Raw genomic sequence first — 144,179 nt, 5'->3', positions numbered from 1 at the left:
GACCCCAAACACTGAAAAGTGAGTCAAAACACAGGGAGATGGGCCTCAGGATAAGCACATTAGAACATGAGTCCACACCTATCCCTACCTTGCCTGAACATGTTTCCTGAAGGAGGTGAGTTTGAGACTGAAGCAAGAAAGAATTTACCAGAGAGAGAAAGAACACCAGGCATTTCAGTAGCACAGGGACCTGGCCTGGTGAAGCCTAAATATGGAAGACGCAGGCACCATTCCTCCCTCCAATGTAGGAATGTCGGTCATGAGCATACTCTGAACTTGTCTTTCCATTGCTCTAAGATGACTGCACATCCTAGCATTCTCCTGGGATATTTGTCTCTGGAAAAATTCCAGGAAGGTTTCCCTGGGGTTTTCTTACCACCACCATCGCCCCCCGCCCCACCCCCAACAAAGCCCCACTATCTAAGCTATGTGGAGTTCAATTACATTTAAAATTAGCTAAACTTAGGGCGCCTGGGTGGCTCAGTCGGTTGAGCATCCAACCTCGGCTCAGGTCATGATCTCACGGCTCTTGAGTTCGAGCCCTGCATCAGGCTCTGCGCTGACAGCTCAGAGCCTGGAGCCTGCTTCGGATTCTGTGTCTCCCTCTCTTTCTGCCCCTTCCCCGCTCACACTCTGTCTCTCTCTCCTTCAAAAATAATTAAACATTAAAAAAATTTTTCTAAGTAAAAAAAAATCAGATTTGTTAAACTTTAACAAACAGACATTTCAGAACTTTGGTCACCAACTGCACTTGGGGCCAGAGATGAGTAAAACTAAGATAAGCACGAGAGAGTTTAAGCCTGAGAAAGTACAGTTACCCTTCCGAAGGGAAGAATGGCTGTGTGATTTATGTTCCAGACAACCTGGACTGGGGACTGGGTGATCAGGAGTTGAGAGGGAAAGGAGAATTGACAGATTTGGCCTTTGTGTGTGCTGTGTTTTCTGTCTAGAGCACTGTTCAGTTGGCTAACACACCTCTTCCACCCGGTCTCAGAGATGTTTTTCCCATCCCTCAATCTAATGCAGATCCCCTTCCATTCTTTCTGTGGCGCACGGTTCTTTTTCTACACAGTAGTCACTACGATTATAATTACAAATGAGTTGCTGTTGTTCAGGGAGGACCATGTAGATTTGTTCACTGCCGTGCACCCAGCGCCTCTACAAAGCCTGAGTCAGAATAGGTGGTCAATAAACGCTGTTTGAATAAATAAATAATTGAAATCAGTTTCTTTACTGCAAGACTCTTGGATTCTAATGAGCATCATCAGTCTCTAAAAGAATGATCAAGTATCCGGTGTTTCCCAAACTAATTTGCCTCTCTGCGAAAAACCAATAATGTTCTAGGGAATCGGGTTCTACAGAACATGGTTTGGAAAATCCGGGGATAAAGACAAGGGGGAGAAGAGAGTGTTCCTCAAAGTCAGAGCCTCACATAATTCTCAGTAAGATAAAAAATAGGAATACTTACTTCTAAAGGTTCTTGGGAAACAAGCACCATGAAAGATCACACTGGTAAATTTGGGTGAATTGTGTAAATCCAAACCTTGTGAAGATTCATTCATCTGTGAAAATGGCCAAGGGGGAAATTACAGACTCAAGAACAGTCAACTGAAAAACCAAAGGAGCCATGAATCCTCAGCTCTGAAAAAGCAGCATTTTTGGAGAGTCTGTATCACAACTATCTGGAAATTAATTTCCTGAGTCATCTTTCCCTGAGATCACTGCACAGTACAATATAATGGAATTATCCATCATATCAGTCCTTAAAGGGACAGAAATAAATTCTTCTTAGGGAGGCCACAAAGTGAAGGTGCTTTAGCTGTTATTGCTGAGTAACAAATAGTCCCAAAATATAGTGGTTTAAAATAGCAATAGTCATTGTCTACAATATGTAGAGGACTCCGTGAGGAAGGCTCATCTCTATTTCATGTGGCATCAGCCTCAGCAGTCAGACTGTGGCCTGAAAGAATCCTTTCAAGATAGCTCACTTCCATGATTGGCAAGTGGGAGTGGGGTTGGAGCTCTACCGGGGGCATGGGCCCAGGGCCTCAGCCCCTCTCCACATAAGCCTCTCCATTGGGATGCTTGGACTTCCTCACAGTATGGTGGTTGGGTTCCAACCGTGAGTGTCCCAAAAGACACAAGAAACTGCAGGTCTTAATGTAATCTAGCCTCGAAAATCACAAACGATCACTTTTGCTACTTCTTTTCGCTGGGAGCAATTACAAGCCCACCCAGATGCTAAGGGAAGTGAACCAGACCCCATTTTCAATGGAAGAATGGCAAGATTCTTGAAGAGCATAAAGAATGAGAGAGATTACTATAGCCATCTTTGGAGAAAATGCCAGAGAAGGAAAGAGACAGAGAAGAATAATTTTTTAAAGAAATACAAAACTTGTTAAAAATGAAAGTCCTCTCTGAATCTTTCTTTATTATGGAGGGAGGAAAGATAGATGTCAATATGTGTCTAAATAGAGTAAGGAATTTGTTCCTAAAAATGTGGAGACTTGATCCAGGACAAGCCACAGGTGTCTAATGGGACACCTTGCCCCAGTGAGCTATGAATTTGATGAAGGTGAAAAACAGTCACTGTTAAGACCAAACAAAAACAAAAATTAAAGAAAAAAAATTCTTCTACCTACAGAAAAGCCACAAGGCTGGCCAGCACTGGTCATTTGAAGGCACAGGCTTTCAAATAAGTCCCTGACTTTCTGGGAGAGTCCCAATTTCAAATATTTTGTCACCATGACAATCCTGATCTGAGCCTTGAAAGATACGTAGGATTTAAATATTCTGCCAAGCAAGACAGCCAGACAATAGACAACAAGGAGACAAGGAGCGGGGAAGGAAACAACAATAACAAAAAAGCCATCTCCTCTCTCTCTCTTTTCTTCTTTTGCTCAAAGTGTCAGAACACACATGCTTTGTAAAAGCAGCCAGCACAAAGTAGGCCCTGAGTAAATAATTTATAAACACTAAAGATTTCTCCCTCCTCCGCCCACCTTAAATGCCTTAAAGTGTCCACATTAGACAGTCTTTCCTTTGGTTAAGGCAGCCGAGGCAGACACAGAGATGCATCGCTCAGAGCCCTCTCTGAGAAAGAACTCACTGTCCGGCTTCGAGGAGCACGGGCCACCGACAGCCTTCAGCTGATAATGTCTTCAGGCAAAGGTCTCCCCTTTCAGGCAAAGGTCGTGCTCTTCTCGGAGTGGTTCCCAGGCAATGGCCGAGCAAGACAGTGGTACAGGAGCTAGCCATTCCCACCCAACACAGTGCTCCTAAAATGGGCAGTCTTTCCTCTGGGGGTTCTCCACGGGGTTGGCACAGGCTTCATCCCACCTGCATCGCTGCCTGAATGTTCCCACTGTGCAATCTGCTTCATATTCTTTTGCTTTCACAGGTATAACTCCCCAGTAAACTCTTGGCTTTCCTAACTTTATCTCAGCATCTGCCTCTCTGAGAAGCCAACCCAGGAAAGGCAGCATCCTCAAGGGTTCTCCACGAAAAGGGCAAAATGCCAGTATAGGAAAGTTCAGAAGCCACTGAGCACCTTAGACAAGCACCATGGTAATGGGACACTGCACAGGTACATTTTGATGGGGGAAGAGAATAGATAAGGGAGGATTGGAATATTTTCTTGGTGTCATGTTCATCAGTGGCCAAGAAAGGAAGGGATGGTAGATAAAGCTTATAGGACATTTTCATTGTATTAATTTGGAGGACACTCTCTTTGAAGGGGTCCTGGGCAACTCCTACCACTGCCAAACAAACACCACAGTGGAACAAGACTTCCTTCGGTCCCCAAGCTCTCCCCTAAAGTAGTTGAAATTTACAGACCTTAAGTATAAAGCGGAATGATGCACCTTGACAATAATATAACTGTTTACTTTTAGAAACCAATTTTACTCTTAAAATGTAAAACTATGACTTATTTTAGCTAGGTATTTTTAAAGGATCGGTGGCTTACTTGGGCCTGGGATATGTGGGTTTTGAATGCTCAGCCACCCTTGGTAAGAGATCCACACCCACCTGGCCCTAAAGAGAGCAAGGACTTCCTAGCAGTCTTGCCGGACAGCCTACCCAATAGGACACACACCAGGGCTATGGTGTTGCTGCTACACCTGCTGAGACTGCTGGGAAAAGGCTCTTTCTCCCTCGTTAGCAAAGGCAGGGCACCAGTGAGCCTCGCACCACAGCACCAAAGCAGGAATGGGGAGAAACCATAACCACCTTACGCTCCCTTTTTGGGCAAGCGTTCCTCGTTCTTCCCCGCTGGGACTCCGAAACTCAGAAGGAGGTATTAATGCTTCTTATGTGTGACCCACGCCCCGAGAATCTGCATTAAAACCAATTTATTTGTGGGGGGGTGGAGGGGGAGGGAATCTATTTCTAGTTTCTATCCTATCCTTGGAGCTAGGGATTTAATCTCTAGTCAGAGTGATACAAAGTTCAGTAAGAAATTTTATCTACTAAGAAGCACTGATGTTGCCTTGCAAGGTAGAGGATGGAGAAGGAAATAAGGGTCAATGCCCCTCCGCAGAAATAGCTACTCCTGATCTCTGGGTCAATAGTCCAATGACTAACCAACCAATGAACTCACCAGCCCCTCAATATATATGTTTTCTCTGCCTCAGGTCTTCTACCTCCCAGCTTCTGGTTCATAGTATCAGCTTCTTGATATTTTTTGCTCACTTACAGCGCCTTCTGTTTCATGCTTTTCTCTGTCTTTTCTATTCCTTTTCCTGTTCCTCTCCTTAGAAGTCTTTGCGGATGCTGTCAACCTTAAGTCGACCGCAGCTGTGGTAGAAAATTTCCGCCAGGCTGAGCTTCCCAGTTCAAGCAACTTTCAACTTCTCCACCTGAGATCCATGGGAACTTGCTCGGCTGTGGCAGGTGCAACCCAGAAGAGTAAAGGAGTTAATGCTTTTGAAGTAGAAACTGATGGGTGACAGCACTCAGTGAGTAAATTGTCTAGCTTCTGTGTCCAGCAGGATGGTTTCTGCATGAATCTCCTATGGTTTCTCCAAGGTTCTCAGTAGGGCTGAGCTTCAGGTGCCCCACACTGGTAGCCACTCATTAACTCTTTACTAATTTTTCTCTCCTAAATGTCCCATTTTCCCTAGTCTCTACTAGTGATCACCTCTTGTGATATTCAGGGTTCTGCAGAGAAAGAGAACCAATGGGATGGATAGGTAGGTAGGTAGGTAGGTAGATAAGAAAGAAAGAAAGAAAGAAAGAAAGAAAGAAAGAAAGAAAGAAAGAAAGAAAGAAAAGAGAAAAGAAGAGAAAAGAAGAGAAAAGAAGAGAAAAGAAAAGAAAAGAAAAGAAAAGAAAAGAAAAAGAAATTTATTATAGGAATTGTTCATGCAGTTATGGATGCCAAGAAGTCCCACAGTCTGTCATCTGTAAGCTAGAGAACAAGAAAGCCAGTGACATAATTCAGTCAGATTCCAGAGGCCTGAGAACCAGGGGTTTCAATGTCTAAGGGCAGGAGAAGATGAATATCCCAGCCCCAGAAGAAAGAATTTGACCTTCTTTTGCCTTTTTGTTCTGTTTGAGCCCCCAAGGAACCATATGATGCCCACCCCTATTGCTGAGGGTGGATCTCTTCACTCAGTCTACTGAATCAAATGCTAACCTCATCCAGACAACCCCTCACAGAAACACCCAGAAATAATGTTTGATCAGCTATCCAGGCATCCCTTAAGCCTGTCAGGTTAACACAAAATCAATCGTCACACCTTCTGAATAAACTTTCTATACCCAAGTTACTGTCTCAGCGTCTGCTCCTGGGAGAACGTAAACTAAGGCAAGTTCTAGTTTAAGTCCCAAGATAAATGATTTTCTCCCCATCCTCGCCATCACTGTTGCATGTATTTTGACACAGCTTTTTACACAACATCACTGCATAGGCTATTGGCAGTCTGTTATTGGCTGCTCTTTGATCTAGACCTCTGGTCCACGTGCCTTTAGGCAGAGGTGCAATTACATGGTGCAACACATGGCTGTTAAGAGCTACTTCCTTAGCAGGAGGCCGTGACGGGGGGCCATTATCTGTAGAAGAAATATGAACAGGACAGGCACGCTGCACAACTGATTTAGTACAGAATCTAAATATCTGTGTCTATATCTAGACATATCCTAATAGTACATAGGACATACCCCCCCCATATCCGTATCTGGATATAGATATTATTCCAGACACCCACATTTATTTATAAACACGAGTGATTCAAACAATGCCAGAGATTCATGAGCCACTTAATACCTTTGTTCTTCCTCCTAAGTTTCTTCTTCCAGTAGAGTGTTCTGTGATGGACTCTGCCGAGCAACAATGAAAAGTTCAAGGGCTTGATTAGGCAAAATGTCTGTGTGAAAGGAAACAGAGAGTGAGCTAGAGAAGGCCGAGAGCGGTATCAGACTGTGATGCAAGGGTGACCCCAAGGAAAGGAGAGAGGGAGGGATTTGGGGATGGAAGCATTCTAGATCACCGTGCGGTCAAAGGAAGGTTTGGCAAAGCTGTCCAGGAGTCCTTGAGCCAAGCTGGCTAGCAAAGGAGTCCCCTGACTCCCAGGGACAGATCTGCCTTAGTATCCCCACCACACACAGTCCTTGGTGGGGAGCAGCCCACAGGAAGTATAGCCTTGGCACAAAACACAGGCCAGATTTCAAAGTGCATCAGCTGGAGCCCCTGTCAATCACCCACCCCATCCTACAAGTTCTGGGAGGCCATTCTCATGATTACTCATGGACTATATAATGGTCACTCTTTGAATAGACACTTCTCCAAGAAGACATCCAGATGGCCAACTGACACATGAAAAAATGCTCAACATCACTCATCATCAGGGAAATACAAATCAAAACCACCACAAGATATCACCTCACACCTGTCAGAATGGCTAACATTAACAACTCAGGCAACAACAGATGTTGGCGAGGATGCGGAGAAAGAGGATCCCTTTTGCATTGTTGGTGGGAATGCAAACTGGTGCAGCCACTCTGGAAAACAGTATGGAGGTTCCTAAAAAACTAAAAATAGAAGTACCCTACGACCCAGCAATTGCACTATTAGGCATTTATCCAAGGGATACAGGTGTGCTGTTTCGAAGGGACACATGCACCCCCACGTTTATAGCAGCACTATCAACAATAGCCAAAGGATGGAAAAAGCCCAAATGCCCCTCGATGGATGAATGGATAAAGAAGATGTGGTGTATATATACAATGGAGTATTACTCGGCAATCAAGAAGGATGAAATCTTGCCATTTGCGACTACGTGGATGGAACTGGAGGGTATTATGCTAAGCGAAATTAGTCAGAGGAAGACAAAATCCTATGACTTCACTCAAATGAGGTCTTTAAGAGACAAAACAGATGAACGTAAGGGAAGGGAACAAAAATAATATAAAAACAGGGAGGGGGACAAAACAGAAGAGACTCCTAAATATGGAGGACAAACTGAGGGTTACTGGAAGGGTTGTGGGAGGGGGGGATGGGCTAAATGGGTCAGGGGCACTAAGGAATCTACTCCTGAAATCATTGTTGCACTATATGCGAACTAATTTGGATGTAAATTTTAAAAAATAAAAAATAAAATTGAAAAAATAATAATGGTCACTCTTACTTGGGACCTTCCCTGCTAAGGGCCATATACCCTATTATCTCCGGCATGGCCAAATTATCTGCTTTGGACAGTGAAATGCAGGCAGAAGGGAAAGGTGTCACATGCAGAGAGAAGCTTTAAGAGTCAGTATGGAATTCACCATGTTCTCTTTCTCCTCTTCTTCAACAACCAGCAACGTCTCACGTAGAAGCTGTTTGTTCAGCCTGAATTCCAAGGCAAGGATGACACGGCACAGAGCCACAACCATGGTCGCGGTCACGTTGCACAAACAAAACGAAATCTTGGCTGTTGTAAACCATTGAGATGTTGGGTCCTTTGTTACTGCAGCATAACCTAGCCTACCCCGACCAATACCAAGGTCTGCCTCTCTCTGAGTCCTCTCCTCCACTCATATAAAAAAGCCAGATTATCCTGATGCAGGATCTAAGAAAATAATTTTCTCCACCTGCCTTTCTCTATACCCCCACTGGCACAGGCAATAAGTTGGGCTTTTTTTTTTATTATTATTATTGTTTGTTAGTTTTCTCATCAGCTAGCACTATTAAGAAAAATGCTTGTGGTTTTATGTCCTGAATAGAATATTTTTTAAAGGAGAAAAAAAAAATAGGCATCTTGATTTTACAGTCTAGAACTTCTGTGATAGAGTATACACTTTACAGTTCTGCCATGATGGATTCCTCTTTGGAAACCTTTTTCTTAAAATATATATCCTGCATGGCTCTATGTTTTCATCAATCGTTTTCTGTTATGTACCATAATTCTTTTTTTTTTCCCTTTTGCAAACCCTATACAGTAGATCCAAGGGAATAAGACGACATTTAAGAACTTAATGTTCTAGATGAATTTATACAACTTCAGATGAACAGGAAAATAATCCTGACAAGTGACAAAAGATTCATAAATACAAATCCATTTTGGCATCTGTTTTCTCTATTATAAAATAAGACGGGGAAAAAAAGGAAGCTTCCAGCAGATGCTGGTTTAGAGCAGCTCAATTGGTCACCCACTTTCCCATTGGATGGTGCAGCAGTGTGGTGCTAAGGGACTGTCTGGATTTGATGTATGACCTTCTCTGCTTGCCAGAGATACAAGGGGCTTGGGAACAGTGTGGGAGAATCCTCTTGATTTAATCACAGATTAAAATGGACTTTGCAAACTTTTGGCAAGAAAGAGAACACAGAAATTTGTGGAAAAGATGTTTGCGAGGATGCTGGTCTTCAGATAAAAATAGAACAAGGCAGAATGCTGACTAACTAGCGTACCTAATTATAGGGATTTCTTACAGACAAATGCTCGTGTCAGCTTTTCTCTCGTCATAATGGTCATTGCTGGTTTCCCAGTCAGAAGAAATAAGAAAATTACACATGGGGAGCCCGCGAATTACTGTCAAAAGGGTGAAGCTGTGAACCCACCTGGAGGTTTCTTGTGCCTGGGTAACGTGCCATACAATTTCAAGTTGACGCCTTCCCCCCACCCCCCCATCCCCTGACTCTCCTCAAACCTGCAGACAGGCTCCTTGGTCACTCTGGATACCAAATACATTTGGTTTCTAACAGAATCACTGGAGTGAGTTCCATTGCAGGCTTCCAGCTACAGTAAGATATTCCAACTGGTGGAAATCAATCCAATTGAAGTACCCTTGAGCACAAATCAAATGAGACTAGACTGCAATTGAAGAAAATTATAGTCATAACTTTGCTTTAGAGGCGAAGTCGGCTTTCTCTCTGCATGATCTCTGAAAATGGTGTGGCCGATCTCAGCTATCAGCAACGACACGGGTGCCAGGACACATTTTTGCTAAAGAGAGTTATTAAAATGTCTTTGTCTATCTGTGGTGTGTCATCATTATTAAAAACAAAAACAGAGAGGAAAAATAATCAAGTCGGATCATATTCAAGGGGTTCCAGTCCTGACATGTGCTAGCGATACTGCTAATGCCAGCATTTAGTGGGTTCCCGAAGCATTCTGTCAATCAATACAAACATGCCACGGTGCGGAATAGCTAAAAAGGTTACTTTTCACAAGCGAGCCCTCCTACTGGGTTTGCACAGCCCATTTCGTACTTTACTGTCTTGTAATTGTGCATATCAAACAAGGTTTCTGACACATCCGTGCTCAGGATCATAGAATGTGGTACCGGAGGGAACCGTAGGCATCACCTCATCCATATCTAGCCACCCACCCATCCCCCACTGGGACATGCTCAGCCCTCCATTACACAGATGAGGAACACCGAGGCCCGTGAAGGTCAAATGAGTTGCCCAAGGTCACACGGGGAGTTGGAGACAACCGGAACTAAGATACAGGGCCAGAACTGTTTTTTCTTTAGAATACTGCCTCATTGTTCAGCAGCAGCTTCAGGTTTTGGTGTGTGTGTGTGTGTGTGTGTGTGTGTGTGTGTGTGTGTCAGAAGGGAGTAGGCGATGAATTATAAATAAATCAATAGTACTCCACACCAAATTCCCCAAAGGTAACTCCGTACAGGACGCCTCCGCTCTTAAGATGCAATTAAAATGCACTACATTCCAGGAAACAGATGTTATAGAGCTGATCGTCCTTCGGCAGACCAGGCAAGGCTCCGCAAATGTGGGTAGCACGGGCAGAAACCGTCACACAGACCAAAGACTGTGGAACGAGGGGACAAAGAAGGCAAGAAGCAAAGCCTGAGGGTCCATTAGGAAATATCAAATAAAGAAGAAAAATGTAGCAGGTTGGAGAGTAGAAGCCGCCGCTGCATGTAAATGAAGCCCATTAATCTTGGAGATAGGCAGATCAGAAATCCTTCGTGGTCCCGAGTTCTGTTTCCTTTTATTTGAATTCAGCTTAGCGAACATTTACTGAAACACGGGCTACGTGCTGAGCGGGGGGTTAGACGCGGGAACATTCCGAGAGGTGGACCAGACGGCCATGGCCCCGGCCTTCGAGGAGTTTAGAGTCTAATGAGACAGGCGGGCCAGGAAGCGAGTAATTCAGTAAGTGTCTTCTGATGCTCTGGAGGTACAAGACGGCCCATCCGAAGATGCCCCTTCCACGGCACTTCGGGCTGCCTTACTGAACTAACAGCCCAGCAGTGTGGGAATGACCCCGCCCGCCACCTCCGGGGGAACCCCACAGGTCTAAGCCAGTCCACGTGTGACATTTCCGCAGCCCCAACTTCTGCGGGGGGGGGGGGGGCACACGACCTAAGGTTGCCCAAGTAGAGAGATGCCCGCTTTCCTTCAATGGCTGGGGGAAGACAGGCTCCCTATTCTACGTAAAGTGGAGTGTGAATGTGAGGCCAACACGTTTTATGACTATTAACTGGGTGCCCAGAGGGAAGTTTCCTGTTGCCCCAGAGTTGAGGATCAGAATCAAAGCTGGAGGGAAAGAGAATAGGAATTCCATCCCCTGACAAAACTCTAAAAAGAACAAGAAACTCCTCGAGTTTCAAGTTTCAGTAAAAAGCCACTAAACTGGTTCTCCTTGCACCCAAGTCAAGTGAGGGGGACTCCTGGGGACCCCTCACGGAGATTAGGAGTGCCCTCACGGTGGGGGGGGGGGGCAGCGGGGCCACATTTCACTCCGTGGCTGGATGCCCCCTGGACTGCAGAAACCCACGCACCCAGACTCGCATCCCTGCTGGCCAGGGTATGGGGACGGAGGGGATTCCTGGGTGACACTGATCACCTCGCCAGGAAATAAGCATAGAAACCAGCGCCTTCTTGTCTGGAGGGCTCTCGGGTTGGGAGGCCGCAGAAGTTTCTGTGACTCCCCGTGATTGTCACTGGGGTGAGAGAGTAGACAGGGCCCTGAGGCTCACAGGCAGCTGCCGGCCTGCGGAGGGCACAACCCATCTGGAGAGGGCTGGAGTGTAGACTACAGAAAGCAACGATGAAAGAAGACGCAGTGGCCGTGTCTGAGTGAGGGCTTTTCACCAGTGCGGGGGTGGCATGAACGTAGACAGCATCCCAAGAGAACCTGCTCGCCATCAACATAGGTCACCAGGAACAACCCTCGCCGCCAATGGCAGCCAGAGAATAGACACCACTCTGCCACTGCCCCTCCTCCCAGTGGTACACACAGAGCATTCTAGAACCCGAAAGGAGGCGGTGGGGACAGAGAGGCAAAGGAGTGCCCCTTGCCCTCTCTCTGCTGCATGTACCTCAACCCCAGTTTCAGCTGCACCGGGGGTCCAGGGAGACAGGAAGAGATCTTAACAGTGCACATGCTTTCAAAAACCACTTAATGCTGGTCAATGAACGCGTATATGGAGTTTAGTGAGCTGGGCGGGAAATTGTTGCACATGAGTGAGGCAGATTCTATTTTTCAAAACATGACTGGAGCACTTTCAGTCCCACACGCTCTTCTAGAACCTTGGCCACATTCCATCAAGAGGCGAAGTCTATCCCCACCCCCCCCACACACACACACCTTGAAACTGGGCAAGCCTTTGTGACCGCCCAAGAGAATCCGGTGGAAGTGATCATGTCTTATTGCCAAAGCTAAGTTAGAAAAGACGGTATAACTTCTGCCCGGCTCTCTCTGGGGACATTTGCCCTTGGATCCCAGCCACCGTGCTGTAAGAAAGCCCAAGCCACATGCAGAGGCCATGCATAGGTGCTCCGGCCAACGGCACCAGCCAAGGTCTGAGCTGGTTAGTCATCAGCAACCAGCAGACATGAGATTAGGTCAGACGGTAGGTGATTCCAGCCCCTGGCCTCCAAGCTGCCCCAGCTAATGCCAAGAGGAGCAGAAAAGAAGCGTGCCCACCAAGCCCCGTTCAAAATGCGTGTGTGTGAGAAAAGATAATTACTGTCGATGTTTAATTCACTACACACCGGGGTGATTTGTTACGCGGGCTCGGGAACTGAAATAGTGAGCCCGGCCGGCGGGCAGGAGCTAGCTGGTAGAGAGCCTTGCATGCCATTGGAGATGTTTGGATTTAGTCCTCTGCGTATGGAGGAGCCTTTGATGAGACATAATCCAGTCAGTTTCAGAAGACGACTCCACCACAGGGAGAGTATAAGTGGGGAGACTGGTTGGAAGGCGAGGATAGTAGTTCCAGCAGGAGACGATGGTGGCTTGGCTTGGCCGGTCGCCATGCCAACAGCAGGAAGCTGACAGATCTACGATAATTCACCCCTCAATTGCAGATCTCAGGTGTGGCATCATCACTGTTAAATAGCCTTTCCGTAGACTGGAGACAGTGGCTGTCTGGTGGTCGGTACAAAGAAGATGGATAAATGCAGGTTCTGGAAAGGGGGCGGGGGGGGCGTTCCAGGCAGAGGATACACCATGAGTAAAAACACAGCAGCCTCGGGTCTGGAGCAAGTAGAAATAAGGCCAGGACCGGCAGCCCTGCCTGCATCTGCACCCGTCCTTGTGAACGTTCACGAAGTGCCAGTGCCAGTGACGGATTGGCTCCTATAATGGGGCCTCGTTCCTAAAAGCCCTGGTGATGTAGCTGTAAGTGCCTCAGGGATCCTGGCAGGAAGGGGCTGTCTCAGCCTTCACTTTTATAGGATGTGTATTTAACATCATTGCTGTAGTAGACAGTGGCAGTGTTTTCCTTTCTGCGGCGGGGAACTTGCACTTGATTTTATCTTTGCCTTCTTTTCCTAAAAAAAGAGGTAGTAAGAATCTGCAGGAGAGACAGAAACGTGGTTGGGGGAAGGAAAAGGAATCGGCACTCCGTGAAAGAGGAGAAAGTCAAAAGAAATCCAAGGAGAGAAGAGCTGGGGGATGGGGAGGGCTTTGTGAGGTTTTGCATTTGGCAAAAACGCAAATAAGGCTGGGAGTCTGGGGCCGTTACACAATATTTCATTAAATCCCATAAAGGGTCGTGAAGGGTCAAGGCAGCTTCCATGGGAAGATTTAGCCCCCAAATTAGTCCTTTGTCTCACTTTCTGACCTTACCCATCTCTGGTCTGAATCTTCTTGGGACCGTGTTTCAGGAGAAGACCGGCCTGTGCAAAATTTCTTCTCAAATTCTGATTAAAGAAGTACAAGCTAATGTCCGCAGGACAGGACAGCAAATTGCCGAAGAGCATAGCACGAAAACAAGCTTTGTTTGTCCAAATCTCAGATCTGCCACTTCCTAACAGTGCAGTCCTGGATAAATACCTTGTCCTCTCTGGGCCTTAGTTTTTTCATTAGTAAAAATAAAGATAAAGCCATTCTACGTTCCCAGGAGTGTTATGAGCATCCAATGAGATGACAGTTTAGCCCTTGATATAGTAACTGACACGTAGTAAATGCAGCATAAATTCTAGTTTGGCTGGCTCTTGTGTGACTCCCGCTAAATGAATATAGTGTTGTGGTTTTACATTAAATAAATATAATGAATATAATGTATATGTCTCTGTGGAGAGAGGAGAGAGTCATCCTTGGAAGGCCAAGTTATTGGTAGCGATGAACTAAAGCGATAGACATGTAATTCAACGGTGGTGACCCCACGTGCCGCATCCCAAAGGTGGGAGAACACTCAGGGGGCTGCAGGGCCAGAGGGAGGCAGCATCCAGTCAGACTGAGAGCACTAGGAAAATTTCCCTGACAAGGGGGGTCTCAAAATGAACGGAAAGGACAAGGAGGGTGGTTGCCAGCTTCCAAGATGGCCCCACTTCCTCATGCTAACATCCGTGTATGGTTGCCTCCTACATTGTACCTCTGTGATAAATAGTGCGGCTTCCATCTTGGACAAGCCACTCTCTCTCATTCTCTTGGATCACTTTGCTCTGAGGAAGCCAAATACCATGTCATGAAAACATTCAAGCGGCCCCGTGGAGAGGTGCATGTGTTAAAAACTCATACATCAGGTCAACAGTCAGCAAAGAAGTGAGCCCTTGCAGCAACCATGTAAGTGGAAGCATTTCTCCAGTTGCTGTGGCGCCTTGACATGACTGTGGTCCCCACCGACGACTAGACCAGAGCCTCAGAGAGACCCTGGACCGGGCTTCTCAGCCAGGCTGTTTCCACATTCCTGATCCTCAGTAACTCAGATAATAAATGTTTAATATTTTAAGCCTCTGAATTGTAGAGTAATTTTTTACATGGCAGTGGATAACTGATACAAATGGGAATACTCTGGATTGGGGCACTGGGCTGGCTCAGTTGGTAGAGCAGACTACTCTTAATCTCAGGGTCGTGAGTTTGAGCCCCCTGTTGGATGTGGAGCCTACTTTAAAGAAGGAATACGCTGGATGAAGAAGTGAGGAGGATATTCCAAGCGGAAGGAAAAGCATGTGCAAACGTAACGAGCTCTGAAATAACCTGGGTCCTAGTTCAAGCATTCTGGTGACCAACACCAGGTGTCCCAGGGAACCGGGATGCACTTACACCTATTCTTTGTCCCCCTAACTACTTTCGGTCCCCACTTAATCAACATTCTCAGTCAGAGTGCCCTTTCTCCCCATTCTGTCCGTTCTTGTTATCTATTGCTGTGTAACGAACTACGCCAAAACTTAGTGGCCTAAGACGACACTCATGTATTACATCACGCAGTTGTGTGGGTCAAGAGTCAGGCAGGACTCATCCGGTGATTCTTTGGCCCCTTGTAGCATCACCTAAGGTCACTCAGTTGTACTCGGCTGGTGGATGGGCTGGTCTAGAAGGCCAGATACAGTTTCCCTCCCACGTTTGATGCCTTGGTGGGAATGACCCGGAGTCTGGACTTAATGGGACCAAAATGGCTATACATGATGAGGATGGAGTGGTCATCCACTTTATGTGATAGCCCAGAGTTCCCAGGGAGAGTCTTCCAAGACGCCTGAGTGACATCTGTGCTGCTTCTTATGAATTCACCTCGTAGGTCCCAGAATATCACTTCCACTCCTACCACTGATGAAGGAAATAATTAGGGATATCCCGCTTTGGGGAAGGGGTTCTATTCTACATCTCAATGGGAGGAGTAGCAAAGAATCTTCAATCATCTGAATCTGCCTATCTGGAGTAGGTCTGCCCTCGTAAGTTACGATAGTACCATGTACTTTTTAAATCATAATTTGCAATTATGCATGTATTTGTGTACATATTTATTCAATGTATTTCTTTCCAAGTGGATCTAAGCTCCATGAAGTCAGGGCACATCTGTTTACTCACTACCATGAGTACAGCTTCTCGCCCACAAGTCTTGTCCATACAAAGTGCCCAACAAATATTGGTTTAATAAATGAGTGAATGCTGGGGTGCCTGGGTAGCTCAGTCGGTTAAGTGTTTGACTCTCGGTTTCAGCTGAGGTCATGATCTCACAGTTTGTGAGATCGAGCCCTGTGCCAGGCTCTGCACTGACAGCACAGAGCCTTCTTAGGATTCTCTTTCTCCTTCTCTCTGTGCCCTTCCCTTGCTCGTGTACTCTCTCTCAAAATAACTTAAAAATAAACTAAAAACAAAAAACAAAAAACAAAAATAAAGAGTGACTGTCTTCCCTTCCTGAAAGTAAATTCCAGTAAGGCAGGAATGTGTCCATTTTGTTTACCTCTCTGCTATAGGACCTAACACATAAATAGGTGCTCAATAAATTGTTCTTCACGAAGTTGGAATTGGATGCAGAAAGGACAATTTAGGAGGCTCTTGAAGTCATCCAGGATCTGATCAAAGTTCATAAGAGTGGAGCTACAGAAACAAGGATGGACTGGAAAGACAGTGGATAGTATTATCAGTCAAGTGTTGGGCACAGGGGTGAAGAGGCAGTAGGAATCTAGAACGGAAGTGGCTGCCCCTCAGTGAGTACAAGGAAATAGGAGAAAAGGAAGGTTTGGGGAAGGACTGGGAGGTCAGTCTGACGTGTTCATGGGACAAACAACCATGGAGTGAGACCATTGCCCCTTCCCCCAGGCCTGGGTGAAGTGTAAAGGGCACGTTGTTGTCCCAGTCTGAAGTACAAACTTGCCATGATGCACGTCTCGCAGCTCCGACTGGGTGAGGCTTTATTAAGATGCGACCTTCCGCAGAGAGGCAGAGCCAGGAGTAGCGCACGGGACCCAGGCAAGTGTGAGCCACATGCTACCTCCCTGCACACGTGAGGATGTGAAACTCCCTCAGGCCGCCGTTGGTGGAATGAAAAGCCTACAATTCACGTACTGGATTATTTTATATTTTATATATTCTAAGTATTTTTTCCCTTACCTAAATTATTTAGTGAAATTGTTTCAAAGTTGGAGCCATCTCTAGGAAAATGTAGACAACAGCTTTTCTGTGCGATTGAGAGCTAGAAGGGTGACCCGTTCACTCTCAGAATCATCATGGAGGTATCATTGGTACAAAGCAGAAGAGATCCTCAAAGATAAGTCAAAATGCAGGGACACTAATCCAACCCCCATTCTCTCCACAGAGTTCTTTCCCGTGTTAAACCTTGTTGGTTATGAATTTAAGGTTGTCAAGGAAAGCTGTGTTTTTCCCTAACATGACATATACCGCAAGCATACAAGGAAACCTTTGTAAGTTTCTCAGTATAATGTGGCTCCTAAGAAAAACATGGGACCGAGCACCTGTTCAGGCAAAAACTGGACAACTCTTAAAAGGAAACCTACAGAAACATTAAACAATGTTGCGTTGACTTTAAAATACCACGTTGGATGTTTTTAGCTGAAGCCGCCCCTAATTTGGGGTAGCAAGTAAAGAAAGGACTTGTAAACCTACTATCTGGGTGTCTGGGGGGTTCAGTCAGTTAAGTGTCTTGACTCTTGATTTGGGCTCAGGTCATGATCTCAAGGTCCTGATACAGAGCTATGTGTCAGGTTCCACACTGGGCGTGCAGCCTGCTTAAGAGTCTCTGCCTTTCTCTCTCTCAAAAAATAAAAGAAAATAAAATTGTAACTTTCTAGGCACGAAACCAAAAGGAGATTGATGGCTTAATTTGGTTGCATAAACTTTGAAATCTTCTATACCTCAAAACCTAATTGAAAAGGCAAAGTGAGAAAAAGCTTTTTCTGCCACTAACTTAAGGCACAATATATAAAGGCAGCCTAACACCACGATTAGCATCCTGGTTTTGGCATCACCCAGTCTTGCGTTCAAATCCTGGCTCACTCTGCAGACGAACGAGTTTAGAAAAGTCAATGTAAACACCTCCTAAGCTTCAATTTCTTCATGTGCAAAAGAGACAAAATAATTCCCACGACGAGGTATTATAAGAATCCAGAAGGGGCGCCTGGGTGGCGCAGTCGGTTAAGCGTCCGACTTCAGCCAGGTCACGATCTCGCGGTCGGTGAGTTCGAGCCCCGCGTCGGGCTCTGGGCTGATGGCTCAGAGCCTGGAGCCTGTTTCCGATTCTGTGTCTCCCTCTCTCTCTGCCCCTCCCCCGTTCATGCTCTGTCTCTCTCTGTCCCCAAAAAAATAAATAAAACGTTGAAAAAAAAAAAAAAAAAGAATCCAGAACCTCATGTACAGTTATATAGATTGTTCACTGCACAAGGCAGCAGAGCTGAGGGAACAAGTAGGAGGTAAAATCCAGCTCACTGGAGCATGACTGTAGTTTCCTATCTGAGGTGATGGATACATGTTCTCATTTGTATTAAGGAGTCATATGAGCCGGTCTGATCGTAATTGCATAAAATACATGAAAATGATGTAAAATCATTATTACATTAAAGTTGTATAAAACAACACACCTAAAGCACTTAGCTCCATGCCCCGTACATTATAAAAGTTTATTAAATGGAACTATTACCATTAGGGACAAATAGAAGAAAAATGGACCTTCAGACTAATGAGTGATGACATGTACAGACAGTTGACAAGAAAAGTAATGAAAATATCTAATAAGCAGGAGAAAAATATCCAACCTAAAAGTATAATCAAAGAAAATTAAATTAAACCTAGAAACCACCTTAATCTAAAAGTGGTAAACTCTTTTAAACACCAACACTCGAGAACAGCCGAGTTGTGAAACGGGCTATCTCATGACGTTCGGATTGCAGAGCAAGTTGTGAGCCCCTTTCTGGAGAAATTTGACAATATGTACCGGGAGTTTGATTAAAAAAAAAAAAAAAAGGTGGAGATCTTGCCATCTGCAACAACCTGGATGGGACCTAGAGAGGATATGGCTAAGTGAAATAAGTCACACAGAGAAAGACAAATACCATACGATCTCCCCCAAATGTGGAATTGAAGAAACAAAACAAATGAACAAAGAAAAAAGAAAAAGAGAGACAAACAAAAAACCAGACGCTTAACTATAGAGAACAAACAGGTCGTCACCAGAGTAGAGGTGGGTGAGGAGCAGGTGAAGCAGATAAAGGGGACTAGGAGCACACCTACTTGTCTTGAGCATTCAGTACTGTAGGCAAGAGTTCACTCAATATATTGTACACCTGAAACTAATATAACACTATGTCAATTATACTTCAGGAATTTATTTATTGATTTAAAAATTTTTTTTAACATTTATTCATTCTTGAGAGACAGAGAGAGACAGAAAGAGACAGAGCACAAGCATGGGAGGGGCAGAGAGAGGGAGAGAGACGGAATCCGAAGCAGGCTCCAGGCTCTGAGCTGTCAGCCCAGAGCCCGATGCGGGGCTCGAACCCGCGAGCGGTGAGATCACGACCTGAGCCGAAGTCGGATGCCTAACGGACTGAACCACCCAGGCGCCCCATACTTCAATAATTTAAAAAAACAATGGCAAGCACAGAAAAAAGTTTGAAAACCACCCCCACCCTTCATGTTTTACCAATTTCCCCTGTTCATAGCTAGGCAAAAATAAATTTTTTAAAGAATCAGAGCTGAGATGCAAATGCATATTGGTAATGCAGAGTACTCACTGCAGCATTATTTTTACCGGCCAAAAGTACAACAGCTAAAATATCCGACAGTGAGGGATCAGTTGCTCAAAAATGGCTGATCAGCTGAAGAAAAATAAGAGGGGAAAAGTGAGGAAGCGTTGCCCTGATCCTTCATCATCTCTGTGGTTTCCTTTTGATTAGTTGGCCCCACCACTTTAACCTTTGGGGGACTGTCTTCCTTCTTCTGGTGGAGAGTATACGATTGGTATGTTGGGTCAGGTTCTCGAAAGATGGGGCCTGAGCCAGAGCCATCTTGAAAGATGGGGGTTCCCGTGGTTGAGGGAGAGGGTGCTCCCAGGAGAAAGGGAATGAAGGAAGCAGGATGGGGCAGGGGAAGAAGTCAAGCAAGGACATGGTGTCCACTTCATCCTGCTTCAGTCTGATCCCAGGGGGGGCCCGGAGCATGAGATGCACCACAGAGTCGGTCCCTGCCTGAAGTGAGGGGGCCACTCTTCTATACCTCCTTGTCAGTCAATCATGGGATGACAGACGGGTGGGTGGAGGCCAGCGGATGTCACTCCTGTTCCACCAGGAGCCATTCTCTGAAGCGGGGACAGCTGTAAGCCAACTGGTGGCCAACCCTGATAACCAGCCTGGGTGGGCGCTGCCTCAGGGATATGCCACAGGGACAGGGTGGATGTCCTGCCTCAGGTCTCTGCCTGCGAGGGATGGTGAGTACGTTCAGCGCATGGCAATTACAGGTTATCTCAGTTACCTGTGGAAGTCGGCCTGCCACTGCCCTGGGTTGCCACTGAGTAATTAGGTACCTTGTTCATTAAACTATATCTCGTGGGGAAAGAGGGCCGGCAATTTGCTTCGCTGAAGTGCAAGTTTATGGATGCTGTCCACAGCCTGAAACCTGGTATTTTAAAACTGTTTCCCATATATTTTGCAAACCTTCTACATAGGAAATAAAAGGCAGATTGAAAAGCAAGTCACGGAAAATGCAAGGGGTGCCACTTTAAGGTTTGGGAAGGGGACAACATTTAAACAAACTGGCCAGTTTACGGAGAGCAAAAAAAAAAAAAAAAAAATAGGATGCGGGGCAAGACTGAGCTTTCAGCCTTAATTTCTGGATCGTGAACAAACACTTCCGTCTCCCTTAGGAAGTCCAGAAGCCACCCAGGAAGGCTCTCGGAGGAGGACACCCAAGTCATACCAACCCTCCCGTCACTCCCTGGAGGGAACAGAGCGTGTGGGGTCCTGAGGAAAAGTGAAGCTCCCCGGGCTGTCCTTGGCTTGGCCAAGGAAAGAAGCTGCCAGAAGCCAAGGGGCAGCTTGTTGGCTGCTGGCAAGGCCACCTCAGGCCTGTCCACTGCATCGAATTAGTATTAGCCAGGACCCCACGCTCCAGTTCACTGTCACGTCCACGGCCAAGGATAATTTCCCTCCTACACGATGAGGAGGAATAAACAATTTGAGTGAGTCCTGCTCAGCTTTATCCAGATTCTTCTTTGCCGGCCCCAGAGCCGACCCACTGCAAAGGATCCAGCTTGCACTCCTGTCTGAGGTGCTTGAATTCCTACAGTCAGAGCAGTCCGGTTCGGGTCTCTCCCTCCCTCCCTCCGCAGCCCCTTTTCCTAGCGGCCTGTCTCAGTACTAATCCAACCTTCCCTGAAAGGGGAGAAACAAGGTTCTCCAGGATTCTCTCACTGCCCCAGGTCAGGAGCTCTTGAGCAGTGAGGTAGGAAATGTCCATCAAGACTCTGCGTTTACTGACCATCTACCATGTTCCAGGCCCTGAGCTGGACCCAAGGGTCACACAGATGAGTCAGACCGAGACCCTCAGGGCCTCGTCATCAAGCGAAGACAAGCGTACAGAAACACCCAGCGCAGTGTTTGAATCTCAGGTGTGTGAGAATTCTGCATGTTTCTTCCGTAACTCAAGACTATTCTATTTCTAGCCCACGTTCTGCTTCAGCAACAGAAACACGATTCACCTGCAGTTAGTTCCCCGCTGGTTTGTCTGGAGTGTTAGCATATTTAACCGTCTCATTTCCAGGAGGTTAGCATATGGTCAAGGACAGGAAACCCAGCATCTTTGGTCACCGTCTAATCATAGTGCCCAATACAACCTCCCCTCTGCCTGTCTGGTGCCTGGTCTCTGGTCTGTGGTGGGGGGTGGGGTGCGTGCAGGAGGGACAAGGGGCCGTTTTCGAACGGTAACTGTGACATAGGGTGGAAGATGGAGCTGGGGACAGACAAAGCCTTTGGCGGGAAGTTGAATCTGGTCTGGATTGTGGAGTGATGGTGGAAATCTGGAGGCAGGAAGAGAAAGGAGAGGAGTTTGTGAGGCAGAGTTGATGGGGCACGTGACTGATGAAAGACGGGGTAAAGGACACGGTGACAGGGAGGATGACTCCCGGGATTTGGCCTTGGGTGACTACGTGGCTGGTCGTGCCACTTTCACCAGCAGCCCGCATGTGGCGCAGGGTCGTGCCCGGTGAGCTCAGGGGCACTGGTGAGTCCCACTCAGGCATGTACATGGCTTGTACACGACGGGGCCACCCAGGTAGAACTCAGCGTCCACACAGAGAAGAGGCAGAAGACAGAGGCCTGCGGAGCAACGACACGGAAGGGGTGGACAGAGGAAGCGAAAACCAGGAGGAGACAGGAACAGGTAAGCGGTGGCCGTCAAAGGCACCAAAGGGACAGTTTCCAGAAGGACGTTTCCCAGCAGGATCGGTTGCTGGGGTGGGGCAACGGATAACAGAAGAGAAGCCCTTGGATTAGGCTCTGTCCCCTGCTAGTTAGTCTGCCACCATCATTCGTCCACTGAGGAGCCGAGGAGAAATGAAAGAAAAGGAGTGGAAAGCAACTAGTTTCGTAGAATAAACGGAGAGAGCTGCATCGGATTTGTCCGGGTTCAGAGTGAGCACACACTGAAAAAGACTGTCTGACCAAGCTCGGCAGAGACACCAGAGTATGGTTTGACGGGGTGCCCGGAGGCACGAGTGTGGAACAGATGACTTTTCAAAATCCTCTGCAGAACAATCTAGAGTTACAACATGCCCGAGACTGCTAGTTATAAGATGGCAGGGTACAAAAAACTTTCTGACCCCCTTTTCTCTTGGGAATCACCCAAAACACCACGCAGAGAGACAGAACATGAACTCCACTGCTGACAGAAGCAGGGAGCATCTGTAAAGCTGCTCCACAGTAGATGAGGAAGAGTGGCCAAATGCAGAGAAAATTAAACAGAGTTCTGGAAGATGCTGGAAACACAAAGTGCATGGTGAACCCTGAGGGATGAGGTTAACAATCTTTTCTCTGGCTCAGGGATGCGGTACAGGAGCTGGCTAGGGAACTTCCCTGTGTTTTGTAGAATGACAGAGGTAATGGGGCCAAATATACTGAGGTGGAAATTCTATGGGTAACCTTCTCTGATTACAATGCATTTAAACCAGAAATGAATGACAAAGGCTTTGAAATCACTACGTGCCAGAATCTATGTGCTACAGCTAAAGAGTTCTCAGGAAAAAAAAAAAAAAATCATAATCTTTTTAAAAAAAATTTTTTAATGTTTATTTATTTTTGAGAGAGACAGAGACAGAATGTGAGCGGGTTACGGGCAGAGAGAGAGGGAGACACAGAATCTGAAGCAGGCTCCTGGCTCTGAGCTGTCAGCACAGAGCCCGATGCGGGGCTTGAACTCACGAGCTGTGAGATCATGACCTGAGCCGAAGTCGGACGCTCAACCAACTGAGCCACCCAGGCGCCCCAAAAATTCATAATCTTAAGCACATTATAAATAAGAAAGGAGGAAGAGAAATGAATCACACATACACTCTCAAGGGGTTAAAAAAAATAAGCCTAAGTAAAGCAGAAGGAAACAACTAATCCATAAAAATAGAAATCAATTAATTATATAATAGGAAACAGAAAAACTATATAAAGATAAATATGGATGAGAGAAAGAGGCAGGCATTTGTTTGAGGGGAAGGAAAAAAAACCCTCTAATACAACAGAAAATAACAGGTTAAGTTAAAGGATAAAGGCACAAAGCATAACAAATGAAAAAATGAAAAAATTTCCAGGAATAGAGTATATTAAAAGAATCATAGGAAACTACTTTGATCAATTTTATTCAAATATTTGTAAAAACCTAAATATGAAATAATTTGAAAATCCGAATGGATGATTGTCCAACGAGACATAAATTACCAAAACTGAACCCCGAAGAGATAGACAATTTAAACAGACCAATTGCTTTAGGGGGAAGAAAAAAAAAAACTAGAAAAAACTTGTCAAATAGCTACCATCACAAAAACACCAACTCCAGATGGTTTTACAAGGAAAACCTACCAAAACTTTAAGGAATAGCAAAACCAGTGTTACTTAAAATGTTGCAGAATATAGAAAAAGAAATAAAGATTCCAAATTCTTTTTATGCAATCACAACACTGGTACCCAAACCCAACTAAGATAACACAAAAAAGAAAACCACAGACCAATCTCATTATAACTATCGACATAAATACCTAACAAAAAATATTAGCAAGTAGAATCCAGAAATCAGGGAAGTTATCCAGTAGGATTAATTGGACTTCATGCCAAGGGGAAAAGACAGCTCTATATAAAACATACAAACACAATCATATCAATCGGTCAAATTGAAAAATCACAAGGAATCCACATGAAGGCTGAAAAGTGGTCATGTAAGATTCACATCCATTCATGTAGGTGAAGGGGATTAAGAGGTACAAACTTCCAGTCAAAACATAAATAAGTCACAGAGATGAAAAGTACAGCATAGGGAACCGAGCCAAGAATGCTGTAATAATATTGTATGGCGATGACACTTATCATGGTGAGCACTGAATAACATATAGAAGTACCAAATCACTATGTTATATACCAGAAACGAAGAGCATTGGATATCAACTATATGTCAACAATGACAAAATAAACATGAATAAATACCTATGCCTTGCACATAGGGGCAATTAAAAACAAAACAGAACAAAACAAAACTTGACATCCATTCTTGATTTCAAGAATGAAATCAATTCAAGTGACCAGAGTTCCCCGGGACGCTGAGCCTTCTTCAGTGCTAACACTGGGAAGTCCCAGGCAAAGGGACAAGTTGGTTACCCTAATTTCCATAGAAATAGATGAATACTTCCTTAAAAACAGAGATAGAGACAAACGCGGCTATCGATAGACATACATCTCAGTCCAAACGGCGGCCATCAGTGAGACACTACAGATACTATCGATAAAGTTGGGACTCGGTCAGTGATGTTCCCTGAGACCACGCTATTTAACATAGTGTTGCAGAGGTGCTAGCCAATTCAATTTTTTAAGAGAATGAAATCAAAGGTGTAAAAAATTAGAAAGGAGCAGGGGAAATTACCATTATCTGCAGATAATATGATTGTATACCATCAAAGCCCAAGAGAATCAGCTAAATCATGGCTTCAATGAAAAGCAGGAAAGGCGATTGAATGTCTAATAATGATACCAAAAAACCAGACAGTATTCTTAGGGAAAAACAGCCAGCGTTAGAAAATATCACAGAAGAAAAGACACCTTTTACAAGAGCAACAGAAATACGAGATATCAAGAAATAAACGTGTACCGAATTGATTCAAATTAACAAGAAATATGCAAGCTGTGGGAAGGAGACTTCAACTGAGGTGAGTATGGAAAAGTTGAAGAAATGAATATGCATACTCCATCCTGGTATGGGAAGACTGTCAATTCTTCCAAAAGTAATCTATATCTGTAATGTAATGTGATAAGAATAAAAATGCCGACAGGATATTTTTTTAGAACAAGACAAACTGAATTTTGAAATGTCTCTTGAGAAGCTGGAGACTAGGGCTTTACATGGCACAACACAGCAGAACTTCCAAAAAATAATTGTTCTTCATCTCTCCCCAAAGCTACCCAACGTGGTATCTTTTTCCCTTCCTTTTCCTCTCCCTCTCTCTCCCTCTCTCTCTGCCTCTGCCCACTCCCCCGCCTCCCAAAGCCTGCTGGTTTCCTCATCTTCTCAGATTATCCCTCCCAGTCTCATCCTTTTCTACTTAAAGGAATTTGACCTGCTTAAAATTCCATTCCTCTCTTATTCAGCACCCTCCCCCATCCCAACGGAAGGCACATAACCAGCTAAGCTCTAAAGGCTCCTTACAACGGAGCAGGGAGGAAACTAAGGAGCAGGGGAGCGAGGAGACGGAAGAGAGGAAAGCAGGGGAGGATTGCAAATAATCCCCCAGTCCCACCCTTAACTACAGCAAAATGCATTTTGCTATGACAATTTAATAAGTAATGTGTATTAATTAGCTTCACAGATAGCAACCGTTCCACAGATGGTGATAATAGCCAAAACTTACCAATCAACAGAAACGAACAGTCATGTGTGCAGGAAATCATTTACCATTCATAAGGCACTTCGATAAAACTATAATGTGGTGGGACAGGCGATATTATTCCCATTTTGCAGGTAAGGAACTGAAGCCTTTGAAGATAAATGACTTACCAAGTAGACACATTACAGAGTCTGCACGAGCCTATCGTCTATGGAAGGTACTCTGAAAATGAGGCGCAGGTTTTTTATTCATGGGTCCAAAATATTTAAGACTGAATCACTCCTTTTGTACAGTAATCGGCACTGGAAAAGATGAATCTCATACTTGTGTCTGTGTGACGTATGTTCAGCATTAATGTCCCACATGGAAGGGCAAAAAGGGCTAGAAATAATACGGGAATCTTCTAAGAGAAATTAAGAAAAATAGATGCAGATCTTTCTTTCCATGTTGGTTTGCCGTGGCCACAGAGAGCTCAGAGTATCTGCCTGAATCTCATTAGAAACTTTTTACCTGCAGATGCTGTAGGTGCCCAGTTGAAAAACCCACGGAGCAACGGGTACATAAACCTAATTTTTTCTACGACAGGACTACGTTGCCACTCTCCATCAGTCTTTCAGTTTTTTCTCAAGGCTAACATTTTTTTCACATCTTTTCTTTCCTCTTTCCTTTGAAAATCGCAAACACATCTAAAACACTGGCCATCTTTAAGGTATGTGCCGTCTGTAAATTAGTTCCAGTGAGCGACAACAGCCATATTCCATAACTCCACCCTTCAGCCAATGTATCAGTCAGGATCTGCTGGGTTAAGCGGTGGCAACAGATAAGGTCAAGATCTCTATGCCTTAAAACAATAAAGTTTCTCTCTCACACATACAACGCGTCGCATGTGGGCGGGCCACAGTTCTGCTCACTGTAATCTCTCAGGAAGCCAGGCTGATGGAGGCCCTATCTCAGTTTCCATTTCCATGATTCTGTCCAGAAGTAACACACATCACTTCCGCTCATATTCTACTGGCCAAAGCCAATCACACGGGCCTGCCTGAATCCAACAGACTGGGAATGCCTCCCCCCAAGGGATGGGCACTGAATGCTTTTGAATCTGAAGACAGTCTGCCACAATCCCCTTTGTCCTGTGGGGTCCGTGGTCACACGAAAAGCCAGACTGGGCTATGCAAAAGAACACCACCAAACAGATAACCCAGTGCCTTGACCTCATTCGCCCTTGGATTTCGAATCAGGTGGAAGTGAGTAGGAACGCTTGCTCTAATTAAGAACTCCTGACCTCTTGCAAAGGAGGTGAGAGGGAGGCAAATACATAAGAGTTCAATATTGCGGGCAGAACTCAAACAAAGACCTTATTTTGGTATGAAAGGCCATATTTTGTGAGGGAGAAAGAAGCAAATGAATATATTGTGTCATTACATTTCTCAAACTTCTAGATACAATGAGTGGGCCAAGTCTAAATATCTCAAAAATGTCTTGCCTGCAGATGCACAGATATCAGTAGTCTGGTTATTCACTCAGCCGAGTCAAATTGTAAAAATGATTATGGCCCCGGAAGCTTAGCTCTTTATTTTAAATCTCTAGGTACTAATCCATTCCCACATTCAAGATTCTGTTCAAAATTAATCTTTGAGAAGCCATCCAGCCAACTTTACATTCAGGAACTTCATCCACCCTTCCCATTGCCCTCCAGGTTCATGTATATTTTATCCTGTTTCTATATATTGTGTTCTTAATTTCTCAAATTCTTTGTTACAGGCTCACATAGAAAATAATTTGCTTTTCTCCTCACTGAGTTTGTTGGGCTTAATGTGTGTGTTAAACACACAGATTTGGAGAGGCATAGGAGGGGTGGGGGTGAAGACGGGCAAGGACGCTGAACGTTTATACCCTTCCTGCAGCAAGTAGAAACCCTGCCTCAAACTGAATTAAGTAATGAGGAAATCTATTATAACTCTATACTTATTATAACTATATGGACCTTTAATATAACTAGAGAGCCTAGAGGTAGGATGTACTTCAAGTTTAATCAAATCAGAGGTCCAATGAGGTCATCGAGAATACAAATGCTTTCTATCATTCCACTCTGCTAGCCTTGGTGCCAGCATCATTCTCAAGCTAATGGAAATATGGCTACCTTCTCTCCTTGTAGTTCTTTAAGGGTCAGTGAAATTGTTCCTGGAAGCCCAGTAGTACATTTCACTAGCCCTAATCATCCCTTCTTGAATCAATAATGGGTGATGGGGAAGGAATTACTAACGTTGTCCTAAATGGAAGGTGAATATCCGATTGCAATGAGCATTACCATGTGCCACCCACAGTTAAGATTCTACTTCAAGTCATTTCCCTTCCCTGTGCCTCGGTTTCCTCATCTGTAAAACCGGATGGTTTCTGAATTGCATTCTGACTCTAACACTCAGTGACTCATGAGTCTTGGGGAGAAACAGTGAGCGATGAAAATAACAATACCTCTGACGCTCAAATTTGTCATCTGTAAAACAGGGGTAATAATGCCTGCCTCACAGAGTGGTTGATAGAACTGACTGAGGTAATGCAGTTGAAGAGTCTAGCACTATGCCTGTCACCTCGTGGTTCCTCAACAAATGACATAATAATGTTGATAATAATTTGTGGAGAAAATGCTGATATTCCTAAGAAAACTTAAGAACTCATAGAGAGCAAGGAGTTCCTTTTCCAAAGAAAACAAATTAATTCTCTCTGTTTGGCTTGGCTTGCTTTGGTTTTGGTAGCCCTTTAACTTAATTCTTTTAAAATCATCTTTTGAGGGGCGCCTGGGTGGCGCAGTCGGTTAAGCGTCCGACTTCAGCCAGGTCACGATCTCGCGGTCCGTGAGTTCGAGCCCCGCGTCAGGTTCTGGGCGGATGGCTCAGAGCCTGGAGCCTGTTTCCGATTCTGTGTCTCCCTCTCTCTCTGCCCCTCCCCCGTTCATGCTCTGTCTCTCTCTGTCCCAAAAATAAATAAAAACGTTAAAAAAAAAAAAAAAATCATCTTTTGAGCTGAAAATAGCTTCATCATTTTCAAGACACATTTCCAGAAGGAAATTACATTAGGATTACTATGCCCTTGTCACCCTTAACTGTTATTTGCATCTGAAGAGGAAACATAGCATTTAAATTCCAGATGCTGACTGTATAATTTATCTTTCTGTGGGCACAGGCATGTTTCCTTATTGTTCAGTTCTACTCTGCCTGCATTTCACAAATCATGGGTGCATAAAATTAACACTTAAATGATTTCCAATTCGGTCTTCATGCCGTCTTTGGGGAAGGATGCGATGGCTAATGGTTCAAATGATCCACTATACCCACTGTACTCTCTAAGTGAAAGGTCTTTGCCCCTTTACACACGGGGAGCAGGGAATGCTTTACTCAAAAGTAGGAAGCAATCACACTTATTAACTCCTGTTGGGACACACTGCCGTTCTGGTAAGAACCATTTATACAGCAACATAGGGTCAAACCCTTTTGAAGAGGAAATACAAGTGTCAAATTATTTCTGACTGAGCAGAAACAAAATAGACTACTTCACCCATTGAAAGATACTTGACTCACTTAGTCTGTGAAAACTTCAGTGGTTTTTAAAAGCGGAAAACAAAGTCTTCTCTGTCCCAGGATTCTCTCGTCACCTTAGCTCAACCCCGGTGGGTTTAAGTAATTCAGGTCAGATTTCAATAATCACCACCACGCGAACGGTGCAGATCCTAATTGTGAGAACAGTTAGAGAAAAGATATTTGCGAATGGCTTGGGTTATAATTTTAGAGTCTCCAAAAGACCTGCCAGGTTTTCCGCCTACCCTGAGAACCGAAAGCAGCAGACTTTCCTGGCCTTGCTCTAAACAATTCTGGGACAGGGCATAAAGATTTAATTACCTGATCCAGGAAACAGTTGCACCTAGGAGATAATACTGTGAAACAGTTTACTTTTGAAAACTTAGAACTGACACAGCAACGCGCACACCTCAAGACCTTCTCCTCTATATTATGTAAAATACGATGTCAAAACTCTAGCCAATACCAATTAGTTCTTTGCCTCGTAAGACTCTCCTTAAAATCATCCAGCCCAGGTCCTAAACCCAACAAATGCCCTCCCTGACTGCCCCTTCTATGATGTCACTAAGATTCGGTCAAGGCAGTGTTCACCCCAACTCCAGTAGACCTATTCCACTTAGTTTGCCTTGACCCACAGGCTTTTCTACTGATCTTTCTGGCGTGATGACAGCCCAAAATTCTTTCCTGCAGAAAAACCTCTCAGAGGACACCACAGAGATGGGTAAAACATTTCCAATCCTCCTTTCCCATAAACCTCCTTTTCCTGGTCAATCATAACAAATATATAGTTTATATTCTCTACCTATTGGTCTGGACATCAGGAATTGTACCAGAGTGTCACATATAGAACATGTGGGCCTATAGATAGCTTAGAGTCGGATCAAGGACTGAGAAGCTCCCCAACATGAGCAGTCACTACTTGCTTGACACAGGACGACGGGTACAGACACCAAGGCCAGGAGGCCTCAGAGGAGAGATACCCCCTGGGGCCTGGAACCAGTTGCTTCCCCTTTCCCTCCCCGCTCAGAGCCTCCCAGGATGCTTTTCCTCACCTCTCTCTTCCAGAGCCTTAACTGAGGCCGAAACAGGACCTTTCATAATTCATGAATCTACTTGATGAGTTTGCTTCTCATTCAAACTGCAGAAGACAATAAAAGATGTCTGAAGGAAAATCCAATTAAGTAGTCACATGATTACAAGGGCCAGGAGAGACCTGAATCGCTTTCCCTCGGTCCTTCCTTGTTGCCATTTAAATTCTGCCCAATCACATGCAATAGTTGTTTATTCATTTGAAGGCTCATCTCCCCAAATGCCAAGGCATCATCAAAGCCTTTCCATGTGGCATGCAGAAATCCTTCTGAATGGAACTTCTGTATTTATTCTCAAAAAGCAACCAACAATTAAAACTCTCCACAATTTCATGGCTATAAAATACAAAATGTCCAAAGCGGGTCCAGACACACTTCCACGCTCTTTTCTTCTCTAAGCTTATAACTGAAAGGACAGAGCAATTGAATAAAACTAAACACAGTAGCAGAGTGTAAGAACCTCCCCACCCCTCGCTGAGCCTCAAGGTCCCAACTACCGTCACCACCAAGACCTAGGTGCCTTTCTCCTAATATGTGCCCAGCACTAGCAATATAGAGGTTAATAAAACAAGCTCAGCTTCTGCTCCTACAGACCTTTATAGGCAAGAAAAGGAGACGTACATTAAAAACATACAAGTAAAAAAATACCTAGTGGGCATATCATCATAAACCGAGCACTTTTCATGAAAAGAGGTAGACATTATGAAAAATAATAACTGGTGGCTGTGAGGCTAAATTTTACCCCAAGATGTAATTTTGGGTTTTTTTTTTTTTTTTTAGATCAAAGATTGCCTTACTTCTCCACCTTTGAAAAATCAGAACGTTCGTAATAAACACCTAGATTTCTGGCTTCTCTTGAAATCTGTGAGATTTGGCCACTCAAGATCCCAAAGTCGTGCTGGCAGCTTCCCCTTTAGAGAAGCCTGTGTATTCCCCATTTGCCACAGCCCCTGCCCAGTGGTCTTCACGAATTTGGGTCACCTGGCTTCCACAGGAATTTGAGCTGATCGCCCCTATTCTGAACCAAGCTGTTTGGGCACAGAGATTCCAATTTCATGGAGGTGAGGTGTGGCCAGAGCATTAAGGATATTTTTTAACTCCTCAGGAGGTAATTCTCAATGAGGCTGAGGTTGAAAACCACTGTAGTGGAGGGTTTTAAATAGGGGAAGGATACTATTTGATTTTGAAAGTTCTGTAACACTAACTCTGTACTGATTATAAACATAGTTATCACGGTTCCCTCCTTCTAAGAATCAAGCCTTACCTGAAACTCTTTTACCATGAACAACATTGGAAGGGTGATAACAAATTCCATTACTGAGAACAAGGACGCCCACAGTGCCTGGGGAAATGGGCCAGTTTTTTCTTCAAATTCAGAACAGAACACCTCTTGTGGTACAAATCGAGTCCACCTGGAAGAGTAAATGCCGAGAAGTTCACAGCTCGTCCTACCCAAACGTGGGAGGGACGAGCTTGCATCCAATTTTCTGTCTTCTAGGGTCTCCGTGTGCTCACCCCTCTCTCGGGCTGAGGAAGAAGTCTAGCCCCATGGATCCCTATCTCTTAAACCTTCTTCTCCAGCCTGCTCCTCACCAGGGTCCCACCTCCTCTTCCTCTCCACCTTCACTTTGGGTCGTTGGTCATTTATTTCAATCACCTGAGGACCCAGAGGAAGCTTTTGAACCACTCGGGTGGAAGGGGAAGGAGGGAGACGAGGAAAGCAGTTTCCATCACTGACGTGATTCAAGCCCAGTGGTTCCTGAAATGTCAACCCAGACCAGGAGCATCAGCATCACCTGAGAAATTGGAGATGCAAATTCTTGGCCACCAACCCAGACCTACTGAATCAAGCATTCTGGGGAGGGAGCCCAGCGATCTGTGTTGTAACAAATTGTTCAGTTGATTCTGATGCACGGAACAGTCGGTTGGGAACCACTATTCAAAACAATCACACATATTAACCCATCGAGAGAAATCGCCTCTTAACCACAATGCCTATGTGTTACGATGCTATGAGAATGTCTACCTCCTCTCAACTTTGAGTTGCACCCCTTTCTGTCCTCTTACTCTGGTACATGTCTACCCCCAAAGGGTATGGCTGTGTAACATGACTGAGATAGAGAGTAAACTCAAAAGAAAAAAAAAAAAAAAAAAAAAAAAACCCAGCACATAATAAGGCAAAAAGACATTAAATTGGGGGAAGCTTCTTATTACAAAACAAAATTATCCCGAACAAAAGTGCTGTGTCATTAGCCCCTGTACATCCTGAAGTAAACTCTCTGTGACCAAATATCACGTTAAAAAAAAAAATTCTCACGTGCTTCAACACACATGAAGAAAAGAGCATTCATGAGCTGGACACAATTGTGTTCAGTATAATTATTATAAATCTCTGAGAAAAAGGCCATACAGCCAAAGTGGTTCTTATGGTGTTTAGTTGTAATTACATTTTTATTTCATCAAGTTATTGCAACGAGTTGTTCATACACACACACACACACACACACACACACACACATAGTGCCTATAGAGGTTAATTTTTATTTAGACATTTTTTAACAGATGCTTCAATTCCAACAAGCTGGATTTGGGGTACCAGTACAAACATCAACAAGGCCAATAATTCCTAACTGCTTCTTCCCACTCCAAGACTGAGATTTATTTGAACAGATAAGAATTGGTGTTTAAACAGATCCAGCCTGAGAAAGGACAGACTCAGGCCACACCAGTTCATGATCTTATTCTTAATGAAAGCCATTTGGTCTCCACTACAGATGCCCCAAAACCTCACCTCCCCCAGGCAAGTAAATCTAAAAAGCCATCACTCATGTTTTTGTTTCTTTCTTCTTACACTTAAAATCACACTCTGTGTGCGTGTACGTGTATGTGTGGGTGAATGTGCACATAATAAAGTTTAATACACATGATGTTACGTATCTATTGATCTAAGATATTACCATATATACATATACATATATATATGTGCATAATAGACATATGACTTATTTTATGCCATTAAATATTCTTCAAAAGCATAGTTTTTGATAGAGAAAAGATACCCCAACCTATGATATATTGTAATTTCTTGAGCCATTCCTATTATTGGACAGTTAGGCTGTTTTCAATTCTTTCACAATAATAAATAATGCAGCAACAGACATCCCTGCACATAAATCTTTGTCCACACCTTTGACTACTTTCTTAGGATAAATTGCTAGAGAATAAATAATTGGGTCAAAGGGAAGAAACATTTTTTAATGTTTGGTACTCAATGCCAAAATGCTTTCCAGAAAGTTTATATTAATTTTTCATCCCACAAAGAGTAAGAAATTACTCTTTTACTGACACATGAAAATTGGGCCTAAAAGCAACGGCCATAACAGTGCAACCTTAAAGCAATGCTCAATTTGGACACTTTTATCCCCAGGGGACATTTGGTGATGGCTAGAGATATTTTTCGTTGTCATATCTGGTAGGATGCTACTGATACCTATCTGCCTACTGATCTCCAGTAGGTAGAAGCCAGGAATGCTGCTAAACAGCCTATGATGTTCCAGACATCCCTCACAACCGAGGATTATCCATCCCCAAATGTCAACAGTGTGAAAGTTGAAAACTCCCTCACTAGAAGCATCCTCTTCAAGATCAGGACCCAAACAGGATGCTATCACCTGCATCGTTCTCCTGGAAGTCCTGACCTCTGTAATAGGGACAAAATATAAATAAAATACAGAATTGATGACAAAATTATTGATATCTCATAATGCACAAGTGCAGATTTAAAAATGAAACAGAATTAACTGGAAAGAAGTATTGCGTGAATAGAAATTATTACCCTGCTCTTACTGATTCCCAGTAAAGAACTAAGCAGCTACCAGGTAAAGCTGACTGTATATCACTCCCATGGATTTACATACTTATTGAGTCAAATATTAGGTCCCTGACGTTATTCTAGAGTTACACCCATGAATCAGAAACATCTCTTAGCTGATGGAGCTTACACATAAGTATAAGAAGACAGCAAAAAAAAAAAAAAGCATATAAACAAGGACACAGGGTATTCATTGGTGATAAATTCTGTGGAAAAAATAATAAGGCAGGGCACAGAAGAGGAAGAATTCCTAGAGGGGCAAAGGAATGAGCTCTAATAGATGTTTGTCCTCTAAAGATTTGAGCTTCTACTCTGGGGAGCTTCAGAGTCCACTGGAGGATTTTAAGCAGGACAGTGACATGTTCTGATAGACATTTTCACGGGCAACACAGCCAGTGTGTAGAGAACAGACCGTCAGGAGTAACGATGGAACCTGGTAACAGAGAAAACAGAGGAGTAACCTCTAGGTGGGAATCTGTAAGCCCCAGTGAGAATTTGGAATTTTACTCTGAGGGAAGTGGGAGGTCCCCCGGAGAGTTTTGAGCAAAGCTGTGACATGATAGGACTCAAGTTTTCAAAGGAGCACTCTGGCTGTTGTGAGGAAAACACACCGTGTGGGGAGGAGAGGCAAACGCAAAACAGCAGCGAATAAAAGTCCTTTAATGCTAACAGGACGGGCCTAGCTCCTTCCCCCTTCCTCATTTGCCCTGCCCATTCCTAGATGGTTCAGATCCACAAGCAAGGAAACAACAATGTTTTTCTTTCTCTTGGCAGGCAAATATCAGTTTTAGAAAAAAAAAAAAAAAAAAAAAAAGGCTTTCAAAAAAATTAGGTTGGAAAATTTCCTGTTTCATCTTGGCTTCATTGGACCACCTGGAAGTTTCTTTTGCACGAGGGAGGAGAGAGTTCCTTGACCCTGGGACATTAGGGAGGAGTTAAATCTCACAGCCAGAGTCGGCTGTCAGATTCTGAAGTCGGCCCTAATCATTCTTGGGGATGATGTGTTAGATTTGCTGACTGGAGCCATCCGTACCTGGGGCTTTTTAAGAAAGCAGAATGTTGGAAGTGCTCCCAGGTCTCATTGGTTCCCTTTCATGACTCCTTTGAACAACGTCAGGCTCTGCGCGTTCATGTCTGGTTCTGATAGGAAGGAATCACATTCTCCTCTAGACAGACACCTTGTGGTGATTCCAAGGTTCGAGGTTTCTGTAATGAAGAGTGAAGCCAGACCACAAAAGGCTTCATCAATTCTGACTCAAAGAAGAATGGGGACGCGTGACCACGCTGAAACTAGCATTCCTTAATGATTCTTCCCAAGAACTTGAAATTTTCTTTAGCTTGACAGCCCACTTTGAGAAATGAAGACCAAGGTTATCATTTTACTACATTACACATTTTTGTTTAGTGGCTACCGCCTCTGTGAGGGCTGTATTTGGTTAGCAGTGATAGGAGACATGGCTTTATGCACAGACAAGTTGTTGTCACAAGTTAGGAACGAGGAATGGTAGGAATATCCAGAGGCACACAGAGCAGAGGAGGGAAAGGCTTGACTCATGAACCAGGTCAGGTAGGTCCTAGGGGATGTGCCCTGAGTTCAGGACATGCCCCACACTTGATGGAGATAGGGAGTTCAGGGGGGAGCGATGGGGGGCAGTAGGCACCCAGCCTTACGTACTAGTCAACATGGAAAGTGGCTCGAAACGCTAGGTCTTAAGGGGACACATGTCATCCAAAACTCAGTCCCGGGATTCTCAGATCCTAGGTCTGTCAGCAACGCATCTCAGAAGCAGCTGTGACTGAGACACTGAATTGGACAGTTCTTGAAAGAGCCTTTCTGATACCCTGTAGTTTCTCAATGACTTTCCACTGAACCGAAGAATGTCTGCATGAATGGATGGATGGGATGGATGGATGAATCGAGGTAAATGGCTTAATTGTAAGTGAGCAGATGGAAAAGCAGAAGCTGCTAGCATATTTCCTTAATTGGTTTATCTCTAAACCTATATACAGGATCGTTAGTGTCCTTGATTTTGACTCACTGGGAAAGGCCAAGGGAGCTGATGTGACTCAGAGTCTGGTCTTAATGCTCTTTACGCTACGATCTCATCAAACAAAAACAACCTTTCAGTGGATTCAGGGGCTTCCTTTACCCTTATTACAGGGTGGCATGATTTTCTTTTAATGCCTTTAGAGCCACCAGTGGTGATTTACAGAGCAAAGAAGCAGAGGGAATTCTGAGACCACAGGGAAGATGCTGAACTAACAGAATTCCTGGCTGTGGGGGAGGGGGGATACTAGCATGAAAACAGAAGGAAGGCAGAGTCAGAGAGCCTGCTTGGAGAGATAGCACCTCACCTCCATTCCAAAAGAGATCTGGACTGTCTTCCACCGATCGCTCTGCCTGCCCTTTCCTCTTAACCCACACCACTGGTCAAAGGCAAGAGGCAAGTCACCTGGCTGAAGATGGCTCATTGGAGGGCAATTTTAAAAGGTATAATGGGGGGGGCGCCCGGATGGCTCAGTCAGTCAAAACTCCGACTTCGGCTCAGGTCATGATCTCACGGCTCGTGAGTTCAAGTCCCACATTGGGATCTCTGCTGTCAACATAAATTCTGCTTTAGATCCTCCACCCCCCTTGCTCTCTGCCCCTCTCTTGCTGTCTCTCTCAAAAATGAATAAACGCTAAAAAAAATTAATAAAATAAAATAAAAGGCATAACGGTACTTCTTCGCTAGCTCTTATTCTTGATTTTTCCTACATTTTTACTTACCTCTGAGCCGACTGGGCTACATGTGGTGCCCTGAACAAGCCCCCTAACCTCCCACCTAGTTGTCTCTGCTGGTATGATTGTCCCTACCTGACAAGACCTTCTTCCCATCTTTCCCTTTTGAAACCTTGGCTGTTCCTTAAAGCTTGCTTCTCACACATCTTCTTACCTTTATGGTGCCTTCCAGGGTATTTGGTCCTGCCTTTGGACCACAGCTGGCCCTTTCTTTACGGTCTGATCTTTAAAAGGCTGCATAGTTTTCACTATCTACTAAGAAATCATCTACGGTAAGGCTCAACTTTACCATCTGTGAAATGGGGATGTCACCTTCATTGCCTCTCTGACAAACCTGCTAAAATGCGTGATATTTCTGGAGACACTGTGCAAACTGTAAGATGCTGAGCAGGTAAGGCGAGGACTATTATAGGAACCCCTGCGCCTCATAATCGTGGCCAGATAAGGACTTTTAAATGTCCTAGATTCTGAAAAGATGATGATGTTCCCCCAACAGAAAAAAAGAAACTACAAAAATAGAAGTAATAGTTAAGCTTAATATGTGTTGTAAGTGTGAAAAAAAAAAGTTGGAGGATGACTATTTTCATGCTTTTTCTTTTTGAAAAATTAACTTCTGCTTTTTCGCTGCCTTTTCGGTTTTGTATCTCAGCTTTGCTGCCTTCCTAAGTCTAATGATTATTTGGTGATGCATTTTTTAGATGTTGGTTTGTTTGTTTGTTTGTTTGCTCATTCATTCATTCATTCATTCATTCATTCATTCATTCATTCATTTTGAGAGAGAGAGAGCAGGGGAGGGGAAGAGAGGGAAAGAGAGAGAGAATCCCAAGCAGGGATCTCACAAACCGTGAGATCATGACCTGCGCCGAAATCAAGAGTTGGATGCTTAACATCTGAGCCACCCAGGTGCCCCTGGTGATGCATTTTATCTCATCCACTAGATTGGGAATTCCTTGAAGCCTCTGTCCTTGCTTGCACATAGCCAGCATTCAATAAACATTTGCTAAATTAAATTCTTCCTTCTGACGCTCTCCAGAAATTTGTCTTCTGTATTAGCAGAAAAAGCTCCACAAATAGTAGAAAACATAAATGCCTCTGAGCAGTCACGCCTCAATCACGCAGCAGGAAATTATTAAAAGCAAAACATGTGTATAATTCAGAACCTGAAACCATGGGAAATATAAACAAAATGAAAGCAGTCCTCAAAAAGTCTACAAAGGGTCAGGGGAAGGAAATGGAACAAGAGAGTCAAGGGAAGGGAGGACTGGGAGGGAGATCAGGAAGCTCTCAAGCAAATGCTTAAAAATAGCAAGTTCTTAGGAAACAGAGCTGGAATGAAGATTGAAATGGACTTTAGATGATACTTTGCCAACCCCCCTACCTGAATGTAAGCTCTTACCCACATACAAGAGCAGCATGTGGCCACGTGATGCAGGACGATCTCCATGGCGTGATGGCACTTCTCTGGTCTGCCTTCTGTCTGTGCTGATGCAGGTTCCTAGAAAGAAGGTTATGACTGGGCACTTTCTGTGGTTCTATTCTGTCCTAGAAATCCGAGGCATTTTACTTTCCATGGACACATACATGGATATTCTCAGTGGCCTCATTTCTTTCTCTTGCTTTCTTTCAATATTTCTTTGCCTCTGGTTCTCCGTCATCAGCATTTTATCTGCCCAGCGGGGTTCCTTTACCATTCTTTCTCTGTGCTGTCCAGGCTTTTGGCAAAATGCATTCTCCTGGGGGGACTACATACTCCAGAAGCTCGTACTCAGCATTTCCGAGCTTCCCAGAGCTACTGGGAAAGGAATAAACAGGTTTCTTTTTTTTAATAAAAAAATAAAATAAGAGAGAATCACTTCGAACCAAAGCATTACACTGGGGAAAGAAAAAAAAAAGCTTTATGACGTTTATTTTAGCTTTTCATTCGCATCTTATCTTTGCTTTCCTATTTGGGACATAAATTGCTGAGCGCCGTGGTTACAAGACGGCCTTTGCCACCAGAAAAAAAAACTCTGCTGCTCACCAGCTGTGGGTCTCGGGAAAGCCACCTCACCTCCTTAAGCTTTAGTTTCCTCTTCTGTAAAATGGGAATAACAGTGACATGACACAGAAAACCCACTCTGCCTGGCACCATGCCATGTTTAACTTCCCCACACCCCCGTGGTTTGCCTGCGCTCCCCAGAGAAACTCCTTGCTCTGGAATTCTTGTCTCAGGATCTGCTTCTGGTGTGGAGAGAGGCAGACATTAACAAGACACCTCAGAGTGACCTTCTTTGCTCAGACAGCAGTCACTGGCATGTTCTTCCCTGGTTTTCTCAGCGTAGGACAAACAGACACTGGGGAGTCCACCTCCAGTCGAAAATCCCGTATGTGATCTTTCAGACCTGACCACAGGCCATTGCAGAGGCTCTTCCTGGCAGGCTCATGGCGGAAAGCTGCCCTCCCACACCAGCCTAGATGCTCCATCCGGAGGGAGTTGCGGTCAAGGACCAGGTGCCAGCCATGTGTTGAGGCGTAGCTTCATTCCTAGCCCGGGACCCTCCATTTGGAGGCCCCATCACTGGGGCCCCTCAACCGATGCCTTTCTCAGGCGCCGCTGCCACAACCACCTTATCCGATGGGCCTTGAAGACACTTTTCTGACTCAGGATTCGGTACTTTTTCACTCCTAACCCTACTTTCTCTTCTTTCCCGGCAGCCCCCAGGTCCATAAAGCAGCAGAAGCCTTTGTTCAGGGCTCCCCAGGAGTGGGATGATCCCCACGTCTGTGCTAATGCACCTGACCCTTGCCCGGGGACACTTTTCATACGCAGCATGTAGGGGGATCTGGCACTGTTACTTGTGTCACCTCTTGCTTTGTACTGTCGCGGTATGTGATGACAGGTCTGACCGCGGCTTTCATTGTGGCTTGGTGTTTTAACTGCCCACCTCCACACCTGGAAGCTCAGCTCTTTTTAGCTCACCTCTTGACAGAGATCATGGACCTACGAAAAGGTTACAATAGGACTTTTCGTGGCCTGACAAATGCAGGCCTCTTTGTATTCAGACCTGGCCTCAGAGACCAACTTGCATGAGCTCTTAGGTCTTCGGGAAAGGAAGAGAGACAGATCTCTTCTACCACTGCTCCCGGGGCTCTAAAGTTCAGGGAGTCTATCAGTGTAGGTCAGAGCTGTCTGGCCACCAGTACCCCAAAGAAGAACTCGACAGGAGTGCAGGGGGAGTCTGGGGACCTGCACATGGGATCCAAACTTAGAGTCGTAGGAGTCTAGGGAGACGGCTACATCTGGAATAGCACATAGGCCACATGGGAAGTCCCTCGGGAGCCAGCTGGACAGCCTATTGGTGTATGTGGGAGACCAACGGCTAAGGGTGCAAGGACTAGGAGACCACGCAGACATGAGCACAGCCACTGGGCAGTCTTACTGGGCATGGGCACTATTCTAGCTGCAGGCATGGCGTGCACAGATCCACTATGCAGGACTAGTGTACAACTGAAATAAAGGTTCTAGTGTTTCTATGCAGTTCAAATGTGTGTGTGTGTGTGTGTGTGTGTGTGTGTGTGTGTGCAAATCTGCACATGCATAGGGGTATGTGTACGTGTGTCTTCTATTTTCATGACCACACCCTGAGGGAGATGGCTAGCTTCCTGCTTCTAAAGGCAGTTCCCTCTCCATTCTGCACACTGCTTTCCAGGAAAGGCAATACTGGTTACTGACTTTTCAGGGCATAGCTGGGTTTGACCCAATTAACGCTAAGGCCAAAACTTCTGGACATTTTTTCGTTACTTTTTTTTATTTTGTTTTTAATGTTTATTTATTATTGAGAGACAGAGAGACACAGAGCATGAGCAGGGGAGGGGTAGAGAGAGGGGAGACACAGAATCAGAAGCAGGCTCCAGGCTCTGAGCTGTCAGCACAGAGCCCGATGCGGGGCTTGAACTCACGAACTGTGAGATCATGACCTGAGCCGAAGTCGATCGCCTAACCAACTGAACCACCCAGACGCCCCTCATTATATTTTTTATTTAGTTTTGTCCTTAAAACAAAAGTAGTATATTAAATTAATTATATAGATCTAATGAAAAGCAAGAAACATATACTAAAAGTCACCGATAATCTCACTATGCACAGATAACCACTGTTAACCATGTTTGCAAAATTATTTTTAGTATCTTCTTTTTTTCCATAAAATTAGGATCACAGAGTGTGTGTGTATATATATATATATATATATATATATATATATATATATATATGGAACATGGTAATCTGCTGTATCAGTCAAAATCCCAGTAGGAACAGAAGATGTGCTTAAATTAAGGTAATTTAAGAAGAGTTTAATAAAGGGCTATTTGCATAGGTATGGGCAAAGGTTCAGGAAACCTGGAGAGATAGTGCAGGGCCCTAGGACTGATGACAGCAGGAAGGGGTTATCCCTGGGCCTGAAGGATCGGGTGAGATTACCAGAACCCGAAGGCAGAGAGGGCCGATTGGAGAGGGACCTTGAGAAAGCCTGAGACCTTCCATCCAGAAAGAGAGCCATCCCGTGGTAACCACACAAGGAGGCAACTAAAGGACTAAAGTCCTCAACTCCCCTCTCCTTCCCTTCAGTCTCCTGTCATGCTCCCCGGTGACTGAACCCAACTGGGACCAAGAGGGCAAAGGAGCCAGGGATACAGACTAGGGGAGGACAACCATTTTCTGTAAAGAGCTGGATAACAAAGAGTTTAGACTTCGTGGGCCATATGGTCTCTGTGGCAAAGACTCAGGTCTCCAGGTGTAGCATATAAACAGTCATCGACAATAGTTAACTAAGCAACGTAGAAAATGTGCAGGAGAGATCTAACCGGGTTAAAGAAAGACACCTAGCAACTTGCCTTACTGGTTTAACAAATTGTGAACATTTTACCAAGTTCAAATCTTTTCTTCATGGGCCTTCTGGTAAGATAACTTTAAGGTGCATGCTGGGCATGTACAATTCAGCAAATACTACAGAAATAGCATCTAAGCTAAGAAAATATCCAATTCTTGTCATTCATTTGATGTATTTATTTGTACCTCATAATGTTGCAAAAAAGGTCTTAAGGAGGCTTGGATATGTAATATGAGTTGAAGTTAAATTTGAAATAAATGAACTTTTAGGAATTTACCCTATAGATATAATCATTTATGTGCGCAAGGCTTTACATATTCAATAAGAGTCAAATTAAACTAAAAATAAATGAATGAGCTTGTAGGAATTTACCCTGTAGATATAAGCATGTATGTGCACAAAGACATACAGAAAAGATATTCAGCATTCCTCTTAATGGGAAAAAAAATTGAAATGATCTAAATCAATTGAGAAATGATTAAATAATTTAAAGCCTATCCACAGAATGGATACTTTCCAGCTATCATTAAAGAAATTCTACAAGAACTGATGTGGAATGATCTCCAGGATGTAGCGTTCAATGAAAAACAAATTGTAAAACATTACAAAGGGTATGCTGTTGTCTGTATTATAATATATGTATGTATGTGCATATGTATGTGGTTGTGTATGTATATGTATACACTATATGTGTGTATGTATATGTATACACAAACATATATACGTATAAACATATCAAAACGTGTGTGTGTGTGTATTTTTCTTAAGACTTTGTTATTGGGTAGATAGATAAGAAATTACAAATAGTCGTTGTCCTTAGGAAGGGGAATTAAGTGACTTGGGTAGAGAATAGCAGGGAAATGCAATTTTACCCGTGAATACTTTAGTATATTTTAAATTTTGTACTATTTATCGGTGTTACCCATTCGAAATCACTCATTTATTCATAGAAATCTCAAAAGGGGATGAGAAAATACGTAAGCTGGTACGTATATACAGCATGTGCAGAAGTATATATTTCTGGCTTATATTAACTCTCCTGCTCGTTACCTGCTCTGAGGGACCCTGATCGCCCAGCCATTCCCGAGTATCACACTGGTCCCCCACACTGATGACGCCTTGCCAATTGAACCTAGGAAATAAAAAGTACTTTCTATTCAGGAAGAGTCTCGGTAAGACACGGACATGTCAGAGGGTGAAAGATAAACCCATCGAACCAGGAACCTACATCTTAAGTGAAGTTCCTAGGGGTGCAGTAGTCTGGAGCATGCTGGAGTATTTCCTTTAAAGTAAAAGACAAATCGCTATACTTTATATAACCCACCACTAAGCAGAAACACAACTGTTGGGCTGCTTTGTATTTTGGAGGCAATATATACTACATGTGCCATTTATCAAATAATAAAGTTGCTACCATTTTCAGGGGCCCGGAGCAAGAGAAGCCTGTACAATAAGTCCAGGGTGCAGTGCCACTGGTCCAGCAGTGATAATGGTACCCAGAGTGTTGTGGCAAATAGGGATGCTTAATGGAACTTCTGGAAAACCCCCGTAGGTGAATTAGAGAACAGACCCATAGAACTTGGAACGATATCATATCTTCTTCTGTCAATAATTATTCCGATTTTAAGAAATAGATTGTGCCTGCCTGCTATGACCTATGAGAAACTGAACATCTAACCGGGGGTAAGGCGACCGTGTTGTCTGAGCATCCCATCATTGACTTGCCACCATTATCTGACCCATCAACCATAAAGTCGGATGTACACAGCACGGTACATCACCAGATCCCGTCATCAGATGAAAGCGGTTTATCTAAGATCAGGTTTAACCAGGTCCTAAGTACAAGTACGTTGCGCTGGTTTAGACTCCCATTGCAATCACTCTCGCTGCATTGACATTTACCCCCTAGTTCATACCTTACAGCCTCATGGAAGTTTCCTGTGACCATTTGACCGAAGAAGATAAAACTTGGGTCTGGTTTACAGATAGTCTGCACAATACTGAGACATAAGCCAGAAGGAAATATTACGGATCCACTCTGAAGTGTCTGAAAAATGATGAAGAATCCTTTGCCTGGGCAAAGCTTTTAAGTAACACATCTGATTGCCCACTTTGCCTGCGACAATGAGATGGTACGAGGGAAAGACCTATCCCGACTCTTGGCTGGTGGCTAATGGTGTCACCACATGGTCTGGGAATTGGACAAAAACCACCTGGAAAACTGAAGAGAAAAGGTTTGAGGAAGAGATACCAGCACTTACATTCCAGCAACTATTGCAGAAGCAGAATCCAAGATACCGCAGGTCAGCGGGGTGCAGCAGGAAGGATGGAATAAGGACCCTGGAAACCTGCTTTTCCATAAATGCAAAGAGAAATCAGAAAAATCGTGAAAATCACCTTTTCCAAAACTCTGGAAATTAACCAAGGGCTTGCGGCAATCCAAGGAGTGTGTATTCAAGAAAAAGAACTGAATCTTGGTAAGAATAGCCAGCCTTGTAACATTTTAACTTGCCCTGTCCCACCCCCCACCCCCAGCTCCAAAGTAGCCTTGAAAACCACAGTTCCACAATCAGAGTGAAAACTAGCCACTCAGCGGTCACTGGAGAAAACGGGTAGTTTTAGAGCTCCCCAAAACCACCACTCCAGAGAATCATCATTATTTGACCCCTCTGGCTAGCAGGTGTTCATGGGACCAAATCAGAGTTCACTCAGTGTGAACAACATTCTCCTCGGGGGTATTTATCAAACAGAACCAGCAGCAATTGTTGAATATCGCACTTGCCTCAGGGGGCAACAACAGTTGGGACAGACAACAAGCTGACCAAAAAACTTCAAAGGTAAAGCAAAGTTCATAAAGGTCTTTGGAGAGCTCTGACACATTCCTAGGAATCTAGAAGGCTGTGAATATACGCACAGGGCTCTGTATATGCCCAGGGCTGTGCATGAGGCCAGAAAACCACTGAGCAAACCCTAAGCTCTCACCTCTGGCTTACCTCGAGGCTGTGTTCAAGTAGAAAGTAAAGGTTAAGGTGAAAAAAATTTTTTTCAAAAGGCTGCCTGAGCATTGAATGCGTGCCCCAACATGTACACAAAGTCCCTCTGTAAGGACTGGGAGATTTGTTCATTCAAAGCAACGCAGGACGTCTGTGCCATTGACCTCTAAGCTAACCGAGCAGAGGCTTCAGAGGCCACACGTGACAAAGAATGCAGACCTCACCGAATTGGTTCAGGAAAGTCAGTAAACAAACAAATAGCATCTGCAAGATAGCAACAGAAACACCAAACAACAGATATTACAAACCCAGGGGAAGAGGAGAATCCAATTTCCAGAACTGCCAGGGAATATTTTAAATGTTGTTGTATTTTTTAAATTTTTTTAATGTTTACTTATGATTTTTGAGAGAGAGACAGAACATGAGTGGGGGAGGGGCAGAGAGAGAGGGAGACACAGCACCCGAAGCAGGCTCCGGGCTCTGAGCGGTCAGCCCAGAGCCCATCGCGGGGCTCGAACTCACAGACCGAGAGATCATGACCTGAGCCGAAGCCGGACGCTTAACTGACTGAGCCACCCAGGAGCCCCCAAATGTTTAGTTTTCAACAACAGTTATAAGACATACAAAGAGACAAGAAAGTGTAGCCCTACAAATGGAAGGGGTCAGAAACAGTCAATAAACTGTCCTCAAGGAAAGCTGACATTGGGCTTACTAGACAAAGACTTTAGATCAGCTTTTAAAAATACATTCAAAGAATAAAGAGAAATTACATGTAAAGAACTAAAGAAAAGAATGAGAGTGACATCTCACCAAACAGAGTGCTAATAGATTTAAAATTATTTTCAAAAAATTACCAAATAAAGTCTGGAGTTAAAAAAAATTCAGTAACTGAAATGAACACTTCCTGAGAGTGTCTCAAAGGCATATTTGACCCGAGAAAAAAATAATCAATGAATGTGAAAACAAATTAATTAAGACGATCCAGTTTGAGAAAGAGAAAGGCAAAAGAATGAAAAAAAAAAAAGCAGAATTTCAGAAACCAGTGAGACATGATGAAACATATTAGTATATGCATGATGGGGAGTCCGTCCCAGAAGAAGAGACAAGAGCAAAAAGAATTTGCAGAGTAATAGTCAAAGACTTCCCAAATTTGACGTAAAACATTCATTGACACATTCAAGAAGATCAATGAAGTCCAAGTTGGATAAATTTAAAGAGATCCACACCTAGATACATCACCCTCAAACTGTCAAAAAACAAATCAGCAGGATAGAAAACATAGCATCCAGCGTCACCAGTCCCTAGAGGAACCAGCCAGTCACCAGGCAGCAGGCTGCTTTCGTTGGACTATTTCCATCATGAAGGTGGCATCGATGTGTTCATTGTAACAGACATATATTGTCGAAGTGAATTTGCCTTCTTTGTTCTCAATGCTTATGCTAGCAACACCATCCAGGAACTTACAGAATACCTTCTTCATCATTATAGTGTCCACACACAACATTACTTCTGACCCAGGAATTCATTTTATTGAAAAAAAAACCCACAGTAAAAGGTTCACATATTCACAGGATTTACTGGTCTTCACATGTTCCCCATTACCTAGAAGCAGCTAGCTTAGTCGAGTACTGAAAAGAGGACCATGGGGTAAGGGAAGGGGAAAAAAAATAGTTACAAATAGAGAGGGAGGGAGGCAAACCACAAGAGACTCTTAAATACTGAGAACAAAATGAGGGTGGATGGGAGGGCGTGGGGGAGAGGGAAAATGGGCATTGAGGAGGGCACTTGGGATGAGCACTGGGTGTTGGATGGAAGCCAATTTGACAATAAATATATTCATAAAAATTTTTTAATAAAAAAAATGGCCCAATGAATGTCAATTGGGAGATAGGAAACTAAAGTTTGATACTGAGACAGATGGAACTTTGTGTGTGCAGTGTATGAAGACTACATTCCACAGCCAGAAAAAAACTCTAATCACACATACACACGCGCGCACACACACACACACACACACACACACTTTTTGTTATCACTTCTTATAGCATTAGGGAACCTGGCATTGAGTTGCCAGATTTTGGGGGCCTCTGACATTTTTTTTAATTTTTTTAACCTTTATTTATTTTTGAGACAGAGCATGAACGGGGGAGGGTCAGAGAGAGGGAGACACAGAATCCGAAACAAGCTCCAGGCTCTGAGCTGTCAGCACAGAGCCCGACGCGGGGCTCAAACCCACAGACCGCGAGATCATGACCTGAGCTGAAGTCGGACGCTTAACCGACTGAGCCACCCAGGCAACCCAGGGGCCTATGAAATTTTTAAAAAATTGTTTAGGAGAAGCACAACCATTCCTGAAAAAATTTTGAGACAAAATATATCTCCTTCAGGTTCTTCTAAAAGGGAAAACAATGCGTCAACAACATCTTCAGCCACATTCTTACTATAAATACAGCAATCAGCTTCTCCGTTATGTACATTATTCTGACCCTCAAGAGTAATAGGTCTTCACCTATACTTTATCTGGTATGCACTTTTTGTGCCATTATTTGTCTACATCCTCATATGGTAGTCCTTTTTAGTACATATCTTGGGAAAACAATGCGTCAACAACATCTTCAGCCACATTCTTACTATAAATACAGCAATCAGCTTCTCCGTTATGTACATTATTCTGACCCTCAAGAGTAATAGGTCTTCACCTATACTTTATCTGGTATGCACTTTTTGTGCCATTATTTGTCTATATCCTCATTTGGTAGTCCTTTTTAGTACATATCTTGGTTTCCTAGTTAAACTATAAGCTCCTACTGGACAAGAAGTATTTCTAATATTTATTTCTCCCATTCCCTCACCCATAATACCCTACACAGTGCTTCTATTTCTATCAAACAAACACTTGATAAATTAGACTGATCAATATCAACTTCTCTTTTGTCAAAGTGATTATCAAGGATTCAGGACAATTCCAAAATAAGTGATAAGTGGTTACATGTAAGACAGTGGAGAATGAATGAAAAAATGAATGAATATAGTTGAAATCATTAGAGCAAAGCTTTCCAAATAAGGACCTCTCTGTTGGATGAGTATGAAATGTTTCATTTTTGTCCTGTAGCAAAGCAATGCTCTAAGGGGAAAACAGAACATTTATTAATTAGCTGTAATGTGCCAGTCTGGGGTCCTTTTACATATGTTATCTCACTTGATGCTCTCAGCAACCCTGTAAGGAAGGTGATATTTCCCTTGTTATGCACATAGGAAGACAGTCCCAGAGGATTTCAGTAGTTATTTAAAAGCACAGAAATAATTAAATAGCAAAAATGGAATTGCACCCAAGCCTATGTGACACTCCATCACATCAAGCATGGAAATCTTAAAAATAAATAAAATATAAGGCTATATTTTTAAACTCTGAAGCAAAACATTTAAAATCACAAATTTAATTACTCAGTACATAAGTAAATTCTCAGTGAGAAGACTCCATCCCATATAGAGTGAAAGCCCCCTCGGTTTCTCTCCCCTCACTCCACGTGTTTGGTGACTATGACTCTGGACCTTTTTCTAAGAGTTGATATACACATATATGCACATATAGAAAATGTAGACCTTGGGAGTGAATATTAAATATATTGTTCTACAACTTTTTTTTTCACAGTGCATTAGACACCAGTTCTTTTTTTTTCTTTTTGAGAGAGAGAGAGAGAGAGAGAGAGAGAGAGAGAGAGAGAGACAGTCCAAAGCAGGCTCCATACCCAGTGCAGAGCGCGACACAGAGCTCAGTCCTACAACCATGAGATCATGACCGGAGCCAAAATCAAGAGCCAGAAGTTCAACCTACCGAGCCACCCAGACAGCCCTGTTCTTGGACGTCCCTACAAATTCACCATATTCATTTAACTGCTATGGAGCATGCCATAGTATAAAGATGCCACCATTTATAAACCATTCCTAAATTAGCGGATGTTTGAAGTGGTTTCCAGTTTTAATGTTTATTAACAATGCTGCAACAGACAACCTCATGCATTATGTCTCTTTACACATAAGTCAGATCTTTCACTAGAACAAATACTTAGAAATGGAATTGTTGGTTCAAAGGGTATGCACAATTATTAAAGTAGGTGAGATTGGCATATTGCCTTGTAATGCCTTTAAAAAATGTGTCACCTAATTATACTTGCACCAGTATGGAAGAAAATATCTTTTCCTTCAACTTCAGTATTCTGGCAAAAATTAAAGAGACTGGTGAGAACCAGTTGAATGAGCAACAGTGGGGAGAAGAAGCTCTCTCTCTCTCTCTCTCTTTCTCTCTTTGCATTTTCCTGATTCCTAGTGAAGTGGAGAATGTTTATTGGACACTCATATTTATTAATCTTGAATTGCTTGTTCTTTTGGGTTATCTTTTTCTTACTGATGTAAAGTTCTTTATTCTGGTTATTGATTCTTCTCTTCTATGATGTGTTTCAAGTATTTTCTCCCTATTTATACCTCACTTTTTAAATTTTATTATGTCTTTTTATATAGGGAAGTTTTTGTGTTTAATGTAGTCAAAGTTAACAATCTTTTCCTTTGATGCTTCCAGTTGTGCGCTGAGTTTTTGTTTGCATACATATGGATTTTTAATTCATCTGAAATTATTTTGCTTACGGTGTGAGCTAGGAACATAGCTTATTTTTTCCCCACATGGATAGCAAGTTGTGCTGCCATTTATTAAATAGACCATTTTCCCCTATAGATCTGAAAATTTTTTTATCGTATACTAAATTTTGTCACATATATTAGTCAGTTTCAGGGTTTTTTTTATTGTGTTCCAAAAAATGCTTTTTCTTTCTGCACCAATATCCCAAGAGTCTATCTAGTATAGCTTTATACAGGATGTTTTTAAAATTGCTGGATGGGTCCCCTACATTATTTTGTGTTTCAAAAGTTTCCTGGATTATTTTTAAAAATTAAGTTTATTTATTTATTTGGAGAGAGAGACCAGGAGGGATAGGGGCAGAGAGAGGGTGGAGAGAGAGAATCCCAAGCCTGATCCACACCGTCAGCGCAGAGCCCGATGCGGGGCTCGATCTCACAAACCGTGAGATCGTGACCTGAGCCCAAATCAAGAGTCGGACGCTTAACCAACTAAGCCACCCAGGCGCTCCCAAAAGTTTCCTGGATTTTCTACTGCAGTTTTCCTTCCAAATGAATGTTTGAATCAGCTTGTTAAATTACAGAAAAGACCCTATTAAATTTTGGGGTGGAGGGTGGACTTATGTAGATTCCATTAGCATCCACCCATTCCTTTGACCCACCCTGAAAGCCACCACCAGCTTATGAAGACATCTGCACCCTTATGTTTATTGCAGCATTATCTACAAGAGCCAAGATATAGAAACAGCTCAAGTATGCATTCATAGATGAATGGATAAAGACAAGGTATATGTATGTGTATATATATATACACATATATATATATATATACACACACATATATATACCTATATAGGTATATACCTATATATATATATATATACCTATACCCATATAGGTGTATATATATGTGTATATGTGTGTATATAGGTATATATATATATATACATAAATATATATACATTATTATATAAATACATTTATATATATATAAATGAACAAAAAAAAGAGATAAAAAAAAACCCTCTTAAATACAGAAAACAAACTGGTGGTTGCCAGAGGGGAAGCTGGGGGGAGGGAGGATGGGTAGTAGGTGAATGGGATTACAAGTACATTCACTGTGATGTGCACTGAGTAAGAGATAGAATTCAATCATTATATTGTACACCTGAAACTAATATAACACTGTAAGTTAATTATACCTGAATAAAAAAAGAAATTAAAAACACAATTTTTTTTTTTTAAATGAAGAAGAGAGCTCCCATCCACGGTGATGATTTTCTATCTCAAATCCCTGCACTTCTCTGGACACAGAAGCATAATTAGGCAGGACACTGAGAACTTAATGACCCCAAGAACAGTTCCCAACACCTGAGGAACAGGAGCTGGTGGGGGGATCCCAGCATCCTCACCTCTGAGCGGGACAGTTCGGAGGAGTGTTCTGCAAACTTCGGAGGTTTGCCAGCAGGACTGAGCCCCAGTTGCCCAGAGCAGTCCTTACTCCGAATGCTGTCTTTATTAGCTTCTCCGCTTTTCCAGTCTGTCTACCCCACTCCCGCACCTGATTTCCCAGCAAACCACTTGCACCCAAATCCTTGTCTCCGGGCTTGCTTTTGGAGGATCCCAACCTGAGACCATTTATTTATTGATAGAGGGAGGACTTACATCCTTTACAATTGAGTATTCCCAAAACAAAACCGTTAGGAAAGCCTACTCACTTCTTGTGAGTTCCAAGATAAACATTGCCAGACTAAGTCCTGCTAACCCTTCTCCCAATCTCTCACGACAACATTTAAAGAGACCTGAGAGTCTCTCACTTGCACAAAATACTGCCTGGACACCAGAAAGTACTTTTTTGTATAATCTCCTAGGACCACTGGAGGACATGAAAATAGGTAAGGACAGTACATTAAATAACTACTCCAAATCCCTGCTGTTCTAGACTGGAAGTTCCCTCCCTGTCAGCTGTGCTTTCCTGTTTCATGCACAGCCATGTTAACCAATACAGATCAGCAGAAGTTATAAGATCAAATGACAATATAATACCTTATAAGATCAATAATATAATAACATGTCAAATTTAAATATAACCATCCTCCCATTATTAAAGTCTCAGGAAAAAAAAAATTTAAGCCCAAGGAACTTAAATAGAAAGTTCTCTAGTAAGAGTTCTAAAGAATTAAAATCCCCAGGGGTGCCTGGGTAGCTCAGTAGTTGAGTGTCTGACTTCGAGCTCAGGTCATGATCTCGTGGTTCCTGAGTTCAAGGCCCACATCAGGCTTGCTGCTGTCAGCCCAGAGCCCTCCTTCACATCCTGTGTCCCCCTCTCTTTCTGCCCCTTCCCTGCTCATGCACTCTGTCTCAAAAACAAACATTAAAAAAAGAAGGAAAGAAAATCCCCAAATCAACTTCCCCAAGGTTATTTTTCTGCCCCATCTCAGTCAAAGGACCTTGCTCAGCTCAAGACAGAGCTCTGTCCGTGCTTCAGCCTGGGTTGTTATCCACTGGAATGGGAATAGTTCCTTCCAGACTCCAAAGTTGCATTAATGCAACCCAAATTCTTCATGCATCTCTGCTTTAAACAATCTGAAGGGTTAATTGGGCACGAGAGTATCTCAGTGTCAGCCATACATCCCCAAATTTTAAAAATACAAGCAAACTCTCTACCCTAGAGAAATTATTCTATTCACAATGGCATACCCAGAAACCAGGATTTAGTCTAATCTTTATTATTTTTATAAAAATACATAGCACATCCCCAGTGTCATCTGCGGACAAGGAAGCCTGAAAAAAAAAATCCTCTTCATGTTAGCCTTGCTTGAGCGCTGGTCATACTATACGATATCCATGACCTGTGACCCTAGAATTAAATGGGTAATATCACACATCAAGATGTTAATTATGACACAATGTTTTTCTGACGGGGAAGGAATCCAGCCATGCTTGTCCTCTTCTTGGAGAGTGGTAAACTAGAAATTTGCCATGGCAACACTCCCAACCAGCAGGTCTTACAGGGGGTAAGTTACTTTCTCTTCTTGCATATTCAGAACCTCATCTTTTCCATTCGCCTCTGAACCTTTGGTCCCTGACATCCCAGTGATGTATTGAGAATGGGTTTCAAATAAGGACATCACTTCTACATTTCTGTGTGCAAATAGCCATTTCCAATCCCAGCCGCAGTCTTCCTGCTATGAAAATGTTATCAGTCCATGAAACCTGCTCCCTGGCACAGTTTCACTCTTGAAAAACCAAATATTCAAACAGCCAATGGCCAGAGAATAGATGAAAATAGAACTGTGACCCATCACCTCTGTAGCAATCAGCTCAGACAGGCATGCCAGCTTCTCAAGTTTTTGCTCTCAGTTCCAGCTCAGCAACGGAGGAAGCCAAATCAGGTGCATAAGGTGTGTGACTTCTGATTCACCTACTTCCAGATTCTCCATGCCAACAACCTCCAATCAGAGCACATTTGAAGTCTTCCCTATAAGTCTCTCCCAGCCTATGCTTGCCTTTGACTTTCTGCCAAATAGAAGTGATGGTGGCTGACTCCCTTGCTATAGCAAACTCCGGAAGTAACTTCTGTCTGTTCTCATTTGAATGCTCTGTGTTTATTTCACGACCTCCTCGCCACAATGGATTCTTCCCAGTTTCATCCTTCGGCATCTTCAGGATGTTGCCAGGGATGGCTCTGGGGCCTGCGTCCAGGGACCCAGTAAGAGCACGCCCCTAGATCGCATGCTCCTGGAGACCCTATCTTTCTTCTGCTTTTGAAAACCCCAGCCTTTAACGTTTCCTTCTGTTCCATCTGTCTTCTGCATGGGTGTGATGGGCCTCTGGGGTTCCCTGTCCCTCTGTTCCCATCAGAAGCCTCAGCTCAGAAGGTGGCAGTTTGCACTGCTTCTTAAAGGGACCTCCAGCCTTCCCTATTGAGAGGACGGAAACTGCTTGCTGGCTGAGTGCCCTCATTCTGTTCGCTTTCATATTGCTTTTTCTGGGCCAGACATTTGTCTTTCTAACTTACTCCTCTAGAGTTTGTCTTGAGGATCCCCCGGGGTACCTGATACCAAGTCAAGGAATGAAGAGTTTTCCAAAGCATACAATTTTGAAACAAATATCTACCCTCGCTTTCCTAAATCGTTCAATCCCACTCAGGAGGCGTGACCTCATCGGATCAATCGCCAACTCAGGACTGACCTCGTTTATTTATCTTGCCTGGCTCCCTTCTAGTAGTTTTTATTTGCCCTGTGCCTTCCCTTGAGAGGATCCGAATTCCATAAATCTCCCTGGCAGGTTCCCTGGGGGCACAGGCAATTCCTACTTCCCCATCTACGATAACCATCCCACCTTCCAGTTCATGACTCCCTGCCGTGAGCGTTTCATCCTGGCTTCTCGGGTCTCCTCGTTCACACCTGTTCGAATATTGCATGGCTGTCTCGCTCCTCGAGGGGTACACACCCAATTGTTCTTGTCAGGGAATATCTATCCACAGTTCCATAGAGCTGCATTCCCACCACCGTTTCCAAACTTTAGGAAACCCTGGGGAACCTATTCCCATCTCCTCCCTGAGATCACTTACCTTTTCTGGTCTTAGGGCAGTTATATAGCAATCCCTTCATCCAGAAGGGGTAGCTAAATGGATGTGCTTCTCCTATCCATTCTTAGATACATTTAATCTGGCCCCCAAAGTCTCATGTTCTATCTCCTCTCTGCCTACACTACGTGCTAAGATCTGAGTCATTCTGCTAAAGAAAATTTTCCCCTCTTCACCTTAATCAACTATCTTCCCTTTTTTCCCTTTTATTCTTCTACTTGCTCTTAATTTGAGAGTATGATCAACGCCTGATTTAAATAATGTCCTTCATTTCCTGAGCAAACTTAATCTCTAAGACCAAAGTGCTATGGACATAGACCTTTGTAATTGCCTTTTCTTTGGAAATATAATAATTCAGTTATATTTTTTCTTCAACCAAAAGATTTCCCATCCCTATTCAGTAAAGACCCCCATTTAAGTTTGTGATGTGATTCTGTAGCCTGGCTCTCTAAAATCTAAAATGAGATCCAACACATGGATTTAACAAAACAGAACGTCTCCTATAAATTCCTACTCTGACCATGACCCTACCCTGGGGTTAAAAGGAAAACAGGTGGACATAAGTTTTCATCCAGTGCTGCCAGTTTATTATCTGACCTTGCAGCTAGAAGATGTCATCCCTAGCCTGGAAGTGGGCCATCACCAGGAACTGAATCCGCCAACACCCTTTTCCAGCTGGCATGCCCATCCATCCCCCAGCTGCAGCAAATGTTGCCATTAATAGCTTACCTGAATAACCTTTGCCAGAGAATTGCACTTGGCTAAAGAGGGCCAGCTGGCCAGGAGCTGCCTATAAGTTGACACAACCAAAGGGGGAGGGGAATGATGGCAGAGAACTGACTAATAAGGGGTAAATGATACTACTACTACTACTACTAATAATCCCCAGCCCCTCCCCTGTCTCAAGGTGAGACAACCTTGTGGCACTCTTTATGCCCCAAAGCCTACATGAATCAAGGCCAAGCTACACTTTTTCCTGAAATTATGGCTTTGTTTGAATCCTTCCCCTTCCCAGACCTGCTTCTTCCCCTCCCTTAGAGGTTATTCCTGAAGAGCACTCCCTCAATAAGTCACATGCACCCAAATCTCTGTCTTGAGTTCTGTTAGGTTTCTAGGGACCCCAACCTCAGACACCTGCCAACAAATTACCTATTTTAAAGGGTGCCTGGTTGGCTCAGTCAGTTAAGCATCCGACTCTTGATTTCGGCTCAGGTCATGATCTCAGTCCGTGATATCGAACCCCATGTTGACAGCAGGGAACCTGCTTAGGATTTTCTCTCTCTCTCTCTCTCTCTCTCTCTCTCTCTCTCGCTTTGCCCCTTCCTTGCCCCTCCCTCACCCTTCCCCACCTTCCTCTGCCCTTGCTCACCCGTCCCTGCTCATGTGCCCTCCCCCACTGGCTCACGTATGCTTTCTCTCTCAAGATAAATAAATATTTTAAAAATATATTTATGTGTTTAGAAATTACCTGTTTTAAGAGTACTCTTTCCTGAAAGGACAAGCAGGTATTCCAATACCAACACCACAATCTGGAATTTTAAGCTGTCATGCTCCAGGATCACTCATGGTCCCACTGGAGATGCCTTTGTCTTCCTGCATATTATTGCTGTATATCAGTTAGAAGCTTCCGTGGGGCCACATGGTCTGGTAGCACTAACAGAAACCGGAGGCAGAAATTGATTAATTTCTCACTCCATCGAAGTTTAACCCATCAGGGATCTCAGAACATACCTAGGGGATTTTAAGATTAGGTTGCATTCTGTGAGCAAACAAGATAGGAAAATACTGATCTGCCTGGCATCTAAGAAAAGGTATCTCTTCTGGTCCCCAAGTTTTGCCCGTGTAGAACTGAACTACTGAAAGGTATGGAAAAACTCCAGATTTCTCCAAGAAGTGGGAATTTGGAGAAAATCAGCACAAGTCTTCAGATCTTAATGTCATAAAAGAAGCCCAGTTTCTGTTATAAATGAATGTCCCATCAAGAATAAGTAATTGTAGGAAAAGCAAAACCTCGGTAAATGGTGTGTGACAAATAGCCCATTTCTTCAGGTGTACATGCAAGCGTCATTTTATATAAATTAAGAATAGAAGGAGGTAGTATAGATATTATGTTCAAAATGTCAGAAACTGACAGAAAACAGCAAAATGGGGAAGTCAGGCAGTAGAGGAAAGAATATGAACAAAAGAAAGTAAACAACATTCAAAAACATGCCTGTATTTTAGCTAATCAGAATAGGAACTAGGGAAACTAATTTGTGGAGATTACCAAGGCTGGACCCCAGGGAGAGAAATTAGGAGAAGGAGATATTCAAGTGCAGGAACCTAAAAGGATAGAGCACCATCATAGGGCCTGAGAGACTTCCTAGAAGAGCCACTTTTGGCCCAAAGATATGCCAAGAAAATGGCCCACCACATCCTTGATCTTTATGTTCTAGGAGGCAAAGAAACACCACAAAGTGAGGACAAAGTTCATAAATACAGTTCTTTTCAGTGGCCCAAAAAGAGCGGACTAAAAGTACTTTGAGAAATGAACTTTATCTTTAAGTGTGACAAAGCAAGGTTCCATGATTGTTTTGGGGATATCTGAAATTTGTGACTTCAAGGAGTTCTCATGCTGAGATTTCTCATTCTACAGCTAAATCATGCAAATGTAAAAACACAAATTCTGGATTAGACTGCCTGAGTCAAGTCCTCTGCTACTAATTAGTTGCACAAAGTAAAGGGGTTTAACCACTCCTAACTCAGTTTCTTCATCTATTAATGAGAATATTTGCAGTAGGGATGTTGGAAAAATGAAACAAGTAAATACATATCAAGCAGTTAGACCAGTATCTGGCTCATGGTGAGTTCTCAGCTTATTATCCCTTGACACACAACTCCACCAGGTAGCAGAGGGTACACAACAGGATTAAAGAGCTGAACTTTGGTTCTAGGCTTGGGAACCTTCCAGAAAAAGCAAGGCTTTGTCTCCTCACATGGTAGCAGGAAGGTAAAGAGACTTCTGTGAGCAGTCTTGAAGTTTGTTATGGGTTGACCCATGAGCTATAAACTGATCAACTCAGTTGGTTTGTCATGTTCATACAGGCTAGGCTCCCATCTGATGTTATGTGTTTTTTTGCAAGTTTTATAGCATTTCTTCGAGGCCACAGACTTCATCCAATTCCTTAGCAGCCATGGCTCACACAACCATATTTAGTCTAAGGGAATTGGGCATTCTATAACCATACTACTTAAAGAATAATTCAGAAAGCCATCAGTCTCCAAGTAATTACTTGGGAAATGCAACTCACATTTTTATACCCCTATTAACTATCAGGCATGTAGCAAGCACCAGGCAAGGCACATAATGTATATAAGTTCATTTAAGTCTCATATCAACCCTATGATGCCATGAGCTCCATTTTGCATTTGAATGTCTTTTCTAATTATGAGGACATGGAATACACGCTCATTGTAGAAAAACTGGCACAGCATCATTTCTGCTGCATTCTTTTGGTTAAAACCAAGGTTCACAGGGAGGGGAGTGCACAAGGGTGAGGATGCTTACCCCACTTATTTATGATGTAATGTACATTGAAGGCCACTAAGTAACACACAACCACCCCCTGTGTCTGTGGTGATTGGTTCGATTTCTCCAGAGAATCAAATCGGCTCAGATCCTGGACCTGGGATCCATTTCAACCCAATCAGTTTTGGCCAGAGAGGGAAATGGTCATAACACACACACATGGCCTCAGAAGCCATTCTTTCATCTGAAACTTCGAGAGGGACAGTTCTCAGAAATGAGGGGAAGGACTAAAAGGAGGCCACAAAATAGATTGGTTACATTAACACCAATGAAACACAATAACTAAGTGCTTTACTCTATGATTCTGACCATGAATAGAATAAGAGACCAAAAAAGAATATGATCAATGCAGTACAAAATATCCAAAGAAATTTCACTGCATTGTTGTTATTCTTGTTACTGTTTTTATGGAGCTCACAACCTGGAATCATTAGTGGCATTTAGGTAGGACAAGGGGAGAAAGACATTCTATGTGGAACAGTGATATTGGCAAACTGGAAATAAGCAGTGCCTATAAGGGGTGAAACTGGGACCACAAAGCGCCCTACTGAGCAAATACCTGACATGATTCAGGACAATTTTTGATACATGGAGTACCCTCTCCTCCTTAAAGTCTCATTGCATTAAAGTATAGATGCCAAGAAGGTAGGAATTGTATTTCCGGAGCGTAAGTCCTCCAGTTTTGTTCTTAAGATCACTTTTGGTATTGCATTAGTTTTCTATTGCTGCCATAACAATTTATCACAGACTCAGCAGCTTAAAACAATACAAATTCCTTGTCTCACAGTTCTGTAGATCAGAGGTCTGAACAGGCTCAGGTGGTTCCTCTACTCTTGGCCTCATGAGGCCACAGACCAAGACATCAGTCAGCTTGGGCTTCAATTTGGAATCTCTCAGGGATAATCTCCTTTCAATTTGATTCAGGTTCTTAGCTGAATTCAGTCCTTTTTGGCTATAATGCTGAGGTCTCTGTTTCTTTGCTCACTGTCAGCTGGGAGCCTCTGTCAACCCTTTAAGGCCACTTTCATTCCTTATCATGTAGCCTCCTCCACATTTAAATCAGCAATGGTACATCGACGCCTTCTTATATTTCAAATTCTCCAGTTTTCGTGCCGCCTCTCTTCTGTCTCCAGCCAAAAAAAGTTCTTTGCTTTCAAAGCTCATATAATTGAATCAGGCCCATCCGTATAATCCAGGATAACCACCCTATTTAAAATTCCATAGCCCTAATTGTACCTACGTTTTTTTGTTTGTTTGTTTGTTTGTTTTAATTTTTTTTTAACGTTTATTTATTTTTGACACAGAGAGAGACAGAGCATGAACGGGGGAGGGTCAGAGAGAGGGAGACACAGAATCTGAAACAGGCTCCAGGCTCTGAGCTGTCAGCACAGAGCCCGACGTGGGGCTCGAACTCACAGACCGCGAGATCATGACCTGAGCCGAAGTCGGCCACTTAACCGACTGAGCCACCCAGGCGCCCCTGTACCTACGTTTGCTATGTAACATAACATTCACAGATTCCAGAGATCAAGGTGCAGTCATATTTGGGGCTCCATTTGCTTATGACAGCCCTTCTAAGTTTCTTGCATTTCCATATAAATTTTAGGATCAGCTGATCAATTTTCACCCCCCAAAAAAGTTTCTAATGCAATTGTTTACATACAAAAAGCTATAGATATTTTAATGTATACAACTTGATGAATTTGCAACTAACATAATTTTTATTGAGACTGCATAAAACTGAGATCAATCTGGTGACTATTGACATCTTAACAATACTGATGCCTCCAATCCATGAACATAGTATACCTTTCCACTCATTCAGTCCTTTTTAGTTTCTGTCCACAATGTTTGTGAAGATATTTCATGCTGTTTGTTAGATTTACTAACAGGTATTTGATACTTTGGGTCCTTTTATAAATGATACTTTTTTTTTTTTCATTTTCTAAAATTTTGTTGGTAGGCATCTTGTTGTATCACTTTGTATCACCAACCCTTAACACAATACCTGGCAATACTAGGCACTAAATAAATGGTTGTTAAATGAATAAATGAATTGCCCTTTATCTGGACTCTTTTTATGGCCCTTGAAATTTAGTATCTCATAGATGTTTGTGTACAAATTTTGGTTCCCTTTGAGACTATGAGCATTGTGGGGTAGAGTTATATCTGATCCACCTCTCTATACCAACTTCCTAGTACAGTGTTTGATACATTGCAGAGGCTATTAAAGTATCCTTACACTGTAAATTAGTGACATAGAATATCTACACTCATCATGAAGTATACTCTAAAACCATCCTGCTACCCTATTCTTCTTTTTTTTTTTTTTAATGTTTATTTATTTTTGAGAGAGAGAGAGACAGAGCAGGAGCAGGGGAGGGCAGAGAGAGGGAGACAAAGAATCTGAAGCAGGCTCCAGGCTCTGAGCTGTCTGCACAGAGGCTGACACGGGGCCCAAACTCATGAACCATGAGATCCTGACCTGAGTTGAATTGGATGCTTAACCAACTGAGCCACTCAGGCACCCTAGCTGCTAACCCAATTCTTACAGAAAGTTCTGTTGTACAAGATATTATTGTTAATGGAGGATTCCAGGAAACATGTGTGGTCAATATATTCTTCTAGATTCTGAAATCTCATCTGTAGACCCTCTAAATTATGTCATTAGGTTAAGTCAGAAAGCCTGATCCACAAGATACGTACTCCTTAGAGAACTTATTTTTCAGAATTGTGTTTGGCATTAGGTCATTGATCTGTTTTGAAAAACATAATAGAAAACAGCACTATGGAATTCAGTTTGTGCTAATGAGATAATGTTGAGAACACTGCTCTCTATATCATAAGGTATCTCTTTAATGAAGACCCACAGGAAATATTCTCTCCAGTCCTACAACTGTGAATAACTGCATTTCCTCAGCAACTGTAACTTATGTATCTCATTAATTTTCCCACTTTGTGTTGGCTACTAGGAAGATCACTATTAATTAATGGCCAAACTTTTGGGTTTAAGTATTAAACTTGAGAAGACAAAGTAGAAAGTGAAAGAGAACTCCACTAGGATGGAAACTCCAGCGAGCAGATGCAATTTTTTCTTTTTAATTCAAGCCTATATATGCAGTATCTATGTATTAAATAAATGAATGCTACATGGCACAACATGGTACCCTGAAAATAATGTACAGTACAAAATACAATAATAAAGAAAGAGGGAGGAAGAAAAAAAAAGACTACAATGTTTGTAAAATCAATCAATTAATTAGTTATGAGAAATTTAATGTGACTTTTTCCCTAATGTTGAATTTTTAATGTATATTATCGTTTTTATTGCAAGATATTGGAACATTCATTAAGGCAGAACTTGTGTATTGATATGGAAAGATACAACAAAGTGAATACAAGTATGTACTGTATAAACATATTTTTGTTTTTTCAAAACAAAATCCACACGAACATTTGTGTATTTTTTCCCAAAGAGAATAGTCATAGGTACAAAGAGAAAACCGGAACTTATGAGTACTGTTCTACTTTCTGTATTATATTCTTTTGACCTTGACTTGTGACATCTCATAAGGGTAGTGACAGTTCAATGAAATTTGGCATGAAATTGATTTTTTCCTATGTTGCTAGTGGCAGTTTATGTTGGCAAACATATGGGTTGTCAATTTAACAATTGCTTATCTGAAACCATAATGATGTTCATAGCCTTTGACCAATTACTCCACATCTGGGCATTCATCTTAAGGAAACTGCTCCAGCGAAGAATAAAAATTCATGCCCAAGGATATTCATCATTATCATAATGAAGATATTTAACAGTCCAAACCTAGTGGGAGTAAAATATTGAAATATCTTCCTTCTTTTAACATTTGTTTCTTTGTTGGATGGTATTTGAAGTAGAGCCTACAGCTTTTCAATCACTTTAAAGTATTAAAAATAAAAAAAAAAACTGTCTTTATTTAGGGGTATTAAAATGTTTAATAAAATCTGAATCAAAACTTTAATCTCATTTAATTTAAAACTCTTGGTCTGATCTAAACTTAGAAACCTGTGATAAAGATTGGGAGGCAGTGGTGGGCAGGGAGGTAGGGAGACAGCCTTTTCTACTTTTTGTTTTATTTCCCTTATCAGATCGCTGTTTAGGATGGGGGCTGGGGAAGAGAGGTAGAGGGGAGTGAAAAGTCTTACTTGACTAATATAAATCTGGGGTCAGAGCTGTGGGGGCAGGGAGGGGGGAGATACCTAAATATTAGTCACCCTGTCTCTTTATCCCTTTTGGAGCGTAACTCCCCACTCAGTGGCCTCCCACTACATTGTCCCAGTTGAGCACAAACTCTTGCTTTTGGGTTAGGACTTGGCACAGGCAGACCTCTTGGGCAGGATGCTTCAAAACAAGCTCAGTGGCTTCCAAGAGCCACCCTTGCTCCAACCACCACTGAGAGTGCCTTTTGCTCCTGTGGCCACCCTCCCCATGCTCTGACCTCAAGGGAAGATATAACTTGCCTCTCACCTTTAGATATTTCTAGGTATGGACCAGACACGGGACATGGCTCCAGGAGTTCCGTTGAGGCCCCCCTCATTTGGCTTAAGGTGTCCGGAGAGAGGAATGGGAAGAAAGAGCCCTCCTTCATCTCTCCACAGAGTCTCACTAGGAAAATCCCCAGTTCCTCTGCCTTCCCATACGTATAGAATAGAGGTGAGTGATGCCTTCCCAAACACATAGACCAGAGGTACCTATGTGGGACAGAGTTAGTCTTTTGGATCTCCCTTTAGGAAGCACCACGTGGGTGATATGGCACCTTCTTTAGACACATGGGCACTTCACGCTCTTTCACCCCAGCTGCAACCCTGAAACAAAAAGCATTCTTTGATACAACTTTATTCGTTTATCTACTACTCTTTTTTTTTTAATTTTTTTTTTAACATTTATTTATTTTTGAGACAGAGAGAGACAGAGCATGAACGGGGGGAGGGCCAGAGAGAGAGGGAGACACAGAACCTGAAGCAGGCTCCAGGCTCTGAGCTGTCAGCACAGAGCCTGATGCGGGGCTCGAACTCACGGACCGTGAGATCGTGACCTGAGCGAAGTCGGACGCTCAACCGACTGAGCCACCCAGGCGCCCCTCTACTACTCTTTTAAAACCAATGAAAATTTATTCAGGAAACTTGAAACAACTTTCACAACGTTCTCAATACTTTATACCAGAAAACATAGTTCTCAGCAAAGAAAACTGGCCTTCAATGTTTTAAATGCGTGCAAAATGGGGGCGCCTGGGTGGCGCAGTCGGTTAAGCGTCCGACTTCAGCCAGGTCACGATCTCGCGGTCCGGGAGTTCGAGCCCCGCGTCGGGCTCTGGGCTGATGGCTCAGAGCCTGGAGCCTGTTTCCGATTCTGTGTCTCCCTCTCTCTCTGCCCCTCCCCCGTTCATGCTCTGTCTCTCTCTGTCCCAAAAATAAATAAACGTTGAAAAAAAAAATTTTTTTTAAATGCGTGCAAAATGCCTATTATAGTTGGTGTTGTGGCGGACTGATTAATCAAGTCAAAATGCAAATCGGCTACTACCTAGAGAGTACAATAAAATGGAAATAATTCATTCATAAGATTCTAATTTATAAAACAACTCTACTACTTACAAAATACAACCCTAAGTATTATAATTCTTTCAAGCTTCAATTTGAACAAATGTACAATCACTTAAACAACAGCTGTTAAACTAAATAAGAATTCAAAACGTCTCTAAGAAAGTGACAGAAACATTATTAATATGATTGTCCTGGTTTAGACCTTCAGAAGGAGGTTCTTTGGAAGGCTGACTCATCCTTAGGGAACTCATCCCTTTGCGGCAGGGGTAAAATCCAGCTCTTGTTAAAAGTTACAGAGAAGGAGCCCCCGAGTGGCTCAGTCAGTTAAGCATCCAACCTCAGCTCTGGTCACAATCTCACGGTTCATGAGTTCAAGCCCCGCATCGAGCTTACTGGTGTCAGCACAGAGCCTGCTTGGATCCTCTGCACCCCCCTCTCTACCCCTCCCCTACTCACACATTCATTCTGTCAAAAATGAATAAACATTTATATATATATATATATAAGAGTCACAGGAAACTTCTTGGCAGGCAGATGTTCCTCGGCACTAGCGGAGGTTATGAAGCACCAGGAAAATCCCCTGTGGGAAGTAGTTTTGGGACTTCATACAAGTTTCTTGGAGGAGACAGCTATTCTTCTCTCATAATATACTCCCATGGGTCCATTCCCAGTATGGCACCTTCAACTGGATGATGTGATTTAGGGAAAAAGCCTGCACCAACTTCACTTGCTGGTGGTAAAGAGGAATCAGGACGACCTACATTACCCAAAACATCTTCAGGATGGGTCCCATCAGGCCCTACTTTTAAAGATGTGGACCAGGGGCACCTGAGATGCTTGGTTGAGCATCTGACTGTTGATTTCAGCTCAGGTCATGATCCCAGGGTTGCAGGATCAAGCCCCGTGTCAGGCTCCGTGCTGAGTGTGGACCCTGCTTAAGATTCTTCTCTCGCCCTCTCCCCCCTGCTCTCACTCTCCCAATCTCTGTCTCTTTCTCTCAAAAAAAAAAACAGTTTTTTTTTTCAATTAAAAAAAATTAAAGATGTGGACAGTTTCCTCAAAGCTCATATTAACCTAAGTGGTCAACCTAAGTGGTGTCCAATTTTTGACTCTCTCCTTATGTCCATTTCCTGGTGACCTTAAGCCATGCTATCTTTTCCAAGGACAGCAGCCCAAACTGCCATTTTCAGCAGCCATTTAGTCAGTGTTGATCTGACATTCCCTCTCCTGTAGAACTTTTTCCATCCACGCTTTAGACCACTGGTTCTGAAAGCATGATCCATGGACCCCTGGAGGGTCCCCAAGACTCTTGTAGGGCCGCTATGAGGTCAAAACAACTTTTATAACCTTATGACTTTATAATACTGAGATATTATTCTCTTTTTTTGCAGGTGATGTTTGCACCAATGATGCAAAACCAATGATGGGTAAAACTGGTGACACTCTAATATGAATCAAGGTCAAGGCCCCAAACTGTATTAGTAGTCATTGTATTCTTTATCCACCTTGCAATTTCAGGTTAAAAAAATTTTTTTATGTTTATTTATTTATTATGAGGGAGGGAGACAGACAGCGAGTAGGGGAGGGACAGAGGGAGACGGAGGCAGAGTATCCCAAGCAGGCTCCACACCATCAGTGCAGAGCCCAACATGGGGCTTGAACTCGTGAACTGTGAGATCATGCCCTGAGTTGAACTCAAGAGTCCGATGCTTAAACCAACTGAACCACCCAGGTACCCCCACAAAATAAAATTTTTTTTAAGTCAGCTCCACTTAAGAATGAACTTGATGAAGCAGAAACAAACCTATAAATTTTATGAAAATTTCGTGTTCTAATATCATGAAAAAAAATGGGAACAACACATAAAAGACTTCTGCTTCATTCTGAAGTGTGACGATTACCAGGAGGGAAAGCACGTGTACAGCTGGCTGAGTTGCAAGCTGAACTAGCCACTAGTCACTTTTTTCATAGAACACTATTCTACTTAAAGAAAAACAGACAAACTATACAAATTTAGGTATTTGGCAGACATTTTCTTGAAAATAAATTAAGTAAGCCTGTCACTTCCAGGACAACACCTGACAGTATTTTTGTGTCAATGGTAAGATTCAAGTTTCAAATGAATATTACAATTCTGGAAAAAATTGTATCTGTTACATGAGTTTGACAGCTTCCCAATACTTAAAGAGCCCTTCCTGATAAAATCAGCAGTGTTATTAATGAGCATAACATTTTGAGATTTTATAATGAAATATGTCAACATTTGGAAGATTCAAATTAGTCAGTGAACCAATATATTTCAAGGAGCCAATGCACTATGTCACAAAATCATGCAGAGGTTAAAAAAAAAAAAAGAAAAACCTATTCAAAGTGCAAAACAGACTAATTAATTTTAACCTAACAGAGCATGAAAATTTCACTGATATGATGTCACATTCCACATTGGAACTACCCTTCAATAAACAATTGTCAAGTTTTAGTAGGGTAACAAAGAACAGCCACAATTATCTGTTAAAGGGTTGTTAACATACTCCTCCTTTTTCCAACTATGGATTTGTTTCAGATAGGATTTTTCATGTACTTGAGGTATGGCAACATATTGCAACATATTGAATGCGGAAACAGATATAATCCAGCTATCTTCTATTAAGCCAGACTTAAAAAAAATTTTTTTTTAATGTTTATTTATTTTTGGGAGAAAGACAACATGAACCGGGGAGGAGCAGAGGGACAGGGAGACCTAGAATCCGAAGCAGGCTCCAGGCTCCGAGCTGTCAGCATAGAGCCTGACATGGGGCTCGAATCCACGAACCGTGAGATCATGACCTGAGCTGAAGTCATACTTAACCGACTAAGCCACCCAGGCGCCCCTATTAAGTCAGACTTTTTTAAAAAAATTGTAAATATGAAGGATAATACCAATATTCTCACTCATTCTTTTTTGGAAAATTTTGTCCATTTTTCTTTAGAATTTGTTCTTTCTTTTTAAAACGTAAATGTAAATAAATGTTATTTATTTTTAAAATGTAAAAATGTATTTTTAAAATGTGTGATAATAAATACAAAAGTAACAAATAATTGTACAATTATTATGAAAAATACAATAATGTATAAACGCTATCCTTATATTTTCCCCATCTTAATTTCTTTTTTTTTTTTTAATTTTTTTTCAACGTTTTTTTATTTATTTTTGGGACAGAGAGAGACAGAGCATGAACGGGGGAGGGGCAGAGAGAGAGGGAGACACAGAATCAGAAACAGGCTCCAGGCTCTGAGCCATCAGCCCAGAGCCCGACGCGGGGCTCGAACTCACGGACCGCGAGATCGTGACCTGGCTGAAGTCGGACGCGTAACCGACTGCGCCACCCAGGCGCCCCCCCATCTTAATTTCTGATACAGTAAATGTCAACGGATATAAACCCACGTAAGTATTGGGGTCCTCAATAATTTTTAAGAATTTAAAGGGTTCTGACATCAAAACGTTCGAAAACCGCTGCTGTGGAGTCTTCAACCATTTGTTTCTGTTCACTGAGGAGAGTTTTTTACTCTTTCTATCCTTTTCATTCTCATGAAAGTAGTTTTGTGCTTTCCGGAAGATGGACATATTCATCCACGCTTTCATTTAATGGCATCACTGCGTTGTTCTTTGTTCTCCTAACAGAACTGTACAGCTATCTTGGCTTCAGCCACTTGGTATTGGATGGCTTCTGATTCATCTTCTGGCAACTAAGCATCCTTGTGATGTGACCCTCGTCACCTCTCACCTTGGACATTTAGAGTTCTCTTGACTGTACTGTTTTACTGACAAGTCTATTTTTACCTCAAGAAGGCACGTGTTCCACTTTTTTTTTATTTGCTTCCAGGCTCAGCATTCCTGATAACTTGGCTCAAGGCTGGCCTCCTTCAACAGGGATTCCAGCACTTCAGAATCTCCCTTTTAATATTCCTGAGCTCAGAAATTTTACCTTTTCTTTGTCGAGGGCAGAAAAAGTTATGCCAGGCTCTTTCTCCCTACAAGTTCGGTTTTGTCGGCAAGAAAGACCATACCACCACCTCCCGGGTAGTGGGTAGCACCACCAAGGGCTGGAACAAACTCATCCCTTCAAGCAGGACCTTCAGACCTGCACACCATTTCCAGGATGGTCTGGGGGTAAGCTCTGTAGCCAACCACAGGCCCAATATGGCACCAGGGGCTGCCACAGAATAGCCCCGAATTTCCAGGGCCCTACTGGCTCAGCACCATAGAATGTTCCACTTGGAACATAAGTCAGTGAGAGAGAATCAAGGCAGGGTAGGGAGAACAAAATGACAAAACAGAGTCTTCCCACATTTTCTACACCGTGGTACACCAATCAATCATCGTCACTGCGGGGGAAATGGGAGGTTCTCCATGGCTGGGAAATGGGAGGGCTGAGTGGTCATATCTTCCCACATGGGTGACCCGTTCCAGGACTGTTCTGCAGTGAAGGGCTCACCTGCTCATGCCAAGGGTCAAAGTTCCTCTTCTCTCATAGCCCTAGAAGCATGAGCCACCTGCAAAAGCCCCAGAGGTTTCCATCAGTGTGGGAGTGTCCATATGTGCATGTGTGAGTTGAGAATACAAAGGGCCTTACAGGAGTTTTCGATAACCTTCATGATGGCAGACTTGTCTGTTTCTCCTTTTAGTGCCATCAATTTTGCTTCAAGTATCTTGGTGCTCTGTCATTAGATGCATTTGCTTTTAGGATCGCTCTGTCTTACTGATGGATTGACCCTTTCGTCATCATTATGGAGTTTCCCTCTTTATTTCTGGTAGTATTCCTTGTAATGAGGTCTATTTTTCTGACAGCAACAAAACCAGACCAGCTTTCTTGTGTTCACCGTTTACATAGTATATCTGTGTCCACCCACTATCAACCTGTCTTTTTTTTTTTTTTTTATAAAGTTCGCCTCAGGTAAACAGCATATAATTGGATACTGCTTCTTTCTACAATCTGAGATTCTTTGTCTTTTATGTAGGACATTTAGTCCATTTACATCCAATGTCATTATTGCTATGGTAGAATTTAAGGTAGCATCTTCATATTTTTTCCTATTTCTTTTCTCTCCTTTTTCCTCTTCCTAATTTCCTATGTTCTGGGCTAGTCAAGTTTTGTTCTGTTGTTGTTGTTGTTTTCTTTGTACTCCATCTTATCCCTTCTATTAAAAAATGATGTGCTTTGTGTTACTTTTAAAGGATTGACCTAGAGATTTAATCGGAACCTTCAGTTATCACAGTAAAATAATGTCAAACTACGTTAGGAATAATTTAGGAAACTTACAACCATCTAGTTGTGAATGCCTGGCCTTGGTGAACTTGATACGTATGTCATAGTCCCAAGATACATTTTTATTTCTATGTTTTAAATGGTCAATAATCTTTTACAGAATATGTATGTATGTATATAGATATATGTGCATTATACACATTATTCCTGGTGAGAAACCTGCCATCATTCTGTAAGTACTGTGTCTTTTTCATCAGGCTAATTTTACAATTTTCTCTTTCTCTTTGTTTTTCGAAAGTTGACTGTGTTTGCCTATGGTTTCTTTTGAATTTATTATGTTTGGGGTTCACGGAGATTCTTGGACCTATAGATTGTTCTCTTTCATTAGTTTGGAGGAACTCGTGGCCATTATCTCTTTAAATATTTCTTATGCCTGTTCACTGTCTCCTCTCTTTCTAGGACTCCTTCTGTACTTCTACTAGATCATTTGATAGTGTTCCTAAGGTCTCAGATATACTTTTCAGTTTTTCATTCTTACTTCCTGTTTCCAGCTTGCATAACCTCTGTTAACTTGTCTCTATGTTCGCCAATCCTTTCCAATACAGGTATTAAAAGCGATTCTAGTAGATATTTTTCACTTCTAGCATTTCCATTTGGTTCCTTGTAACATTTTCCTTGGTGTTTTGTTGTTGTTTTTTGTTTTTGCTGAAACTCTACTTGTTTACCACACTCCCTATCTCTTCCACTAGATTCTTTAAGATATTTATAATAGCTATTTAAAAGCCCGGGGCTGCTCTTTCCAACTTCTTTTGGGCTTGCTGGGGAGCTCTATTTGCCCTTACATCAATTTCTTTCCTTTGTTATTAAAACTTGGAAATTATTTAAATGGCCAATAAGAAGAGAATAGTTATTTATATAAGTGACAGGAAAACCAATACAGGACTTGTATGCACTGATTTCTAAAATAGTTCTGAGGAAAAGGCAAATGCTTAACCTATAACGTTAAATTTTTTAAAAACAGAGCATGAAGGTATATCTAAGAAAAGTTACGCAAAAGGCTTTATATACACACGGACAAGTACTAGGAAGAAACCCCAAAGAATGAAATATTTGAGCCACTAACGTGGCAAGAACATGAGCAGCTTGGTTTTAATTTTTTGTTGTGGTTTCCATGAATAATGCCAATCCTATAGAGTATGTAGTAAAGTACAAACTTTAGACAAATCAGAAATAACAAGAACAATTTCTCCATCTACAAAAGATAACCCAGAGCAGAAAGGAGACAGCTGGCCTTTTCTCCCCTAAGGCCCAAACAAAAAGAAACTGCTTTAAAGTCCAACGAGAGGACTGCGTTAGGAGCAAGAAAGAAAGGGCCTTTGGACTGTCAAGGTGGTAAAATGGAGGCTAAAATGAGAGAGTTGGAAAAGAGGAATCAACTTAGACAAATCAGATGCGCAATGGACCAGTCCTGCCCGTGGGTTCTTCACTAACTGACAATAATTCCATCAGACATCCCAGAGTAAACCATCCTCATTTTCATCACTGTTATTACAGACTAGAACCGGTTACCAAGAGAAGCTGTGGAATTTTTTCCCTGAAGGCCATTTAAAATCAGATATAGACAACCACCTGTCTGAAATAATTCAGATCCTACCGTGCCTGGAGGTAGGGGATTGAACTCAATGACACCTGAAGGCCCGTTTAAACCCTATGACTTTGTGATTCCTGTGCTGACAGTATAATATAGAGAAGGCCTGATTCTCCAGTGTTGCTCTCATCTTTTCCATGTGCTCTCTGTTGACGCGATTTTCAGACTGGAAAGGGAAACTCCTTCTTGCAAGGAGTGGGTTCAATCCTCTCCCTGCCATGAGGCTGAAATGTGAGTATTGCAAGTATCACGGGGGAATATTTCCCAGATGCAGTAGATCATTTCTTCTCTCCCTTCTCACCCTGCCAGGTGTCACTGTGCCTGGAGAGAATTTCTGTGGCAAGGAAGGGTGAAGGCAGGTTGCGGAGGAAAGAAAACCCGAGGGCCTAAGAAACTGGGTGAGTGGGCCTGGCAGGAAGGGGGAGGAGTAACGGGGAGGGGAATTTATGGAAAGTCAAGGACACAAAGCAGGCGTTTGAGATGGAAAATAAAAAGTCTAGCGAGCCCAAGTCGTGCGTGTGTGTGTATATGCATGTAGGTGTGTTTAAAGTGCCTTAGGACACAAAATTCTACACCGCCGAGCAAAAGCTATTAATCTGACCACGGCCACTAAAAATATTAATGACGCCAGACGAAACGCTCCATAAGAAATCATCCCCAGCAGCCAGAAAGGGGGGACACTATCTATCTGGCAAGATTTCGTACACACCCACCTGGGATGAAAAATTACCGGCCTACAAAAATAACCAAATAAACTTGTACTTTGCCCCCGAATTTCTCATCTCTAATCTGTCAGTGATCACGTCCGGGGCGGGGGGGGGGGGGTGTTCTCTTTTGAGAACTGCGTTTTGACCTCCTTTGCAATGTGATTTTCACCCTGAGAAGGGACCGGGGCAGGCATTATTGAAAGCCCAGTTTCAGATCAGCATTAACAATTCATGGAGCTCGTCTCCAGTTCCACCTACGGCGCAGGGAAGGACACCTGACGAGCAGCAAGGGCTTGTTCAAAGTATCTCCTCATCTGCTTTGAAATGCACAGTGGATTGGGGCCAACTCGAGGTCAACACCCAGTCCTCCTTCAGCGCCGGGCCTGCCGGCGATTCCTCGGGCAGAGGAAGTGAAAAGACACGACCCACTGCAAACCCACTGCAGCGCCCCGCCCCGGCAGCTGTGGGCTCTTTTGAAATGCAAACCTCGGGAGCGGAGGGGTTGGAAACTTGTTTTCTATTCAGGGCCACGGGCTCACCGAGGGGAAAAAAAATAATCACCAAAAAGTAATTTCGGCTGAGTGGTTTACAAAGCGAGGTGGATCAAAGGTTAAACTCGCACAATTTAAATATTGGGAAGAGGGAATTTTAAACATGACTCATTAAACATACCCAATTTGGGAGAATGTATTTTCTCATTTCTCGGGTGAGGACGAGAGGAGGGCGGCTCTGGGCTCCTTCCAGGCCCCCAAACTTCCTGCAGGTAAAGCCTGCAGTCTGGCCGGCGCACGCGGGGACCACTGCGCCCCCCGACCGGCAACGCCCTTCTGGCTCCTCCCGCTCTTCCTCCCACCCCCCACATCCCACTCCACGGGGTCATGTGCCAGGCAGGGCGGCCTCCTCATCTCAGACTTGGCTCCTCCAGGTGTGGGCCAGGCCTGCTTTCGTGCCCTGGCCGCTATCTCTGCCTGGACAGCCTCCCCATCCGTGAGCACCTGACCCTCTCCCCCCACCCCCGCCCCGCGCCCTTCATCTCCACCCAGACCTTCCTGCTGAGCTCCAGGCCCGTAAACCCCACGGGCGGCACACACAGCCCCTTGGACGTCCCCCCACGCACCTTGAACTCGAAGCGCAAAGCCATCTGCTGGGTGTCCAAAGGCCGGACACTAGGAATCAGTCTAGAAACCTCCCGCCCCCTCACTCCACGTCCAATCCATCTTCAAATCCTAAATCTCTCTCCTCTCTCCCCCCAAAGTCCCAGCTGCCAGCAGTGCGATGAGTCATTAACCAGTTCCTTTGCATCCGTTTGGCCCCCTCCAGCTCATTCTGTCCACACCAGCCAGGGGGGTCCTTCTAGAGGGCAAAAGGATGCATTCCAATGCTTTTCAAATAAAGACCAACGTCCTTATCGCGGCCCATAAAGCTGTGAATGACCCGCCTTGGCACAATTTCGCGGCCTTGTCTCCGGATACCTTCCTGCCTCCCACAGCCCTAGCCCCTCCCCCGCCCTTCTGATCCTCTCTGGAAACCCCGCAGGATTTACTCTGCTCCACTCCGTGCCGGCACCTCCAGAAGTGCCCATTTTCTCTGCTTGTACCTGCTTCCTCCCGTGAATCTGCTTGGCGGATGTCTGTCTGTCCAGCCGCAGCAGAATCACCACTTCCTCGGAGAAATCTTGCTGCATCACCAAGGCCAAATCGAAACCTCCATGTGTCCGGCTTCCAAGTCTCCTTGACTTTGCATTTTTGTGGGATTATCCCACTTTCTACTTACAGGGCCATTCTGCATAGTTAGTGGTTTGTCTTCTTTGCATCGCGTGTCTCTGGCGCCAGGCATTGGCCTGCACGCAGGATATAGTCAATGAAGCTCTCCTGAATGAATGAATAAACGAGTCCTAGAAATAGAAATAAGATCATCAAAACATCAAAGAAGCCTAGCTGTAGCCAAGTTACTCACAATTTGTGGATATTTATTTCTGCGAATTCAGTCAGATTCTCTCTCTCTCTCTCTCTCTCTCTTACTCATATCGGAGTCAGAGACCAACTTAAACCCCCGTGGCTTTTTCACATTAACTGATGCCCAGCCCGCTAGGCTTCTGTGCTTAGGTAACTGGTAGTTCACGTACACGTGAAGTTTTTATCTTTGGGGAAAAAAATAAAATTTTTGAAAACAAATGCTGTCATACAAGATATTAACTGTCCTCACCGGGTGTCATTTAGAAACACTGTAGTCATGATTTTCCTGCCTTTTTTCAGGTTGCTAATAAATGGTCTCCTCACGTCAGCACCACAAGACCCCACAGTTAGCCCTAAAGGCCTCTTTCCCAGTGTGGCAGGTATAACTTGTCAACTCATCCAACAGCCCTTTCTCCCAACTTTCTATTCCTTGCTCTCTTTCAATGATAGAGGCTAAGAAAGCCAGAAACCCAATTTGTCATCAGCTTTCCTTCTAGCTGGTGGTGGCTAGTGAGAAATAAAGGAACACCTACAAGGAGGAAGGAATATAGGGAAATAGTTCGCTTTAAAAAATAAAAATAAACAAAAAAACAAGGTCAACCTAAGATGTGCTCTCTTAATACTGATGACTCCATTACTTCTACCTTTGAATTTGATTGTGATGCCTGGAGCTTTAGCAGCCATCCTGTGACCCTGAAGTGACAAGCATGAAGGCAGAGGGAACTGACCAAGATGGAAGAACTTCTGAACTAGCCTATTGTAGGTTCACAACCCTCTCCGGACTTTCTAGCATAATCTGAAAACAGCCCCCGTACACAGGGGGCAGAAAGATACTGAAGAAAGAGGCAGGCCACTCCACGTAGGGAGGTGGCCATTTTAATAACAGTGAAGGGAATTTACATACAGAGCCCTAACTGGGCTCAGTCACATAGCCCCTGCAGGTGTTCTCAACACCACATCACCATCTCAAAGTCAATGTCCTTGGAGCTAACTCTGTGAGCTGGAAAGGAAAGCAGAACCCACATTCCAAGCGGGGGTGGGGAGGAGCCTCCAAGCGCCCAGCTCCAGCTCACAGGTCCATCAGCAGTCACATCTTTTTTTACCATGTTCCCTTATACTTGTCATGTTTACCTTCAGCGTTCTTGTCAGAAATAACTGTTTCTGCACTATTAGCTGGTTTTTTCTGCGATTGGCAGTCAAAAGTAACTTGAATGATACACTTAGTTAGCATAGGACCATTGAGCAACTTTCAAGGTAGAGTTGATCAACCAGACACAATTCTAACCATAGTGAACTCCGACCCTCATTTTTCTCTATCCACAAAGCTATCGTGAAAGACTTTATTTCAAATTCCTTCCTCAAGTAAAGATACACAGAGACTGTGGTATTTCCCCTCCTTTGATAGTTCTGTAGGTTTACCCCATAAGCATTGCTCTTGGCCTGAAAACAATATAGATAATAGACATATTGTGCTCAGATCCATTTTCGGTGAGATTTGATCTGGATTAACATTAAGCCTCTGAAGACCCTGTTCTCTGGCAGCTTCATCCTTACCCTTTTTCGTAATTCGTTTTTGAAGCGGGTAGGTACTTTTCCCCTCTGAACACATAAAAACGGAAAACCCAACAAAACAAAGAATAAGTTCTCCTACTGCTCCTCCAAACTCTTCCATGGTTCTGTATCTTGAAAAGTCTTCAGAGGCTCTCTCCAGTCAACAGAATAGTCACAGTATCCTCTGGCATTAGAATATCAGCTGGGTGTCCGTGTCAAGGACTCAAAATAATAGTGGCCTCAATAAGAAAGGGGATTACTTCTAGCCTAATGGTCCAGCTGCTGGCAGAATGCATTGGCATGGGAGTTCCAGAGTGTGAGCCGCCCAGTTTCCTTCCATCTTCCTTCTCTAACATATCTGGTTGGCTTGTTCTCTCAGTCCAAGATGGTACCCGCCACATCCACATTCAGGGCAGCAAGATGGAAAAAGGAAAACGGAAGACGTCCTTTCCCTCAAAGGGCATGACCCAGGAATTGGCACTCAGCGTTTACACTCATGTCTAACTGACCACAGCTTAGTTGCATGGCCACACCTGCATGTAAAAAGGCTATTCTGGGAAGCCATGTGCCCCGCCAAATAGCAGGGCTTCTATCACTGTAGACAAAGGGAGGAGAGATTGTGAGGGATAATTTACAGTCTCCATCAGACTTCCCCACCAAGAGAAATCTGATTTCCTGGACTAAAGTCCTGGTAACAAACAAAAATGTAATAATCAAAATGAAATCAAGCCAAAGGCTGAAGCTGGCTCTTGGGCAAGACAGAGATCGCTCACTTTAATCAGAGAGGCCCAATATTTTCTAAGAATTTTCTCTAGAATAGCAGTTCTCAAGTATGGCCGGGACCAGCAATGTAAGGGTCACCTAGGAATTGTTAGAAATGCAAATTCTTGGGGCCTGCTTGACTGACTGAATCAGGAACTCTAGAGGTGGGGCTCGGTCATCTGCTCTTAATGAGCTCTGCAAAAGAATCTAAGACATATTCCAGTTTGAGAACCAGCACACTATAAAATATAGCACTTCCTGGGTTCATAGCAAGCATTTATAATTCCTACAATAAGACTCCTGGTACCTGAAGAGTTCTTGGACACAGATAAGTAATAAATGATTCAGTTAAGGAAAAGTTCTGAGTAAAATGGATTCCAAATAAAACATGTATCTTTACGTTGGGGAGTCTTTAATTCTTCCTAAGAAATACTCTATTAGGGGGGCGCCTGGGTGACTCAGTTGGTTAAGCGTCCAACTTCGACTCAAGTCATGATCTCGCGGTCTGTGAGTTCAAGCCCGGCGTCGGGCTCTGTGCTGACAGCTCGGAGCCTGGAGCCTGCTTCGGATTCTGTGTCTCCTCTCTCTCTCTCTCTCTGCCCTTCCCCTGCTCATGCTCTGTCTCTCTCTGTCTCTCAAAAATAAAATAAAACATTAAAAATTTTTTAAAAGAAAGAAATACCCTATTAGATATGTATGTAACCTTTTCAAAAACAACAGTTATGCAGGAGTGGATTTAAAATCAAGAAAAGGGCAAATCTTCCTCTTACTGTATCGTCATCATAAAGACACGGATCAGCTCTCTTTCTGATGCAGTCAGCATCATGGAAAGGACATCCAGCAAGGCATCTCACCCCAAAGGAAGGAGTGCTGAGGGGTCCACTAGGTGGAGGAGGAGGGGGTCTCTGGGGGCATCCCTCCACACAGTGCTTTTCTGGTCTAGCTCATGAACAATAACTTATATACCCAGTCTCCTTTCTCATATGGTTTTATTACCTATAAGAGGTACAACATTGTCTTTATAGTCACTTACAGCAGTTCCACTCAAACATTTGCAGGTGAATCACCTGGGGATCTCGATAAAATGCAGATTCTAATTCACTAGGCCTGGGCCCAGGTAGCAAGGATTTGTAGAATAACAGGATAAACAATGGAGGCGCTGTTTCAGAAAGCCTCCCAAATGTAGCTGACGTCGGCTGAAGTGGGGACTATTCAAATTAAATCTTCAACACCTGGCAGGTTAAAAAAAAGAATAGAAAAGATGCGTATTTGCCGGGAGCAGTGCACAAGGAGAGGAAAAAAGGAAGGGGGTACAGGATGCTCATTCCCCCGATTGTTGTTCTACCCTTGCTTCCGGGACAGAACATCCTCACAGTGGGCAGAGCTGTTTTACCCTGGGAACCATTATAGTTGATGACAGGCATTCTGTGATGCGTGCATTCAGTTAATAAATGCCTACTGAACCATGATTATGTGCGAAGGGGGTCAACTCAAGTCTCAGAGCATCACCTGAGAAATGAAAAGGGCACCAGTATGGTCCCACACTCCGGCTAGGCTTTAGCTTCTTAGAATGCTCCCCACCACACCTTCTGTCCCTCAGAGCCCTGGCCTATTTCCAGAAAATCACCCTAGAAATAGGCTCTTACTTCTCATTGGGCTGTTTAGTAGCTTTGCCTGACAAGGGCTTGCTTATATGTGGTTCATTTGCTTTATGCCACAGGAGAAAATGTTCTCCGGTTGGGGAGGTGTTTTGTCCAAGGGAGCCCCCGTGGCATCTGCGTCCTCTGCTTATTTAGAGCTAGGGTTCAGCATTCCCTCCTTCAACGCAAAATCATTCTTTTAGCCCAGTGTTAATGACAGCCCTCAGTGTCTTAACCGAAAGATTAAATGTGCTCCTTCCTTTACTATTCTTTAAAACAAGATGAACTTCTGGAAATTCCCCACACACATACTGACCCTAGCTCTCCTTTCCTCATCTCCCACAAAAGAACATTAGGAAAACTCTAAGAACCCTTCTACTCAAGAGAAATCAAGAGACCATAAAGGCCCTGGGTGACCTGAATGTATGTTTCCAAGTCAAAAATCAAGAATCTGCCTGGAAAATGCAGAAGTACTTAGGGGGACAAAGGAACAGAAAATTTAGCAATAGGCTTGTCCTAAAACGTTTCAAATATATATTCATCTTATAATTGGTAACTGGAAGTGTTCTAGAGAGGACATAGGAGGGGGTAAAAGGGATACAGGAAAGGGACACAGAGAAAAGACAGTGATTATATGCTTCATAACTGTATCACTCAGGATAAGCTAGATCAGTTTTTGAGACCTATTTTTCGTTTATCACCCTCCAAAGAAGTCTTTCTTTTTGGACATTTTTTTATTAATGCCCCCCATGAAATTTCTGTACCACAGATATGCTATCTATCTGTTTCTTATATATACTATAATAATATATATTAATGTGTATAATATATAAATATATACGATATAAATATAATAATTATATATTATATATAACATATGTTATATATATATATATATATGATATATATATTCTATATACATCATATATATATTCACCCACCCCAGGAACCAAGTTGCATCCCTTGTATGTGATATCCTCCCTCCCCCTTAAGAATGTATGGGTTAGATGCTACTCGGTAACAATCCCAAATCTTAGTAGATGGCTACAGCAAAGCTGTGTCTCACTCACGTTCCCTATATATCACGTGTCAGATGATGGGGAGATGTTGCTCCCCAAATCTCTTATCCCCAGGATCCAGGCTGACAAAGCAACTACCAATTTCAGTGTTGGCAGATACCAATGGCAGAGCGTTCAGGAGGGTCTCACACCTGTAATTAAATGCTGTGACTCACAAGACGCATGTCACTTCTCATCTCGGGTCATTGGCTGGAAATACGCCCTATGGTCCCCCCAACCACAAGGAGACCAGCAAGTTTGATTCTATTATATGCCTAAAGATAGAGAACAGGAGGAAATGGCAGGCAAAAGCCATCAAAAGCTCTCAAAACAACCCTGCATTTGGACAGCCCTGCTATGAAAGAGTGCACGTTGCTAAATATATACAGAAAGACTCTCGGCACCATAGGATGTGAATTTTCCTTGTCCGAGGCTCACCTGAGTTTTTGCCAGAATTAATCAACATAGATGCCTCCCGGTCTCTACTACCCTATCCGATGTCCGGTCCATTCATATCTCAAGTACACTGTAGCCACACACACCTCATTCCCCTCTTCTCTCACAACCATCTCCACTTCAATTCTCCATCTAGAGATCAAAAGTCAACAAAAGGAAGTTAGAAGCCTACAAAGTCTGTCTGTCAGAGAAACTCTTTACACTGCAAAGTATTTCAACTGCCAGTACCTTCTGGGGAAGCTGGTGAACCGGACACAAATAGTTCAACACATAAGCAAGGGTCATCATCAAGGGGAAGCTTGAGGTAAGTGCTCAAGAAATACCTGATAAATCAATGAATGAAAAGCATAATGCCCTAAATAATACATTTTCCAAAGCCCCAGATAATACATTTTCCCTCTCGTTGTTGTTTTCCTTATCTTGATGTGGACCGTGGTACTCTCCTTCCTCCCGTGCTATGTTCCAGGCTTAGCTTAACAACAAACTCTGTTTCCATGCGGTCCTATCGTTGGCTTGACAACTAGGTTTGGAGTATCCGTGTTTATTGTTCCGCGTCCTCTTTCCTTCCTCTCTGTTTGCAGGCAAGGCCTTGTAACTGGCCCCTTCTCTAGATTGCCCCATTCTCTGTTTGATCTGTGACGTTCTGGGTCTCGTGTTAGCCCTCCCTGAGTTCTCCAGAAGAAAGGATCTGATGACATAAACGCCTTGACAGTGAAACAGTGACATTAATAAACAGAAAGTAATCGGATACGACTGCAAAATGCCAGAAACGTGTACACGCAAGAGCTGTGCAGGTCCAGCCAAGAATTGTTATGGGTTTGCTGTTTCTCATTTTAAAGTACACTAATGGAACAGGTGTTTAGCGGTCAGTATTAGTCCCCTTGCACATATAGTTATGTGAACAGGCACTCCTGATGCTGGGGTTTCACTGCTCTCAAAAACTATGAAATATGAACAAAAACAAATCAGCCAGTTGGTCCATATTTTGGCAGTTCAAGTGTCCAAGTGAAGGTGTGTGACTTTCAAACCAAAATATTTCTGTAACAATATGAAAATGTTAGTGAAGCACCTCCTGGGACAGAGTTAGGGGCCAGAGTGAGGACATGAGAATAAGAGCTCGTCTTTCTGTTCTACAGTGGGGATAGAGTGAATAAAAAAAATACCATTGAGGGAAGGGAGAGGAGGAAGATGCCCCCAGACCAGCAGAAAAGTTTTGAGTCAGATATTCTAGAACCAAGCCTCAGAGAGGGCAACTGAGACTTGCTCTGAACTATTTCTACCTCTCTTCATCTGATATTCTTGACAAACAACAGATTGGAGGGGAAGAGTGCAAAAGGCAAAGAAAGGACAGGATCTTACTTTGCCCTTTCAGGGCAGGCTGCCTATTTGCCAAACAACACATATTTCCTGAGCATGATAGGAGGCAGGCACTGCCCTAGGCACTAGGGATTACACACACTGGGGCACAGCACAGACACAGCCCCTGATCTCATGGAAGTAACGTTTGCATGGAGAGGAAGAGACCAGGAAGAAGTAAACAAACAAATCAGTGAGGCAATTCTGTGTGATGGTGAATGTTAGAAAGAAAAGAAAACAGAATCAGGTAATTTTCTTTTTAACAATACGAGAGTAGTCTGTTACTTTAAGCAAAGTGGTCAGGTAAGATTCTTCTAAGGTAATGTCATTTGAACTGAGACATAAATGATGAGAAAGGAACGATAAGTACAAAGCCCTGGGGGCCGTAATGAGTTTGGCACATTCAAGGAACAGAAAGAAGGCCGGGTGCCTGGAAAAGCAGGGACGGTTGTGACAGGAGATGAGGCTGAAGTCTTAAGTTGACTCTAAAGTTTTTTCTTATTGTTTATTTATCCTTGAGAGAGAGAGAGAGAGAGAGAGTGCCGGGGAGGGGCAGAGAGAGAGGGAGACACAGAATCCGAAGGGGGCTCCAGGCTCCGAGCTGTCAGCACAGAGCCCAACGCGGGGCTGGAACTCACAAGCTGTGAGATTATGACCTGAGCTAAAGTCGGACGTCCAACCGACTGAGCCACCCAGGCGCTCATAAGTTGAATCTAAATCATGTGGGTCTTAGGGGCATCCGGTGGCTCGGTCAGTTAAGCATCTGTCTCTTGGTTTCAGCTCAAACCTGAACTTGGGATTCAGCTCAAAACTTGGTTTCAGCTCAAAGCCTGCTTGGGATTCTCCCTCTCCCTCCTCTCTGACCCTCCCCCACTCGCACTGTTGCTGTCTCTCTCAAAATAAGTAAAGTGTAAAATTAAAAAAAATTTTTTTTAATAGTAAAATAATAATAAATCATGTGGGTCTTAAATTTCTGCATATATATATATATATACACACACACACACACACACATAGTGTGGCTATCACAAGTCAGAGTGAGGAGAGCAGGCGTGGGTTGTCTCCCCTATGTCTACCCCAGCTGGTAGGTACGTTCTCACAACTAGTTAGGGTAAAAGGATCATTCTGTCCTAGGCCAAGTTTTCTAGAAGTAGTCCCTGAGACAAGGACTCACCTACAAGTGATTTACTAAGGAATTTTGCCAGGAAGAAACCGGTAAGGGAAGGTGGGAAAGCGAGAGAAAGATGAAAAAACTAAGGAAGGGAGGATCTTCAGAAGGGCTTAGGAGCCCTATAGTCTAATCCCCGGAGGCCAATCCAGGCAAAGTGGGTTCCAGTGTCCTATCTAGAGTCCTCTGAAAAAGAGCTATGGTGGTAACAATTGGAAGCAGAAGCCCCATGAAGCATGCGCGCGCGTGCGCGCGCGCGCACGCACACACACACACACACACACACACACACACACACACACAGTAAAATCAGATCCTACAGGACTGGAAAGAGTACCTACATGATCCATTACACAGCCTAACCCTTCAAAATAAGTCTCCACCACCTACTCCCTCTGTGATCTCAGTGTTCTCATCTATATAATGTATATGATCATAGTTCCTTCCTTATGGGGTTATTCCAAAGATGTAAATAATGACAATGCATTTCATATTTTAACACAATACCTAGCATATAGTAGGCACTCAACAAACAGTATTATTTTTTTTCATCTAATCAGGCATTCCAAAATTGCTGCACCAATCTAATGGAATATGTTCCCGTTTACTGCTTTCTCCATACTCATATGAGATCATAAAAGCTCCACCTATTTCCATAAATATAATGGCTTTATAATAAGGTCAGTTGGCAGGCTAGAGGATTAGCCTCAGAACCTTCAAAGAGAAACACAACTGCATTCCCACCTAATTATACATCAAGGCATCCTTAAGGATCTCTTCCTGCTGGGGAGGACCAGGAATATTCTTAATAATAACCAGGGAATGTCATTAGCTATCACAAATACATTTAGAAATCACAGCTGTCCAAAGACTTCAATCAAATTCTTTACATTTGAGTCCATTAAGGGTGATAATAGACTTGCTTCATGGATTCTTGGATATATTTCACTGCTTCCACATTGTACTTCAAATGCTATCTTACTTCCTAATAATGAAGGTACAGGTTCACTTCAGCAGAACTTTTCAAAACTTGATTAAAGGACCCAATGTCAAAGAATCTCTATTTAGCACTCAGTGGGACTTTGAACATCTAATCATGTTCACATGTCTTTTATCATCCCATTTCCTGGCACCAGCATTTTGAGTGGTTTTCAGGCTGGCCTTTTTCTTTCTTTCCATTAAAATGAGCCCAAAGACAAGCAAAGGATGACCTTGAAGTATGGGACTTAGAAACCGAACTCAGTACACACAGGGTTCTAATACAGAACCGGATCCACTCGGCTCAGGTTCTAGTTGGAAAGGAGAAGAATACATTCCATTCATTCCACTTCTTTGTGTGTGTGTGTGTGTGTGTGTGAGAGAGAGAGAGAGAGAGACACAGAGAGAGAGAGCGAGAGAGAGAGAGACAGAGAGAGACAGAGAGACAGAGAGAGAGAGAGAGAGAGAGAATACAAGTGGGGGATGGGCAGAGAAAGAAGGAGACACAGAATCCAAAGCAGGCTCCAGGCTCTGAGCTGTCAGCACAGAGCCCAACGCAGGGCTCAAACTCACAAACTGTGAGATCGTGACCTCAAGAGTCAGTCCATTAAGTGACCTGAGCCAGATGCCTAACCAACTGAGCCACCCGGGCGTTCTGAATACATTCCACTTCCTAAAGTCAACACAACCTATTTAGATGGAAATTAAGGGGACTTTATTAATGAAGATTGTTTGTGAAAAGTAGTTGTCTTAGACTTCTAAGTAAAGGTGGATTCTCCTTCATGGTTTCCTCCTTTTCCTTGCCATATCCCACTGAAATTCCAGTAAAGGAATAAAAAATTGTATTAACCTAAAATGTGAAATAGAGTAGAAGAGGAGAGAGCAAAGGAATGGAGTTAGAGGGAGGACTGAAAACAGAGCAATTAAAACCTACAAACAGAACTCTAAGAACTTCTTGTTTCTTCTTCTACCTGCCCCCAAACAATAGGAGCCGGGCAACCTACCATCCCTTCATCTCACCCCAGCCTGAAGCTGGTGTTTCTTCCCTAGGGAAGCTGACCAACACTGATATAAGACCTTTGAGACATGTGGGGAGCCCCAACAAACTGCCCCTTCATTACCTTATCATCTTCCAATGAAGCCCACCAGTGCAAAGGCCTCCTCCCACAACAGATAGCTTCCAGCCTGCTTTCTAGTGCCTTGCTCTCAGTTATATCTGGAAAACCCAAAGATGCCCAGTTATTACAGCAGTTTTCTGGCATGAAAGACACGAAAACAAACAGAATAGGAGGAGCTAAAAGAAACAGAAACAATGAATGACACAGAAATTTTCAAAAAATCAATACTATATATGTTTAGATAGCCAGGTGAAGGTATTTCCATTTGTGAAACAAGAATAAGATGTTAGTAAAAAAGTATCAGTCAACACACAATAAAAAGCTATCATTTAACATTTAAATGAAATTAAAATTTTAATGGAAAAGCTAGATGATAAATTCGATGAACTTACCTGGCAAGTAGAATAATAGGACTTACACAGAAAGTAGAACAATTTTCCAAAGACATAGTAAATGGGAAGAAAAATAAAACAAAATTAAATAATCCAGGAAGCCCATTATCGTATTAATATGAATTCCAGAATTAAACAAAAGAGGCAGAAAATGGGTAAGATTATCAAGGTCATGGTACAAGAAGACAATCCATAACTGAAGACATAAGTCTGTAGTTCTCTAAGTGACAAACACAGTGAATAATAAGAGACTCAACTGAGGTCATATCATCAGGAAAAATCTGAGCATCTGGGATAAATGAAGACTCTAAACACTTGCAGAGAGAGAGAAAACATGTCATATGCAAATATTGGAAATAAGAATGGCAACACTGGATGCCTCCAAATTTCTGAGGGTAATTATTTGCAATCTAAAATTCTATTACTAAGTCTAACCATCAATCAAGTACAAGAAGAAAATAAAGACATTTGCTAACATGAAAATGTTTGAATAAACAAACCTCCCATGCACACTTTTGATAAGAAGCTACTTAATGTTTCAATAATAGAAAGAGGAAGATGTGAGTTCCAGAAAGATTTAACAAAAGAAGAAAGTGAAGGGAATTCCCAAACAGGTGGTGAAGGGAAGACTCATGATGATAACAGTGTGGAAGCCTAGAGATCAACCATTTCAGATGGAATAGGAAGATAGAAGGCTATGGAGAGATTTCCAGAATGAAAAAAAAATGGAACAGATGCGTTTAATCATTTGTAAACAAAATGTTGCTATCTTTAATAGATCAGTGAGAGCATTTTGGGGAAAAAAAATAGAAGTCTATCGAAAGCTGAAGTAAAAACAGAGGCAACTGTGGTTGCCAGAGGTGTGGGTGTGGGTGGTTAAAATGGCTAAGGGAGTCAAAAGGTACAAACTTCCAACATGGAGATTATAGTTAATAACACTGTGTTGAATTTGAAAGTTGCTAAGAGAGGAAATGTTAAAAGTTCTCATCATGAGAAAAAGAAATTTGCAACCCAAATATGGTGATGGATGTTAGCGAAACATATTGTGATCATTTTGCAATATACCAATATTGAATCATTATATTGTATATCTGTAACTAATATAATGTTATATGTCAATTATAAATTATATGTCAATAAAAAAATTTAAAACGGAGGCAACTATTAACTCCAAGAAAAACAAAAATTGTATAAAAATGCAACCATAATATACTCCATTTCTCAGCAGTGAATGACATTTATGAATTGAAACAGTGTAAACTCCAACTCTTTATCGAACTAAGAATTGTGATAGATTGGGTAGACTACAGAGACAAGTGAATAGAAAACTAAGGAGAAAAGTATAAGACAGTGAAATTCTCAACTGCCTAGCAGGAAATAAAAAAATAAAATTAAGAGGTAACAACATAAGAATATTATCTGACATGTGGAAGCATATATCATAAATAATTTCCGAAAAGGAATGAGTCATGCCTGGATGGCTCAGTCCATTAAGTGACTGATTGTTGATCTCAGCTCAGGTCATTATCTTAGGGTCGCGGGATCGAGGCCCATGTCAGCCTGCTGAATATTCTCTCCTTCACTCTTTCTTTCTGCCCCTTCCCTACTCACACTGTCTCTCTCTCAAAATAAATATTTTTTCAAATAATAAAATAAAAAAGAATGAAAGTGATTATTTCTGGGGATTGAAGGTAGAAAATGAAAAAGTATTGAACAGAGGGCCACTTTTTTTGTAATAAGAGTTTTAGAACTAGTTGAATTGTTTTTTAGTATATACATATAAAACTTTCATAGAATTTTTTTTTTAACTGTGAGGAGGGAATAAGAAAGGCTGATGTGACCCACTCCCTATCTGACAAATATTCACAGATGCAAAATTGTGGTTGAGATGGTGTGCAGTTCAAGAGAGTCTCTAAGGAAACCATATTCCACTTAAATAGACTTTTAAAGACTAAACCAGTTTGGAACTGAAAATCAAAAACATACTTAGTTCCCCCAGAAAACAGATTCAAATCAAGCAAATAAAATATCAAGTTCACTTTATGGTCTGTTCAAAAAATATATATAGTAGTCTTCCAGTTTTAATTCTCTTTGAATATTTGTATATATGTGCATGTATATAAACTTTTAATAATTTTGGTTAAGTGATTAACATCGGGGGTGCCTGGGGGGGCTCAGTTGGTTAAGCGTTGGACTCTTGATCTCAGCTCAGGTCTTAATCTCAGAGTTGTGAATTCAAGCCCCACATTGGGCTCTGTTTTGGGCTCTGCGCTGGACCTGAAGCCTACTCCAAAAAAGTATGTATACATATTTTAATGATTAACATTGCAAGCCAGTTGTTCTTTTCTTCGTTAAAGGTATGTTGTCAGATAAAAAACAGGAGGCTCTGTTAAATTTGAATTTCAGATAAACACCAGAATTTTTTCTTTAAGGATAAGTATGTCCCAAATATTCCATGGGACATACTTACACTAAAAATTATCCTCTGTTTCTCTGAAATTCAAACTTAACTGGGCATCCTGTGTTTTTATTTGCTAAATCCGACAACCTATTTTTAAGGGTTGAACACATTTCACATCTGCCTCTGAGTCAGTCTCAGCTGCAGCTGCTGTTTTTCATCACATGCTCCCTCTCCACCATTTTCAGCTCCATCTTGACCATCGTTTCTCCGTGCCTGGTCACGCCAGCACCTCCAAGGCTCTTTTCATCCCGAATAGAGTACAGCCTCTGCCGTGCTGCCCTCAGCCAACGGGTAATGCAAAGCTGGCGGTGTTTCCCTTTACCGTCTGCCCTTTGACACTTGCCAATATTACTAACATAGATTCTGTACTTTTGTAAGAGATTCGGTAACACTTGACACAGAGCACTAAATATGACTCAGGATAATACAGGAAAAAAAGGAAAGCCTTCACCTGGGACCTTGTCATGGAAACTCTAGTTCCTAGCTCACTTCCTTCTTCCTCTTGTTCCTAGCTCACTTCTGTGGTGCATTACCATCACATCATCTTCTGGGTGGTGAAACCAAATCCATCAGGCCTCCAGACCATGACTCCCCTCACCACTGTTAGGGGAGCCCAATTCCTACCCATGGGGGTAGGCCTTACCTTTTGCCTACTAGTGGAATTTATCAGCACGAAAAATCCCCCAGCAGTGATGGTTTATGTCTTGACTATGGTGATGATTACACCAGTGCACACATTTGTCACGATTCACGAGTTGTACACGCGGAATGCGTGCATTGGATGATATATTGATGATACCTCAAGGAAATGGATTTTTGAAAAATATCCCCTAGCAATATTTTTACTAAAGTGTGAGTGAATCATTCCGGAACCTAAAATAACACTACGGGGATTTCAGCAGTATGGGCCAGGCTTTGGCATTCCAAGTTTGGTTTCACTCCAGTTCTGGCCACCAGTGTGAAGGAGGCATGTGCCTCCTGTTTCTTGTGGCGATCTAGCCTCTTGTGGGTACTTTTAAGTAAAGCACGAACACATGAATATACACACCGTCTTAGACATGGCGTAAGATAGTCCACCTAAATATCTCACAGAAAACAAAATTACTTAATAATCAACTCGCTATGTGACCTAGAGACATATGCAAGATGTCACTTGGTAGAACAATTTAATCAAGACAAAAGCATTGGCCTTGCTGTACAAATGCTCTCACATGTGAGGCGATATTGAAAATTATTAAACAGGAGGGGTGGGGGATGGCGGGTGGAGATGTTTAATGTTGTTTTACAGGAATTGTCTTGGCTTCCAGGACCTTCTACTCAACAAAGGGAAAATTCCATTTTCAGCTCAAACCCTGATCAGGAAATTATTCTTCCCAAAAAGGGGGGGGTGGGGGGGGGATGGAAACAGCTGAAAATTTCCTCACTCCTCCACAGCACAGAAAACACAAACAGGACAGAGAGGCCGGAAGAGCCTGAGCTCCACCCAGACAAAAGCCATTTCTGGATAAGGAATAATTTAGGGCCAGGCATTCTGCAGATAATGGAGGAGGAAAGCAAACCTCTTAAGCAAAGATTGGGTACTTAAAGTGACTCTTTTGAAAGCATGTAAACAAACTCTAACAACTTTCTATAAACATCAATAAATAAATGCTTTGGTACTAAAGAAAGAAGAAAGAAAATAACCTAATACCAAATCAAAACAGAGCGAAGGGTCTCCAGCGAGCAGAATATCTACAGAAACACAAAGGATTCTGATCACCACCGGAATCATATGACTAATGTGACAACTGTCTTGGGCACTGTGTGTGCCCAGGACCATTCTTAAGTCTTTTGTATGCATTTAATCCTACAACAGCCCATGAGCTAATACATTATTAGTCCTACTTTCCGCGAGCTAGAAACGGAGCCACTGAGACCTCAAGCAACTTACACAATGAGTAGCAGAGTTCAGATGTGAATCCACCCTCCTCTGGACGTCCTGAACTTTCGCCACTATGCTCCAGTCCGTTGCCACTGAGAAAACGTTCCTGGGACCCACAACAGCCTGAGTGTCACTCTGGAGCCTGTTAAAATGAAGCATCTCAGGTGGCACCCCCAGACCTACTTAACCAAATCTGCATTTCAACGAGAGCACCAGGTGATTCTCCACATACTGACGTCTAAAAAGCACTGTCCTAGTCCCTTCCTGAAGGCAGGTCATTCTTAGTCTTATCTGATTCATATTTATCACCAGTTCCTTCTTGAGAATGTGGGAGAAAGGAATATCAGAATCTGTTGTATAGAATTCATAATTATTTTAAATAAAGTATGGGTTTTCTTTTTCTTTTTTTTTTTTTTTTGCAGTAAGTGACACATGTGTTGCTCAGTTAGGTTCTTGCAGGTTGCAGGGACCAGATGTGCTTTTAAAGCCTTCCCACCAAGCACCCCTAACAGCTGAGCCCACACCCCAAGACGGTCAGGGCGGGGGGGGGGGGGGGGGCGTGGCATACCCTATTTTCTGTCTTTTTTCCTTACCTTTCTTTTTCCTGTTTTTTAAAAAATTTTATTTATTTATTTTGAGAGAGAAAGAGAGCATGTGCACAAGTTGGAGAGAAACAGAGGGGGAGGGAAAGAGATCCCAAGCAGGCTCTGCGGTGTCAGCACAGAGCCCAACACAGAGCTCAGTCTCAGAAACTGTGAGGTCATGATCTGAGCCGAAACCAAGAGTCGGTCGCTTAACCACCTGAGTCACCCAGGAGCCCCCCCCACCCCCCGTTTTTTGTTTGTGTTTTTTTTTTTTTTTGGTAAATAAGTTGACTAAGGTGTAATTTCATACTATTAGTTTCACCTGTTAAATTTACAATTCAGTGATTTTTTTAAATTTTTTTTTAACGTTTATTCATTTTTGAGAGACAGAGACAGAGCATGAACAGGGAAGGGGCAGAGAGAGAGGGAGACACAGAATCCGAAGCAGGCTCCAGGCTCCGAGCTGTCTGCACAGAGCCTGATGCGGGGCTCGAACCCACGAACCGTGAGATCGTGACCTGAGCCGAAGTCGGATGCCCAACAGACTGAGCCACCCAGGCGCCCCAGCAATTCAGTAATTTTTAATAAGTTAACTGAATTTACTGAGTTCTACCACCATCACCATTATCCAGCTTTAGAACATTTTCATTGCCCCAGGAAGATCCCTCCTACCTAGTTACAGTTAATGCCCTTTCTCACTATCAGCCTCTGTCTCTGTAGATTTGTCTATTCAATATTTCCTGTAATTGGAACCATACAATATGTGATCTTTTCATCTGGCTTTTTTCACTAAGTGCAACCTTTTTGAGGTTTAACACTATAGCATATAGCAGTGCTTAATTCTTTTTACTCCTGAATTGTCCATTGCATGGAGCCATAGCCCCTCTTTTTATTATCATTTTTTTTAAGTTTGTTTATTTATTTAGAGAGAGAGCAAGTGAGCACAAGCAGGACAGAGAGAAAGGGAGAGAGAGAATCCCAAGCAGGCTCCGCACTGCCAGCACAGAGCCCAATGCTGGGCTTGGCTTGAACTCAGGAAACACGAGATCGTGACCTGAGCCGAAACCAAGAGTCAGACACTTAACCAACTGAGCCACCCAGGCACCCCAAGCCATAGCCATTCTATCGTTAACAAGTTTTTTAAAAATGTGAAGCCTCAATATTTATCTTTAAGATTCACTCAAGTGTTGCATATGTCTGTGCTGGCCTTAGTAGAGAAATGCCCTACATGACACGTTAGTTTCCTTGAAACCGTTTAAAAGTAAATTGTCGTTCCAGCTCACCCTAGACTCCATCAGCTGAGATCCATAACCTTGGACGATGGTCGTTAATTGTAGGGTAGAGAGAAAGGTGTTGTCACATAAGTCTTTAATCATACAGGTCTTTAGTTACTCCCCAACTAATCCCCCCGTAATTTGCTTTGAGTCTCAAGATAAAGGTACCCAGAAGGTACTGGTATAAAGAGATAGAAGAATGAGATGGACCAACATAAAATTGCAGTCAAGATTTGGAGGACCAGAACCCTGAAAAATAACTAAATAAATAACATACCTCCATTAAAAATATTGCTCGGGGCGCCTGGGTGTCTCAGTTGGTTGGGCGTCCGACTTCAGTTCAGGTCATGATCTCATGGTTCGTGGGTTCGAGCCCCGCGTCGTGCTCTGTGCTGACAGCTCGGAGCCTGGAGCCCGTTTCCGATTCTGTGTCTCCCTCACTCTCTGCCCCTCCCCTGCTCAAGCTCTGTCTCTGTCTCTCTCAAAAATAAATAAACATTAAAAAAAATTTTTTTTAATATTGCTTTAATAAAGAATTTTTCCTGCCACACAGAACAAGTAGCTAGCTACCATACACCCTAATACCCAAAAGCTTACTCTTTTTAAAAAAAATTTTTAATGTTTATTTTTGAGAGAGAGAGAGAGAGAGAGAGAAAGAGAGAGAGAGAACGAGCGGGGGAGGGGCAGAGAGAGAGGGAGACACAGAATCGGAAGCAGGCTCCAGGCTCTGAGCTGTCAGCACAGAGCCCGACATGGGGCTCGAACGCATGAGCCGTGAGATCATGACCTGAGCCGAAGTTGGACACTTACCCTATTGAGCCACCCAGGCGCCCCCAAAAGCTTCCTCTTAAAGGGAAGTTCCTCCTTGTGTGTTCTAAAGTCCTCATTATTGGGGCGCCTGGGTGGCTCAGTCGGTTAAGCGTCCGACTTCAGCTCAGGTCATGATCTCACAGTCTGTGAGTTCGAGCCCTGCATCAGGTTCTGTGCTGACAGCTCAGAGCCTGGAGCCTGCTTCAGATGCTGTGTCTCCCTCTCTCTGCCCCTCCCCTGCTCATGCTCTGTCTCTGTCTCAAAAATAAATAAAAACTTTTTTTAAAAAATTAAAAAAAAAAAATAAAGTCCTCATTATTGACTTTGCCAAATCGTGGAAGAGTCCCATAGGATTGTTAATCAATTTCACAGATAATTAACTCATTGTTCCCTAGCTGAGTTTCTATGAAAGCACCATCAAGTCAGCCAGCGCAAAGATCTTGGCTTCTAACACCATTTTCTAATAAAAGAAACCAGAGTTCCTTGGAGATACAGCTGATTCTAGGGCTGGGGCAGGAAATACACAAGCTGATCCTGGAGCAACGTGTAGTCCCAGAGAGTAAGAAAGCGTTCAAAAATGATAATAACGAGGATGTGTCAGAGGGATGTAAGAGTCAACCTGAAAGCGCTCCCAATGGCCAAAGCTGGAACAATTTGAGAAACAAAATAAAGTAGCGCAGCATTGAATTAAAGTCCAAAAGGCAAAATAAATATCCATGAGGCCATACTAAGTAAATTATTGAATGAATAAACAAGTGAGGGAGAAAAGGCAATTTCCTGTACAGAAACACTCCAAATGCGTTGTGTAGATACTTCTCCCTTAAGGAAGCAGAACTTAGCCCCCATCCACCGAGCGTGGGCTGTATTTAGTGGCTTGCTGCCAACAAGTGGACTTTGTACAGGGCAGAAAAAAGTTCTTTCCCAAAGCACTGCCCTGGCCAGGTGACCAAGGTTAACATCATCCATGATAAGTCATCCTGAAACTCTGTACCCTTTACACCATGTGATGAGAAGACAAGTTTATTTCTTTGGTCTTCCTCCCCACCATTACCCCCCCCCCAAAAACATAAGCATTTTCTAACCATGAGAAAAATAGCAGACAAACCCAAGCTGAGGAACATCCTACAAATTATCTGATCAGTACTCCTCAAAACAAGGAATGTGTGAATGTCTGAGAACCGTCACGACCAAGAGGAGCCTAAGGAGACATGACAACTAAACGTAGTGTGGTGTCCTAGATGGGATCCTGGGATCAAAAAAGGACATTAGGACAAAACTAATGAGGGGAGCCTGAGTGGCTCAGTCAGTTGAGCGTCCGACTTTGGCTCAGGTCATGATCTTGCAGTTCATGAGTTGGTTCCCTGCATTGGGCTCTCTGCTGTCAGCACAGAGCCTGCTTGGAATTCTCTCTCTCTCCCTCTCTCTCTCTTTCCTCTCTCTCTGCCCCTCCCCCACTTTCACTCTCTCTCCCTCTCTCAAAAATAAATAAACATTAAAAAAAAAACAGATGGGCGCCTGGGTGGCTCAGTCGGTTAAGTGACCGACTTTAGCTCAGGTCATGGTCTCACCGTTCATGGGTTCAAGACCCGCGTTGGGCTCTGTGCTGAACACTTGCTCGGAGCCTGGAGCCTGCTTCAGATTCTGTGTCTCCTTCCCTCTCTGCCCCTCCCCCACTTGTGCTCTGTCTGTCTCTCAAAAAATAAACAAATGTAAAAACATTTTTTTTATTAAAAAAAAAAGAAGAAAAAACTAATGAGATCGGAATAAAGTGTAGAGGTTTGCTAACAGTAACGTACTGATGTCGGTTCCTTAGTTGTGACAAACGCACCGTAGTGATGTGAGATGCAAACGTTAGGGGAAACTGGTTGTGGGGTATATGGGAACTTTCTCTGTTATCTTTGTAACTTTACTGTAAATCTGTACTATTCTAAAACAAAACATTTAATTTAAAAATAAAAAACAAATATAGGTTACAACCAGAGTTATTTCAGAAATCTCTCTACAGAGAAGCATGCAATAAATTAGCCTAACCACCTACAAGCAGTCGAGATTATCTGAATAGGATCTTCTCCATTCTTTTTAAGGAATGCACTGCCCAGGGTGATGTCATCTGTAGCCAAAACCTCCGAGCTACCTAATGGTGGCTCACAAATCCATACAGTTACCTATCCCCAAAGTACCTATTCAAGGACCCAAAGCTGGATAATGTTTCCGTGTAGCTGTCTCCCTGGCCCCCCAAACACATGTGACAACAAGCTGTGGCGCACAGAGCTGTGCATCGTTGTTGGCTATTACGTTAATGGTTCAAAGAACCAACACGGACTCGTTTTCAGGAAGGCTGTTTGTGAGTTCAGCCTCTCGGCTGGCCCCAGCGATTTGCTCAACCTCTAAAATGGCTGAATGTATGTCAAAAACCAAACGTGGAGGGTCACCTGGGTGGCTCAGTTGATTAAGCGTCCGACTCTTGATTTCAGCTCCAGGCATGATCTCATGGTTCGTGAGTACGAGCCCCGCATCGGGCTCTGGGCTGACATGTGGAGCTTGCTTGGGATTCTCTCTCTCTCTCTCTCTCTCCCTCTCTCAAAATAAAGAAATTAAAAAAAAAAAAAACATAAGTGGAAAAGGTCCACTTGCAAACAACCCAGTCACTCCTAAATGGTCAGGACAGTCCTTGGGAGTAAACGTTCAAAATAAACTGAAGCGGTGTGTGTGTTTATGTGCGTGCTGGTGATGATGTGGAAGTGGAGATTATGAATAATGTCAAATTCCTCCCGAAGCCTCCAAACTCAGGAAGTTGGGACCTAGGCTGGTCCAAGGATGGGAATTTGGGCTCTCCCTTGGAGTTTCTTTCCGTCTTGCGTTCATTCTTCCAGAACCTACCATGAACCTGGTCACCATGGCCTCCTGCCTGACGCCAGGTGGCCCCTCAACAGCCAGAAAAAAAGAAAAGCAAACGGGACCAAAGATGAAGTAAATCAGGTCCAGAACTACCTACGTGTAAAAGTTCAAAGTTCTTTCCGTTATCTGACAGTACCTGGCCTATAGTAGGTGCTTAATAATTATTTGTCAAATGGATGAGTGGGCACATCAAGGCTTTCCTAGATACCAATACCTGGAGGAGGAGGTTAGGGCCCAAAGGCAAACTCAGGAACTATTCTGAAGACGTGTCAGAGAGGGAGTTAGTTATCTTTCCTATTTTTTTGTGACTACTGACTTTGCCCCACACAAGTCCAACCACCAGTGAAACAATAAATTTACTATTTCTAAGCAGGCTGAGGGAACGGCTTTTGGAATGATAACATCCAGAGTGAAATACAGAGCCTTTCTACCAAACACGCTTATCCCGGGGCCCCTGTGGAACGAGGCGATGGATTGAGTGCAAAGAGCTTGTTCTCAAGCCAGACACCAAATTAAGTTCTTATTATGACGTTGTTCCTGTGCTTTCCCAGTCTCTCTGATCGTAAATTAGCGGAACAAGAGCAAAACATCCTTAATATAAACTGAATGACCATTTGTGAACAAGTCTTCAAAGGCAGAGTAATCAGCATGATGTTTTAGAAAAAGTGCTGAAATAAGAATTAGGAGAGGAACATTCTGGCACCATTTGTACCTTTCAGCTCTTGGTGGAATGTTAGGTGGGTTATTCCACTTCTGTGACTCCCTTTTCCTTCCTAAAAAGAGAGAGCAGAGTGAAGAGTTAGACACATTAGCTCTAAGGTCCTCTCGGGGTCTAAATCATATCATTCGAAGCGTATTACTCTAATAATAATAATATAATAATAGCTACTTGTATGGTGTATTTACTGCATGTCAGGCACGTTCCATACAGTTTTTGAGTATCGTCGCATTGAATCCTCACAACTGTACAAAGTAGGTATTATCATTCCCATTCTTGGGTGAGGACACCAAACCACAGAGAGATTAAAGTCCCCAAGCTGTCCTCACTGTACATGACCCTAAGGGCACAGTTCCCTATGTGTGTATTTTGGTGAACAGAACGTCTTGAAAATGTGGTCACCGGACCAGAAATGTCAGTATCATCTGTGAACTTGGCAGAAATGCAAATTCTCCACCCCACAAATTCAGAAGCTCTGGCTTTGGGGCCAAGCAGTCTCTGCGAACAAGCCCTCTGGGTGATTCTGATGTGAGCCAGAGTTCAACAACTGCTCACGGTCCTGCTCCGTGACTCTCGGCAGAGGTGATGGTAGAAACCGGAAAGTGTAGAAAGTGATGGCTGAGGCATTCTCCCAGGTCAACTACTCCAATGAACGAAGGGTCCCCTAAGCTGAAAAGGACCTTAAGAAAACCTACAAAAGCAGGTCACTTCTGCAGGCTGGTTACCTCTAGAAGACATCATCTGCCTTTAACATAGCACTTCAGTGAGCAAGGATTAAGAAGAAAATCCATTTTTTCCTAAAAATATTGTCCCTGGCCATTTTTTTTTTTCAAGTTGAGGTATCTTCAAGGCATAGCTCTGTGTTATGGCCGTGGACTGCCATTTGACTCCTCTGGAGAAATCCAGCTAGAGCCACGAACGGATGCTTTGATGTCTTTACCTCCAACGGACAGTCTCAGACCCAGCATCCGACGTTCTGAAAGTGGTAGAAAGCATCTTACGATTCTCTTTTCGCTCTTTGGGCCCAACAGTGTTGATTCAGTGGCTTTTTTCTAAGAGGCACACCGGATTGTCAGCTTGCTTTCTTTAAAAAAAAAAAAAAAAAAAACAAAACAAAAAACTCCAGGCTAAGATATTCAAATTACCAAACCAATGGTATCATGGGAGACCATTATAAAATCCTTTCCGAGTTAAGTCTGCATGCCTCAAAGAGCAAAAAATTAATATACTGTCGTTACACAGTTGAGAGGGGAAATTAATTTATACAGAAACCTTTTCTAAGGCATGTTCACACTGCCCGGATACTGCTCCAAATGGGAGCATTATCTGCCTTCCCAAAATAATACACCATATGCCCTAATCTGGCAGACACAAAGATAATTACATGACTCTGGCAGAGCCAATATGCTTGCTAATAAATGGGAAAATGAGGACAATGCAAATCAAAGTTAAGTTCAATGGTTATTCAGAATTGTGGTAGGGAAGCTACCTGCTACAATTAAACATTATGACAAGCAGAAAATGGGTCTCTTGCACAGATTAAAAGACCCAAAGCTGCTGTGAGATACCCCTTTCTATCAAGGAATACTAACGGACAAAGCGGAGCCATTCGTGGGCATGTGTGGTAGTCTCATACGTCTCCAAATCATAGGGCAACTCCCTTTCTAATAATCCGCTCTTACAGGGATTCAATGGGAGTTCTTAAAAAACCAAAGCTCAAAATGATTAATTCAAAATTAGCTCAAAATTCACACAATTATCTGCAATTTTAAAGCAAAGAAAATCGGGGCACCCGGGTGGCTCTGTCGATTAAGTGTCTGACTTCAGCTCAGGTCATGATCTAACAGTTTCGTGAGTTTGAGCCCCGCGTCAGCCTCAGTGCACTGATTGTGCAGAGCCTGCTTGGGATTTTCTCTCTCTCTCTGCCCCTTCTCCACTGGCACTCTGTCTCTCTCTAAATAAATAAATAGTAAAAAAAAAAAAAAAAAAAAATTTAAATAAAGCAAAGAAAATAAAATGCAAAATGTGGTCTGGGAGTTGGATTCACATCAACACAAATCTGCTCTTGATGTTATGCCCCCAAATCATGGAAAGCTCTAGCCTATAGTCGAGGATCAGCACCTGACATCAGCACACTCTTCAGCTCTCTCTTTTTTAGGCAAGTGATCTTTTTTCTTCACTATTTTCTCATAAAACTACTTGGAATTCTTGTGTCTGAGCTTCTGGGTCCCAACATGCACTAAGAAGTGCTAAGTAACTATAATTATCAGGCCTCGCTCCACACGACTATGTATGAAAGATGTGGATACCCACCCCCTGAAAAGTGGTGCTCCTTTTAACTTGGAAAGCATGCCATTTATGTTGGAGAAAATTCTTTTCCTGCAATGTTTCTCTTTATCTTTCCCCACCGATATGCCCCTTGCCCTAATCTCAGCAAGCCTTCCTATGTCCCAGTGATAAGAGAAACATTGGCTTGAGGGACCTAGAACCATCCAGAATCATAACATACCAGTGGGGTGAGATATTGGGAACATGGCCGGTCCTGTGTGACCTTCTAAGCTGAAGTGCCTCTTGTCAACCATGGGGAAAAATCAGACATTAGGAACAGGAACCCTTGGAGAAAAAATCCCTTCTAGAATGCTAACGAATAAGGTCCCACGAGTCACTCGTGCCAATTAAATTCCAGGAGAAAGACAGTGACAGATGTGGGGGTGCCAGCAGATTTGAGCTCTGTCAGTAAAAATCCCTTCACAAGGGAGATTGCATGGTAGAGAGGAAGACAGCAGTGATGAAATATTTACATATTTATACATATCTAGACATCAACAAGCTTGCCAGATTCATTCGGTGCATTCTAAGGAGTAGTCCCAGGGAAGAGAGAGAGAGAGAGAAAGAGAGAGAGAGGGAGAGAGAGAGAGCCCTTGATGAAGGGATGACCACAGATTTAGGAAACCAGGCAGAGGCTAACCATGATCTCCATTCCAGGAGGGTACCCATCACGTCATTGCTTCAGGGCTAGAAGCAAAGAAGAGAGTATTACAAACCCAGATATGCATCTAATACAACATCTCCTAAAGCATTTTCCCCACTATTCCCGGGAGATGATGAGGGGGAGGGGTGCTTCACTGTCAACTAAACTTGGGAAATGTTTTATTCTTAGAGACTCAAGGTGTCCACAGGCTTAGTAAAGGCTCTGAAAAATCCTGCAGTAAAGGCAGGTGTTAAATGTTGTTTAACCCAACATTTCCCCAATTCTTTGGTCATAAGAATCCTTTTATGCACCGGTACCTACATCTTGTGGAATCCAAATTATCCTTCATTACACTGTGTAATATAGTAAAATTTAATTAGGAAAAATTTCATTTGCTTATTCAGTATTTTAATGTTGAATTAAACAATAGTGCATTTATTTTCCAACAGTCTAGCCTAAGACAAGTTCATTTGAGAAGAAGGGGAAAAAAAGGAACAGGATTGGAGTGCTTCTCAGGTTCTTGTTTGATTTAAATCTTTTTTTTATTTATCATTCTTGCGCCGGAGGCTAAGGTCAGACTTCTTTCTATAAAGACAAACATAAAAGGCACAACCACACTAGAGGTCATTCCCTGACACTCTAAAACAACAATAGAAGGATTGAGGATAGTTCCCCCGGGGTGGGGGAGGGGGGGATTATTCCTGAGAAGTGACTGAGTTTGATTGATTTCTGGTCTAGCTTGTCTGCCTGCCATGGTTTCGAACAAGATACTTAACTTTTTAATAAAAAGGAGTTGCTGAGCTGCTTACCCAAGTTCATTCCCACTTACTACAAATTCTGAATGTGAAACTATCAAAATGAGTCCTCCTGGCCACTTTCCCCACCCCCACCTAGGGCTGACTTCCTTATTAGCAATCCAACATGATTCACCTGCTTTCACCTACCAACCAGCTCTAGGCTAGTTACACTCTAGAACTGGCCCTAAGTGCAGAGAGACTTCCTTGCTGAGGCAGGAATGACCTTTGTGCCCTCAGTTTCTCTAGGATTAATCAGTTATTGCCGCAACGATGCCACATCACAAAGTACCCCAAAACTCAGTGGCTACAACAACAGACACATATTTCTCGCACAGTTCTCTGGGATGGCTCACTCTGCTTCCGGTTGGCTGGTTTGACTCCAAGCTGTGAGTTGGGCTCGGGTTTCTTCATTCTAGGTCTCAGGCTGAAAAGGCAACAGATGCTTGGGCATTCTTCCCTTAGAGTGGATCACAAGAGCATAAGAGGGTGTGCCCAATAACCCAAGCACACGTAAGGTCTCTGTTCTTATCATCTCTCCAAGATTCCGCTAGACAAAGAAAGCCATGCAGCCAAGCCCGACATTAATAGGGTGGGAAAGTGAGGGAGAGAGGAGTGAATAATTGCTAAATGATAGTTCAAACTACATCACACGTCTCTTCCCTTGCTTCTCTTTGCTCTATGTGTCTTGAGGTCCCCTCACCCCTAACTGCTGGCCTGGCTTTCAGCAGTCTGGGTGATTTTGATCACGCGTATACTGCCTGCTCTCTAACTTTCAAGGGGTCTTCTAGGATGCCGGCCCAATGAATGAGGCTGGAGTGGAGACATGGAAGGCAAAATGGGATCAAGTGCGATGAGTAGCGTAAGGAATCCAAAGTGGAACCAGAGTGGGTATAAGCCCTCATAATAGAAAGCTGCAAGATAACAGGGGGAAGCCCAGCCCCACCTTCCCGGCTGGAGGGTCCCAGCACAGAAGATAATAAGAGATGAACCTCAGTGGTCAGAAGCTGAATTGACCCTGAAACAGGATGGAAGCTATGGAGTCAAGGAGACTGAGCAGGTTCTGCCGGCTGGTTTCTGCTTGGCCATTAGAGTCTCACTTTGGACTGTCCCAAGCCAAATTTGTTAGTGTGACCTATTGTCCCACCACAGGGCCACGGCACCCTCCCCGAGGGTAGTAAGCTGGTGGTGGTCTCCCTCAACTCCTCACTCACCCCCAAGCATCGGGGCAGATGCAAGAGGTGGTTTTGAGTCCCTTGTCCCAGCCTCGGCTTAGCCCTCCCTGTGAAGAGGAGACATGGTCCAGAATCCTCCCAAATGATTTCCCCTTTCCACCAAAGCCAGCGGGTCCCAGACTTTATATTGGAATCACCTACAGATCTTCAAAAAGTAGCTCCTACCCATAGGCCCTCTGGTTTCATTGGTTTGGGGTACAACCTGGGAATCAGAGTTTTTAAAAGCTCTTCAGATTATTCCTTTTTTTTTTTCTTTTTAGAGACCGAACAAGTGCAAGTTGGGGAGAGGAACAGAGGGAGGGAGGGAGAGAGAGTGGGAGGGAGAGAGAGAGAGAATCCTCTCAATCCCATGACCCTGGGGCTCAATCCCATGACCCTGGGGTCATCACCTGAGCTGAAAATCAAGAGTCAGACACCTCAACCAACTGAGCCACCCAGGCACCCCATCTCCTCAGATTATTCTAAGGAGTGACGAAGTTTGGGATCCACCAGTCTGAAAACCTAATCTAGCCAATGAGACTGTAAGCTGGTGTATAGAAACCAGAGAGACCCCAGTGACTCTGCATGAGCAAACAAGGGTCCATAACCCCTGATTCTGAAACCCAGAAGACTCTGAAAACTGAAAGTTTTTTTTCAGAACTCCATGGCGGCAGAACCTGACCTGACGTGAACTCACTTGGTGGCAAGACTTGACTCTTTACAGTCTTTATTCATCCTACTTAGTGTGAATATTCACGCATTTTGCCAGGAAAATATTAATGTGTTTAATTACACAGTGCTTTCCCAGACCCTGCTGGAGTTGTTACATAACACAGGGTACGTGTACCTTTCTACATTCTGAAATTTCTGAATTCAGAAAACAAATGTGTGGTCCCAAGGGTTTAGGCTAAAGGAATGTGAGTTTACAGAAGGAATCTGTGTTTTTGCTCCTTGGATATAAAGAACAGAAAGGGAAAAGAAAGGGATAAAAGAGAGTAAAATGACCAAACGACATGGCCCTTGTGTGACTTACATATAAGTGTCCAATCTGGGTGGATTAATTAGACAAAAGGACCGCCTCTGGGTAAACACAGCCCTTCAATAGGGCTCACAGCTTGACAAGCAGATCACAGGCTGGATTTTACCCTCACTCACCTCCCTTGGCCAGATTCTTTTGTGCAGTGCACAAACTACACAACCAAGCAGGTGGCCTTGCCAAGCAATTTTGATAGCAGCTGGAACCTAAGGTATCGAAATGGGCAAAGCTTTTTCTAAGCGCAAGGATGTCTAATACTCAATGTTCCGTTGTCTCTGTCAACGGAATGAAGTTGTCTCTGCCTCCCAAACCTGGGGCGAAGCGCATCAGAAGCTTTGGGGCGAAGCGCATCAGAGTCCCTGCATGGAGTATGTGCGTGGAAGGGCGTGTGTGAGATGGCATGCACAGGTTGGCAGCACGGGAGGGCCAGGTTTCAGAAGATGGGGCACTGGACCTTACACAAACTATTAAATAGGGTTTAAGCTATTTTCATCCAACTATTAAAGTACAGCGTCTAGTGTGACCTCAGCCAGTGTCTGGGCTACAGAAACATTTCACTAAACATGGAAATGAATGTAAAAGGAAGGAAGCTAGGAGCGATTAGGTGATTTGCCCAAGTAAAAGTGGTTAAAAATGGCAAGGCCAGTTATTCAACCTACATCTTTCCCACGTCAGAGCCAATGCTCACAACCGCCAGTCTGCACCTGCCTCCTCCTTGCAGCTATAACGGCACTTGCCATGACGTCTGGCAGATACGTACTCAAAGGCTTTCAGCAAAAGCAAAAACTGGTGCCCACCCAGCACTGCATCTGGGGGGATCTTGTTAAAGCTATGCCTTAAAGCCAAACTATAACAAACACCCTACCAGGTGAACACAAGCGTGTGAAACACTTGACTGGCTCCTGTATACCTACCTGCCTCATTCACATTTATATAGTCTACAGTACAAACTTCAGCTGTATTTTCAGGGGAAGTGTTTTGTTTGGGGCATTTCATTCCTAGGATTCATTAAGCTATGTCTCCAGTCGTTGCTTAGAACCAAAAAAACTTCTCATGTACTAGGCAAAGCTAAAATTATTCACGGCATTGTTCATCTGCTAAGGTGGTTTCCATTACCCACAGTCTAATGAATATGCAACAGATCACAAGAAATTCAGCCAATCCGGAGCCAGCAGTGCCTTGTCCTGTGGCCAGTCACATACGGAGATGTTTGTTTAAATTATCAGAACTCAGCAACCAAACTACACTGGTGATGGATATGGCACTTAATAAGCAATACCAATAACATCATCTTCTTTCTGCTGTGCTAGTTATGTTCTGTTTTGGGATCTGGGGCCAGCCATTAAGTTTGTGAAAATGTGTTGGGCTGTACATTTATGATACATACACTCTTCTGATTGTATACTGTACTGCAGTGAAAAGTTTCTAAAACACAAGTATCCAGTCTATACAATATGGGCAAATAAAAAGAATAAACTGAGAAAAAGTGCTGTGTTCTTTTCCAGGTCTAATGTTGTTAATGGAAGCAGATGCCCTGGCAGGGACTACATTTCCCAGAATCACTTGCTCGAGCCCTTTTCATCCCCAAATGTAATGCCTGGAAGACAACAGGAGAGGAAGATGATGTCAGGAGCTTACAGGACTTTACTCATCATTTGCATTTCTCAGGATTTCAGGTAAGCCGACCGGATTTCATTTCAGACACTAGGTAATGAAATGCAGAGCTAGTTTTAGGAGTTATTATTTACTAATCGATTAAGTCAGGAAGTTGTTTAATACCCCCATGTGTCTTATTCTCACCAAGAGAAAATGAGCAGAAGTAATATATCGCACTTGGAGGCCACAGTGGCTAAGATACTGTGTACTTTCTCTCCTTTTTCCCATCTCCCTAATGGATGAACAAGATTCCACTGTCCTAGAGCACAGCAAATCAACAAAATGGAAAGCTTCCCACTGACCAGGAACAACCATATTGGATTTTTAGTAACCTATAAATAAAACTCTGTGGCGTTAAGCCGTCAGAATTCGGAGTCTCCTTGTTAAGGCAGCTGGCATTACCCTAACTTATATACCTGCCTGAAATCTGTTCGCTCCTTCTTCTTGACTAATGGAACCCTGGTTTTGGGTTTGGGGCTTTTTAGGTTGACAACGTGTGCCCTTAAAAATACTAACCTCGCTGTATTTCCTTGCAACTAGGCCATGTGACTCCAGTCCTGGTCAATGAGATGTAAATGGAATTTGCTGGCTATGACCTCCAGAAAAGCCCTTGGAAAGATTCAGCTGTATCCCGTGTGGAGCAGAGGCATATTATGTGACGTCCAGCAGCCATTACACAACCGTGAAAGCATGCTAAAGACGGCCATGAGCATCTCTTATGAGAACCACTCAGTCGAAAAGTAGAAAACAGCCACTCCCCACTCCCCAGAAATCCCTGGGGTACCCTTTCCTGATCTCCATCCCTTTTCTTTCCCTAGAAGTAACCGCTATCCTGTTCAGTCCTCTTACTTATGGCATTCCCCAATCCTACATGCATGCACCCCCAACACACATATTGCAAACATTCCTTTCCAATGGCATTTGGGTTTAAGGAGTAGGGGACACAGATGTCCTCATGGCAATGACATAGTGATATCCTCAGTCCTAGTCTCCTCTAAGGGTGTATGCCATCTTCACAAGAGAGAGTATCAAGACCCACAGGTTGTACGAGCTCTCTTTTCTGCCTCAGTGTCTCCTCCTCTTTCTGCCTCCTCTTTGCCCTTAAACCACCTCACCAGAAGGGACAGGCTTCCTATTGTGTCATATTCTCCTTCTTCTCAACTCCAGCCTCAAGACCAAGCCTTAATAGGAATAAATATTTCTTTCTTCACTAAATAGGAGAAACTCTAGGAAGGCTGACTTTTGCTATGCTACAAAAAGAACTAAAGAAACTTAGAAAAATCACCCTTCTCAATAATGCCTAATGCTGGAGTCTATCTCTTGCCAAAGAAGTCAAGAACTTAATCTTCCCTGCCTAAATCACTGCCCCTCCAGGCTGGTAGTTCAAGGAGAACTTAGTAGCTTAAAATACAACCATTTATTCTGCTCAGGCATCCGCAGGTCAGCTGGGCAGGTTCTTCTGATCTCAGCTAAGCTCACTCATGCGTCTGCAGTCCAGCTGTGGATTGGCTAGTTAGCTCTGCCGATCTTAGCTAGGCTTTCCCTTACATGCCCAGGGGTCATTTGACTATCAGCTGTTCTACAAAGGCCTTGGCTGCTCCATATGTCTCATCTTCTGACAGGCTAGCCTGGCCATGATCTCATGGCAATCACAGAGGAATAGAGAAGAAAGCAGAAATACACCAAAAGCTTCCTCCAGCCTCTGTATCAAGTCTGCTAACATCCTACGGATCAATAAAACACGAAGCCCAGTTTCAAGTGATGGGGAAATAGATGCCCTCTTTACTGAGAGAAACTACAAAGTCATGGATTCAGAGAGGGTTAAAGAGTTGGTACCATCAATGCAAATGATCTACCATTTCCACCAGTTCCCATTTGCTATTGACTTAGGACAATTTCTAGAACTGCCCGACTGCCCTAAGAGGTTGGGTCAAAAGAAAGCCCTCAGGGGGCGCCCGTGTGGCTCAGTTGGTTAAGTGTCCAACTCTTGATTTGGGCTCAGGTTGTGATCTCGCGGTTCGTGAGATCGAGGCGCATGTAAGGCTCCAAGCTGACAGTGCAGAGCATGCTTGGGATTCTCTCTCTCCCTCTCTCTCTCTCAAAATCCCCTCCCCAGCTTGTGTGCCTGCACGCGTGCTAGCTCTGTCTCTCTCTCAAAATAAATAAATAAACATTAAAAAAAAAAAAAAAAGGAAAGCCCTCAGGCACAGAATTACAGATACTTAGAGTACCACAATGTTGGCAATTACTGGAATGGTGAGTGCTGAGGGAATGTGGGTATCAATCTACAGTTTGGCGGGTGGTCCATGATGGAACTGACCTATCAGATTCTCACTCAGGAATTCGTACTGGAGGTCTGGATAGGTGTGACAGAAAAAGAAAAACACGCCAATCAATAGGACATAGAAAAATGGAGTCTCTCTGTCTAGTTCTAGGCTACAAAACCTAGAAATATGCATTTTATAACAAACCCCCTTTTCTTGAAAATACCTCAATGTACCTTTGTGTGTATTTTGATTGCCAAAAATGGGCCAAATTCTCCATCTCTCCGTGTATCCGTGACCTTGTGCAAAGTGATTTTTAGGCCTTCCAATGAAAAGGTCTATCAATTTTCATAACTTTTGAATCTGGGCTGGCCTCGTTACCTCTTTGGCAATAACATACAATAAAAATGATAGCGATCCAGTTCCAAATCTGGATCTCACGAGGTGCGCAGTTCCCTTCTCTTTTTTGGATCCTCACTGCCACCACAAAAGAGAGGACTAGAGAGACCGTGTGAAGAAAAGGAATCATTTTTGCAATCCCAGCCAAATTAAGCAGCTGGCCCTTAAGCACCCCAGATCAGCAGAGGGGTCTGCCCAACCCACCACTGATCACATATACCTGAGGGAGCCCAGCCCAGCCCAGAAAAATTTCCTAGGCAACCCAAAGGATTTTTCTTCTTTATTATTGTTAATATCGTAGATTAAATTGATTTTTTAATACTAAACCAGCCTTGCTATTCTCAGGACAAACCCCATCTGGTTGTGATGTATTACTCTTCTTATGTATGGCTGGACTCAATTTGTTAATATTTTGCCAAAGATTTTTGCACCCGTATCGTGAAGGTTAGTGGTCTGTGTTTCCTTTTCTTGTACTCTCTTGGCCTGGTTTTTGAATCAAAGTAATGCTGGCCTCATGAAATAAATTTGTAAGTATTCCCTCTCCATCTGTTTTTCTGGAAGAGATTTTGCTGAAATGGTGTTATTTCTTCATTAAGTGTCTGGCAGAATTCACCAGTAGAGTCGTGTGGAATGAGAGTTCTCTTTTTTTGAAGGTTTCTAAATATCAATTCAAGTTTTTTAATAGATACAGGACTATTCAGGTGATCTATTTCAGGACTATCCAGGTTAGTTTTGGTAAATTGCGGTCCATGTCTATTACTGTATTTGTGTGCATAATACATACTGTATTAGTGTATTTGTGTGCACTATTCAGGTGATCTATTTCAGGACTATCCAGGTTAGTTTTGGTAAATTGTGGTCCATGTCTATTACTGTATTTGTGTGCATAGAGTTGATCACAGTTTTTTCTTATTACGCTTTTAAAGTCTGCAAAGACTGTAGTGATATCCCCTATTTCATTCTTGATATTGGTAATTTGTATCTTCTCTTTTTTTCCTGCACATTGTAGCTGCAGGTATATGAGTTTTACTGATCTTTTCAAATAATCATCTTTGTGTTTCATTAATTTTTCTTTTTGTCGTCGTTTAATTCATTCATTTCTGCTTTTATCATTATTATTTTCCTCCTTTAGCTCACTTTGAATTTTTGGTGAATTCTGTTTTTTTTTTGTTTTGCTTTGCTTTGCTTTTACTGGTTGCTTAAGGTGGAAGCTTAGATTATATATTTGAGAATTTATATCCTTTTTAATATGTACCTTTAATGTCACAAATTTTCATCTAAATGCTGCTTTACCTGCACTACCTCCCACTAATTTTGATATATTGTATTTTCACTTTCATTGAATATTCACCTTGAGATAAATAAAATAATTTACCTTGAGAGTTCTTCTTTGACCCATAGATTATTGGCAAGTGTGTATTTAATTTCTAAAATTGGGGGGGGGGGGCGGTTTCAAGTATCTTCTGTTATTGATTTCTAGTTTAATTCCATTAATGTCAGAGTTTATACTTTGAATTATTTCAGTTCTTTTAAACTTGCTAAAGATTGTTTTATGATCAAGGATATAGTCTATCACGGTGAATGTTCTGTGTGCAATAATTTTCCTTGCTCTGAAGTCTGCTTTGTCTGAAATTAATATAGTTACCCAGCTTTGTTTTAGCATTAACATGGTATAGCTTTCTCTATTTCTTTGTTTTTAATCTATCTGTTTCATTATATTTAAAGTGATTTCCTATAGATAACAGAGAGTTGGGTCTTTTTTTTTTTTTTTTAATCCATTCTGACAGTCTCTGTCTTTTAATTGGTATATTTAGACCATTCACATTTAAAGTGATTATTGATGGGGGTGCCTGAGTGGCTCAGTCGGTTGAGCAACTGACTTCCCTCAGGTCGTGATCTCACGGTCCGTGAGTTCGAGCCCTGCATCAGGCTCTGTGCTGACAGCTCAGATTCTGTGTCTCCCTCTCTGTCTGCCCCTCCCCCACTTATGCTCTGTCTCTGTCTCAGAAATAAAGATTCAAAAAATGAAGTGATTATTGATATAATTGGATTAATATGTACCATATTTTTAATTTTGCTTATTACACATTATAACTTAATTTATTGCCTTTGTTGTTTGTTTCCTTTTTTATCTTGTCTTTCCCCTTTTTGTCTGCCTTCTCTGGTTTTAATTTTATGATTCCATTTTCTCTTCTCTCTTAGAACATCAATTATATATATTTTTTTTAATTTTAAAAATTTGCAACAAGTGGGCCAGGTGGGTGGCTCAGTCCATTGAGCACCTGACTCTTGATTTGGGCTCAGGTCATGATCCCAGGGTGGTAGGATCAAGCCCTGTGTCAGGCTCCATGCTTAGCATGGAGCCTGCTGGAGATTCTCTCTCTCCCTCCCCTGGCTCCCTGCCTGGTCTTGCTCGCTCTCGCTCTCTCTCTCTCTCAAGTTAAAAAAAAAAATTGCAATGCACATTTACAACTAATCCAAGTCCATGTTAAACTAACACTGTATTGCTTTGCCTGTGTGCAACTACATAATAGAGTATTTCCAATTCTTCCCATGCCTTGCAACGTTACTGCCATTCATTTTATTTATCCATAACTATAGTCATCCAATATTGTCACTATCTCTGAAAAAACTACTATCTGATATATCAATTAAGAATAAGAGAAATAAAAATTTTATTTTACCTTTATAATTTCCCCTGTAATGCTCTTCCTTTCTTTATGTGAAGCTGAGTTTCTTACCTATATCATTTCCTTATCTCTAAAGAACTCCTTTCAACGTTTCTTACAAGGAAGATCTGCTGGCAACCAGTTGCCTCAATTTTTGTTTGCATTCAACATCTTTATTTCTCCTTCGCTTTCCAAGGAAAATTTCACTGGATACAAAATTGTAAGTGGGTGGCTTTTTTCTTTCAACACTTTAAATATTTCACTCTATTTTCTTCTTCTTTGCATTGTTTTTGAAGAGAAGTCTTATCTTTGTTTCTTGATTGGTAAGGTGGGTTTCTTCCTCTGGCTTCTTTTAAGATTTTCTTCATCTTTGATCTTCTGCAGTTTGACAATGATACGCTGAGGTGTAGTTTTCCTGGCTGGTTGTTCTCTAAGCTTCCTGGATCTGTATTCTGGAGTCTGGCATTAATTCGGGGAAATCCTCAGTCATTGTTGTTCCAAATATTTCTTCTATTGCTTTCCCTCTTTTCCTTTTAATATTCTCATGTTGTGTATGTTACACCTTTGGTGATTGTCCAACGGTATGTGCATATTCTCTTCCATTTTTTTTCCTTCCTTTTTTCTCTTTCCTTTCCCACCTGGGAAAGATATTGACATATCTCCAAGTTTACTGATTCTTGTTGTTGTCGTTCAGCCACATTCAGTCTACTTAGGAGTCCATCAAAGGCATTCTTTGTTTCCGTGGGGTTGGTTTTTTTTTTTTTCCTAACACTTTGTTTTGATGCTTTCTTAGCACTTTTATAGCTCTGCTTACATTATCCATCTGTTCTTGCGTGTTGTCCACTTTTCCCATTAGTGTTGTTAGCATATTTAGTATAATTATTTTATTTTATTTTATTTTATTTTAAATGTTTATTTATTTTTAGAGAGAGAGAGAGAGCAGGGGAAGGGCAGAGAGAGGGGGAGAGAGAGAATCCCAAGGAGCGTCTACACTGACAGCGTATGCAGGGCTCGAACCCACAAACCGTGAGAACGTGACCTGAGCCGAAATCAAGAGTCAAATGTTTAACTGACTGAGCCACCCAGGAGCCCCTACTATAATTATTTTAAATTTCTGATATGAGAATTCCAGATTTTTTTGATATCGCTGAATATGGCACTGACATTTGTTCTGTATTTCCAGGCTGCATTTTTTTGGTGCATCAGCTTCCTGACTCCTAAGCAACACCACCTTCTTCTTCTTCTTCTTTTTTTTCTTTTTTACATTTATTCATTTTTGAGAGACAGAGAGAGAGCACTAGCAGGGGAGGGGCAGAGAGAGAGGGAGACACAGAATCGGAAGCAGGCTCTAGGCAGCACAGAGCCCGACACGGGGCTTGAACCCACAGACCACGAGATCATGACCTGAGCCAAAGTCAGATGCTCAACCGACTGAGCCATCCAGGCGCCCCAGCAACACCACCTTCTTGCTATTGCTTCTCCAGCCACTCTAAGACTTTTACAACCAATTCTCTGCATTAAATCTCTCTCCGTTTGGAGTATCTAGAAAGGTTTATGTTTTCCTATTAGATATTGACTGGAAGAATAAATGGAGTAGGACCCTCCTATGCGGTCCCTGGAGTGCAATGCATGGGCAGCAAAAAGAATTCTCATTAATGCAATTGAAGCAAAATGTATTCAGAAATATGTGGCTCAGGGGGCAGCAAAGACATAAATGTCATCATACAGTTCAAATGAGAAAAGGAAACAAAAGTTTTAATTCATGAATTTGCTGGTGCTCTTATCCTATTCCTAACTGTTGTTTAGCCTTAACATGATATACACAGCTATTAAAATTAAATGTGGACCCTATGCCATCGCCTTTAAAAATTGTTTTAAATTGATGTCTTTCAATAGGTGAATGGATAAATAAACTGTGCTACATCTGTACAATATCATATTATTCATCAGGAAAAAGAAAGAAGCTCTCACATTATGAACAGACATGGAGGAAACTTGAAGGCATATTACTAAGTGAAAGACGCCAACATGAAGAGGCTAGATACTGTAGGATTCCAAGTATATACCCTTCGGGAAAAGACAAAACCATGGAGACAGTATAAAGATCAGTGGTTGCCACCGGGTTTGGGGAAAAGGAGGGATGATGAGGAAGAAAACAGGATTTTTAGGACAGTGAAATGATTCTGTACAATAGTATAATAGTGAATACATGTCATTACACATTTCTCAAAACCCATATAACATCCAAGAGAGACAGTGAACCCTAATATAAACTACAGTCCTTGCTGATAATGATGTGTCAATGTTGGTTCATCAGCTGTACAAATATACCACTCTGGTGGAGGACGTTGATAAGTGGAAGACGGGGTGCCTAAGTGGGGGCAGAGGGCATATAGGAACACTCTGTACTTTCCACTCAATTTGGCTGTGAACCTAAGTGCTCTTAAAAAAATAAAGTCTATATATTTAAAAAACCAATTGTTACACTGAGAAGGACATTGCACAAAAATGCTCCATTTAGGGATAAAGCCATTGGTTTACTAATCCACATAATGAGAGGAAAACCAACATATTCTCACAAATTTCCTCTTTCATGCATTCCCACGAAAGCCAAAGAGTTAAAACACATCAGAAATAAAAACCACTGGCTGTATTATCCAGCAAGTAGGACTATTCCTTAGGCAGATTTTTAAATCTTCTGTTCTGTAGAAATTAATCCTTCCACAAATATCACAGAAACTGCAAGCTTAACTTGATGTTTCTATAGAGAAGGAGAAAAAGGAACACAGACCAACATGCATACACCATCTTGGAATGCAGCCTCTTGCAAACACAATCACATTTGCTTCTTCATGCTGAATCAAGATCACAGAGACACGCAGAAGTGAAATTAAATGAGGGCACAATAACAATCAATATGCCTGCGTAGTTTATTATTTGTGCCAGTCTGGAAAAGTACATTACACTCTAAAGGAAGAAATAATAGTACAGTTGAATGACAGTATATTTATTGTTTATTGCAAGAACAATTTATTGCTTTAATACCACGAAACTACATCTTATAACTGTTCTTTAAGTCAACAAACAAAAACAAAACTTTTTCTTTTTTTACCATCTGACCTTTCTCCAACTTCATCTATGCTTCTGTCATGGCTGATGCTTGTAAGCAACAAAAGCTGGATGTTAGGCAGGTCACAAAATCCTTTGGAGGGCTGGACAACCAGGCGTGAATGCGCTTCTAGAAACGGTTCCCAACACCCTGCAGAACTAGGCTGATGAGGAAGCTGTTGCCACCCAGCAAGAATTATGCGGTTTGAACCACAGTCACATCCATGCCAGGAATTCTACCTCACAGTCTGACCTCCAAAGAAAGAAAGCAAGTTCACCATGTGCATTAGTCAGGGTTCTCCAGAGAGACAGAATGTATGTGTGTGCATGTGTGTGTGTGTGTTACTGGTTCAAGAAATGGGTTCATGTGATTGTGGGGTCTCGGTAAGCCCCAAATCTGATGGGATAAGGTGAAAAGAAAGAGTCACAAGTTCAAGTCCAAAGGCAATCCGTTGGCAGATTTCCCTCTCGCTTGGGGGAGGTCGGTTTTTCATTTTAGTCATGCCTTTAACTGATTGGATGAGTCTCATACTGGAGAGGAAAATCTGCTTGATTCAAAGTCCACTAATTTAAATGTTAATCTCATCAAAAAAAAAAAAAAAACCCTCACAGAATAATGTTTGACCAAATATCTGGGTACCGTGACCCAGCCAAGTTGACATAGAAAACTAACAGTCACACCATCCCAACATTTTTCTGTCACCAGCTTTGGGGCCATGTTTGGCAAAATCATGTTTGATTGGCAGAGTGAATCAGTGGGGGTCCAGGCAGGAGAGAGATGGCATATTTAAAAGGATAATTGTAGAGGTTTCATTACAAAGACAGTTTGTCTCGGGGCGCCTGGGTGGCTCAGTCAGTTAAGCATCCGACTCTTGATTTCAGCTCAGGTCGTGACCTCACAGTTCATGACTTCAAGCCCTGTGTCAGGCTCTGCATTGTCAGTGCAGAGCCTGCTTGGTATTCTCTCTCGCTCCCTCTCTCTCTGCCCCTCCTCTGCTCACTCTTTCTCTCTCAGAATACATAAATAAACTTCTCGAAAAACTTAAAAACAAGAAGACAGTTTATCTCGATGTTGGAAGAGATGGTGATGTACCCAAGGACTAGCCACAGGGGGAAACCATTACTGCACCTACATCTGAAGGTCCAAGGGGAAGGAGCTATTTCTAGAACAGCCAGTAGAGATAGCAAAGATACTAAATAGTTGTTCTGTTTTGTTTTGTTTCATTGCAGAGCTTTGAAGGAATTTATTGAGAGCAGCTTTCATGTACCAAAAGGGTGCTAATCTTTTCTCTATCACTGGCAGGTTCACTGCTGGTGGCCCTTTAATTACCCCTAGTTGCTAGGCCAGACTGCAATGACCACAATAGCCACAAGGGGCAAAAAAAATCACCGTTGTCTTCCCACAAGACGTTGACTTTCTGTCCCCCATATTCACACACTTGGTGTCAGTATGAAGTTTCTTATCTGTATTGCCCACCAGGTCGGCAAGGTCATCAATTATGTCCATAACTCTCTGACATTCCTACTCTCTATTCCTGAAACAGCAGCAAGAGTCAGAACACTTTCCTGGCATTGATGGAGCTGGGGAAATCAGTGTTCCACTGTTCTTTTCTTCCTCTCTTCAGTCTCCTCTTATTGCCTCCCATTGGCTAAACCCAATCAGAAGCCAGAGGCAAGGAAACCTTGGCAATGTGGTCCATACAGGTCAGCATTCTGGGTGGGGGAAGGGTGGCAGGGCAAGTAGAGAAAGGTAGAGAGTGGATTTAGTAGGACAAACAGAGGAAACCTGCCACCCAGAACCTACATCCCCTGGCACCAGATATGAGATGGACCAGGAAGGTGAGAGCCAGGGACACAAGACCTGCCTTCTCCCTTCAGGGAGCAGGATTTAAAATGAAGGAAATTTCCAAAATACAGGAAAGGTGTTCCAGTGTTACTGGGTAGATATAAACAAGACAATCGTTCCCTTCGAATTCCATCAACTGGGTACATAGAGGTCTTGAAACAGTAGCCACTCCTGTGGTACACACCTTTCTAATCTTAGAAAAGCTGAAAACAACAACGATGCCTCCTCATGCACAGATCTTTCTCTCCTTTTCTAAAACATCCCTTGTTCTGGGACTCCTAACACTTTGCACCTTCACGCAGGCCTTCATCCCTGCCCTGGGAGGAGACTGGAAATTTGCTAGTGTTATCGGAGAAAAAGAGACAAGAAATAAACACCCTTGCACAAAAACAAAATGTTTCATTTCAGCAAGGGGACTCTACATATATAATTCAGTACCCAAATCTCTGATTTAATCTCAGAAATATTCAAAGTCAAAGGGCATTGGCCTGAATCAAGGAGAGACTCTGAAAGGACATATAGCAGGCTCCTGCTATCCTCGTGGTGGCTTGGGTGATGAGTCACCAATCTGTGGTTCGGGGGCCACGGAAGCTGGCACCAGCTCTTCCTCCAGGTGTTTTCTAAAATCACACACACCTATGCAAATACAATCTCAAACTCTAAAGCTTTCATCCCAGAAGCCATGCTTATAAAAATAGACCAAGGTCAGAAGTTGTTATTGGTGGCTTAGGGTCAAGTCTGCCCTGCAAAGGTGTGCTGTTGGGCCTGTGTGGTATTATCCTGCACTGAATATTAGTTTTTACTTGCCAACATTTGAAAATTGGGAAATTCAAAACCAAAATTCAGATTGTCAGCTGCTCTTAAAAATCAAGATGTTCTGAGAAAACCGGGCCCATGTTTCAACATGGCAGCCCTCAGTGGGAGCTGAGACCTACTTGACTCCTTTTGCTGGGACATGTGCTCTCCCAAGTTACCTTCTTTTGTCCCCTAGAAACTAAACTGACCATGAGTGATGAACTGTCATCATAACTGAGCCTTTGTTTCTCCTATAGTCAAGTTAGAGAGAAAAATATTTCTCATATACGTCCATCTCAAAATGTGGGGGAATTAAAGATAGACTAAGAGAACCATATGTTTTAAGAAAAAGGGGAGGAAGCCTATTTTTGTGCTGATGTGACCCAGCCTGCTTCACTCACTGCTTTTGGCATAGCCCCGAGTGACAGATGGGACTGTGATACCAGGTGTGACCCTAGCAGCCTCCCTTAGACCCACGTTAGCCTCTCAGTTCCTTACTTTTTACTTGCTTTTCAAACCCTACACATAATTTGTTTTCATCCAAAATGCTACATGTCACCTGTAAGAATAGAGATGGGCAGGGCGCCTGGGTGGCTCAGTCGGTTAAGCGGCCAACTTCGGCTCAGGTCGTGATCTCGCGTTTCATGAGTTCGAGCCCCGCATCGGGCTCTGTGCTGACAGCTCAGAGCCTGGAGCCTGCTTCGGATCCTGGGTCTCCCCCTCTCTCTGCCCCTCCCCTGCTTGTGCTCTCTCTGACTCTCAAAAAATGAATAAATGTTAAAAAAAATTTTTTTTAAAGAACAGAGATGTGCAATTTCATTCATTATCCAGTCTGAATTCATTATCCAATTACTAAAGCCAATTATATAGGCAGGGCACTTTGCTAAGCACCAGAGATACAGCCATGGCAAAGACCAGCATGATCTTGGCCCTCAGGGAGCAACCACTCTCTGTCCAACTCTTTTCCAGAAATTAATTGGAGGGTATTACTATGTAGAAATCCTATTTTTCAGTGAGCAGCTTCATAGCTTTTACGTCAGCCTGAGCTCTGACCTTACGTATGGGTAAGGTGCCCGAACGTATTACGTATGGGTGATAAGGGTTGCTCTCTGTGAGAAGAGATCAAAGAGGGAGAGGGGCAAAAATGATTTCCCCTGACTAGGCTTCAAATGTTTTCACTATTGTATCAGTCAGGATGGGCTGTTGTGCTGTGGTAACAAACGACTCCAAGTCTCAGAGGCTTACTTCCTGTTCACGCTGCACGGCTCTCCCAGGTCAGCAGTGGTGTTCCTCCAGGTCAACTTCATACAGGGACTCAGGCTCTACCTGTGACCTGGCCAGTACGCAGCAGAAGGAAAGAACTGTGGCAGAAGTGAGTACTACTTATCTGCAAGAAATTTATAGTTTCCAATTTAGAAAGCCAAATCATATCGCACGGGAAGAAATGGACAGCCCAGGGTCAGATGCGTCCCCTGGTTCCTCGCAGCAACGGCCCTGGCCACGTGCTGGCCTCACAGAGCAGCCGAATGCTCACACTATGTATCACAACCTGCATTCCAAGGTCAAGTTTCCCCTGCTTGCTCATCATCGCGAAGCGACTAAAACAGGAAGCCTAGAAAATTGTTGGGGGGCGGGGTGGGTATTAAATACCTTCCTGACTTAATGGATTGATGAATAATAACTCCTAAAATTAGCTTGTGCTTCATTACATAGAGTCTGAAATGAAATCCAGTCAGTTTACCTGAAACCCTGGGAAATGCAAATGATGAACAAATGTCTTTAAGCTCCTAAAATTGTCTTCCTCCTCCTCTGTTGTCTTCCAGGCATTACAGATGGGGGTGGGAGGGGGATTCATTTCCATTTGTATAGCCTCTCTTTTCCCACAGCTTCCAAGAGCACCCACAGGTTTACAATCTTAACCATCAGAAAGGTCTTAGTTCTTTCTTCACTCCCTTAGAAGGAGATAAAGATTTGGGGACTGAAAACTATAATTACTTCCCACCCATGCTAACTCGTACCTTTTCTTTCCAAAAATTCACCAGTAGAATTTATAAAATACAGATGGGAGAAGGCAGCCATGTGATTCCTAAAGATCTCTGGGCAAGGGCCAGAGGACTGTAAATACATAGACGCCTTGCAGAAGGGAAAGGAATCCTCTAGTTCCCAGACAGGAAGGCACTTAATCCCAATAGGGACCGGTGAGGAATCCTGGAAGACGATTCCTTTGCCAAGGAAGGTGAAGGAAACCTGAGTCTTTTAAAGCAATGAACTATACCTGCAGACTATCTGAGTTGCAGTTGATTTTCCTTAGTTTGCTTTCAGCCCAAAGAGACATAAATTAAAGTTCCCCAAATTATTCTACTACAAACCACTAAATGTTAACTTCATGGGAAAACAGGATTAAAAATAGAAATACTGTTATTATGGGTCTGAGACCCTTTTGTCAAGATCTGAATGTGGGAGATCAAATGTGCTTTCCCCAAGGTAAGCTTCTTAAGCCACATTACCACTTCCTCTCCCACTGATTTCCAGACTCAGCGAGTATTTACCAAGAATCCGTGGGCTGAAAAATGACTTCACATGCAGAATGCACTAACCTACGAGGCAATGAAGCGCTTGCCCCTGTCCACCTCGGAGAGGATGTACATGCAAACAACCCGGCCAAATGAGCAAGCTCCCATGAAGTCTTAGATAAAGCCCTCCCCTCAAACGTGAGGAGATTTGCAGTTTCCTTAGCACGAGCTTATTCACAAAGAAACCTGGAGGAACCTTGAAACGAAAGCCTAGGGGTCACGTGGAAGATTTTCTCAAAGCCATGACGTCAAGATGGCCTTGTCCCGTGCAGAAAGTCACAGCTTCTAAGATGGAAGTGCTACACTCAAAAGAAAAAAAGAAAAAGGTGGCCATACAGTCTACACACGATTGAATGGTAAGCAGTAGACCTACAGACACAATTCCCATCTTTCGTGGAGCTCACAGTCTCTGAGGAAGGATAGACAGATGTTTGGAAACTGGATGAGCACAGTAAAAGGAGAGGGACACGGGTCTCTGGAATATATATAGAAGAAAGACATTTAATTTGGGCGAGTCAGAAAAGGCTTCCTTGAGGAAGTGGCTTGGGAGCTGAGACCGAAATTTGTGGAATATTTAGTAGAACATATGGCAGCTCCGATCACCCCCCACGGAGATTCTCACTGTTGTCAGCTCCCCCCCCCTTCCCGTCCTCGAAGCCCCCACCGGGCATGGCACCTCACAGTCATCAAGGCTCGGCATTGAACCACCCACCTGATTCCATTAGGCAGATGATGAGGCAAATAAATGGAGAAATCGGCTGAGGACTCTTTTCAATCCAAAAAAGCTTAAATGGAAAACCCCAAAGTTTACTTGTTTGCTAGATACTAGTTTACCACCATCACAGAAGAGAGCTCCTTTGGAGTCTATATATAAGTAGGTGGTCCCAGACTCCTGCCAAGACCGGGGTAACTAGACCTTCCCACGGTCAAGAACAGTGCACCCTTCTTTTTGATAGTCTTTAAAAGGTAATGAGAGGGGCGCCTGGGTGGCGCAGTCGGTTAAGCGTCCGACTTCAGCCAGGTCACAATCTCACGGTCCGTGAGTTCGAGCCCCGCGTCAGGCTCTGGGCTGATGGCTCAGAGCCTGGAGCCTGTTTCCGATTCTGTGTCTCCCTCTCTCTCTGCCCCTCCCCCGTTCATGCTCTGTCTCTCTCTGTCCCAAAAATAAATAAACGTTGAAAAAAAAAAATTTTAAAAGGTAATGAGATAGGAAAGGACACTGTCGCTTTATAAATGGAACAAGGAGGAACTTCTTGTCAATCGTTTGACAAAGGTATTTGAAACCTTTCCTCCAAGATTGGTGCAAAAAGAAAGAAAAATAACAGCCAAGTGTTACCAATAGTTAATATCACTTTTAGATTTAAAGATAAAATGGGGCACCTGGGTGGCTCAGTCGGTTAAACGTCTGACTTCAGCTCAGGTCATGATCTCGAGGCTCTCTCGCGCGTCAGGTTCTGTGCTGACAGCTCAGAGCCTGGAGCCTGCTTCGGATTCTGTCTCCCTCTCTCTCTGCCCTTCTGCCGCTCATGCTCTGCCTCTCAAAAATAAACATTAAACATAAATAAAGATAAAATGTGCATTGCTTTTCTTAAATGTCATGCTTCAGCCAGAACGAGAAGATTTGATCCCATGGTTTTCATAAATGAGCAACAAACTAGTTTAACCAGCAATAATTGAACCGGCAACCAGATGCAAGCAGTTTGATCCAACTGACAAGGCTGGATATGGAAAACTCTCAGCCAAATGATTACAAGTAGAACAGCTGCATGAATATGAATATTTTGCCTTCTGAAGACGTGTGGTCCTAAGAGATAAAAATGTTCTTAGATATAATTCCCATGATTAGGCTGCCTGTTTCTTCTGGGGTTTATTTTAACGACATGTGGTGTCTTCCTCATTAGCCATGCAAAGAGAACTTGAGATCAACCAAAGAAGGTCATGAGCAACCTCAACTCCATGCCCAAAGTGTATGGTCCTTAGTGTTGGTGGGACAACTGGTGCTACTTGTCCCCATTCTTCTGCCAAAGCAAATTAAAACAAGTTCTCTTTGTTGACCTTGAAGGCATTCCATCAATTAAAACCACCTTAGCTGAGACACCTTTCTTATTCAGCCAAGAGCAGAAAGACTTGGGGGGGTGGGGGAGGGCCTTGGCTACGGAAAGCACTCGCTCAGCTCCCAGAGATTCTTGGGTTAGGGAAAGAGGCCACTTGGGGTGCATCATTCCTGGGGCTCTGTGGTGTGTGTTAACAGGCAGAAGGACTTCAGAGGAGATTGCTTTTGGCCTTTCTTTGAAATAAATGTAACTATAACTTCGAGTTTGGGGATGTACAATATAGAAGTGAACTCCTGGGTAATCCCACATGTTGTGATATATTCGTGGGGTGGGAATAAAAGTCTATGAGTTACGTCTTATTCTTCTAGGGAGAAATCCCTTGAGAAAATTATAGCAAAGCAATGAGCTTCTTTATTCTGTGTTCTGTTTAACAATAAAAAAACAACTCTTCTGACAGTACCATTGTATATTCTGATATTTTTGTCCTGAGGAAGCTGCACCTTGCCTTATTTGTAATGTGACTTGAATGAGTGTTATGTATTTCCACTATCCATATGATGCAGGGATGGTTACAATGTTCCTACTAGGGCTAATATTCATCAGGTGAGTCATTATACTTTATTTCCTCCAAATATTAATAATGCATTTTTAAAATTAATTTCTCAATTATGAATCGGGGGGATCAAGTAAAATACAATGAGTTTTCAACATGTCAGTTTTTAGCCTTCTGTGATTTGTGTTAGATTCAGTCATTCTTCCAAAGAACATGCCTACAAATTCATTGGATGACCTATTACATTCCTTTCCTGACCTCTCCTTGCCCACCAACACCAGAAAAAAAAAATCCCCAAAAAGCCAAGTTAAAAATATAAATATTAGCTGGTAGACGGTCAACTTTCCAAATGTCAGTGGGAGAAATGAAAAACTGCAGACTGATTATTGGTAGAAGTGGGGACATACAAAATGACCCCAATCTATCTAAAGGACCATCTTTTGTCTACCTTCTGCCAGACCTGTTTGCAATGATCCCAGCTCGGATTCCATTTGCGATATTTACACGTATTTGCTGTTTATGTAATTCTCTTCTTCAAATTGACTAATGGTCATTCCTTTCCTCTCTTCCACTCTCTCTCTCCCCATTCTCTAGAGGTTTTGGCTCTGGGAGGAACATGACTAAACTACTCAGAAGCTTTTTCATGGCTCTAAAAAGACAATCTCTTAAATTTTCACACGGGGAGTTTTCCTTTATGACACATTTAAATTTATTAGTTCACCATTATGTTCATAATTATCCACATTTTCTAAGTACTTGTGATTTTCTCTTCTTTAAAGATTCATAAATACCTCAAATGCTTCAGCTATTTTATTTATCACTTCCACATGGATGGTGTTATACTTGGCACAATGCAGCATTAAAAATTTCCCTAAGAAAACATACAAGAAATATCATTCTTCCTACCCTTTGATCTTCCCAAAGATCTCTCAGTTTAAAATATCCCAGAGAAGAGCCCTTTTTTTGATTTTCCCTTCAAATCATAGGGAGGTTGTCTCCAGGAACAGGAAAGGGAGGACAGGAGAGAACAGGGTAGGAGTGAAAGTTATTTTTCACTTGTATTAGTTCTCTATGGATTATGACAAACTTCATGGCTCAAAACAATACATAGTGAGAAGTCTGGTTTCGATCCACTGATATCTCTACTCAGGGTTCCATGAGGCTGAAATTAAGGTGTCAGCCAGACTTGTTGCCCCTTTGGAAGCTGTGGAGAAGAGTCTGCTTTTCAGCTCACGTAGGTCATTGGCTGAATTCAAGTCCTGGTGGTTGTAGGACGGAAGTCTCTGATTCCCTGCTGGCTGTCAGCCAGAAGCCCGTCCTGGAGCCTCCAGACTGCTGCATTCCAGACGGTCCCCTCTTGCCACACCTGGTCCAATCACGCTCACTCTCGGAATCTCTGGGCCTTCCTCTTGGGCAGTAGATCTCCAATTCCGGCCTGAGAAAATTCTCTGCGTTTTAAGGGCTCATTTGATTAGTCCAGGAAAATAGACAGCCCAGGAAAATCTTATCTTAAAGTTCATAAACTTAATCACATCTGAGAGTCCCTTACACCATGTAACATATTCATGGGATCCAAATATTAGGATGCGGACACCTTTAGGAGGGGGCCTTCTTCCATCTGTTACATCGCTGTGTATTTGTTTTTCACATTTTGAATTTGTGCCATGTATGTGTGTTGTCTATCCCCCCAAAATTAATTAAAATAATAGAAAAAGACATATGGAACATATGGAACATATGGAACAACATGGCAACATTTGTGGAAGTCGCAGCGTATTTGCTGAGTGCTTGCCGAGTGGCAGACTGTTCAAGGTGCCGTATACGCATCACCTAACTTCGTCATCACAACATTATCGTCCAGACTTGACAAATGAGGAAACCAAGACCCAGAGGGCTTAAACGTTTGCCCAGGGTCACACAGCTAGCGTGTGACAGAGTCTTGCACACCCAGAGGTGGCTGGCACCCCCGGAGCCTGCGTCTCACCCCTACACGGCGGATCTGCCAAGCGAGAGTTTGGGGAAGCACCGCTCTGACTCCCCTCTCATCTCCCCCTCTTACACAAGTTTCTCTAGGGGAAGAAATGACTGGAGGAGACAGCTCTAAGTGCACTATGTTTTATGAGAGCCCGGGGAAAGCTTTCTGGTTCTCACAGATCAGCACGCCTGTACAAGCCACATCCCTGCTGCCCATCCCCAGGTGGGTGAGGCGGAGGGCAAGCTAGGAAAGGCTTGTGAGAGGGAGGCATCAGGTGCAATTTTTGGAGGGCCAGGCAACAAGTCACTTCCCTTAGTCTACCTGCTTCTAAGTACGAGGTGTATATATTACCCCCAAAGACCTTGAGTGGCTGCCTAATGTTCCTCTGAGGCTTCCTGCCCCAGATCACTTCTCAGTTAAGGAGAGCCTCCGTTTTTCCTAAGACCAAGAGAATCCCAGGTCTACCTGAGCCCCAAATGGCAGAAGGGGGCATAGAGGGCAGAGAACAGAGCCACCACACGCCCCCCCTCCGGATACACACTTTCAGGCATCCTGTCTACCGCGTATGAAACTAAGCTCTATTTTTCCAACTATACGAGTACTACACATCCGCGGAAAAAAAATTACAAACTATACAGATGAGCAAAGAGAAGGAATTAAGCTAACATATATCTCTGCCAACAGAAAGCCACTGTAATATTTTGGTGTATGTGCCTCCAGATGTCTATATGAGTGTGTATGTGTTTGCGTTGTCAGGAAGAGAGAGGAAAGAGGCAAAGAGAGCAAATTGATTTCTCTTTTTTTTTTAGGTAGAATTGTCCCACATATAGTTTAACACCCTCTTATTTACATTTGTTATTCTTGGGAACTTTTTTTTTATGTCGGAAGACAAGCTTCTACACTGAAACTCTTTTACGGTTCAAAGGGGGTTTTTGAAAATATTTTTAAATAAGCAACATATATTCATTGAAGAAAAAGTAGAAAACACAGATGAGCAAACTAAAAACACAATTCCACCATGTGGAGACCACCACTGCAAACATTTCCACCTTCGTTGTTACTAAATGCACATTCTTCTAGTTCTCCAAATTTGAATGCTGTTGCCAAGAGTTTGCTAGACAAGATTTTGCTAGACACTCTTTTGCTAGACAGGCAGCAGCAAACGTAAGAGAAGCTAAATCTTCGCTCACGTCCTTGGTTATTTTTTAAAGACTGCTCTAGAAGAAGTGTTAGGTCAAAGGACATGTATGTTTTTAAAGCCATCGATCAATATTGCCAAATTGCTCTCTAGGAGAGGTTGCAGCAGATAGGGGTCACTTTTTCCAGTCCTCCTCTTCAGTTTTTAGTAGCATAATTTTTTTTATGTGTTAACCTAATTTATTTTATTGTAGATTTGCACTGGCCTCAAGTACTTTTTATATACTTTAGCTTTTCTTTTTTTTTTTACATATATGAAATTTATTGTCAAATTGGTTTCCATACAACACCCAGTGCTCATCCCAAAAGATGCCCTCTTCAATACGCATCACCCACCCCCCCCTCCCTCCCACCCCCCATCAGCCTTCAGTTTGTTCTCATTTTTTAAGAGTCTCTTATGCTTTGGCTCTCTCCCACTCTAACCTCTCTCTTTTTTTTTTCCTTCCCCTCCCTCATGGGTTTCTGTTAAGTTTCTCAGGATCCACTAAGAGTGAAAACATACAGTATCTGTCTTTCTCTGCATGGCTTATTTCACTTAGCATAACATTCTCCAGTTCCGTCCACATTGCTACAAAGGGCCATATTTCACTCTTTCTCATTGCCACATAGTACTCCATTGTGTATATAAACCACAATTTCTTTATCCATTCATCAGGTGATGGACATTTAGGCTCTTTCCATAATTTGGCTATTGTTGAGAGTAGTAGCATAATTTTTAAAAATTCTTTCAGGCCTATCCTTTAAAACATTGGCAACTTTTCCAAAGGTTTTGGTTTAAGAGCACAAGCTCTGATATCCTTTCTGGAACACTGTTTAGTCAGATCCTGGCCCGCCACGAGAGGCAGATATGTTTTTAAGCAAGAAAAATCATTAAATACATAGAAAAGAAGTATGAAATAGTAAAAGAAAAGATCCAGGTGAAGAAAACATAGGGATGCTACTTTGAAATTTTTTTCCAGAAGAAAATAGAGTTATCCTTGCTTTGATTTTGTTTTCCTTAGCAACCAGTCCCAAGGAATTCATTTGTGACTTCAAGACTGTGGTGTCCAATGCCAATATAAAACCCCTGAATAGGCTCTGACATCCCTTTGGTGAACACCCTCGTGCAAAGAAATGGAAACACGGGAACATCCCATCCTTTCCCCTCTTGCTCGGCTCGTCAAACGACAAAGCACCTGTTCGGAAGGTTCATCATTAAGACACTCAGATTCTGCCTTTTGTGAGTCTGCTTTCTGTCAAAGAACACATAATCCGCCACATGGAGCTCAGTCCAGCGAAGACATTGGCCCGTTTCCAGCAATTATCTGAGAAATTCTATTTCAGCCGCTAAATCTCCAGTTTTAATCAACTTGCAAATCCCAGTCACCCCCAGCAGCGAGCAATCACCATTAGGTCTGATGGAGGCGGTGATCGTGTGTGTGACCCCGGAAGACCTCTCTCCATGAGCTAGCACTTGGAAATCCCTGGGGACACATTGTCTCCCATTAAAATTTCACCGGTTTCTGAGAAGACATCTGAATAAAGGAAAAGATGTCCGGGTGCTGGAAGGGCTGCTAACCTGTGGCCACCCGAGGCCGTGTCTTTTGGGCCGGACACTGTAGAAGGGAAATAATTACCCAGGAAATAGATGTGTATTCTGTGCCTTCGTGCCATCAGATGCCTGGCTTGACCTGAGATTTTTTTCCCCCAGCAGCTTCAGCAATGGTAGCTCTGTACCAGCCACTGGAGGGTAACTGATTCCTTGGCTAATTTGACTTTGGTACTGGCAGCTGTTTGGAGGAGATAGGCACCCAGAGCTTCTAGTTTAACCCAAGCAGTTAAGCGTTTTTGGCACCATCAAAAGCAGCCACCTACCTTACCTAAAAATCTGTGTGTGCCCAGCAGAGGTCCAGACTGTGCGTTCCAGCAAGTAGAAGAGGTCAGCTCTTAACTGTGGCTCGCAGATGAACGTCCGCATGTTAAAACTACGTACCAAGTAGAGAATTGTTTTCCGTTGTAACATGAGTCTAGAAAAGAATGTGACAGGACATTCCACTTTATATTATGAGTGAAAAAAACAAAAAACAAAACAAAACACCACACACACTATTTCTGCTTTCAAGCGTTAACGTAAAAGGAGAGGACAGAGGTAGTCAAAATTTGCTGTTAGAAAATGAGATCTTCCTCCCAAAATTGCCAGAGCAGGTTTCCTAAAACACTTTTTTGAAAATTAATTCTCTGTATAAAAACGGTAATTGAATTCTAACCAATTTCCATTTTTTTTAAAAAAAAGATAATATTTATGCTCTAATTTAACCTAACAAAAATACCACAGGCGTTTCTTCAATTGGGTCAGAAATCAGGAAGTTGTCAAGCACACCTGCCCACGATTTAGCGTCTCCTTGCTTCATGCCTCTCTGAACAGCAGGACATGTTCAGCGTTGTCACAACGCTACTTTCCTGTGCTTTGCTACGCGAGCATCTTCCACCTGCATTATCTTCCAGGGTTTATTCTCCTATCTTGCAAAAAAAGCAATTGCGCCTACCTGTTCCTCTATGTACAAAGATTCCTCTGATAATTTTTATTATTCCATAAAGTCCCGATTCCCTTTAGTCGATTCAACTTAAGCTTTATCTTAAGCCTAATGCCGGAGATACCTGCATAGTGTTTCTCCTTGGGATGTGGAATCTGTTAAACACTGATAAATAACATCAGGCAAGCTTTACTGCCACATAGTCTGATGTGATGATGCAATGCCTTGCTACTGGCCATGTATGCTCTGAGGAGTCATTGACCCTGTCCGTGCTCCGCGGAAGCCAGAGGAGCTTGAGAATTTATGCCACCATCTCTGTACCCCAAGCTGATCCTTATCTAATAACCGAGAACATGAAAATCTAAGGTCAAGGTAACTCAGACACAATTCAGATTTCCCCGATGGGATCAGGCTAGAGATAACCTCCATAGGGTTTTGCTTAATTTCACCTGGGCTGGGTTTCTTCCTGTTTCCATTACCTGTTGCTTACTACCCCTAACCTTCTGTTATGTGGTACACGACAACCCCAAATTGTTTTCTCTTGTTGTGTAAAAAACACGCCCAAACTTCAGTGGTCTATTGCTGCGTAATAAACTACCTCAAAGTTCAAAACTATGATCATTTTATTTGCTCATGGGTCTCCTGGTCAGGAATTCAGACAAGGCATAGTGGGGATGCTTGGGGACATCAGCTGGGAGGGCTCAAGTAATGGGGGGTTTGGCTGGGATGGTGTGACTGGCATCAGATGTCCCTGTCGGCTGGGTTCTTCAGTTTTCCTCCGTGTGATCTCTCCATGTCACTAGTTTGGATTTCTTCATAGCTCAGTGACCTCAGGGTGGCCAAGTTTCTTACATGGCTGGCTACCCTTATGGACAAGAAGTTGCTGGGCCTCTTAAAAGAGAAGCCTGGAATTGGCTCAGCACTGCTTCTCCCCCATCTGTTGGTCAAGGCAGGTCAGGAGGCCAGCTCTGATAGGGGGAGAAACAGACCCCATCTTGGAGAGCGGAGTGGCACATGCAAACAAGGAGGAAAGGATGGGAAGGCAGCCACCCTTGGAAACCGGCGACCACACCCCCCTGCCCTTCTGGATCATTCCAGGTTTCTCCTGGGGGCACTTTCTAATTGCAACCCTTGCACACAGATGCTCATCTCACCGTCTGCCTGTGGGGAACCCGACCCTAAGACAAAGGTTATTCCAATCCAAGGTTCCAGTCTCTTCTCCCAAGAAGCTCGTCAGTGCGAGCACAGGCCACACCCAAGTCTCCATCTGACGTGCGCAGAACCGCAGGGGATCGCAATTTGAGCGGCTCATTATAAACACTTGGGAGTAAAAAAAAAAAAAAAAAAAAATCAGGTCCTACCAACCCCAGAGATTCTTAATTAGTTGCACTGGAATGAGACCTACACATGGTTATTTTGGGTTTGGGTTCTTAGGTTTTTTTTCTAATTTCCCACAATAATTCTAATGTGCAACCCAGGTCGAGAAGCACTGTTCTAAGTGGTTCAAGATATGCATGTTCAAGCTTAATATGCGTGTCGGGAGCGGGGGGGGGGGGGGGGGGGGGGGCGGGGGGAGTGAGGATTTATATGCCACAAGGTGTCCTATGAAGAGGAAAAAACGAACCGTTGACCAAATCACCTCTTCTTGCCTTGGAAAGAAAATCTTATCACTGCCACCAAGTAATGCGGGTTGCAAATCCAGTTTCCAAGTGTGGTTGCTCTAATTTCAAGTCTCAGAGTCGACTGGCTTGTTGTACATGTCTTCGCCGAATAAAAGTCATGCCTCACCTTACAGCATATAGCATAGCAAATGTGACTCCTAAATCCCTCTGGTGTTCTTTAGACACAGTAGTACCTAGCTTTCTCTTCATGAGGGACAAAAAACAACCTTGGTTTTATCAATGCCTGAGTTGGAAAAGACACATCTTCCAGGGCTATTTATTAAGCTTCCAGGGCGACATCTGCCCATTAAAGGTCCATAGTCTAAAAGGACGGTTCAGAGCATAAAGCGTGAGCAGACACCTTTCCTGGCTAATTCCACAATAAATATGACAGTATTTCCCCTTTTTCTTCTTGGCTCATCCTGTTCATCTTTAAATGATACAGAGGACAGAGGAGGCAGTGTTCTTTCTGTTATTATATTTTCTCATTAAACTGTACCCTTATTCCTGATTCTCAGTTTGGTTCCTATAATCACTGGCTCTTATTCTATAAAATTTTGTTTTTTAATTAGCCAGATAGAGATCGATGTCATACAAAATATGTGCTAACGCAGAACTAGATTCTGTTCTCGCATGCACGGATGCCAAGTGAGAAGAGAATCTGCAAACACAGTTCGAGGGAAACTTGATCTCATCCCAGAAATAACAGCCTCCTCTTTCACGGGAAGCAGCAATCTTGAAATGGTGCCTTTCAACACGGCAAGTCCCCTCCCCTCAGGAACTTTAACATCTGTGAAATGAGGGTATGTCTTATCATTGTCATGGTTTCATTGGCTTTTTTTTCCTTTACGGTGATACATAAAATGATGGTGCACCTTAAAACTGATAATGCCTCTGTTTAGATGAAACATGGCAATCCACATCAGCTCAGCCAAAGAGGGAACTGAATGGATTTCAAGTTAAACGCAAGCATGTGAAAACAAAGAGAAAAATTTTGAATTTCCTCCCTGCTGTAGCCCCTTTTGGGTTCTTTCAGAAGCAAGCAGCTCTACTCAAAGCTTGGATTTCTATTTGCAGGTCACGATATACATATATATGTATATCTAGATATCTAGATAAAGATATAGATATAGATATATCACCTCTCACCTATTGCGATTTCAGGTATATTGAACACATTTAGAATGAGCCCTGAAAGAGACTATGTTGAAAAACTAGCGTCATGGTAATAAATATCGCAATTACCCAGTTGGCATTTGGTTGGGTTCGTATGACACACTTCTCTGTTTCACAAAAACTGCCCTTGGGTTTTCTAAGACAGAAGTGCAATCGTTCTTAAACTTTAGTGAGAATAATCTTCAACATGTGTTAAACGTGTTAATCCCAGGGCTTCATCTCAGAGCTTTGATTCGGAGACTTGGAGGGTGGCAGGTTGGGGAGGACACCTGTGTGATTAGCAAGCTCTAGGGTGTTTCCGATGGATACCACCATTGAACAACTCCTCATTGGTGGTTTTAGGACTCTGGTGAGGCACGGCACACACCCCAGCACATTGGTGGGAGATTTCCTAAGCCCGGCATCTGTGCGAGCTTGAGCCCCAACTGTCCAGAGTCACCAGGCTGTGTTCACACTGACCCCTGGGTGTATCTTAAGCCCGGTTCTCAATTCACACCGGCTCTGTCCTTCCCGCGATCTGCTGGTGTTCTGCCCGTGAACTTCTTGCGTCCCGGGACTTGGGGCATCTGTAGCAACTGCTCTCAATGTGCTTTTCAAGGAAAAGGAACTCAGGCCAAAAATGGTTTACTTGAAATAGTGAAGGGTTAAGGAAAGTTGGGTTGACTTATTTGCAAATAGTTTTTATTTTCAACAGCCACACGAAAGCTGCCTTTTTCACTAAATGTGGAATCATAACCCAGCTCAACACTCAGTGCTTGCTCTCCACCTCCCCTCCATTTGTCTGTAAGTTACAGACAGTGGAAATGGGTGGCTAAATAATGGCCTAATCCCTGGAACTGTGAGTATGCTACCTTAGATGGTAAAAGGAACTTTGCACGTGTGATTAAGTTACGGTTCTTGAAATGGGGAGAGTAGCCTGGATTATCTAGGTGAGTCCAATGTAATCACAGGGTCATTATCAGAGGGTTGTAGGTGGCTCAAGGTCAGAGAGAGGGAGAGAGAGGATAGAAGCAGAGGTTAGGGGGGCGGGAAGAGGGAAGAGCTATGCCATTGGCTTCGAAGCCGGAAAAGGGGGCTGGAGTGAAGGATCACAGGGGGTCCCTAGAAGCAGGAGCTCAAGCCTGCTGACACCTTAATTTTAGACCAGTGCACCCATCCAGAACTGTATGTAAGACAATACAATTGTGTTGTTTTAAGCCTCTAAGGTTGTGATAATTTGTGATTGCAGCAATAGAACACTAATATAATGGGGGTTTTAATTATCCTTCTTACTACTGAGCGTAAAATTCTCTGACCTACAGTAGACCCAAGGAAGAATGCCTTGCATGGAGCCCAAGAGCCATGGCGCTGATTTTTTCCTGTTTTTCAAAGGCAGTTGGGATTAACCGACTGTAACTCTGATTCTGAAGCAGCAAATGCCAAGGTCTTCGGGCCCATTCCAGGAGATGAACTGCATTCTGCAACCAAACCAGAGAACTCACCAAGTCTGCAAGTCCCCCGGTGAAGCTCACTTGTGTTTGAAATCGTGTTTGCTAGCTCCTGGGATGTACATACGTTTCTATCAGGGTCTAGAGGAAAGCTTAGCCACCAGTGTCCTAGAGAAGATAAAAGTATGCCCCTTAACTTCTGCCCTCCATAAGATTGTGAAAGGGGCCAAATGGTCTCCTGCCTAAACATCTTCCAGGTGTTCCTTTTTTTTTTTTTTTTTTTAATATTTACCTGTTTGGGGAAGAGCGCCAGCCGGGCAGGGGCAGAGAGAGGGGAACAGGAGATCCAAAGCGGGCTCTGTACTGACAGCAGCAAGCCCGATGTAGGGCTTGAATTCACGAACTGGGAGATCATGACCTGAGCCCAAGTTGGATGCTCAACCGACTGAGCCACCCACGTGCCCCACAGCTCCTAGGTGTTTATAAAGGGATACTTTTCATCTGCAGGCAGTGCCTCTCACTGTCCCATTCATTGTTCTCTCTCTTGCCCTTTCTCTGATCCCTGATCTCTTCATCCCAGGAAGGTCATCCTACACCCGTTCTGAAGCTTTGGGACTTTTCAGATGCTTTTTACCATCAGGAAGAGGCTAGAAAATTTTGCGGTGAGGTGCTACATGGTGTCTATTGTCCCTCAGCCCTACACTCCCCTTCCATAGCCTCTTTTCTGCTGCCAGAGCTGAAAGTCTACAAACTACACTTCCCAGACTTGCTTTCTACCTTCTTGAATGTCACCGATGGGAAGCACTGGCAAGAGTCTGGAAGGTGAGGGGAAGGAAAAAGCCTTTTGCTGTAGACCTGGTTATGTTTTTCTTTTTTTAATGTTTGTTTATTCTTGAGAGAGAGCGCGCGCATGCACGAGCAGGGAAGGGGCAGAGAGAGACATGCACAGAATCGGAAGGAGGCTCCAGGCTCTGAGCTGTCAGCACAGAGCCCGACGATGTGGTGCTTGAACTCACAAACCTCAAGATCATGACCTGAGCCAAAGTCAGACGCTCAACCCACTGAGCACCCCAGGCGTCCTGACCTGGTTGTGAATTTTTTTTTACGAATATAATTTACTGTGAAATTGGCTTACACGCAACACCCAGGGCTCACCCCAACAGGTGCCCTCCTCAATGCCCATCACCCATTTTCCCTCTCCCCCACCCCCCATCCACCCTTTGTTCTCTGTATTTAAGAGTCTCTTGTGATTTGCTTTCCTCCCTCTCTGTTTGTATCTATGTTTTTCCCCTTCTTTGCCCCCATGGTCTTCTGTCCAGTTTCTCAAGATCCACATGAGTGAAAACATATGATATCTGTCCTTCTCTGACTGACTTGTGTCACTCAGCATAATACCTTCCAGTTCCATCCATGTTGCTACAAATGGCAGGATTTCATTCTTTCTCATTGCCAAGTAGTAGTCCATTGTATATATAAACCACAACTTCTTTATCCACTCGTCACTTGATGGACATTTGGGCTCTTCCCATAATTCGGCTATCGTTAAAAGCACTGCTATAAACATTGGGGTGCATGTGCCCCTACGCATCAGCACTCCCATATCCCTTGGGTAAATTCCTAGCAGTGCTATTGCTGGGTCATAGGGTAGCTCTGTTTTTAATTTTTTGAGGAACCTTGACACTGTTTCCCAGAGCGGCTACACCAGTTTGCCCGGTTGTGTTTTTGAGGAGGCAGCGGTAGCCTGGAGCAAGTTCGAGCTCCTGGGTGTCTGCCAACTCTGACAAACACATCGTGTACTCTAAGCAGTGGGGACTTTTGCCTTTGCTCTTCCAGGTCTGGAGGGGTAGCCACTTGCAATCACTGATCTTTGGGAAATCTTGCCTTGTCACTTTTTCTCCTCTGGTTCTATTCACACCTTTACGACCAACTCTCTACTCGAAAACCTAGAGTCGTTTCTGTTTTCCTGATTAGATACAAACTGATAACACCTGAATCTTTCACTTTTTTTAGCAAGGGACAGAGACTTTATCTACCCTTGCTTTCAGAGCGAGGGACTTCATCTACTTTCAGTATCCTGGGCTCTATGGACCCCATTTCATTGGGATCAAAAGACTCAAAGTAGGATCCTGCCCAGAAAAGGGAGGTAGCTTGAATTTGGCAACACGTGTCAAACCAGGTTGGAAGCAGTGTTCTTTCTTAGATTCTCATGGTCTTAGTTTCTCTGGACATAGTCTCTGAGGATTGATGCATTAGTGGCTTATGGGGGAGCTACTATGAGAGGCCTCTAAAAGAGTTAATATATGGAGCGTGAAGCTAAGCAGAGGTGAGATTACAGGTAAAGCCGCAGACAATCACTCAAACCTAATCCCCAGGGGAGCTCTGGGGTGTAAGCTCCGCCTCAGCTTTTGTGATCCGCGCACCCATCAGTCATTCTCTAAGGGCTGCCCTAGGGTCCAGAAAACTCCCAGAAATTCCGTCTGGCTTTAGAAGCCTGAGAGCAGGTCCCTGAAGAAGAGTAGCAGGTGTGAGCCTTTGGAAACAAAAATCAACCAAAGCTAAGGGAAGGTACAGAGAAAAGGTAAAAAGGGACCCTGGGCATCTGGCCGGAGTGCAGATAGAGTTCCTCTGATTAGGGCTCTTACTGTATCTGACTCTGAGAAGACCTTCAGAAAGGGATGGCCAAGGCTTCACTCCCGCCTCCCACATTTCATGCAAGTTCCTCCTTTGGCCGACTAACCAAGAACCACAGAGGGAAGGGGATTCTGGGAAATGCAGTTCCCAGCTTAACCGAGTTGATGGTAAAACCATCCAAACATTAGGCCCAGCTGTTTCAATAAAGTGTCACAAAACCCCAGAATAGAGGTGGGCCTCCTTTTGTCAGAAGATCCCCAGGCAGCTGTTGGTGGAAGGCCCAGCAGGGCCAGAAAGAACTGTTGACACAGCTCCTCTGTGTGGTCCCCATGAGGTGTTCAGTTGATGGAGGGGACGTTCTGCGGGTGAAGGACAAAGTTGTATGCAGAGCCCGGCCCTGGAAAGCACGAGGCCAACACTATACCTCTCCACGTGGCCACCCCATTCTCACCCTCTCACAACAGTGCCCCATGCTTAGCTTCCTGGAGCCTCTGATAGCAATTCTCGAGTGCTTATTTGGGAAATCAAAATTCCTCCTCACTGGTGATTTTTATTCTCTCTGTATACAAATTTAGTCTGTGTGGTGTTGCCGCTGAGAGCACATCAGACTTTTGAGAAGTCAGATTTTCTGGACTCAAGTATTAGGCCATCACTTACCAGCTGTGTGACCTTGACCAAGTTACTTCTCTGACTCAGTTTCCTCATGGTAAAATAGAAATAGTGTCACCACTTATTTTTATATAGCTTTTGAGAGGATTAAAGGAGTTTACCTGTGTCAGTCACTTAGAATTTAAATGAATGACATACTCTTCAAGCTTCAATGCTCATAGTCACCTTTACTAAGTGATAATATATTTTGTATCATATCTCTTCTACTAATGCATGACCCAAAAGGATGTGACAATGCTTTGGAACAAATTAGCATTGTCATGTGTAAGAAAACAGTAAAAGTGCACAATATTTTCAAAACATTGGCTTTTCCAACTCAATCACTACTTCAGAATGACCTTCCCCCAAATTTGTGAGGTTTTATCATGCATGAAATCTACTTACAAGATAGTCTTTGGAGAAAATTTTTCTGATAAAGGATAGGGATTATAGAAAAGTTAAAGACCAATGATGAGATATTTGAAGTCTTTTTATTTCCATCAATAGTTGGCAAATTTCACCAACAACTGTTTGCCTAAATAGTGGGAACATAGAACCATAAGAAACGTTCACAAGTATTGGGTTTCATTTGAGATCTCCGCAAGAATATGAATGTATCTTCCCTAGAGTTTCCTATGCTCAGTCTCAAAGAAATACGGGCAAACTCTAGTTGTCTGGTATGATAAATCGCAGTCAGAACTTTCCCTCCAAAAACACTTTTATACATTGCTGGTGGGATTGCATATTTGGTACAATCTCTTTGGAGGAAAATTTAGAAACTCTGTCAACACTTTCAATGCTCATGCCCGGTGATGTGCTATTAAGTGCTGGACAAATTTGAATGGTCTTTGTCCCAGGTTCCTGGGAAGAGCCCCCTTCTGGGGCTTTGGGGTACCTGACACCAGCCCAACTTCCTGACCTCTGGTGAAGGAAGGTACAGGCCTGGAGACAGAGTTCAACCACACGGCCAATGATTCAATCAAATGTGCCTACATAATGAAAGCCCAGTGGCAACTCTGGACACGTGAAGCTCCATGAGCTTCCTGGTGAATACGCAAATGTACTAGAAGAGTGATGTGTCCTGAAGCCACAGAGAGAAGACATAAAAACTCCGCATGCAAGCCCCTGCCAGACTCGTCAATAGGTTTCTTTATTTGACGGGTCCTGATTTGCATCCTTCACAATAAAACTGTAATGATAAGTGCTTTCCTAAGTTTTAGGAGTCATTCTAGCAAATTATTAAACCTAAGAGAGTTGTGGGGACCCCCAGATTTATAGCCAGTTGCTCAGAAGTATGGGTGGCCTGGGGACCCCCAGACTTACAGCTGGTATCTGAAGAGAGGGCAGTCTTGTTGGGACTGTGCCCTTTAAAATGGAGTCTGCACTAACTCTAGGTAGTGTCAGAATTAATACAGTATTGCAGCGTTTAACAACCAGCTCTCCAGAAGGGAAAGGAAAAGTCCTAGTTTGTAGTGTTTGCAGATTTCCATGATATAAGTGCCCTCACTATGGCCAATTTCAAGTTACCAACATGCTGTCCTTGATCATGATTTTTGAAAGAGATGTGCCCAGTCTGTTCCTCTTGAGTCTGTGCAACTCAAGCACACTATTATTTATACCTTTTGACCAAGCCATTCCACATCTTAAAATCAGCAGAAATGCTGGCACATTTTCCTTAACCAAATATGTACAAGGATGTTCATTGCAGCATTGTTTGTATTCATAAAAGATTAAAAACAAGCTACAGGCCCACCAATAAGTTTAAACAAATCATAGCGCACGAATAAAATGAAATGCTATGTAGCCTTTAGAAATGGTGAAGCAAATCTATACTTACACGGCATAATCTGCAAGATATATCATTAAGCAAAAAAGGAAAGTCACAGTATAGTCTGCAGTTTGCTACTATTTGGTATAACATGAAGGGGAGATTATATATTGCCTGTATACATGTATAGGCTTTGGCTTTCTTGAGAGGGGTCACACACACACACACACACACACACACACAGTAAAAGAGGTAGCTTTTGGTAGGACATCTGAGTGAAAGAGGCAGTACTTTTTACATCTACCTTTTTTGTACTTTGCGTTTTTTACAGTATCTAAAGAATTAAAGCCATAGGTAATGATAAAGTAGGGCAATAAGAATGAATGAATGAACAGATGAACGAATGAGCCCTCTAAATAAAATGACCTTAGCTCTTTCATCATAGTTAATGCACTTCTCACCAATCTCTGTGCCCAGCCTTGTTCTAAAGTCCACTTCAGTCAGAGGGTGACAGAGTTCAAAGAGAATCTCCAGGGCACTTCCTCTAACAGTGAGGTAACCACTGAAATGCCTTTAGGTGCCAGGTAGACACCACAAATGTATGAAGTTGTCCAGGTGGGGATTAGGTTAAACAGAAGGGCTCCTGCCACAAACAGACGGAAGCCACGACTTCTCCCACGGCAGCCACTGGCCCGCAGAAATGCAAGTTCGGTGTTACCAGACCTTTTGATTTTTTTTAATGTTTAGTTATTTATTTTGAGAGAGACGGGGAATGAGCACGAGCATGGGAGAGGCAGAGAGAGAGAGAGAGAGAGAGAGAATTCCAAGCATGCTCGACACTGTCAGCACACAGCCCAACTCAGGGCTCAAACTCACAAACTGTGAGATAAAAACCTGAGCCGAAATCGAGAGTTGGATGCTTGGGGCGCCTGGGTGGCTCAGTCTATTAAGCCTCCAACTCTTGTTATCGGTTCATGTCATGATGTCCCAGTTCGTGGGATCCAGCCCCACATAGGGCTCTGTGCTGACCATGTGGAGCCTGCTTGGGATTCTCTCTATCCCTCTCTCCCTCTACCCCTCCTCTGCTTGCACTCTCTCTCTAAGATAAGATAAGATAAGATATAAAAATTAAAATAAAAATAAAAAAAGACTTGGGCACTCAACCAACTGAGCCACCCAGGCACCCCAGATCATTTGATTTTTTTTTTAAAGAAAATTCAGAAATCCAAAATAGGGTGTGAAATGTCTTCACAAGCTTAAATAACTAATATAAATCTTCCCACGACAGAAAGTGGGCCCAAGAAAACCACTCTAACTTTAAATAGTCAAGGAGGATGGCTATGTCTCACCTAGCAAAATAGAGGAAGTTACTTTAGGCTGAGTTTACGTGAGTAACAAATGCTTGGTTTTGGCCTTCTAAGGAAAGGGATTCTATCCTCCCCCCACCACAGGCCCAAGACAATGAGATGAAAGGATGGCACTTACGCAGTCAGTGTCTTAGTCCGGAAGGGCTGCTAGAACAAAACACCACAGCCTGCGTAGCTTATCAATGACAGAAATGTATCTCTTACAGTTCTGGCGACTGGCAACTCCCAGATCAAGGCACAAGCACGGCCACATTCCCTGGTGAGGGCTCTTTCCTGGTTCATAGGCAACACCTTCTCCCTGTGTCCTCACATGCTGACAGTGGCTAGGGAGCTCTCTGGGACCTCTGTTATAAGGGCATTAATCCCACTACGAGGGCTCTACCCCTGAGACCTGACCCCACCTCCCAAAGACCCCACCTCCTACTGCTACCATCTCTAGGGGTTAGGATTTCAAATTACAAATTTGAGGGAAACACAAATGTCCAGCCCACAGCAGTCCCTTAAGCCTGCAACCTATTTCTCTTGGCAGCATATGTTGATGAACAGATTTTAAAAGCTATGAGGAGTTCATCAAGCCCGTATGAAAGGGGGGATGGGAACGTGTGGGCCAAAACTGAAAGCCAGAAAAAGGGATGCAAAGTGGTAACCAGACAGACACGGGGTTGGGCACCAGAGAGGGGGGCCCGGCAGGGGAAGTGCCAAGAGGGAACTACAGTACTACCCCACTTAAGGAAGGTGGGAAAGAGGCCCAAAGAGAGGAAGTCCAATCATTATAAGGTAGTTCTTTGCAGTGTTTTCTTGTGTATTGATCTGCCATTCTGAATCCTGTGTTCCCACTGAAATTTGACTAGAATTGTCTAAGCCTGTCAATAACCACATTATGACTAATCTATCCCTACTGACTTAGATTCTCCCGGCCCCCTGTTGGCTGAAAGTGTGCTGATTTCCGGACTCTCTAGCTTTTTAAAAAAAATCTCAGCTGTACATATGACCATGCTTCTATGGAACCTCAGGCCCACAAGTGTTAAGCAAGCCCAGATGGGAAAAAAAATTAATGGTGATCCCTGTGTTACTGCAGAGGGAGAGAAAACAGTGGCATTGACATTAATGATGATGATGGTAGCAGCATCTATTATGGGCCAAGGGGCTTTACCAGAGAAATAACCAGAATTCTCACCCTATGACTACATCCAGCTCCAAGTCTCATGTCCCGGGGGAACGTGCCTTCCTCCAAATCAGGTCCATGCATAATTTCTCAAAGTCCAGTGATGATAGGTTTGAATATCTCCAATACGCCATCATCGACAGAACAATAATAGAAGGCAAATAAGGTAGCCACAGTAGACTCCTTTTTGGATACAGACAAATAGAATAACCCAGTCCTTAGCATATTCTATATCCAGACAGAAAAGACTGGCAGCAACTGCCGTCCTTGGCAATGAAATAACGTCCTTGGTCAATCTGGCTGCCCTCAGTTTTGCAAACAGAAAGGACTTTGCATAGCAAGGTTCCTTTTATAAGAGCCAGCTTGGACTAAACTTTGTCCCATTCTTTCAGGACCTTACTGCAGGCTGCAGGAATAAGCCAACACAACCAACACTATGACATATTTCTACCTAAGTCAAGGTTGAAGTTACACGTTATTGTCTCCTACCTGCAGAGCAGGAAGCTGAGACTCAGAGAAGATTAAATAAGCGACCCAAACAGTTAAGAAGCAGAAAACAGATATGAATGGGTTTATCCTACTTCAATATTATTTGTTTTATTTTATCTCTTATAACTTTTTCATTTCTAACTACAGAAGTAAATACATGAGCATGGGAAACAAAATGGAACACACAGGAGTGTGTTTTGTATATCTTTCCGGTCTCTTTTATTATGACATGTGAACACACACACACACACACACACACACACACACACACAATTTTATCAGGATTTCTCATTACATGTTCTTTCCACCTTCTTTACAAAGGCACAGAATTCTCACACTTGGGCAGGAAAAACCACCCTAAGAATTCCAGGTTTCTAACAGTTTATCGCTTAGGCAGGAACAACCTGAAAATTACCTCAGATGGGCTTATATTTCACTGTATTAACCATCAAATAACCTATTACAATGAATAATACAAGCAATAGATAAAGATCTTTAGAAGATTTCTCTTTCATGCCTGATTTCACAATCGGTGATGGCACATAATGAATACCAAATTTAACTAAAGTAAAAAATAATCCTGGCCATCCAGGAGATGACGAAGAGAAGTAAGTTAAGGTCAAACATCAATATATTCATTTATCACTCAATAACATGATTTTGAGTACCTTTTAGGTGCCAGGCATTGTTTCCAGAATTGAGGGTACAACAGTACATCCAACAGACAAATTCCTTGCTCTCAGGAAACTTATACTCTAGTAAGGGGACACAGACAACACACATATAAATTGAGAAACTGTCCAGTTGTGCTAAGTACTATGGGATAAAATAAAGCAGAATAAAGGATATGGAAAGTGTTAAGGAAGGAAGTTGCTCTTTAATACAGTATATCAGTCTGCTTGGGCTGTCATAATAAAATACCACAGACCAGGTGGCTTTATCAACAGAAACTTATTTTCTCACAGTCATGGAGGTTAAAAGTCCAAGATTAAGGTTCCAGCCGATTCAGTTACTGGTAAGAGCTCTCTTTCTGGCCTGCATCCAGCCACTTTCTCTCTATGTCCTCACATGACCTTCCTTGATGTGAACTCTCTGGTGTCTCTTCTTATAGGGACACTAGTGCTACCTGATTAGGGCCCCACTTAAACTTAATTACTTCCTTACTCCAAATACAGCCACACTGGGGGATAAGGGATCCATTGAATTTGGAGGGGTCGTGGGGAGGACACACACATCCAGTCCATAATATCCAGGACAGTCCGAGAAGGCATCTCTGACAAGATGGCGGTAGCTAGCTTTTAAGACAGCCCTCGGCGAGCCTCAGCTCCTGGTATTCACCCCCTTGTATAGTCTCCTCCCACAGGGAGTCAGGGATGGATGTGTGCAGTCAAGCACAGCAGCAGTTAAGGTATTTGACTTCTGAGGTGGGTCATAAAAGGCATGGGAGCTTCTACTTTGCTTTTTTGGATCACTCACTCTGGGACAAAGCCATCCACCATGTCATGACATTCGAGCAGCCTTAAGACAGGACCACGTAGAGAGGAACTGAGACCGCCCACCGACAGGATTAATCTGTCAACATGTGAATGAACCACCCTAGAAGTCGGACCTCCAGCCCCAGGAAGGTATGCAGATGGCCAAAGTCCCAGGTGAAGACCAAACTCCAACCTCATGTGAAACTGTTAGCCAGAACCACCCAGCTAAGTTTGTTCCCAATTTCTGGCCTCCAGAAAAGGTGAGATAATAAATGTTTCTTGTTGTTTTCAGCCACGATGTTTTGGAGTAACTTGTTACACAGTGAGAGATAAGTAATAAATAAGGTGACATCAAGAACTCTGAAGGAAGGAAGGAAGCAAGCAAGACAAAGCCTTTCAGGTAGATGGAGAGGCAAGTGCCAAAGCCATAAAATGACAGCGTGTCTGGAGTGTTCAAGCAGGGACAATCTAGGGTCAGATCATACAGGGTTGTACGTTTCCTCAGCCTTGCCGGAATAACACGTAGAGAGACTCCGCTTGGGAGGAACATCTCATTTCTTTAGATGAAATGTTCTGCCATGTTTTCAATCTCATGCCGTCAGATTCTATCAGCCACCTTGGGGATCTCAGTAACTCTCACACTTTTAACTGTTATTTACATGTTTACAATTCTCAAATTTATATTGCCAGTCTTGATCTCTCCCTTTTCTCCTTTCAGCGTCTTATACCCAAGGGCCTAGTCAGCATCTCCTTTGGAATTTCTAATAGGTATCTCAAATTACTATGTCCAAAATAAGATCCCTGGTTTCCCCCACCTCACCCCCAGAGTCTCCCCCATCTCTGAAAGTACAAACCTATTCTTTTAGGTACTCAAGCCAAAAACCTTAGAATCCTCCTCCCCACCACCATATACCTATCCAAATTATCAACAAAGTTTATTAACACTCCTTTTAAAATGTATCCAGAGGGACACCTGGGTGGCTTAGTTGGTTGAGCCTTTGGCTCTTGATTTCGGCTCAAGTCATGATCTTACAATTTGTGAGATCAAGCCCTGTGTCAGGCCCTGCGCTGACAGCACAGAGCCTGCTTGGAATTCTTTCTCCCTCGTTCTCTGCCCCTCCCCTACTCCCACACATGCTCTCTCTCTCTCTCTGTCTCTCTCTCAAAATAAAGAAAAATAAAATAAAATAAAATAAAATAAAATAAAATAAAATAAAATTTCTGGTCTGCATTACAGTATAAACCTTCTAACCAGTTACCTTCTATAATTTGTTCTCAGCTCAGTAACCATAGGGAGATAATGCAGATCATGACATTTCTTTGCCCTGAATCCCTGGCTGCCTCCCTATCTCACTCAATGTAAAATCCAAAATCTTCACAGGATAAGGCCTTTCAGGATCTTGCTCAATTATCTTTCCAACCTCATCTCCATTAACTCTTGTCCTTGCTCACCCAGCTGTAGCCACAATGGTTTTCCAGTGCGACAGTATAGGGACTTAACTCCTGTAAAGTCACTGGTCTGAGGCAAGGGTTAAAAGTTTCCATACACTTAGAGACAAATAGCCCTTCTGGAAAAATGAACAAATGAGAGATAACAGCCATTAGGGAGTAATGGTTGTCTGGGCAAATTAGAAGTAGCAACTTAAAGCCTGCTTTCCCAAGTATTTCTATTTTCCAGGAACCCTAAAAGAACGTCAACCATGGAGAAAGGCATCCTGTGATTGTCTGGTGTCCACTAAAAGTAAGGTAAAAGGGAAAGTAAGATAATGACCGTGGGTCTGAAGGATGCTTACCCACTCCTAGCCTCTCACTCTTTGGAAAAGTGTCTTTATAAGCCTTGCATGCTACCCCTTCAGAGAATGACATTCCTCTTTCTGGTTGGCTCCCTGGTGTACAAGCTATCTCCAATAAACCCTGCCTGCTTTCTTTCTCTAGAGTTCAGCGTTCCTTTCTTTGACATTGACACTCGACAACCTGGTCCGGGGGGGTGCCAGTAACACCTCTGTCTCCGAAACAAACCGGGCACACTTCTGCCTCAGAGCTCATGCTCTTGCTGTTCCTTTTAGCTAGAATGCTCTTTCCTCAAATACATCCAAGATTCATTCCCTTACCTCCTTCAGAGATGTGCTCAAATGTTACCTTGTCAGCAAAATCTTTCCTGACCACCCTACTAAAAATTGTAATCCCCTCTCCAGAATCTCTTAGCTCTTCTTTGCCTTATTCTTGTACACAGCTCTTACCAACTACCTGACATGTTATACTTTTTTTTTATTATTGAAGCATAATAGACATACAGTATTATGTTGGTTTCAGATGTACAACATAGTCAACATTTGTGTATATTACAGAATGATTGTCATAATAAGTCTAGTTACCATCTGTCACCATGAAAAGTTATTACAATACTATTGCCTATATTCTTGGTGCGGTACGCTACATTCCCATGACTTATTTATTTTATCACAAGAAGTTTGTACCTCTTAATCCCCTTCACCCATTTTGCCCACCCCCGGCAACCATCAATCTGTTCTCTGTATCCATAAGTCTGGTTTTGTTTTGGTTGGTTTTCCAGATTCCACATGAGTGAAATCATACAGTATTTGTCTTTCTCTGACTTATTTCGCTTAGCATAACATCCTCAAGTTCCATCCGTGTTGTCACAAATTGTAGGATTTCGTTCTTTCTTACAACTGAGTAATATTTCATTATATATACCGCATCTTTTTTATCCATTCGTCTACTGATGGGAACTTAGATTTTTTTTCTTCCATATCTTGGCTAGTATCAATAATGCTGCAATGAACATGGGAGCACGTAAAATTTTTCAAGTTAGCATTTTCGTTTTCTTCAGATAAATACCCAGAAGTGGAATTGCTGGATTGTATGGTAGTTCTATTTTTAATTTTTTGAGGACCCTCCATACCAATTTACATTCCCACCAACAGTGTGCAAGGTCTCCCTTTTCTCCACATCCTCACCAACGTTTTTGTTGTTAATAGCCATCCTGACAAGTGTGAGGTGGTATCTCTTTGGTATTGATTTACATTTCCCTGACGGTTAGATGTTAAGCATCTTTTTATGAGTCTGTTGGCCATCTGTACGGCTTCTTTAGATGAATAGAAAAATTTTCTATTCAGATCTTCCGCCCATTTTGTAACCATATTGTTTGTTGTAGGTCTTTACATAGTTTGGATATTAGTCCCTTATCAGATATATGATTTCCAAATATTTTCTCCCATTCGGTAGGTCGCCTTTTCATTTGTTGATTGTTTCCTTCATTGTCTAAAAGCTTTTTAGTTTGATTTAGTCCCATTTATTTTTGCTTCTGTTGCTCTTGCCCATGGAGTCAGATCCAAAAACATATCATGGAGACTTATGTCAAGGAGCTTACCACCTAGGTTTTCTTCTAGAAGTTTTATGGTTTCAGATCTTACAATAAAATCTTTAGTCCATTTTGAGATTATTTTTGTGTGTGGTGTAAGAAAGTAGTCCAGTTTAATTCTTTTGCATGTAGCTGTCCCGTTTTCCCGACACTATTTCTTGAAGACAGTATCCTTTCCCCATAATATATTCTCGCTTCCTTTTTCATAGATTAATTAATCACATGTGTGTGGGTTTATTTCAAATTTGTAATTTGAAACTAGGAAGTGAGATACCTCCAGCTTTGTTCTTTCTCAAGACTCCTTTTATTGAGGGTCTTTTGTGATTCCATACAAATTTTAGGACTATCTGTTCTAGTTCTGTGAAAATGTCGTTGGTATTTTGATAGGGATTGCAGTGAATCTAGAGATTGCTTTGGGTAGATGGACATTTTAACAATATTAATTTTTTCAATCCGTGAGCATGAAATAGCTTTCCATTTGTGTCATCTTCAGTTTCTTTCAGCAACGTCTTATACTTTTGAAAGTACAGGTCTTCCACCTCCTTGGTGGAATAAAAACTAAAATTCTTCCTAAGTATTCTTTCTGATGCAGTTGTGATGGGGTTGTTTTTTTCTGATAGTTCCTTATTAGCGAATGGAAATGCAAGAGACTTCTGTATACTATTTTTGTATCCTGTAAGTTTACTGAATTAATTTATTAGTTCTAACAGTTTTTTCCTGGAGTCTTTAGGGTTATCTATATACAATATTATGTCATCTGCAAATAGTGACAGTTTTACTTTTTCCTTTCTGACTTGGATGCCCTTTATTTCTTTTTCTTACCGAATTGCCATGGCTAGAAGTTCCAATACTATGTCAAATAAAAGAGACAAGATTGGGCATCCTTGTCTTAATCTTAGAGGAAAAGCTTTTTTAGTGTTCACCACTGAGCATGATGTTAGCTGTGGGTTGGTCACATATGGTCTCTATTATGTCCGGGTACATTCCCTCTATACGTACTGTATTGAGAGTTGTTATCATACATGGGTGTTGAATTTTGTCAAATACTTTTTCTGCATCTATTGAGAGGATCACATGATTTTAATCCTTTATTAATGTGGTGTATCGTATTGATTGATTTGCAAGATGTTGAACCATTCTTACATCCTTGGAATAAATTCCAGTTGACCATGATGTATGGCCCTTTTAATATATTGTTGAATCTTGTTTGCTGTATCTTACTGGGAATTTTTACACTGATGTTTATCAGGGATATCGGCCCATAATTTCTTGTTTTGTGGTGTCTTCATCTGGTTTTAGTATCAAAGTAATGCTGGCCTTGTAAAATAGTTTGGAAGCACTCTTTCCTCTTCAGTTTTTTGGAGTGGTTTGAGAAGGATAGGTATTAAAATTTGACTGTTTTGTAGAATTCACCAGTGACGCCATCTTGTTGGCCTTTTTTTTTTTTTGAAATTTTTTAAATTGCTGATTCAATCTCATTACTAGTAATCAGTGCACTCAGATTTTCTGTTTCTTCATGGTTCCTGTTGGAAGACTGTGTGTTTCTGGGAATTTGTCCATTCTTTGTAGGTTGTCCAATTTGTTGGTGTATAATTGTTCATACTCATCTCTTATAATCCTATGTGTTTCTACCATTTCAGTTGTAACTTTTCCATTTTCATTTCTGATTTTATTTATTCTGGCCCACTCTTTTTGATGCATCTGGCTAAAAGTTTGCCAGTTTTGTTTATCTTTTCAAAGAATCAGCTCTCAGTTTCATTGATCTTTTCTATTGTTTTTTTTTTTTTTTAGTCTTTATTTAATTTTTTCTGCTCTGATCTTTCTTTTCCTTCCTTCTACTAACTTTGGACTTCATTTGTTCTTTTTCTAGTTCCTTCAGGTGTAAAGTGAGATTGTTTGAGATTTGTCTTGTTTCTTGAGGTAGGCCTGTATCACTATGAACCTCCCTCTTAGAACTATCTTAACTACATCTCATAGATCTTGGAATGTCATTTCTACTTTCACTTGTCTGAAGGTATTTTTTTTAATTCCCCTTTGATTTTTTCGTTGACCCATTGGTTGTTTAGTAGCATGTTGTTTAATCTCCATATGTTTTCATTTTCTTTCAATTTTTATCTTGTAATTGATTTCTAGTTTCATACCATTGTGGTCAGAAAAGATGCTTGGTAAGATTTCAATCCTCTTAAATTTACTGAGACTTGTTTTATGGCCTAACATGTGATCTGTATTAGAGAATGCTCTGTGTACACATACAAAAATTGTTTATTCTGGTGCTTTTGGTAGAATGTTCTGTTTATATTTACTAAGTCTATCTGGTCTAATGTGTCATTTAAGGCTAATGTTTCCTTATTGATGTTCTTTCTGGATGGCCTATCTATTGATGTAAGTGGAGTATTAAAGTTCCTATTATTATTATTGTATTACAATCAATATCTCCCTTTATGTCTGTTAACATTTGTTTCATATGTTTAGGAGCGCCTCAGATGAGTGCATAAATACTTAGAAATATTACATCCTTTTGTTGTATTGACCCCCCTATCATTATGTAATACCTTTCTTTGTGTCTTTGTTTTAAAGTTTATTTTGTCAGAGGGGTGCCTGGGTGGCTCAGTCGGTTAAGCATCAACTTTGGCTCAGGTCATGATCTCACAGTCTGTGATTTCAAGTCCCACCTCAGGCTCTGTGCTGACAGCTCGGAGCCTGGAGCCTGCTTCAGATTCTGTGTCTTCCTCTCTTTCTCTCTGCCCCTTCCCCATCACACTCTCTCTGTCTCTCAAAAAAGTGAATAAATGTTAGAAAAAAATTTTTTAAAGTTTATTTTGTCTGAGATAAATATTGCTACCTCAGTTTTCTTTTCATTTCTATTTGCATGGAATATCTTTTTTCCATCTTTTCACTATCAGTCTGTAGTGTCTTTAAAGCTGAAGTGATGGGGCGCCTGGGTGGCACAGTCGGTTAAGCGTCCGACTTCAGCCAGGTCACGATCTCCCGGTCCGGGAGTTCGAGCCCCGCATCAGGCTCTGGGCTGATGGCTCAGAGCCTGGAGCCTGTTTCCGATTCTGTGTCTCCCTCTCTCTCTGCCCCTCCCCCATTCATGCTCTGTCTCTCTCTGTCCCAAAAATAAACGTTGAAAAAAAAAAAAAATTTTAAAGCTGAAGTGAGTCTCATAGGCTACATATGGATGGGTCTTGTCTTTTATCCATTCAGGCACCCTATGTCTTTTGATTAGAAAATTTACTCCTTTTACATTTAAAGTAAATATTGATAGGCATTGCCATTTTGTTGTTGTTTTCTGGTTGTTTTTGTAGTTCTTCTCTGCTCCTTTCTTCTCTTGCTCTCTTCCCTTGTGATTTGATGACACTCTTTAGTGTTGTGTTTAGATTCCTTTCTTGTTTTTTATGTATCTATTATAGGTTTTTGGTTTGT

The sequence above is a fragment of the Lynx rufus genome, unplaced genomic scaffold (assembly GCF_022079265.1).
Source record: "Lynx rufus isolate CCGP_SWC_20201006 ecotype Redwood Valley unplaced genomic scaffold, mLynRuf1.p SCAF_5, whole genome shotgun sequence".
Taxonomy (NCBI): domain Eukaryota; kingdom Metazoa; phylum Chordata; class Mammalia; order Carnivora; family Felidae; genus Lynx; species Lynx rufus.
The sequence above is the reverse complement of the archived record's forward strand: the minus strand, read 5'-3'. Positions refer to the sequence as shown.